Source organism: Diplotaxodon limnothrissa, linkage group LG13, assembly GCF_057381915.1.
Source record: "Diplotaxodon limnothrissa isolate DT_005_m linkage group LG13, D_limnothrissa_male_GT1.1, whole genome shotgun sequence".
Classification (NCBI taxonomy): Eukaryota; Metazoa; Chordata; class Actinopteri; order Cichliformes; family Cichlidae; genus Diplotaxodon; species Diplotaxodon limnothrissa.
The window spans coordinates 16579114-16686168 of record NC_140608.1 but is presented as its reverse complement, the minus strand read 5'-3'; the positions used below and the strand labels follow the sequence as shown (position 1 = coordinate 16686168).

Below are 107055 nucleotides of genomic sequence, written 5' to 3'. Positions count from 1 at the left end.
TCAACTGGCTCCTTTCCTTGTGGAGGAGTTGCAGCTCTGATCTGACACTCTCCAAAATGGCCAAACTTCTCATCCTTCCTCTAAGGGAGACCTCAGACTAGCACGGCGTAACCTATTTGTGAGTCACCCCACCACATTGACAAACTCTGAAGTCTTATCAAAGTGAACCAATCAATGCTCATTAACATGGGGGAGGGAAAAGAGGGAAGATTATTGCTAATGGTGTCAATGCTAGAAGGCTTGTTTTTGATCACCCGTGTACGGTACTTTACGTCGTTTGTGTAAAACAACAAGCTATGGCTGTTCGGAGTCCAGTTCACATTAAATCTGTCACTCAGCCAAGTCAAGAACATTTTTGACTTTGACAACACCCTTCCTGAAAACCATCTAGTATGAGGCCCTGAGTACATACATTAGTTCATGCATCAGATATAACATGCTGTGTAGTCGCTGCGCTCTGCTTCTTCTTTTGTGGTCCACAAATTACAGATTCTATTTTGAACGGTGCAGCGCATGTCCCAGCCTAACCCCTTCTGACTGCAACATTCAAGGTAACTGTAAATAACGACCATGAAAGATAAGGTTTAAAGTCACTAATAAATATTGGTGAAATATCCCGATGGAGCCACACAGGAAGACAGACAAGCAATTAGCGTCTTTACTGTACTTGACTCTGTCCTGAGCAGCTCTGGGCTGCGTTGTGCAGACAACAACGGAAATACAGATTATTACCAGATGGTGTCATCCAAGGTGCGAGGCATAAACATTGAAACCCTTAACACTCTGATAAATCAACACGAGACCCTTGCGGAGTTAGCGGGATAAATGGGAAAAACAGGAGCACGTAACACAGGATTCCAGATCCGTGAACAAACCCTGTTGAGGTAAAATGCATTCAAATACTGTTGATCGTTCAAAAAGGTAAACATAACATGAAATCCAGAGGTGTCATAATGGCCTTAAAACAAGAACCTCCTCGCTGAGCGCACAGTATTTACAAGGTTAAGGCACTTCGTCAGCTCCATTAAGCCGAGGCGCAAGGGTGAGATAAGATGATAGTTTGGCAAGTAAGTATAAACCATCAAGTCTCTGCCCATTTCTCAGGTTCATCAAACTAAACTCTAACCTTTCGCTGAACAAAGATAGCATTTGAACATTAACCTCTACCATTAGTGAATTCCTTTGTTTTTATGGCTGAATTTATTTCCTTAAAGAGGCAATTTTATGTTTTCCTCTTTAATCATGTTTAAGTAAGCTGGGAAATTACCAGCACATGTGCTTGAGCTCCATTTCAGTGCATGTGTCTCTATGTAGCCTGTTAATCTGTCATTTTTTTTAATATTACTATTGTTACATAACATTATGCTCTGGTTCTTAGAGTTTTACTCTTGCCATAAAACAAACAATGGGAAAGCTTTGAAGAGGAAGATGTGATCAATATTTCTGCTCCAATTTAATGTGCCGGCAGTGTTTGAAAACACATCAAAGTAAGAGATATTAAAAAACACACATACATACACCATGTGTCATCCTTGCGAGCCTAGTTTTAAGCTTATGTGGTTGCCAACTAGCCGTGGCTTTCACCTGTCCGGGTAACTTAAATCTGTGGAAGAAAGTAAGTATATGGCAGAATTTCCATTTCATAAGGTGCAAGTTTTCATACCCTCGAATGAACTCTGGTTCAGCAGAAGTGAAAACATCTCAGAACTGAATTTTAGATGGTTTTTGAAGGAAACTGTAGCTGCGTCACACTAACTCACCTCAAATGTTTAAAGCTTTCGGTGTACAGACAGAGTCAGGTTGCCAGCGATGAAACCTGGAGTCAATAATGAGCAGGAAATTCTCTTCTGGAACATTCCTTCTAACTGCACCGACCCTCGGTGTATGATTCAGTGATTTTTTTTTTTTCTGTTATATCAAAAACCAGCATGCAGCACATTCTCCCCTCCACTTGACGGATTTGTTGCTTTCAAATTAGGTGTTAAAACAATGAAGTTATTGTTTAAAACCACATACGTTTGTTGCCTTTTTCATAAATCGAATTTATCTCCGTGTTTCTTCGCTCAAATACCAAATAGATTTATTACCTGTGGCTCATAAAGCAATTCACAATATATGCAAGTTTTCCATACCTTTCAAACATCTTTGTTGGTGAACTCGGGCCTTGACATTGCTCGCAATTCCTCATTTTTACACGCAGCACACAACAGGTAATAGCATGAGATACAGTTTCATTCCTGGAAGTAGTCCCTCTGGTTTAGGTGAGGATGCTGCCTCATCACAGCGTGCAGGAGTCAGGACTCACAGCGCTGTTGATGTTCCTACATTTTGCCCGGTCACATAAAGCATGTTCCCGTAATGTCCGAAAAAACTGACTGTTTGTAAAAGATGACTTGACTGGAGCATTTTCAGTGCTGCCCTCTTGATGAAAAACCAAGGACAATTAATGCTCATAAGACTGTCACAAGGAGGCCTCCTGTGAACCACTTTGTTGTCTGTATTATAAAACCACTATCTAAATAAATGGATAGAAACTGCATGAACTGCTTCTCAAATCCATCAAGTTTGGCAACGTGGGCCAAAGTAAGCTTTAAAAGGCTCATATTTCCTCCACAAGTACACTACTTCTACTACACATGCGCAAAGGTACACACAGGCCAGTTAGGAGTGCAACCACAATCAATATGTTTGGCTCATTCCAGCAGAGCACTTAAAGACTGCCATCCTAATTCACCCTATGTATATGGTATGCCAAGAGAAGGTATGAAGTACAGTTACAACTTCTGAAGTCTCTGCAAATCTCTGCTGCATGCACGTATTAGTGCAAACAACATGGTCGACTAATAAGTTTCCTGTTCCAGCAGTTTATTTGCTCCTTGGTGACAGGAGTGTGACAATCGTCAGTTTTTAGCATTTGGGGATTTTTTTCTGTAGATTTACATTCAGAATTCTGGTTATAATGTCTCCGGTTGGCTTCAATTGTCAGATCTGGAAGATGAACGCATCTTTTTGGATATAGCCTGAAGTCTAGAGAGGTTCAAGGCTGCTGTGCATGTGTGAAAATGGCTACTGAAAGAAGAACAGTGGTGAGCAGTGACCTGTACTGTAACAACCAAAAAAGACAATAAAACCCTGCGTGGTGCTCATGTTCCTGTTTTTCTGTGTGGCATGTTTACCATCCTCCTTTGCAAAAATATCGTGTAGTCCAGTTTTTGATTACTCAAACTTTTAAATTACTGGTCAAGGGGTGGATTTTTTTTAAATTGTAGTTATTAAATGTTCCGTGGGTACATAAAAGCAGGTTTCTTTTTTGTGTCATGAAACTGTAACTGTCAAAGCATCAAAATGAAAAGTATAATATGAAACTTTTAAACTGTAAGGAAGTAAAACCATGGAGCGATATAAATGAAAAATGGAAGCCATGAAATATTGTGCTAGCTACTCTCCAACACTTCTACAGGATGCCTTGTTGTGATGTATGTACTTTACAGTACTCAAAAACTCAAACCTTTACTTACATTTTACGTCCCTGAGCAACTAAAATGCAGGATGAGTTTGTATCGGCACTGAAGCTTCAGCTATGCTGCAGCACCTTCTGTGCCCAGGGACCCAAGGCCAAAGCTCCTCCTCCTTTCCTCTCCGCTGAAGAGATCTCACTCTCACTTTGTTCACTCTCTCACACAAAACTCCTCTTAGTTCTTGCATTAGCTGTCCATACCTACAATCTTTTTTGTTGTTGTAGGTTTTACATTGCTGCTCCCTGTAGATTTCTTAGTCACTCTTGCACAAGTCTTCTGTAAAAAGAACTCATAATTCTCACAGTTCTTAGGCTCTCATAAATTTCCAGTAAGAGATCTTACTGTTCTGCTATAACTCCACACATCCCATCAGCTCAAAGAGGAAAATGGGAATCTGGAAGTCATTACCAAATGATTGCATCTAAGTAATGAAAATGCATTTGTGAGAAAAGAGAGTGAAAGCAAAATGGGGATTGTTCTTGTAATCACTCGATTATTAACCTAAATGTAGGGAAGTGTGAGTCAAAGTAAATTTAGGGAAACACTGCTATTACTTTCTCTTTTCCCCCCCTTTTTTCTTTCATTCTTTGAAAGGATGTCATGTTTATTTGAAGTTCAGTACTCAATGCCAAACTTGTATTTGAGACCTGCAATTTGGGGACGTTTTGCCTGCGTTCGAGTCCAATGGTTCAAATACACATCTGGGAATAAGTCTTAACCCGCTGAGTTGACCGAGGCCGGGTTACATCACTGCGACAAGCAACGCTGCATAAAGCTGGCAGCGCTGGGCGCTCGCTAAACATGAGCAACCAACAGGCGATTAATGGGGCCGTCACAGCCTGCCATCCTTCAACGGTCCTGCAGGCAACAAAGGAAGTAAACAAGATTCCCTCTGTTCATCCTTCCGCTTAGGATGTTGGCTGAGCACACAAACAAAGGCCAGAACCATCTGATTTTGCTCTTATTGTTTCAATACAATTTAAAAGTTGCCCGGATCCACTTATGATCCCAAGCATAATATCATGCAGGAAACATTCTGTCGTGCAGGATTTACAAATCGTGTGTCAACAAATCCCACCCACACAGGTCACACGTAAACCTTTGGGAGGAGAACAAGTCAAACACTGGCTATCTCACTTTGATGCAATGTCTGCTCTAAGCCAAGGTATGTGAGCCATTCTTACTTGAAAACTGGCTATTAAAATGCTTTGAAAGCAAACTTGTGGTGTCACGTAATGAAACCAACTCTGTTTTTGTCTTGTCATGTCAGATTCTTTGCAGCTGCTGGCCTTTCAAGCGATGACTGCATAAGCCATGCTCGTTATAGTATCAGTCCCTGTTTGCTCAGAGATACAGGGTGACCAGCAGGCAGCATTAGCATGTCACTGCACAGTTCGAATTTCCCTCAAAGCCCAAAAGTCAAAACTGGAAGTCTTGTGACGTTATAATACAGTGATTAATGGTGTGCACACACGTCTTTGAGTGTTTTCCACAGTCTTCTTGCTCTCCTGTTGACTTCTCAATTGCTTCACAAAACCTATGAGAACAATTCATAGAGCTCTGTTTTGTTGCCCAAATCCCTGTTGGGCAACTCAAACGTTGTAAATTACTACATGTTAAAATTCATCTCAGTGTGAGAAAAAACTTTTTTCTTTTCCTTAGGGATGAGATCTGAAGCGAGGACATTTTTAGAAACCCAAAAGTTTATCATTTTTAAGAGTTAGGATCTATTTCTGTACAAGACCTGCATTTTCCATAGCTTTTCTGTTGCCCAGATGTTTGATTGGTGGGTTGCTGTGTTGTGGCCCTATACGTCGCCAACGGTGTAAACCGTAAAGCTTTTCATCAGGTCAAGTAGGAAGACACGTTTTGTCTAAAGTGTAAGGAAAGAAAATAAAGCAGAGCTCACAAATGTTTATACGGGCAAAAAACAAATGAAGTCAGTGACAGTCACTGAACCGTGTTTGGCACAGAAAGCAAGACTGGAAACTGCTATTGTGTGAACACTTGAAGACAACAAATGCAACTGCACATTTACGCTGTGCCGCTGAATTGCTTTGAGCAGCGATATTAGCGCTTTTGGCTAAATACTAACATCCTCCCAGTCACACCACTTATATCCTGATCTTAAACTACAGCCTCTTCCTGAAGTGCAGTCAGCAGACAGTGTAGTCAGACAGTGCAGTCAGACAGTATAATTGTGTACACCTGCATATTTATGACTGGATCATGCTTGCCACTCAGTTGTGACTGAGCCAGATAAAGCTAATTAGCCTATAAAAGCGCAACTTCCAAGCTCTGCCTGAACTCGCTTCATTTTAAGGTAAATGTGGTTTTCCAGCTTGTTTCACTAAGAAGGGCGTGTGCTATCTGTCCTGCACTAAATCTGTTTGATTCTATATTTAAGTATAAAGTTTCATTCAAGAGTCTGCAGCTGAAATGCAGCTCTAGATCAGGCATACCTTACTGGAGATGTGAGCAGCCCCAACTATAGAAATCTGTGAAGTGCACATTAAATGCATAATAATGATAGTAGCATCTCACCCCCCCCCCCCCCCCCCCCCCCCCCCATCTCTCAGATATTGAAAGACACACTATACATTATAGTGCAACTGTCATGCAAACAGAGCCCTCATTGCATTTGGGAGATTATGCAACCTTATTTTACAATGCCAGTCATTCCGGCCAAATGTGTTTCATTGGGATTACTCAGCTTTTTGGCGCGATTGTGCTAAAGGGGATATTTAAAGTAAATCTTATGAAGAATAAAAGGGCGCAATCTACCTTCAGCATTCCTAAAACTGTTGTATTTTACAGAAATTTTGAGATTTGCATGTTACATGTGTCACTCTCTCCAGTTCTCAGTACTTTAAACATTTTGGGTGCCAGATTTCCTTTTAAGACTACGATCCTGAGTCACACTGAACTTTTTTCTTTCTTTCTTTCTTTTTTTAAAACCTCCACGGTGAAGTCACAGCTTGGAGAAGAGAACTGGAAACTATTGTTGTTTATCAGCCTAACTGACATCCATCACCTTCATTTCTTCTTTCCTTCCAGATCTTTGGTGTTTATAGCCTTAATAGACGAATCTGCATTAACGTTTGATCTCTGTTGTTTACTAGGTAAGCACTGGATGTTAATGCGGTCCAACTGACCCAGAAAATGATGCAAAAATGTTGAAAAAAGAACCACTGATGAAAAACCTCTCACCCTTCTTTTTCTTCGTTTCTTTCTTCATGCCAATTTCGTCCAAACAAATATGGCATGGATACAGACACGCTACCTATTCTTCTCTTCTCCCTTGTGAATACAGAATTTTGAAATTTAATTTCCGCTGTTTAAATCTGCCCTGCAGTAGCTCCGTACTTATTAAAGAGATGCCTAGAATGCCAGTAAACTGTTTTTGTGCCATTTCCCACCACCCTAGTAAAACCTCATTACTTTTAAGCCTACTACCAATAAAAGAGGGAATCCAGGTTTTAGAAATTAAAGGTGGTATCACTTAGAAAAGTAAATGGAATAAAATGTTTAGCAATTTAGATACAGCTTCAGTAGAACTAACTATATATTTCTCCACAGAAGACACTAAAACATTTTTTGAACCACAATTAATAAGTCTGTGGTGTATTTTCTGCTCCTAAGAGGTTTCTTCTGGTCACTTCATCCACCATCCTTACCATGCTCTTGAGTGTCTGACTCGGAGCTGCAGTTTCTAATATCTTTCAGGTCAAGTGAATCCATGTTGTTGAAAGGCAGTGATTCCATGTGGTATGAAACTTTGTGTTCTTCAGCCCTGAACGGAATGCGCGTCTCCAACTCCAAAACCAAATGCCCCAGTTGTGTCTTTTTGGTACACAAAGGTCTACCCACAAGACCCCTCTAAAGCCTCCAGGAATGAGCCGTTGTATCAGCGTTTCTCTCCCGGACACAGAGGGGGAAGCTTTGGCAATACCAGATAATTTCCAGACGCAAGCCATTGCTCGCCAGCTAAAATTGAAGCTTCCAGGGAATCTGTTGTATTAAAGGGTCATTTTCATTTTCTTTTTGTCTCACATTGCAGACATAGCTGGGATTCTCAATTTGAATTATTGACATTTGGCAAGCGTTGAGGTTTTCACACTTGAAAGGCAGAAATGAGGCATACCTTTAAGTTTATGAGTGTGGATGAAAAGGTGTTTTAAAATCTACCACAGATCAGTATTATTGAGGAAAGTGCGCAACGGCTTTCCACCTCACGACTGAATTCCAATTCTGCTCTCCTTAACTGCACATTAATACACTTATCAAGTCCACCTGCTGTTAGTGCAGCCATTTAATGAAGCTTTGGTGTCTCGTCCCTCTAGAGGAAAACAGCCCACATCCCTGCGTGTGTTACCCTGAGAAAGCCCGCACCGGACACAGTGGGAAGGTGGGTTTGTTAGGGAGGGAGGGGCTCGCGGGCATCTCGGCGAAAAACGGGAGGGGAGGGGTCACGAATCCCCCTAGCAGCCTCCGCGTGTGATCGCGGCTAAGAAAATTACGCAATCGGAAGATAGTTATGTAATTGTGTCTCTTAAACAGCCGACCTCAAACTTGCTCAGACCCGAAACACTTGATTGACAGACTTTGTGCGAGCCCCTATATAAGAGGAGGGAGGAGGGCGCCTCGGTCACTGTTGTGCCTCAGGTCCTCCAGACTGTGGATGTAGTGAACCAAAGTGGACTGTACACTTTTGTTTTCTTTTTTTTCTTTTTTTTCTTTACGGGCATTTACAGGAGATACCACTGCTCATTCATTTTTACCCTCGGCTCTTTTTGTTTTTACTCTTGTCGCTGGATCTCTGACGGATTTCTTTTTTTTAAGATACTGAATTCGTCAGGTAAGTAAGTAGGTTAGGAATGCATACACTGCTTATCGTTGAAATGTTATGTGAGGAGAAATCAGTACAGGGCAAATTTACCAGGGCTGCTGTAAGTGATTCATTACCTGCAGAGTGCAAACAGATAAATAAATGTGAAAAACTTGCTGGACTGCTGAAAGACTCTTTCCTGCATAACAGGGTATAAAATTTGATGTGCAATGTTGCAAAGTTTAATAAGCTGTAAACTGTGTAACAACTCGTTGGCCGGAGTTATTGTTATTATCATTTTATTCCTGTATTTGCATGTGGCTTTTTCTCTTCTTTTTTTCCAGTCATTCTGTGACTGAGAGACTTGAGTGCAGCATTTGAGACCAAGGATGGGGAAAAAAGACAAAAGAGGCACAAATCTAACAAAAACTATGTCTTTGTTTTTGAAGCAGATATGATACTCAGGAGAAGTCTCTTCTTGTTGCTGTTGTCATTTAATTACCTTCAAGCTTTAACTGAAGGTGAGTTGTAAATGGATTGATTGTGGTATTGCTGTCTAATAATTATTATTATTCCATTTGAGTCACCAATTCCAGTGTTTTGTTTTTTGTTTTAGCGAAAACTCTGCCAGTTGCTCCCATTCTGCTTTTAAGTTCATGAACTCTTCTTCTAGCTTTCCAGTTACATTTCCTCTTGTCTGATGTATAGATGGCGAGCAGGAGGATGAGACATCATTCGACTTGTTTGAAATCAGCGACATCACACGCAGGACACTGGGGGCCAAACAGTTCAGGGGCCAGAACTTAGATGCCCCTGCCTACCGCTTCATCCGCTTCGACCACCTGCCCCCAGTTAGCCCACCCATACTGAAGCAAATGCTGCATCAGATCCAAAACAATGAGGGCTTTGTGTTTGTGGCCAGCATACGCCAGGACCGTTCCTCACGAGGCACCCTGATTGGTTTGGAGGGTCCCGATGGCCGGCGCCAGTTTGAGATCGTGTCCAACGGACGCGCCAACACTCTGGACCTGGTCTACTGGGCAGACGGCTCGCAGAACGTGGTTTCATTCGAGGACGTGGACCTGTCCGACTCGCAGTGGAAGAACATCACCCTTCACGTTCATGGGGAGAACGCCAACCTGTTTGTCGGCTGCAGCCTCATAGACAGCTTCATCCTGGATGAGCCATTTTACGAGCACCTGAAGGCCGAGGGGAGCCGCATGTATGTGGCAAAGGGATCCATTCGAGAGAACCACTTTAGGGTAAGACAGCGGATGTGGATTCGAACGATTTCCCAGGATCTAGGAACTCCTTACTTGTCCAGCATTTGTCAACCCTCGCAGTGTCCAAGAAACAAAATTGTGGTCTTCACTAACCCTGCAATAAAAGTTTAAACAACTGTTTCCAAAAATACAGACTGACATATTCCCTGTGTTGCCCTGGTTTCTCTGTGTGGAAAGGACTCTAAATTTAGACTTTAAATTTACCCCTTGTGTGTAGAAATGAGGGGGAACGTATGTTATTAGGTAAAAAGCGAGTTTCCATGAAATGTTTGCTCCAATTCCCATCTCATGCTTGCACTAGGTATAGAAAGTGTCCTGCCTGAAATATGTCAAAGTGATTGAGACACATATTTTCTCACCAAACAGGGCCTTCTCCAGAGTGTGCGCTTCATCTTTGACACCTCAATAGAAGACATCCTGCTGAGTAGAGACTGTGAGATTACCAAGCATGGTAAGAATGTGTCTGTTTTAGTTTTTAAGGTCTATAAAGGCCCTGCTATCCAGGATGAATGACAAACCCTTTCTCTTTTGTGTGATTTTTTTTTTTCATAACCCAACAGATGAGTCAAAATAATTATATTTGCAAAGTGTTTGATGCCTGATACCTAGCAGATGTGATCTAAAAGCTCTTTCACATGCAACTCTCCTGCACCCAGTATCTGTATTTTGTTAAGCTTCGACCACGGCAAACAGTTTAGCATTCTCTGTCAACTCCATTTGCATGAATTCATCTCCTTTTTAATGGATCAAAAAGCTTACAGATCCGAAATGTGGCAAGATATCCCAGTATTACTTCATGTTTACAGCAACAGGCTTTTCACTGCAGTGGCTTGAGGTTGAGCAGCGTGCAGGGTGAACAAAAGGAGATACAGATGCTTACATTTGTTTCCATTGGCAGTGGATTTGGGATAATACCCTGGGAAAGAAAACAGAAAAGACAAAGTGAATGTTATACTGCAAAGTGGGGAGCTTCCACCTCCAGCTGCACACACACAGACGTACACACAAACATACAGGATGAAGTCACGAATTGGCTGATTGGGTTGCTTTTCTCATCTGAAGGACCTCGCAATCCTCAGCGGGGCTCACACAAAAGACTGGCTTCAGCTCAAAAGATAGAGATCCCGAAGAACCACTAGATCTGGAAACTGAGCCTTTTGGTTTTGCTGTGACAGAGAAAATCACCATGCGGTATGCAGTTGATGCTTTTCTGTCACCACATGCACTGTTGAATTCCAGCTGAATGAGTTTATTTGTTTAACAAATGTCACCAGCGCCTGGAAGTTTTCCGCTGGTTGGCTGGTACCAGAGAGGGTTCGGCACCATTAGGAAAATTCATGCCGAAAGTCACCCATAAATCCAGGCAACCCTATAACTTGGACAGTATTAAAATTGCCCCAGTTTTTGCTCTTCGTTTTTTTTTTTTTTTTAAACCGATTTCCTCTTTCTACTCTGACAAAATCGAGAGCGTCCATCGGGGAGAGAAGAATGTGTAACTGCTTTCACAGACGAGCTTTCACGCATTCTCACGCGCACACAGTGTGAAGCCCTCCTGAGATTTGAATGAATCCAGCAGACTGAAGAGGAAAGAAAACATTGCGTTGGCTACAGTAGGACACCACCGGGTAATTTGGATGACTTCTTGATTTAGAGTCCCCGCTCTGCTATTAATCTTCGCCAATTTACATAGCGTGATCCAAACCAGTTGCAGATACGCGTTGCGCCTTGGCTGAAGGACAGGCGTTCTGCGGAGCTTCCATTTGTCTCTCGTGTGTTTGTTTTGGGCATCGAATATTCGTATAGCTAGCTGTGATGTGATTAAAGTTCAGTAGGGTTTTCTGACTACCGAGATCACAGCAGTCAGATGTAGACTGCAAAAGAACTTCACATTTGGCCTCATTATGTTCTTCTAATAGCACTGCAGTTTAAAGTTAGGTCCCTTTCTCAATATCTCAACATACACTTGGTTTTATTACAAAGTCCTCAGCCTTAATAATGACTGATAAATGCTGCAGCCCACATACTTCTTCACATAATTCTTTTGTGCTGATATCAAGACAAGAGTATAACAAGTATAAATCTGTGTGGCCACCCCCAGCCTCTTAAGTACATATCACAAGTGGTTACATATTTGAAAGGTTAGCGAGGTTTATGGTCCACAATATGGTTTTTGCATCACACGGGGAACTCCAGAGATTTCTGCTCTGCAGTGCCATCCTGTCCTGTTCTCCCACAGCCAGCTCTGCCGTCATCTCGGGCTGACAGATTTACCATCACCATTTCAAACAGACACACTTTATTTTTTTGTTTTCCAAATTGAACGACACTGACTGGACATCTGGTTTTAGGAACATAATAAACATTTCAATTACGCCATTGTTGTGATCTTTTGGCCAGCTACAGAAAAACAGGAAATCGTTTGAGTCCTTGCGTTTCAACCGTGATATCTCTCAAACATGTTTTCCATCAACAGCCTGCGTTATTTTTCCTCCATTTGCCCTGGTATCTGCTATTTGCTCTTCCAGATGATGCCAATATTGTGAGTGAGAGCGGGGAAATTGTGGACGTGAGTCCTTCCATCACTACAAACGTTATAGGTCAGAAGACGGATGATGTGGGCGCAGAAATGTGTGAACGCTCCTGTGAGGAGCTCAGCACCATGTTCCAGGAGCTCAAAGGCCTGCGCATTGTCGTCAGCAACCTTATTGACGGATTGCAAAAAGTGGTGAGTTAAATCACATAAATCAACCCTAGCCAACACTTTCATTTGTCTTAGAGAGGGTTACTGTCTGTTTTGTTGAACTTTACAGGCCAGTAAATGTAAAATTGGTGGCTCTGGTGTGATGGAAGAAATATTTAACTCTTTAAAAAAAACAACATTTTAGGAAAACAGATGACTCAGCCCTCCGCGTGTTAGCCTGAAGGTAAAGAGGCCTGAATTAGGTTACTAGGTAACCCACATTGGTTTTAAAGTAAACAGTGAGTAGCCACAGGAGTGTTTATAGAGTCGCCTGTGACAGCTGAACCCATATGACTCCTCCTATCTGAGGCAGCGTGAGTCAGACAGATTTTATGACATGTTACATGTGGATATAGGAAGTGTTCCCCTGGCAGTGATGGGGTCCGGTCTAATGTCTGGCTTTGTTTAAATAGCTCATGTGTTTCCTCTGGGAGCCTCCCAGCAATAAGAGAGTCTGGGCATGAACCTTGAGGGGGAAAAAAGAAACGGCTGGTATGAGAAGGGTCCCCGAGGCTCTTCCAGACCGAGTGGTGTCTTAGATTCTAGTGCTAGACACTGCTTACTCCCCTTTTCCAAGAGGAGGATGAACACACACATACGCACTCATATCCCCCCGAAAATCTTTGGCAGTACTTTATCCACTGATAGTTCCCAAGTGTTGAGGAGCTCAGCCTGGTCTCCAATTGGATAGGAGGTAATGTGCGTAACTAAGCAGCACTTTTCAGTAAGCTGTTTTCAAAGAAGTAGTGAGCATGTAAAGAAGTTCAGAGTTTTATAATCTGCAGCAACAAGGGAAAAATTGAGTAGATTCTTTAAGTGGGTGTAACTTTTTAGTCTTTTTCTGTTGTTTCTCATCCATTTAAGTTATCAGATTTTTTTTCAATGACTAGTTGAAGTAAAGTAAAGCATCTAAGCATGAGCTGAGCTGGACGGGGAAATAGCTTGGTACAAAGGATTCCAAGAAAAGTTACAAGGTTGCTACATTTGGTGCTGATTTAGTTTTTATTAGCGCAGTGTTGTTTTATCTCAAAAAGAAATGGTTCTGATCAAGCTTGATTTTAAACAAATGTCATCTTTTTTTATTAGAATAACATTTGCAAAAGCAACACACGCGTTTCTTCTTCCCACCTGGTGAAACTAACCTCAAACACGCTATTTTCAATGAATCAGCTCATCAGCAGGACTATCTTTCCCCCAGTCAGTGGCTTTGCACCTTTGATCTTGAGTGTGCCTTAAAGATTTCTGACTGTTCTTTTCTCACTTGTTGTATGTTCAGACAGAAGAAAACTCAGTGATGAAAGAGGCCCTTGGGAGGATGAAGAACTCCTCAGAGAAAAACATGTGCTGGCAGGATGGCCGCCTGTTTGACGATAAGGAAGACTGGGTTGTAGACAGCTGCACCAAATGCACCTGTCAGGTAGTGCCAAGTCATCTGGAATTATATGCAGATTTACTGCGGATGTTTAAGAGCCTGACATATCATTAATGTTCAATTGTGGCAGGAATCCAAGATCGTGTGCCACCAAATCACCTGTCCTCCGGTGGCCTGTGCCAGCCCGTCCTTTATCGATGGCGAGTGTTGCCCCGCCTGTTTGCGTAAGTAGGCAGGACCTTTCACAACATAAACACGCAATTTTATACACGCTATTCTAAATTAATGGTGCAATGTGCTATAAACACAGCATTTCATGCATATTAAAGTTTAATACTACAGGACTATTGCAGCCAGTATGTCTTTGGAGGCGAACCACATATTTATTAGCAGACACTCAAAATGTCTAGTGTGGGTTCTTCAGATGATGTCATGTGATAAACGAGTTGATATAAAGAATAAAAGCTACAGTTATGAACTTTTCACAGTCTTTTCTACTGTTCTGTGCAAAAAGATGGAGCATAAAAATGTTGCATTTACATGTTCCAGCTATGGACAGTGACGATGGATGGTCCCCGTGGTCAGAGTGGACAGAGTGCACAGTGACCTGTGGGATAGGAACTCAACAGAGGGGCCGTTCTTGCGACGCAACCAGCAATCCTTGCACGGGACCTTCTATCCAGACCCGCAAGTGCAGTCTGGGCAAATGCGACAGCCGTGGTGAGGATTTGTTCTTTCTTCTTTTTTCAACGCTTTGTCTTGACTCACTCAGTTTTTATTTGAACTGTGGCATCCAGTAGTAACTGTTGCACCGATATTATCTCAACCACAGTATGCACCACTGGCAGTAATCTAAAACAAATAGCGTTATGATAAGTGAGAGGAGTGGGGGGGGGGGGAGATGATGAAACTGTGGAAAAACCGAGCAGTGAGTTAAATATGAGATGAGAGCCTCAGAATTGCAAAAGTTTTCTCCTTCATAAATCTGGATCCGTCTTTGAGTGGATGAATCTAAGTGAAGAGCTGGATCTCACGGTTGGGCTGCAGGGTGTGCCCAGTCACAGTTAACTCCAAATAAATCACTGGCTAAAAGGGTGTTCCACAGTGCAGTGACTCACCGCAGCTTTCCATGCAATATTATAAAATATTAATGAATCTGATAATTAATGTCCTATTAAGTGAGGTGTGGTGATTTTGGTAGATTTGTGCTGGAAACAAAAACTGCTGAACGGGTTTTTTTGTGTTGTGGTTTTTTTTTTGAGAAGTTATAGAATCAGCATGTGTCATTGCTTGAAGCTAGCAGTACACTCCATCTGTGTGAGTGACTGAATCAGCCTAACCACTGGAAGATAGTTTACCCACAATGACAAAAATACTGGCTCAAGCGTCTTAGAACATCTTTGAAAGTGAGCCATCATCACCAGCATCGCATAATGTTTACTTGTAGAAAATATGGTGCTCTTTTCTCTCCTTTTTTCCTAACTCTGGCAAATTATACATGTCTGTAAGTACTATAATGGAAATCTGGAGGATAACGCAACACATATGTGTTTGACTGCTGCGTGACATGTCTGATTGTTGATGCCCAGTTCGCCAGGACGGAGGGTGGAGTTTGTGGTCCCCGTGGTCGTCGTGCTCGGTGACCTGTGGCGAGGGGCAGATCACGAGAATACGACACTGCAATGCTCCTGTGCCACAGCTGGGAGGCAGAGACTGTGAGGGCAGTGGAAGAGAGACCCAGGGCTGCACTGCCAAGCCATGTCCCAGTGAGTATTTCATCTTGTGAAGGGAAACACTCAAAAGCAGCATCTCCGTTACAGTGGCTAGCATATGTGCCCAGCAGCCGGACTTCCCTCGTGCCTTGTGGTTCCCCTAAGGCAACATTCCCCATGTGTTTCAGACTGTCATCATGTCAGTCTTGGTGCAAACGTTGGTCCAGATCGGTTCAGTATGTTCGCTCATGCAGTATTAAGTTCCAGGCTTCTGAACTTTTTATTTCTTGTTTAGAAACAACAGAATAAAAATGTGGCATGAATAAAACACTTTATGTCAAAGTGACTTGCTGCTATACATCTGTCTCCCCTGTTTTTTTAGTTGATGGTGGCTGGGGACCGTGGTCTCCATGGGCAACCTGTTCAGCGACCTGCGGAGGGGGGCACAAAAGTCGTTCCCGTGAGTGCAACAGCCCTGAACCTCAATACGGCGGCAAGAAATGTTTTGGAGAAGCGGTCGACAGAGACAGCTGTAACAAGAATGACTGCCCTATTGGTGAGCTCTGCATTATGGTTTTAGCTACTTAGGTGACTGGGTTCACAGATCCACTGGCCCACGCTGAAACATTTTTATGTAGCAGAGGGATTGCACTGACATATGTTCTGGCATTTGTAGTGATTTTAGGATTTCTCCTGTAATGCAAACAGTCAGCTGAGGTACTTGGAATGTGTACTAATGTGTACTGTGCAAGTTGCTGTCAGCTGTTGACCGTAATGATCAGCTTGATTGTTTTAGTCTTTATGATGGAAAAAACATCCAAACATCTGTTTTGCACAGCCATTTTCTTGTGCTGCCATATGTGTCTTTATAATTAGATAGATTTTTTTTCTGAGCTTGTTTAACGATGTGACTTCACCTGTAAACAATGACTGGCAGATGGAAGAGGAAATCTGGGTTCTGCCAGCTACACTGGGGAAAAAAAAGATTACCTTACTAGTAATAATTCTGTGTTAACAATAACCAGCACCACGCTGATTACCTCGGCTGCATTAAAGTGAAAAATCTGGCAAAAAAACCTCAAAAACCTTTCCCTTATTTTAATATAAAAGGAAAGTTTTTGTGAGTTGGTTTCAAAACCTGCATAAAACCAGAATATAGTTTCCAGTTCAGAAAAATGAAGCCAATGTGGAAGCGCTTTGAACCTCCATTCTACCTGAAAGCCACCAGATGGCAGTAGCTGTGGTTGCAAAAGAAACTTCTGATCCAATAGACGTATATGGGAAGATTGACCTCAGTGAAAACTTTCCTGGTGAGTTTATGGTCTCACTTTGGGTCATATTAAAAAAAATTGACTCTTATTTTGTAAATCGTGATATTATTATAGTTCAAATATGATGATTAACCATAGATGATTAGTTAATAGCTTATTATATCATAGTTAGACACGCCCATGCCTTCAGAAACCAATGGATGATGTCACGGTTGCTACTTCCAATTTTTATACTGTCTGTGTTGCTACTGTAGATTTTGGAAAGGTGATTAAGCATTAACTTAAGATAAGCATTACAAATTAAAAGTAAAAATTAAAAGTTTTCCCTTGTATGTATCCATTCTCATTATCTAAACCTCTTGCAGATGGCTGTCTGTCCAACCCATGTTTTGCGGGAGTGGACTGCAGCAGCTCTGCCGATGGCTCGTGGGAGTGTGGCCCGTGCCCTGCTGGATTTCGTGGAAATGGTACCCACTGTGAAGACATTAATGAGGTAAAAGTTACTATTTTTCATAAGCTAGCTGCACTTTATTCATAAAAAGACCTGCTTGTATTTTGCTGATGATTTTTTTTCTCTCCTCTAGTGTGACATGGTGTCTGATGTTTGCTACAAAGTGAATGGAATGCAGCGTTGTGTCAACACTGATCCAGGTTTCCATTGCTTGCCCTGTCCAAAGCGCTACAAGGGCACCCAGCCTTTTGGTATGGGTGTGGAGGCTGCTAAGAAGAACAAACAAGTGAGTTGATTTGGATAAGCATATGTGTGGATTTCTGGATGTCACATTTATAAATGACTGGAGCAGCACTTCAGGGGATTTAAAAGCCTTATTTTTAGAGAGAGTTTGTGTATATAGGAATGAATGAATGGGGTTGACCTTGACCCACTATTTGTAAGTAAAATGACAGCGTGAGTAGCTTTAAACTTTTAAAATGAGAGGTGGATATGAATGGTTATTTTTCCTTCCTTGTACTGTATCAGTTCACTGTCATAAAGCTATGTTTTTCTTTTGTCTCTGTGGCCCACATCTCTCTCTTTCCAACCCTGTCAAAACTACTAAAAGTTTTAATATGACTTGTCAAATATGCCACATTAACTACTTTATTGGAACACAACGGTTTTCATCTCTTTTCTGATCAATGAGTCCCTGGAAAACTGAAAAACGTGTCACTTTGACCACTACTTGCATAACATCCCTCATGGGGCAGTTTGTCACTTCTTGGCCTCTGTAGCTGCCTGTCTTTGATTTGATGCCCCAATTGACAGTAATTGATTTGGGAAAAGGGGAATTGTCTCATTGCTGGCATTAAGAGGCTCCATTTCACAGTTCTGATCAAAGGCCTCCCTGTCTCTTTTGGCTCTATGAGCTCATGCAGTGGCATTCAAACTTTAGGTTCATCATCTGGTAATAAGTGGCAGCTGTGAATAGTTTGTGAAGAAAAAATGGAGAACAGTAGGTTGTTTTGGAATATATGCTGTACCCATGTCATAAAATCACAAGTGCTCCACACTTTTTTGAAAAATGTTTTTCTTTAACCAGTCACCTCAGTTTGAGGTGTCCTTGTTTGGAGGGCTAGTCCCCAAAACAAGCTGCCAGGAATAGTGGTAAAATAAATACTCTTCACATTTAAAAAACAGCAAAATGGAAAATATGTAAGAAAACTGTGTCTTGTAAGAAATTCCATCTAACTTCTCTGTTTTTCTTAATCTAGGTATGTGAGCCTGAGAACCCATGTAAGGACAGGACACACAACTGTCACAAATATGCCGAATGCATCTACATCAGCCACTTCAGTGATCCAATGTACAAGTGTGAGTGTAGGACGGGTTACGCTGGAGATGGCTTCATTTGTGGTGAAGACTCTGATTTGGATGGCTGGCCCAATCAGAACCTTGTGTGTGGTGCTAATGCCACTTACCATTGCAAGAAGGTATTTCACTGAATATTGCCACATTCAATCCAGTGATGCCAAACTGAACTGCAAAAGTCAACCGTTTACTGCCACTATTTCAGGATAACTGCCCTAGCCTCCCCAACTCTGGACAAGAAGACTTTGACAGAGACGGTCAAGGAGATGCTTGTGACAAGGATGATGATAATGATGGAATTCTGGATGAAAGGGTATGAGATCTTTTCATTTTTACAAACTGGTGAGCAGCATCCTAAAAAAGTGGAGAGACTTTAAAAAATCAATAATTGGATATGATTTGTCTAAAACAAACAAATTTTTTTCGACATGGTAAACCCAATCCATCCATCCACCCACGGAGAGCATGATTGGGGGGAATGTCGTACCACTCGAGTGATATCCTGTTATTGAACTTTTGTGCCAACTGCAGCCCACAACGGACATCATGTTCAAACATAAGGATGAACACAATTCAGTAATAAGCATATAACTTACAGGACAGACTGGAGATTTGATGCTTAATAGCAAAGTAAACCTTAGTGAAATTATTGGACTAATTAAACTGGACATAAGTGAAGAGCCTATAATGTTATTTTTTTCATCAGTGCATTAAAAAGGAAAAGTCTAGAGGTTTTATATCACTATTTTTAAAGTAACAAATTTCTTCAAAGCAAATCTTTAAGGCATACTTTTAGAGGCTAGAACAATATAAAGACAGTCGTCTATTCTAAACATAAAAAAATTAAATATTTAAAAATAATAAACTTTGAAATACTATTAGTGCAACAGTCAGAATACCCAATAACCTTGGGCAATACTAAATAACTCTAGGTTACATACAATATTGAGTTGAACTCAAATACTAATTAGAGTATTGTCAAACCACTTTTTTGTTTCCTCTCCAAATAAAAATGAGACTTAATATGAATCAGATTTATAGTGAGTGTCTGGTTGGCCTTGACATAAGGCAACACGTCTCATTAAAGTCTGAAAATAAAAATATGGCCAAGTTCTACCTAATAAATGTGCAGTTTGCTAGTTAATTAATGTGTTACGCCATTTCCATTGCGCAAACAACATATACAGCCTTTGTAGAAATCCATAAACATTATAGGAAACATATTCTACGGATAAATTTGAAAACATAAAGAAAAGCTACAAACCACCAAATCCTATAGCAAGGGGACTTTTGCTAGCATAGTTTGCTAGTAGCATAGTTAACTGGCTTTGAGACCAGGAGGAGACACACACCCAGTTTGAGCAGCTTGTCTGCTCCTTTTGCTGGTCACAAGGCTGGATAAGTGTGGGGTTTGTGTCATGAAGGACATTTGGTGTAAAAAAAAAAAAACTGTGCCAAAGTATGTAGAACCATCTGCTGTGGAAGTAAGGAGCACCTGAAAGTTCAGCCACTTTGCTAACATAAGGGTTTGTCACTGCAACCTTTTGAGTGGTCAGCATTATCTCATGATGAAATATTTTCTATAAGCCAAAAAGGGTTACTTACTGGCTTGATGAATAAGTGAAAATGATGTGATTCATATGTTATGACATCTCAACCCAGCAGAGATGCAGTGAGATGAGAACTAATGTTACTGACCAAATCAGAAACGAACTTTATGCAAATCCAAATACGTTCTCATCAGTGCACTCATTATGATTCGGCTCATGACTGTCAAAACATTACTTAGCTAGCATGTGCTTTCTTCGACAGGACAACTGTCCCCTGCTTTACAATCCTCGCCAGTTTGACTTTGACAAGGACGAAGTTGGTGACCGCTGTGACAACTGCCCCTATGAACACAACCCTGCTCAAATTGACACCGACCACAATGGAGAAGGGGATGCCTGTGCAGTGGACATCGATGGAGATGGTAAAATAGCTAAAAATGTAGACGACATGTTGTATTCAGTCTACTATAATTAACTATAGCAACTTTAAATTTGTTTTTTTTTCTCAGGAATTCTTAATGAGAATGATAACTGCCCCTATGTGTACAACACTGACCAGAAGGACACTGATATGGATGGTGTCGGCGACCAGTGTGACAATTGCCCTTTGCTACACAATCCTGACCAGGTAAACTATACACACTGTAAATTATGGCTTTTTCCAATACAGTCAATAGATGTTGCATTAACATTCTGATCCTTGTATTCATCCAACAGACAGACCTAGACAATGACCTGGTTGGAGATCAGTGCGACAACAGCCAGGACATTGACGAAGACGGGCATCAGAACAATCTAGACAACTGTCCTTATGTGGCCAACTCAAACCAGGCTGACCACGATAAGGACGGCAAAGGAGACGCATGCGACTACGATGACGATAACGACGGTATACCTGACGACAGAGACAACTGCAGGCTAACACCCAACGAAGACCAGGAGGACTCTGATGGTGAGGATGGTGCATGTATTAGTCTTAAAGGCAGCAGTGTCACATCCATACAAGAAGTTGAAACATGAGTGATATCAACTATTTTTAGCATGGATTTATAGCATAAATATTCAATGGTGTACTTCTTTTAGTAGCATTCTTAAGATTTATATTAACAAAAGTCTGTTAAAATTTTGAGACTACTTGCTTAAATAGTATCTCTGTGCGCTCAGACTTATTTCACATTTCTTCTTCCCTATGCCCTCTACCAGCTGCTTTTAGAGTTAGCGGTTACTTTCACTGCAGCAGGTGTGAAATTTGGTGGTTGTGGAAAGAGTCAGTGACCGGCTTGGCACGGATGATGTCATTCTCCATGACTTCAGTGAGCTGCCTTGGAGGGCACCATCAGGCTGTGAAGTTTTTATTCCATTTAGCCTTAGCCTGTGATTAGTCCACAGTGCCCAATTTAAGCAGGGTTACCTGGAGTTTGTGCAGCTGTCTGTAACTGAAAACAGACTGCAGAGGAGAAAGCCCCTGATGCTTTCACACCCTTTGCCGTTTGTCAAATAGTGTTTATTTGATAGAATCGTTTGAGCTTCTTGCTCAATAGCAAAGATGATGACAGAAGACGGCAAGCTACTTCCATGCAGTGGCCCTCATTAGCCACTGGCATCCTTTCCCTCATGAGTTCCCAGCCTGCAGCCTGGCTCTAATAGACTTCAGGCTTCAGATACTAAGAAGTTTCAGTGGAAGTTGTCACAGCATGAGAAGATGGCTGATTTGCTTCATCAGACTTGGCAGTGGTACTTGGGACAGTTTTCTGGGAAGAACTGCTATACTTCCATTCATTTTTAATATTTAGTTGGAGGACCTCCTCAACAGTCACTGCAGTGGGAGTGTTATGATCCTCGCATTAGCTGCCGTAGATATTTTTCCAACCTATTCAATAGTTTGTTTCAGATATGATTTAAATTAGGTGAAACATTTTAAAATGATTTTAATATAATTTTATATTCTTCTCCTTTATTAGGTGATGGAAGAGGGGATGCATGCAAAGATGACTTTGACAACGACAGTATCCCAGATATCCTCGATGTGTGTCCTGAGAACAATGCCATCAGTGTGACAGACTTCAGGAAATTCCAGATGGTGCATCTGGATCCTAAAGGAACCACACAAATTGATCCCAACTGGGTGGTCAGACATCAGGGCAAGGAGTTAGTTCAGACTGCTAACTCTGACCCAGGCATTGCAGTAGGTGAGCAGTGCACATATGTTTCCCTTTGCTTTTTAAAATATTTGAAACTCCATTTAAGTGTGCAGAGCTCTGTGAGTGTAACACTTGCTCACCTCATCACAGGTTTTGATGAGTTCAGCGCTGTGGATTTCAGTGGAACGATGTACGTGAACACCGACAGAGATGACGACTATGCAGGCTTTGTTTTTGGTTACCAGTCGAGTGGGCGCTTTTACGTTGTGATGTGGAAGCAGATCACACAGACCTATTGGGAGGACAAACCATCCAAGGCGTTTGGCATCTCTGGGGTTTCACTCAAAGTTGTGAACTCGACCACTGGCACTGGAGAATACCTCAGGAATGCTTTGTGGCACACGGGCAACACTCCAGGACAGGTGGGCTGCGATCTAAATGCAAAGTGGTGTGTTACAATGCCTGTATCAGTATTGATTTTAGTGTTGTTAACTATTTTAAGGTGCGGACCCTGTGGCATGACCCCAAAAACATTGGTTGGAAGGATTACACAGCTTACAGGTGGCATCTCATCCACAGACCAAAGACCGGGTTTATAAGGTATGAAGTACAGCTGATCACAACAGGAAAGCCCATGTTTTTCTGTCTCTGATTACAGGCCTCCTTTAAGTCACTTGATGACATGCAGCTTTTTAGTCTCAAGACATTAAAACATGGAAGTTTTTCTTGTGTTTTCCAGGGTAGTGGTCTATGAAGGCAAACAGATTATGGCTGACTCGGGACCGATTTATGATAAGACCTTTGCCGGAGGAAGATTAGGCTTGTTTGTCTTCTCACAAGAGCTGGTGTTCTTCTCTGACCTCAAGTATGAGTGCAGAGGTAAGCACAATTACTTAAAATTATAACCACAAATGTTTCTGTTTTGTTATAAATTACCCATGGATATGTGTGAGCAACTCAAGTGTTGCATAAAGCTGAAATCAGTTCATCAAGAATGCTAGTTGAGTGAAAATAGCAGCTATATTGATATTAAGAGTGGAAAGCAAGGGTGCCAGAAGTGGGGCCCTTCCCCATTTCACTGTAAATAATTACATAAACTAAAGTAAGCAAACATTAAATGGAGAAAATTTGTAATATTTTAAGTTTGTTTTAAACAAAATAAGCTAAGCTAACTGAATCTGTTTATTAGATTTATTTATTAGCTCACAACTCTATCTAAAGTTTATCCCACAGCTGCCCTAAATTAACAATACTGGTTATTACCCAAATCACTTTTTCAATATATTGGTAATCCACCAGTACGTACAAGCTCTTTAATCGAAATTATATTTTTAAAGCCAAAATATAATTATTGTTTTTTGTTCGTGAAGTTTTACATTTCCTTTTTTTTTCTTTTTTTTTTACAAAAAAGAAAAAAATAGTAAAGCACTTTATCATTTTTTGATTAAGATTACAAATATGACTGTTATTTGGTGGCTGATTTAAGTCCAATTTGGGTCTAAAAACATGAGTTTGTTATTTACCTAATGAAAAACAATATCATTTTAATTTCTAAAAAAGTTTTTTACAAATTTTGAAATTTGTGCTCCATTGCCAATGACAATGTGTTATTTGACAGTCCTAGGATGCCACTGATTTTAAGCTTTAATGTGTTCTGTCCCTAAAACGTATTTAACAGATCATGTTAAATTGTAGAAATTTTGTATTAATAACATTGGCTTAGGTGTTAAACACCAAACGCCTACATAAAAATTACATAGTTTATTATAGCAGTGTGGTCATTTGAATAACATAAATGCAACTGAAGAGTTAAAAATGTAGAACTCTTTCAACCAACCACATCTTGTTTCAAACCTCAGATAAGCCGGAGTTGCCAACCGTGCTCACAAGGTAATGATGAGAGGGTTTCTGTGCTGTGTTGTTTGCTGTCACGCTATATTTCTGCTTGCCACCCTGCCCATGAACAATGCCCCAGAAGCATTGTGAAAATCCTTGTGTGTTCATCCAAGGACTTCAGATCTTCTACTTAGCGCTAAACTGTGGAAAATGAGTCTGCAGCTTTTTTTCTTCTTCTCACAATCACAGCCACATTTACTGGAGACATGCTTTTTTGACGCACACAATGCTAATGTTGTTGCTGCACTCTGGCACTTTGACTCAGGGGCTCATTGAGTTTTAATTGTAAATGTGGCAGTAATGGAAGATATTTTTCCATCTTTCTACAGATAACTGAATCAAGTAGAAACAGAAAAAAAGAAAACATCTGATGGCAAAAGACAAGAATCTCTCCGAGTAAACATCACGTCATCGCTGAATCCATGTCAATGTAAATCAGACTTCGCATACTTCCATGTTTTCGCCTTGATTCATCCACTGGAGGAGAAACAGTGGCACATTTCAGTTTTGCCGAAGCTGAGAAAGGAAAAAAAACTGATCAACATGTGTTTTTTTTGTTTATTTGTTTTTAAAAAAGCCTCTACCGAATATCTAATTAAAACTATTGTACCTATTCTACATCTTTAAATTCATTGTACAACCTCTTAGATGCTGTTTGTGATTTCCTACAGCTTGATGTGAGTGACTCGGCTGTTCTCTGCCTTTATTCTTCTTTTTTTTTTGCTGAACTGATCATACAGTGTTTGACAAACATAAACTGTAATCAAATCATAATCATTTACCCGCCTTAACTCCATTATAGCTTCTCCTTATTCTTTTCATCCTAAATGTGCTTTTCATGTACAACTTGAGTGAACGACGAGTAAGTGCCAAAGATGTTTATACTAAGTCTGTACTATAATTCCTTTTGTAAATTATTTATGCTCTGCTTGTTTTGTTCGTTGGCATTTTTTTTCCTAGTTTTGTAAATAATTATTTATTTGTTTACACTGACAAAACGTATAATTGAATACCACAGACGTCAAGATAAAACATATTAGCGTTGCCAGATTTTTTTAGTGTCTTCATGCACTTCCTGTACTTGTTAGTTTTTCAAATTTGTCAGTCATTGATTTTTTTTTTTTCAAGTGTGTCAGTTAAGTAACTGTAGCATAAAGATAAACACCAGCTGCTTTTCAATAATCACGAAAATAAACACGAAGCAGATGTTTATGTAGGTCACGGTAGCTGCCAAAGAGAGTTAATTCTGGTAGTTTATTTGCTTAGCTGTCCAGACAGCCTCGCTGTCCTCAAATGGATTTAACACATTACTGCAAATTTTTTATCTTTTAAATAGTCTCTCACCAAAAATCAGAATCATCAGAATCAGAATCAGAATACTTTATTGATCCCTGAGGGAAATTATTTTTTGTTACAGTGCTCCATTTTAAACCAACATTAAGACAAGACAGACAATACACTAACTAAGCAGCTGCTAATTAGGCTACTGGCACCATCGCAGAAACGCCTTTCTGACTCAATTTGGAAACTTTTATGCGCAACACAAAGCAAAGAAAGTAGACTGAAATAGTGACATTGCTCAAAAATGTTGTAATGAAATGACTGATATTAAATCAAATGTGTAACATTAACATTTGAGAGTTGGAGATCTGGAAATAAGCCACTTTGAACGGTTGATTCGTGAAGATCAACGACAGTGAAAGCATTTTGTACAAACTACATTTTCATTTCTACATTAGTCATAAATATCGCTTATGGATCTTGTGAAACATCATAGTGTTGATTGAAAAGGAATCCAGATGAAGGTCTCTAAAAGTGTGACTGCGTGATTGTGTGGATTAAGGATGTGTTTGCATACAACTTCGCTGTCGTCAGTCTGAACAGCATTCATGTTCTCCATGTTTGGTTTCCATCCTGTTCATTTTTTTTATTTGCAATGCACAAACTGTAAATGTGTTTTTTTTTTGTATACTTGTGTTGTTAGATATACGTTTTCTACAAACAATAGTGTAAGATTGTTCTGTTTCTTAATAAAACACTTTTACACCATGTTGTTTATCATGACAATTGACAGGATTAGAAATACTGTCATAGCTGGGCATTGTTGTGAGGAATTGGTCATTTCTTGGGAATTATTTTTGTGCAACAGAATAAGACGTTTGTTGCTCTAGTGGAAATTCATGGCAGCAGGTGTTTGTGACATTGCCGATGCCTGTGTGTGTGTTAATGAAGAAACATATTACCCAGTACAACAGTGTGGTTTATTCATGTGGTTTTGAATCATACCAAAGAAAAATATCAGAATCAGAAAGAAATACATCTGGAAGCTGGCCGAGCAGGGCACGGTTGTCATGCCAACTCGTTTTGACCATGTATCTATAAGTGTAGTTAGGAAAGAACTTTTTCTTCCTATTGCAAGAAGAAGTCTAAGCAAAAAACAGTTTATAAAGCTGTATTAGGGTCGTGGGGAGAGGACGACCCCAATGTAGTAAATGGAGGCAGATGAAATAATGAAAAGTGAGCCTTGCTCTTCCAAAAGGAAAAACCAAACAGGAATCCAGAAAAACAAACCGTCAAAGTAAAACTGAAACATGAGAACTAACACTAAACATAAAGAAACTAAAAGTCAAAGTGACACAACAAAACCAACAGAATACCAGGACCACAACAAGACCCTGTGGGAGAGATCTGTTGAGTTTTTTTCTCCAGAACTGTATTTTTATTTCTAATTAAATAAAAATAAAGAATAAAAATATAATAATAATAACATACATGAATGTAATTATATATAATGTAATAATAATAGCATGTAATAATATTAGCAATAAATAAATAAATAATAAAAATGATTCAAATTGATTTTTCTTTCTTTCTATTTTTATTTCTAAATAAAAATAGAAAGAAAGAAACATCCATTTGAATTATTGTCAATTCAAATTTTTACCTGTCTCCTTTTTTGCTCTTAAACATGGGATTTGTTTATGGGAAAACCTGGTACCTGGTCTATCTAATATCCTTGTATTGGTGTTGTTCTCGGATCAACATTGCATTTGACCAATCACGTTGTTATGATGTCATAGCTTGGTAACTTGGAAAAAAAACCTGTCAATGTCCACTCTGGAAAAAAGTGGGCGGTTAGGATTGGAGGTTAGGATGTGATTATGGTCAGGGTTAGGGTTATGGGGCTATAGTTAGGGTTAAGGCCTTTACCTGGACAAAAATTAGTTTTGTTCATCCAGTAACAACATCAACACGATGGTATCAGCTCGAGCTACCTGTCCAGTTTTGCCCCAAAATATATCAATCCTTGGATAGGCGTAAAACGGTGTAAATACAGTGAATTCATGGCTAGTTTTAGTGTTTTCATGTAACTTATTGACAACAGGAAAAATAAAACACATCACCAGATTTATTAACTCACATAAGACATAATTTTGAAGTCCATTGTTTTGTTCATCTTAGCGCTAAATTATTTGTAAGAAAAAAAACAGGCCTTCTGTTAGTATGTTATATAAAAGGGCCCATCACAGATACCAGAACTGTATGTTACGTGTGTGGGATGGGCACTGTTTCCAACATTCATGTGCTATTTAGAGTGTCAGTTACAAAGTATGGTCTACTGTCACTAGGGATGGGTACCGGTGTCCGGTGCCATGATGGCACCGGTTCTGACATAAACGGTAGTAACCAGACCGAAAAGCAGCGCACATTTCGGTGCTTTATTTCGGTGCTTTTTTTTCCTGAGCTGTGATACACTTTAGATTCTAGCCAATCATTTTACGTTTCCGAGGATAGTAGGCGGGGCCAGGTACGTACGTTCTGTTAGAGCAGAGCTACAGATTAAAAATGTCCAAGGCGAAGCGGTCAAAAGTCTGGCTGTACTTCATAGCAAAATATGCAAACTCAGCAGCCTGCAACAAGTGCTTTAAGCTGATACTGTGATACTGTCAAAGGAGGTAACACCTGAAATCCGATGAAACACCTGGCGATGCATAGCGTTTTTTTTAAAAGCCGAGAAATGCGCCGTATTTGATAGCTTGCCGCGAGACCTCACACCGAGCACATCTACTGCGGGTGGGTTGCCTGTTATGCAACATCCCCCAAAAACACGAAGAGGAGAGTCCTGGCCCCTAGCCCTGCCAGTGTAGCAGAAATGATGACGGATGATGGTGGCAGCAGCCGTTCTTCTCTGCGTGAGTAGCTAATTTACGTTGAGTAGGCTAACCACGTTATTACATTAATGCATGTAAGGTGAACTAGCAAACATCATCATAGCTACATGCGGCTGTCCTCTTGTTTGATGGCAGATACTCCCTTCACCCTGGCTAAAAAGGCTAAAATGACCAAAGAAAAAGTGGGAAACAGTTAAACATGAGAGGTTTAGGACAAAGTTTGTGTTTTTTCCATTGTTTAAGCACTGCTTCCAGCCAAGAGTGATACCATATATGCCCCATAGCTGCAGAAAAGGCTAACATTGTTATCTTTTTACAAAAACCAGCTGAACATGAGAGGTTTTTGGACCAATTTTGTGTTCTCCATTCTTTAAGCACCGGTTTGAGCACCGTTTGAGCACCGGCACCGTTTCAGAAGTACCGATTTGGCACCGGTATCGGATAAAACCTAAATGATACCCATCCCTAACTGTCACTGCTTCAAATGTTTAATAGTGCTTTAAAATGAAAAGGCAAAGTCACAGACTTTGCAAAATCCTTTGGTTAGCACGATTGAAGGGTTTTTTTTTATGTGGTTTTGCACCAAAACTCTGTCTATCAGTGCAGAAACCAGGAAGGGAAGGGGTTAAGTAAATGATGGCGAGGCCAGGAAAGAAATGCGCTATTAGGGAAAATAGGGAAGTCAAAACCTTGCTCTTGTAGCTCTGTGTCAGAGGTATTTGGGTTGAGGTTCTTGGAATAGTCCACGTGGCACACACCAAAGACTGCTATATGGGTCTGGCACTGGTGGCTGGTTTCAAGTCCAGAGCACGTTCCAGGGTGGTTCTTAAAGTTTTGCCAGAGGATGTCAATGTGTGACACAGTAAACCAGCAGTTTCTGCAGAGGCAAGTAGTTAGCAACCAGCAGGCATTATAAAGGATGAATAAATGCTAGCAATTAACTGAAAGAACATCAAGGAAAGTTCACTTTCACTGGCCATTAGGAGTCTCAAATGCTGAGCTTGTAATCCCGTCACTGCTGAGTGATTTAGACATTGGACAGTTTGGTGTTGATGTGTATTTATAATCGATGCGTTGGTGTGCAGCTCATCACCAGATTACCAGTTTTAACAGTAAGAGGGAGAGAAGCCTCTTATTCAAACACAGGATGAAAAGAAGAACTCTTCTCTGCGTGTGATGCTCCACTTCAGTCACTTTGGTGTTAAATACCACCCTGTCTGATGCTTGGCTACTGCAAATATAGACAACATTCATCTCAGTGAATTTTTCCATAATCTGCTGGCTCTACTTGCCTCCCACTCTCAGTGAGACCGGCCTGGAAACTTACGGCAATTTAAGAAATTAGAACACAATCATGTCTAAGTCAAACAGAGAACTCATAGATAACATTCACTGCTGACAGATAGAAATATTCTCTTTTTTCTTTTCTTCAAAGACCTGTCTCAGTCTGTTAGTAAGATTACACAAAAATATCATGAACCATGGCAGAGAAAAGGAGCATTACTTTTCTGGCACACGTCTGGATCCCTTTCTTTAACATTTCAAAATAGGGCACTAATGTCTGTGTGAGCATTGGCACTAGCAGAGGATGAACTTTCCAAGTGTCCTAGTTTTGTCTGTTTTCTTGTGCAAATCTGTATTGCAAACAGATGTCTTTTTCTGCAGATTTATTGTTTGTTAGATTGTTTATTCTTTCTGTGTAGAGTTTGCTTGTTCTCCCTGTCTTTGCGTGAGTTCTCTCCAGGTAATCTGGCTTCCTCCCACACTCCAAAGACATACATGTTAAGTTAATTGGTGATGTTAAATTGGCTGTAGGTGTGAACATGTGCATGAATGATTGTCTGTCGTTATGTGTTAGCCATGCTGTACACTGGTGACCTGTCCGGGGTGCAGCCTGCTTTTTGCCCCATGACAGCTGGGACAGGATCCAGCCCCTCAGCGACCTGAATTGGATAAGTGGAAAGAAAATGGATGGATGGATGGAAAACAGTCACTGTATTAAATTAATGATTAGATGAGAAGAGTAACTCATGTCTCTAAGAAGCTAGAGACAGAAATTGGAAAGCTTAGTACAGCGAGACTTTTGCTTTGTCCAAAGCTAACTCCACTATATAGCACCGAAAAGCATCATCATAATTTATTTTATTACCATTACATATTTATTTTTTGCACTCTGTTATAGCTCAAAGTTGACAAACCGAATAAAAACAGTGGGTACAACAACATGTCATAAGACTGGGCATGAATAGCACATCACTTCAGTGTCATTCATACGTACTTCATGCTGTTAGCGTGTCAGATTGTGGCGTTAAATGACGTGCAAAACACGATACCAAGATGTCTAGGCAGATTTTGTCAGCACTGGACAGATCCAATGGCAATAAAATTATCAGGGCTATTTACCTCTTTGGAAAAACCTTGCCTTAATCTAAATGCTAATCTTTAGCCGATATGGGAGGGTTATCCCATTAGCTTTGATCTAAGCAAGGAAGCAAATGTGGAACTTCCTGAAATACTTAATAGCAACTTAGTAATATCTTTCCTAAGACCTTCACTGAGAGAGCAGAGAATTTATTCCGGATTTGCATTCTTTTAAAGAAGGTAGAAACATTTCTAAGAATCTTCACTATAATATCAGCTGCAACTGCTTTTACAAGCGTAGTACTACTTGAGACAAATAAATTAACTTTGATATGTCACTTTCTCATCAGGGAAAAAAAACCCACCTCAACCTTTCACCTCATCTTATACTTTAACCCCAACCCTCCGGTCCAGTGCTCCATAAAAACACATTTAACATCAAAGGGCAATAATTGATTTAACTCCTGGGAAGCATGCATTTGTTTCCATTCCCCAGAATCCAAGTTAAGTCAGCATTTAGTTTTCCCACTGGCTCGTCTAAAGAGTGAACCTATGTTGTTGCTGAGCAAAGTGACTAAGGGTTTGCCAAGGGCAAGTGTTCTAGCAAAGAAGTGGGTCTGTCACTTGAAATAAAGTAAGTCATTTATTTCAGGGCACGAGTTCCTCTCGTCATTGGGAAAATATCCATACTCCTTTTCTTTGCCAAGCATGGGGGCGCACACTCATTGCTCCCAGAAAACAGAGGTGCCAGACGTGTTGGGCTGCAAGCTGAAGTCCTGCAGCAAAGGGCTCCGAGCTGTCTGCCTGAACCCTGCTCTTTGATACATGTGGTGGGTCTAGGATGCTTCACTATAGGTATTTGAAATGATAGACACCATCTTTTTTTTAAATGGGTAAATTAATGATCTTTTTTCCATTTAAGTCTAAGTACATATTTGGACATTTGCTCAAATCCAGGCTGAAAAAAAGTATGGATGAGCCCCAAAATCAACAAACAAGCATCCAAGATGACAAACAAGATGTCCTTTAACTCGTTTCTTGATGGCACTGGTGTGAAACCAGAAGCAGATGCACTGGGTCTAATTTAATCACGTTGTGAAGTCTTGGCCTGCCTGTAATCTCACGCACAACAAAACCAGACAGTGCTGATAGCTGGAGGCCCTCTGAAGTCTGATTTATCTGACTTACACAAATAAACTCTGATCAAACACAGGCCTCATATCTTTTGGAAAACAGGCAGTCTGGATATCCCCTTCCTTTGCTTTGAGAGAAATCATCTTTCTGCAATTGGTACTATCCAAAAGCGCAAATATCCGTGAAATTCTTTAAATAATCAGAAAGCTCTGTTGGCTGCGTATGGCGATGCTAGATCCACACCATCGTGGCCATTGTCACCAGAGGAACTTCACTCTCGGATGAATGACATGAACTATAACTTTTTAGAGTAGTCCTAGCGCTGCTTAAACCCTGAGCTGGAAATATGAATGATTAGAGCTCTGTCCATTTGAGACGTGGAAGTGGGGTGTCAAAGATTTTAGTACACATTGTTCATGTGTACCCAGTCCAGACATTATGTTACGCTCACACTGCACAGGAAATAACAGTGAGGCCAAATAAGTCTGTTTGTCCGGAGACTTTTTTTACTGCTCAAAGTTTCAAGCACAACCATAATCGTTTAGACACGCAAGGGTTATCTGTTCCTACCCCAGTTATGGATGCTTAGTATTTATTTTATCATATTTCTTGCAAATTTGAGTTTTTCTGTCTCTGAAAAATTCACACAATAATAAAATACAAGGAAAACTCATTAACGCTTCAAGAGTTAAAAAAAAAAGTTGCATTTCCTTTTTGCGTGTGCGGAGGCAACTGTGCTGTCTGTTAAGTGCGCAGAGAGAAGAGGCCCCATAGACCGATGCTTCAACACAGAAGGAGACGACAGCAATTCCTCGCCTGCTCTTTATTAACAGCACTACAATGCTGCAAGTTCCCCTCCCTTTTTCAGCAGTGGAAACAAGCGATCACACCATATCCTCTTACATCTCTGATGGCTTTTTCAGCCATGTTGTGTGCTGCTGTAATGGAACATCCACTCGCGAAAATACACATGGCGAGCTGTTTAAAGATATCAGCCGTTCTCGCTTCTCTCCTTCCTATCTTCTTTTTTTTCTTTTGTTAAGTCACGTTCTTGTTGCACAACTGCTTGAAAGTGTCAGTTTTCCACTCTCGACACCAAACAACTTTAATATTTGAAGGTATGACACATTTTCACCAAACTGGGGACTTTTAAACTAAAAAGATTTGCCAAACCCTTATTTTGCAACCCCTTTAAAGAAAACAGCTTATACTGAGATATTAATTCTGACACACAGACAGATTTAATTTGTATTAATAACATGTTCCATGTGTTTTAATTACCTACTATAACAAACTTTTTAAAAAAAACTATACTTAGGAAAAGTCCAACCTCTGTTGCTCCTGATTTAGCTGGTTCTGCTATGTAGTCTGAGTAGAGCGGCTGGAAAGCAGAGTCAAGTTTTTATATGTTAACTGCCTTCTGGCTGGCTCCACACATTGAGAAGCAGATTTTGCTGACATTGTCTGAAAGCGGTGTCAGAACGTCTGCGAGTGTGTAAGATGAAAATCTTTCTAGGCAATCCTTTCTCTCCCGAAGAGTTGGGAAAAGTATCCACGAGCTGTTTGGAAAAAATGATGGCCTTTTCATGCTTGTTGGAGCAGTAAAAATGTTCCTGATAACTTCAGTCATTTGTAAGAATGCTGACACACAAATATGTGAACTCACCCATGTGTCTGCAGACGTAAAATTTATTATTATTAATTTTTTTTTTATTTGATTTTGCCTCGTAAACTTATCATCATTGTAACGCACATCATGTTTATTTAGGTATGATAACTTTTGCTTCGTTAGATTTCTTCTTCTGTGTTTCACTTCTAGACATGAGCTCACACGTAGCGATTATGCTAACATGTGTGGAATGTTTAATTATGCAAGTGGCACATGTAGCACTTACGTGGAGTTACATAAAGTACCGATGGATAATTACCAAAGTAATAAGCAATTTGGGCTAGTGTCAGAAGACTGAGAACGACTCTTAGAGCTCTGGTACACGAATGGCAGAGAAACCAGACAAACACAGTTATGTGGCTTTAAAAGTACTTTAGTGATGTTAAGCCTTGTAAAAGAAATTTGTAAACAACACAGTATTACAACAGGTTTTAACAGAATGTCAAGTATAAAAATTTCCCCCAAAGTAGCAAAAAAAAATAGAATTAAATAAAATTGTGCACAAGTAAAAGAATTAGTCTTTTTTAAGTCCAAATGGTACCGGTGGGGCCCATAGAATTCGTCTGACAAGGAGTGTGTGTGTGATTGTCTGTCCTACCGTACTACTTGTACAGTAGAGGATTGTAGTCCATCAATGTGCAAATGAGTGTGCGTGTACATGTATATCGTCTCCTAGGATCTTGGGTTGGCTCGCCATCCAGTGAACACTGGAACACTCTGGGTTCTGGAATCGCTGACCTGGTCTTTGGATTCGTCCCATATAAAAACCTGACCTATAAACAATGGCCAAATATATGTCACGTGCCCTTTAAGGATAACTCTCACAAATTAAACTAAAGTAGTGTCACAGTGCAGTAACTACTATTCAGATCAGCTATCATCAATTCAATCATCATCAGTTCAGTCATGTTGTACAACATTAAAATATCAAGTTTCAAAGGTCAAAGTATCAATATCCAAAATTTCACAGTATCAAGGTTCAATTATTTGTAACCTGCAGTAACATTAAAGATTATCTACAAGGTTTTAAACATTCAGGAATTATAGTCACCATATAATTCACTTTCATTGTAAACATTAATTACATCGATCAAAATAAACTCACTGTACATATATATCTAATCACAAATAAATAAGTATATTACCCCTTTTAAGAAATGGAATAATATGCAAATGCTTATCAGAAATTGAACAAAGTGCAAATAATCAATTTCAATAACACGTAAACACAAGGACTCAGTCCACAAATAGGAGTATTAAAATAGACGTGCTTAATCCCGCTTGTACCATAGGCCTACCAGTACAAGTGGAAATACACTAAAAATTACCTCCAAGTGTTCAATACTGAGTATTGTAAAACAACTGATTGACATCAAAATTTAAACAGGAAGCAGGATAAAGTCTGATTACAATTATCTCTCATAAAGTTATTTTTAGCTGCTTTAACCATTTACAGCTTTTCACATGTTAATGACTTAGTTAACGATCTAACTAGCATAACAACAGCGTTTCAGAGACATGCAACAACTGTACCCACACTCCGCACATCACGTGTCTGATTAGCCACATTTAGCTTACCGCCGTCGAGTGGATGCTCAGCATTTACATGGAGCCACAGCTCAGTAAACCCTCCGGTTTCGCTCTGCCCTTGACAACAACAAGTGCAAATACATAATTTGTGAAAAATATCAGTTTAGATGGTATTTCTTTTAACTCGTTAGAGGTTAATTTCTCCAGCTTACCGATAACAAAAGTTTTAGTCCGTCTGCTCTGTTCGGCTGTAGAAGCAAGAGACTGAAAACTTGGGAGCTGGTACTAAGGAGGGACAAGAGCTGCCTAGAGCTTCACCGATTGGCTGACATGTGAGGAGTGGAGTAAAACAATAGGCTCTCATCAGAGCTCATCAACCCTCTGAGAAACTTAACCCTTGTTTGACCAGAGCATATCATATATAATCTGCATCCCTTCTAGGGCTGGGCGATATGACCCAAAATTCATATCTCGATATTTTTTAGCTGGATGGCGATATAAGATATATATCTCGATTTTTTTTTTTTTAAGCCATAAGTTAAGAACAAAAAGAGAGTTCTTAGTCACACTGTGTCCCAGATGTCACACGGGCACTTTTATTTACATACAGCGTAGATGTACATGAAGAAATTACTCAAAAATAAATTATCAGCATTTATTAAATAATCATGGTCCATAAATAAAAGAAAACAATGTTGTTTTTGTGCATAACAAAAAGCTCACAATTGTGCAGTCAAAATGTAAACTAATAGACGCTGAGCGTAATAACAAAGAGACAGATTTCACAGCTGCACCACGTCTCTAAACAGGTGCCATTTGTGGTCCTTATACACACACAGTACGTATCACTCCGCGAGGCTCCTCCCCGGTAGCCGTAATCCTCCGACATCAAGCCGTGCAGCTCCGTAGCTTAGCAAAGTCATATTAAAACATTTTTTGACAGATTGCTGAGCGCTGTGTACCACATAAAATCGGTTCGCGGTCAGTAAGCACAACCAGAATTCATACATAAGGCGCACTGTCGAGTTTTGAGAAAATGAAAGGATTTTAGGCCGTGCAGCCCCTCCGGGCTGCATGTCGTTAGCGCGGTTAGCTCGCTAACACGTTGACGCCGTCCAGCCCCACGCACGGGGCCATCCGCGGTAAATCGCTAACGGAGATTTTCCGCTTTCATCTTGTCATTGCCTGCAGGTGAAGCTATGGGGGAGGCGAGGCCGAGTAACGTTGCGTAGAGACAAAAGTGGACGAAAGAGAGGCAAACCTGCGGCTCCACAAGTATAATTATAACGTAACATAGGCTATATCGATATAAACGATATTGCCACATCTTATATCTCGTATGAAAATATATCGATATTTTTAAAAAACTCGATATATCGCCCAGCCCTAATCCCTTCTATGTTTAAATAATTATTTTGATCTCATTTCACTTTCATTAACCGGGACAGTAAGAACAGAACAATGAACATTAAATGTTTTAATTTTTCTTCTCTTTCTGTTTGAGATGATTTTAGGAACTGGGTTACACACATCTTATTATTGTCTCGGCAAACAATTCAGTTTTTAAAGTGCATTGTGTCAATTAAATACACAAGATGGAATACAAATTGACAGCTGGGAGAGGCTCCAGCCCCTTTGCAACCCTGAATTGGATAAGCTGTTAAGAAAATTGATGGATGGATTATAAATTCTTATCATATTATAGGCATTTCGAAGGGGGAAAATTATGTGCTTCACAAATATTTACTTCTTCACACTGTTGGCATGTGTGGATTTTGCCAAATACACTCAACAAAAATATAAACGCAACACCGTTGTTACTGCTCCCATTCCCCATGGGATGGACGTAGAGACCTAAAATTCATTCCAGATACACAATATAACCATCCCTCCCAAACAGTGGTCACAAATCAGTCCAAATGTGTGGTAGTGGGCACATCTGCTATATTGAGATAATCCATCCCACCTCACAGGTGTGCCACATCAGGATGCTGATCTGACATCATGAGTAGTGCACAGGTGTACCTCAGACTGCCCACAACAAAAGGCCACCCTGGAATGTGCAGTTTTGTCTCACAGCAAAATGCCACAGATGCCACAAGCAATGAGGGAGCGTGCAATTGGCATGCTGACAGCAGGAATGTCAACCAGATCTGTCGCCCGTGCATTGAATGTTCATTTCTCAACCATAAGCCGTCTCCACAGGCGTTTCAGAGAATATGGCAGCACATCCAACCGGCCTCACAACCGCAGACCTCGTGTAACCACACCAGCCCAGGACCTCCACATCCAGCAGGTTCACCTCCAAGATCGTCTGAGACCAGCCACCCAGATAGCTGCTGGAACAATTGGTTTGCACAACCAAACAATTTCTGCACAAACTGTCAGAAACCGTCTCAGGGACGCTCAACTGCATGCCCGTCGTCCTCATCGGGGTCTTGACCTGACTCCAGCTCGTCGCCGTAACAGACTTGTGTGGGCAAATGCTCACATTCGATGGCGTCTGGCACGTTGGAGAGGTGTGCGCTTCACGGATGAATCATGGTTCACATTGTTCAGGGCAGATGGCAGCTGAGAATGTCCCAGTTCTTGCATGGCCAGCATACTCACCGGACATGTCACCCATTGAGCATGTTCGGGATGTGCTTGACCGGCGTATACGACAGCGTGTACCAGTTCCCACGAATATCCAACAACCTCGCACAGCCATTGAAGTGGAGTGGACCAACATTCCACAGGCCACAATTGACAATCTGATAGACTCCATGCAACGATGTGTTGCACTGCATGAGGCAAATGGTGGTCACACCAGATACTGACCGGTTCTGGGTCCCCAGACCCCCAATAGCGCAAAAAACTGCACATTCCACGGTGGCCTTTTGTTGTGGGCAGTCTGATGTACACCTGTGCACTACTCATGATGTCAGATCAGCATCCTGATTTGGCACACCTGTGAGGTGGGATGGATTATCTCAATATAGCAGATGTGCCCACTACCACACATTTGGACTGATTTGTGACCACTGTTTGGGAGGGATGGTTATATTGTGTATCTGGAATGAATTTTAGGTTTCTACGTCCATCCTATGGGGAATGGGAGCAGTAACAACGGTGTTGCGTTTATATTTTTGTTGAGTGTAGTTCCCTTATTTGAAAAGGCCCTTTATGAAGTGTGCCCTTTATAGTGTATCCTGATATTTTTGCAATAACAAGGCATCAAAGAATAAAGTGAAAAAATACTTTAATAATATGAGAGGACAATAGATGGGGTTTTTTTTTATGTTTTGTGGACTAAAAAAGCATTTGGCCTCTCAGGGTGTGTTGTTGTCATGTGCCATTGGGTCTCTGTACAACCACAACAACAGCTTTGTCTGCATTGCTGGCAATAAGTCGGACTCATACCCGGTTTCTGTGTTTGACAGCAATGTTTGACAGCAATGCCCTCTGTTGCCAGGCTTCCACTTTGGTGGCCTCAGAATCTCATATCTGCCTTTTACAGATAATGTGGTTCTATTGGCTTCATCAGCTGGTGGCCTCCAGCACTGCAGGGTTTTGCAGCCAAGTGAGAATTGGTGAGAATGAGTATTAGCGCCTTCAAGTCAGAGGGCAAAGTTCTCCGCAGTAAAAGGGTGGAATGCCCACTTTGAGTCAAGTGGAGCAGTTTAGGTACCTTGGGGACTTGTTCACAAGTGAGGGTATAGGGGAGCGGGAGATTAGATCAACAGACTGGTGCAGCATCTGATGTTGACACTCTACCACTCTGATGTGGTGAAGAGAGAGCTGAGAATAAAAACATCTAAAGTCACAAGCTTTGGGTAATGACCAAATGAATTAGATTTTGGATAAACCCCTATATCCAAAAAGAAACAAAGGTGTCTGGACTCAGCTTTAGAAACTCGGTGAGAAGCTCAATTTTGGAGGGACTGCCGCAGCTCCTCCACCAAGAAGTAAACTGAAATTGTTGGGGCATTTAATTAGGGTGGCTCCTGGGTATCTCCTCCCAGGTGAGATGTTATGGGCATGTCCTACTGGGAGGAGGCTGGAGCCTATCCCAGCTGTCATATCATCATAGAACCAAGAGGTAGGGTACACAAGCCTGTCATGGAGCCAACAGAGAAGTTCACAAATCACAACTATGGCCAGTTTAGAATTCCCATTTAATCTAACATGCATACACACTCAAAAAAATCAACTAGGGCATGTGTTTGATTAACAAAGTAGTAATATGTTTACATCACATGAAGAAATCATTTTTATGCTCATTAAATGATTCATTCTTTTTTGTTGAATATAAATCAAAGAAAACTTTGATGAGTTAAATTCGTTCATGGCAATCCAATGAGAATGAGGTCCATCAAACCAAAGGCTCTGATAGCGTCATGTATTGCGCATGCTCCACGCCCACCGGATGCGGAAAGGTCCGTTGAGAAGTTAACGAGCGCACGTGGAGTTACTTCTTTGGCATACCTGATAGTGAGGTAAGTAATATTTCTTGATATATTTATTTAGGTTAGTGGAGTGAGAGATAAATACTATTAGTTAAAAATTTTTACCTGTGTAGTGTGGAGATTTATATATAGCAGGGAGGTTGTAGACCCAAACATTTTTCAAATGTAAGTCGGTGAATTTAATGTTTTTTTAAAAAACTTAACCGGAGTCGCTAATTGTTGCAACAGAGCAAAAACTGATGAGGTTATTTTGGTAAGTTCGTTTTTTTGTTTTTGTTTCTGTCGACTTTGAATGAGGTGTGTTTCATGGTTATCTGCGTTGGTAGGACTGTTTTTCTTCTCTGGAGTTAGCTAACTTTGAAGAGCGGGAAAGCCGCGTAGAGCCGTAACGTCTTCGCATATAGCTCCATGAATGAAGGGTTACTTTCTGCTTAACCGGAGTTGGTGATTGTTGGTAGTAGTGGTAAGACTGACCGACATGGTTTTGGTGATTTTATGAGTGTTTTATGATGCTCTATCTAAAATTCCTGTTTTTGTCAGTGGAGTTTAGTCGCGGGCAACCGCATTAACTGGATTGATGAAAGGTTTAATTCAACTAAACCAGCGTTTAGGGGAGTTAATAACAAGGAGTAAGATAAAATCTGTCACAATAATTGCATGTGCATTTTCTTTTTTTGTAATATATTCACTTAATTTTTGAATTCAGAATGATTTAGGTGGATAATTGTTTGGGTTATAGTTTCTCTGGTGCTCTGCATTAGGCTGACTAACGGTGCGTTCACACCGAACGCGATAGATGCCCCTAGCTGATCTCGTGCACATTTGCACCTCGAAGCGCGTCCAGCATGAACTGGTCGAGGTTTATATGCAATTTTCACTCGTATGAAGAAGAGATCTGGGAGGAAGTAGTGCCAGACGGTATGTTATTAAAATGGCAGCTGTCAATCTAGCGTTTGAAGAAAAAGTCTCCCTTCTCTATTTGCTGTGGAGAGCAGAGCAGTGCCTAAAGGACGTCCTCACTGTACCTGGGTCCATCAGGTCTTCCACAAGCGTGAGCAGTTTGGTGAGTTTCACCACTTGCTCCAGAAGCTCCGTCTGGATGACGGCCGCTTTCAGCTGTACCACCTTCTGTCCCTTGCCGAGTTTGAGAAGCTGCTGTCCCGCAGATTTTACCAACTCGAGCGGTAGACGTGATAAGCGCGAATGCACAAAATGCACCACACAAACTGCAGTGCGTATTTTACTTTGCGCTTCAAAGGCGTCAGTCGTGTGAAGTAGGCAGAAAAGCGTTTTCTCAATGCAAATCTGCTTCCGAAGTTTAGCTGGACCCCCAGTCGCGCTTCATCGTGCTCCTCCATTGACTTTACATGTAAACCTGAAGCTCTGGTCGCGTCTATCGCGTTCGGTGTGTACGCACCGTAACAGTCTTCACATTTCACAGTATGTAGATATTAACACAAATTTGTCAGAGTAATAACTTTGTTTTAATTAATTTCTCTCCCCAGAAATACATCACAAAATAAAGCCACATTCCCATGCTCTGAGATTCTTATGCACCTCCTCAACAATACATGGTAAGTTCATGTTTGCCTTATTATTATTATGTTATTTATTTATTTTTTTTGGATGATGCAGAAGTTTAATCTCCTTGACGTTTTCTAATGCATATTTCATTTTTTATCAGTGACGTGTATGTGGCAGTGCAAGCATTGTGTTACCAGAGAGAGCAGCAGGTACAAATTACTTCAACATTATAAACTACATCATCATTACGGAATAGGTCAACATTATCTGTGCATATATGTTAATTGTCCGTGCACATTTAAGACTTGGAGTGGACTGAACACTCATGTCTATAAAGCTCATTCATCTCAGTTTACACAGACAGCTTCAAGTTCAGTAACTTTTAAATGTGAGTTATGTGACTGCAGTGACGTCTTCTCTGAGAGAGATTTTTTTGTCCATATTGGAACACATCTGCGAAGTAACGAGACAGTTAGTTGTGTGTTTCTTGGTTGCCCTTTCAAGACAAATATTTACAATACATTTTATACACACAAAAAGAGGAAGCATCATCCACACACACTTAAAGATTTTAAAGCCAGTGTAGTTACACGTGTGGACCCAGTTCAAGTGATAGAGTCCTCTGATAATGTAAGGGCTAGCTGTTCTGAAGATGTATCCTATGGTGAATTTGAAAGTGAGTCAGTGACAGAATGTGATAATAGTGCTGTTGAAAATCAGCCCGAACTAATTGAACGGAAATTAGCAGTAATATTGTTGAAATTGGAACACATATTTCATGTTCCAGCAAAAGGATTAGATGAGTTCTTAGAGGAGTTAGTTTTTCTGTTGAGTTCAGCTAGTGTACCTCTGACAAAACGTACAATTACAGAAATTTTTAAGAGCCATAACCTCCATATTAGTCAGGCTGTTATTGAAGAGCTTGCAAATTCTGTATGTGTTTCTAACCCTGTGGCTAAAATATTGGGAAAGTGTGGCCCTCTTGCCACTCCTTATAAAAGAAAACTATACTACATACAAAATTTTAGGGTTGTAGAGCCTGTTGAGTATTTTTTATCGATAGACCAAAGGAAGTCATTTCAGTACATCCCTTTATTACAGTTATTGCAGGAAATATTGAGTCACAATAAATTGCTGGATAGAGTGATTGAAGAACAAATAGCTCAAGAAAATAGAGAGAATCTGAATGGTGATCAGAGGGTTTACAGATCTTTTCGAGATGGGGAGCATTATAAAAGAAATAGCTTTCTAGATGGTGAGAAGTTGAGAATTTCTATTAACCTTTATATTGATGATTTTGAGGTTTGTAATCCTCTTGGGACCTCACGGAAAAAGCACAAGCTTTGTGGTGTATATTGGGTCTTGGGCAATTTACCACCTGGTTCTCATTCAGCCCTTTCATCCATTTATTTGGCAATCCTTTGCAAGAGTGAAGATTTGAGGACATTTGGGTTTGAAAAAGTCTTTGATCCACTTTTGAGAGATCTGGTAACTTTGGAGCAACATGGTGTGTTCATCAGTCAGTTGAACGAGTGTATTAAAGGTAGGGCTGAACGATATATCGCATTTGCGATAATATCGCGACATGATCAAGTGCAGTTTTCTAACCGCAAAGGCTGCGATTATACTGCGATTATATTATACAATTCATGGGCTGCATCCTCCTGAGGCCGCATTTGTAGACCGATTACGTCACAGCGACGCGCCGAAGGCTGTCCAAATTACTACCATATCCCAGAATTCATAGCGCGGCCCAGCCAAACTCCAGTTTCCAGCAATGGCGGCCGCTACTAAGTTTTAAAATTACTCATACTAATCTTTCTGGGTCACAAAATAAACTTTTAACATATTTTCAGGCGAGAAAGTAGTTGTGTAAACATCAAATATCTGCTCGGTTTATCAAGATATCCCATATTTGCAAAAGTGCTTCGACGTTTTCAGAGGCGTCTGCTACCCACCAGCTCGACAGCTAGCCGGGAGCTCGAGGATTACTGATGCGGCCGAGAACGGCACAACTCCCGGCACATCATTTTCAGATCACCGCGGAGTTTCGCTGCTCGGGTTAAACGTAATATATAAGTCACTTAGACAACCTAAAAATGTTATTGTTGGGCTTTTTTCAGTGTTTTGTTTGTTCGTGAGTAAATCGGTTTGGCTGAGATTAAAGTTATTAGATTAGATAAAATAAAACTTTATTAATCCCCCGGGTGGGTTCCTCCTTGGTTTTCACACAGCTGACTAAACGTCAAACAGAAAACTTATTAAACAGAAGTATGAGACAGTCGAGAATTTACGCCAGTGTCTGGTTATATTTTAGATAGCAAGAAGCAGACGGCCGAGTTTATTAAACTCCACCGAGACAGCGGTGACGCTAATCAGAACTAGACCGTCCAATTTCACGCCTTTAAATTTTAAAGGCGTGTTTGTGTGTGTGTTTATACAATTGCTATTATGTTTGCACTTTATGTGTAATGTTACTGACTGCAGAGATCAGTAAGATGTGTGTATTTTTTATTTATTAGTTTTATTTATTTAATATTATTTTTTAATTGAATGACTGTCTAGTAGTTCACAGATGTCGAAAAACTGAGTGTGGTAAAGCCACTGATTTTTTTTATGTATATTTCTGCAATCTGCACATTGTACTGACTTTCATTTTAATGTTTACACCAGGGTTCCTTGTCAGCACTTTATGCTCAGATGTCTGTAAGCTAAAAATAAACTATTGTGTATGTTCAAATATACTGCTGTGATTGAAGAAGTTAAATAAAAATGTCAGTCATCAATTCATGCATCACCTCATGTCATCATAACAGAGGTCTGTCTTCCAGGAAAGAACAGTTTAAAATTAATGTAATATAGTATTGGCCATACTATATGATGTATTGCTTGTCTTTGTTTAATAATACAGAAGACAAATACCTTAAAAAATAATCGCATCGCAATCGCAATATTGGGGCAAAAAATCGCAATTAGATTATTTTCCATAATCGTTCAGCCCTAATTAAAGGAACTGTGAGCTGCGTCATAGCTGACAACCTAGGAGCCCATGGGCTGGCAGGTTTTGTGGAAAGTTTTTCTGCTGAATACATATGCAGATTCTGTACAGCTAAAAAATCTGAAATAAAGTCTGTGACTGCTGGTGATTTTGAGCATAGAACACCGGAACTTCATGAATTCCATTTGAAGCGTGCACAAGAAACAGCAAGTGCTTGTTGTGGAGTTAAGCGAGATTGTATTTTGAGTAAGAATCTGAGCCATTTTCATGTCACTGCAGGCTACCCTCCAGATGTAGCACATGATCTGCTAGAGGGCATAATACCAGTGGAGCTTGCGCATTGTTTTTCTTTTTTAATCTCTAAAAAGTATTTCACCTTAGAAAAACTTAACAACTTGATCCAAAATTTTGAGTATAAATGGGCAGATAAAACCAACCGGCCTCATGCAATTCCCCAGACTTTCTCATTAAAAAAAAATATTGGTGGAAATGCACATGAAAATTGGTCTCTGCTTCGTTTGTTGCCTCTAATTATTGGTCCACTTGTTCCAGAGGATGAACCTGCATGGCATATTGTTTTGGATCTGAAGGACATTGTGGAGCTTGTTGTAGCCCCTGTCCAGTCTGATGAGTCGATTTCCTACCTTGAGTGTAAAATCAGTGAACATCGCCAGAGATACCAAGAACTTTTTCCAAACAACAGTCTTCTCCCTAAACATCATTATTTGGAGCACTACCCTGCTCTGATTCGGCATTTTGGGCCTCTTGTCCACAAATGGACAATGAGATTTGAGGCGAAACATAGTTTTTTTTAAACAAATTGCTCGCCATACAAACTGTTTTAAGAACATACCTGTTACACTTGCCAAAAAACATCAGCTCGTGATTGCCTCTGACTTGCACTCTTCTGACCATAAGACACCTTTAATGGTAAATGTTGGCTCATCAGTACCAATTGATGTTCTGAAAAGTGATATCGCAGTAGCTATAAAGCAAAGATTACCAGATGAAACTGATGTCCATATTACAAAAAGCGTGTCATACAATGGCATGAACTACAGCACAGGAATGATAGTTGTTCATGGGCAAATATTTGGTTTGCCAGAGTTTGCAGAAATTCTGCAGATTTTTATTTTGCATGGCAGAATATACTTTTTTGTAAAAAAGTTCTCTGCTTGGTATCGAGAGCACTTCAGAGCTTTTGAGCTTGACATGTCACATGCGAGAGAGGTGTCTCTGATTGAGCATGGGGAACTACTCGATGACTACCCGTTAGCTGCCTATTCAGTGGGAGGCCTGCGTCTGGTTACTCTGAAGAGACACACTAACTTGCAGGGTAAACAGGAGTGATGTTTGTAAGTATTTTCCCCCTATATCACCTGGCACAGTAAATAATACATCATACTTTGCAGACCAATTGCTACTTAATTTATTGAGAGTAGATTTCTTTTAAGCATCTTATGCAAGAATTGTCATTAATTAGAAGAATGCAAGACAAATCTGGAAAATGCACTATTCACTTCTCCAGTAAAAAAATTCCTCGAGGCCAAGGTGACATCATCAAATTATCGTTGACATTAGAATTTGTTACACACACTCGCACAATAGTCAATGAGTACATCTTTATTTATTTTTTAAATATTTGATATTTGTCCAGGTCAGCATGATGCCCCAGCCCATAAGACTGAGGATCATTCTCGGAGAAGATGATGCCAGGAAACTAATTTTACCAGCTGGGATATCAGACTCCATTGAGGAATTGTGTCAGGAAATAAAGACAAATTTTGGAGTGCAACAGGATTTTCGTCTTCAATATCAAGATCCTGATTTCGGAAATGATTTTGTAAATCTGACTGCGATCTCTGAAATTAATGATAAAGCAACTTTAAAGGTTGTATACTTGGATAGTGTGCAGTTGCAAAGTTTTACAGAAGATGGAGTGACATGTCAACCAGTGCGAAGTCCAACACATTCCTTTTCAAGCTCTTCAGACACAGACAATACAAGGCCCGTTTCATCGTCAGGTTCATCACCGTCTACAAGACTGTCAGTGTGGCCAAGTGTCTTCACAGTCCCTTGTTTCAGCTATGAGGCTGAACTGCAACTTGAAAAGGCCAATGCTGAGTTCATTGCTGGTGGAACTCATTTGACCCCCTCACCAAAACTGAAATCCCACCTTTTAGAAAGGCTGGCTGAAGAAATAATAAAATTTAAAGTCTATCCAACTGACAATGACCTGAATGAAGTTGCAGAAGCCCTTGTCAAACAGCATCCTTGTCTGAGGGAGCAGGGATCCTTTAATGGCTGTTATGGTTGGAAAATTAGCCTCAAGTATAAAATGGCCAATGTCCGGACCAAACTAAGAGGCCTGGGCTGTGCTGAGGTGTTGGTAAATTCACTAAAGAACAAGGCCCAAGACAAAAGTAAGGCAGCATTGAATGTGAAAAAGCCTAGAAGAGCAGAAGTCAATTACTGTCCGCAGTATCCAAAAGGAGAAACCACTGACAGCCTGGAAAAAGAGAGAATTGCACTGCTTTCAGAGGTTCAGAAGAGAAACAATGACAATATAGTGACAATGAAAATGCAGAAGACTTTTTCGTACAGAAGGCAAGAAGTTATTCAAGGACAGCCCTTTATTGCAGATTTTAAAAGCAGATGGCCAGCTCTGTTCACCGAGAAAGAGGTGCATGTCCTATATGTCTAACTTTTAGAGTGTGTTTATGGTTGACCAGTTATTTCTTGCTTCACTAATATTGACATAACATAGTGATAAAACAGCTAATAATTCCTGGTATGTCCTTCCTCTGGTGCATATTATAAGTGCATTGTTCATGTTTTTCAGATTGACAAGGAATTCCTGCGCATATCGACAGTACCGCTGCTATCTAGATTCTTTTATGAGCTAGACTTGTACACTCCACGCATGATGGAGCTCTTTCGAGGCAAAGGTGGGGTGGCTGGCAGAAAAATGAGACACATCATGGTGGCCATCTCCAAGGTGGGTTAGATCTGTGCTTAAGAACTTTTTATGCCCATAATCTGGCAATTTTATGAGCAAAGATATCTATACATATGGTAGGCAAAAGTCCTAAGAGGTTTTCATATTTTATACAAATTATATAAGCATCAGTCTTATATTAATAAGTAATTGATAAAATCGTATGGTTAATTTTGATCAAAATGGGGAAAAAAAAACCCCCAAAAAAACATTAGTGTTGCCTCATTTTGTGTCTGATTTGGTTTAGACAGATGTTTTGAGGTGGCTGTAGCTCAGGTGGTAGAGCAGGTCAGCTACTAATCAGAAGCTTGGCGGGTTGGTCCCAAGCTCCTCCAGTGTGCATGCCAAATATCCTTGGGTAAGATACTAACCCCAAGTTGCTCACCGATGCATTCATCGGAGTGTGAATGTGTATGAATGTTAGACAGTAAGCACTAAACCCGGTGGCGCCAGTGTTCGACAGCCTCGACCTCTGTCAGTGCGCCCCAGGGTGGCTGTGGCTACAATGTAGCTTACCATTACCAGTGTGTGAATGTGTGTGTGAATGGGTGGATGACTGGATATGTAAAGCGCTTTGGGGTCCTTAGGGACTAGTAAAGTGCTATATAAATACAGGCCATTTAAACAGTTTAGAAAAAGTGATTGGGTGAATGAATTGTTGTATAAAGGCAGCTTTGAGTGCTCTGAGTAGAAAAACGCTATATAAGAACCAGTCTATTTACCATGTGGCCTTTTGGACTCTTCCAAACTAAGTATTCCTTTTTCAAACTGCTGCCTAAAAGTTAAATATTGTCATTATGGATTCCCTTTTTTCTTAGGATGACACAATACATACAAGACGAGCATGCATCCTGAAGTCCTTGTGTGTCTACCTGAATGAAGACCATGAGAAACTTGTGAAGGAATATACGGTCAGTTATATTCACAAGTTGTTCTGTGTTATATAATTTGCTCCAGGAGTTATGGGTAATTTCGATATATGAAATGGTAAAATGTGACACCACGTGTGAATAAAAGATATTGCAATTGGTCCTTGTTTTGTTTCATGTCAAATTTCTGAGGTGTGAAACCAGAGACATAGAATTTAGTAAATTCACGCTGATTGCTGAATTCCTTTTTTTTTTTTTCATATGTAGACTCAAACAAATGTATTATTATATTTTACGTCACAGAACACTGAGGCCAACACTGAAGCCATGGAACAAACTGTGATGGGAGTGTATGTCATACATCAGGAGGGTGCGGAGCCTGGAGATGACCCAGAGAACATCGGTGTCCTGATTGAAGGCGTGGAGGTTCTCACTGGTTTGAGGAGCATTGCAATTGCTTGTGCTCTGTTATTTGGACTGATATACTGTCTGAACCTAAGCTACCCACCGGAGCTCAAATGCACTTTTGAAGTCTTGCAAAAGATTATCATGAAGCTGGATGGACAGAGGTTGTCATCCAAGGCACAGTTCCTAAAAAACAAGCTAATGGGGTGAATGAGCTTGAAACGGACTCATGCAAGCCAGATATTTTTTTTTTTTCAAGGTTTCTGCAATGCAAATATGTGTTTACTGTTTTAAAGTTTAAAATTGTAAGTTATAAAATGTTCATATAAACTATGTGGTTTGCTCTGTGGCTATTACACAAAGATTGTTCGTCCATAACTTAAAGTCTTATACACTTGAAGTGTAAACACTGATTTTTGCCAGATGGCAATTGTTACAAAGGCAAATGCACACTGGTTTTCACAAATTGTTTGAGTGGAGCAGTTATGCTCAAAATTGAATGTTTTCTCCACACGTTAAATAGCATAAAGTCACTATTAATGGATACAGCCTGATTAAATGGAGGACTAATGTATGCAAGCAACATAGTAATGTTGTAATATTATAGTAATGTTGAATGTTATGTCTGAGCTTTAAATTGTGTTAAAATTCATATTGTTGTTTGCAATGCATATTTTACTACATTTTACGAAAGTTGCTTTGGGGATAATATTTTTTGTCTGCAAACTATTCAACAGACTTATTTCATTTTTATTATTAGGGTTAGGGTTATTTTATTGTATTTTTTCTTTCAGTCAGCATGTCTTGATCTGGAAGTTCTGTGGTCTTGGTATGAGATCGTTAAAGGGGAGAAAGCTAGGCTGAACTGGGATCCTGCCAACTGTTTTAAGAATGTTCAAGCAAAATAAAAGATGGTTTTGCAAGTTATCATTTATGTATGTTTCATTAATTTAATTAAAAGTAATGTTTACATAAGCAATACAAACACTAACTGAAACATGATTGGTGTAAGTACTACAGACATAAATTACATTTGTTCATTCAACAAGATTAACATTGGTGTAACAAACAAATATTTTACTAGTTCATGTAACAAGACTGACTTTTGATGTGCCAAAGTGTTTAAACAATATAGCATGAATTTAAATTAATTTAATTAGACTAACTTGGTACAAACATGTTAACTGAATAAAAATCAAATTAACTGAATGTTAATGTTTAAATTATGTTACACTTACAAACATATTTAGTGTTGAAACAACACAATCAAGATGGATTGATTTAACATGATTTGTTTAGATGGAATATAGGTGGCAAGATGAAATTAAGTTCATCCAATGAATTATTTTTTTGAGTGCATGCAAGCACAGGTAGAACATGTGCACTACAGAAAGAAAGGTCCCAGATGGTGGAGTCAAACCCAGAGCCCTCTAATAAGCACTAATCACTGCACCACGGTCCCATCCCATTTTCACATCATCAAACTGTGAGCATAGCTTTTATGTTGCAAAGGTGAACTCCTCTGGTTGCAAAAAGCAGTGTGACTGTATAAAGGTCTATAGGTGAACAACCTTGCAGATGCCCTGATCTATGACTTCATTTAGCACTTTCTTACTAAATTCATGGCATAAATCAATATTTTCATGTCTTACTGAGTAGACCATGTTCATTTTTAAGTTATGCTCCCTTTACAGTAAACAAAAGAACAATAAAGATGGGTATGGTCAGCTTGGGGTTCCAGATAAGACTTCACTTAGCTTCATGGTGGCCAAATTGGCTTTTAAATACAGTCTGTATTCTTATATCTGTTTATAAAATTATCCATACGTAGGCAGCAGTGTAATGCTCCGTTTTAGTTTCATCTATAAAAATTCATATTTGCAAGTAAGATGGATAAAATGCTGTATAAATGTTGATTCTGCAAAGTAAGCATTAACAGTGGATACACAATTTAGTAAAGAAAAATGAAACAGCACCTCGTGTCACTTTAAAGGCAGATGATATTTAGAAAGTGCAGCACGAGCTCTACACTTCTCTTTCCACTGAATGTAACTGGAGCAAACTAGTTTCAAACCCATCGGAAGCTGGAGACAGGAAAATCCTGGAAACATCCATTTTATTCCACAAGCACATACTGCATCTCCATGTTGTCTCTTTTTTTTCCTGCACAATATTGATCCCTTCAACAAAGAGAAATCCTTGACTGCTTACTGAAGCAGAAACACATATTTCCATTTGGGCGCATTACTGTTGCTCTCGCACATGTGCTCCAACCAGCATCCAGAGTTCTGCACGTGTGATTTTGTGTTCAATCACTTTCTCATTCCTGCACATTCAAATCCCAAATCTGCCAGAGGAAGCAAGAGTAGAAGTTGAAAAAGAGGATATGTAATTGTATAACTACGCAGCATTTTAGCCCTCTTCAGTGGCGTTACATCAAATAACTTCCCTCCGACCGATCTTTTTGGCACTCTTTTCAGGACCCCTGAGAGAACCAGAACAGGTGTCTCCAGAAAACCTCCCAGTGTTTCACTGACAGTCAGATGTGTGGATGTGTCAGGTGGGGCCCACAGTTACTTTGACCCATGCTAGAAGCCAAGCCCCTTGAGAAACTGACACTGCATGCATCAGGATCTCATTACTGGCTTACTGTGCATATACGCTGTGTCAAATAGGGCTTAGACCTCAGGCTATGTTGTCACTTTATCTGAACTGTATTTTTTCCCCTCTATATATTCAAGAGCTTAAAACATTCATTTAGAAAACCTGATCCCATTATCTTTTTTCATGAGATTCCAACATGTAGACATCCACAGCTGCTCATCAAATTTAGCACCTTATTTACTAAATGTCCGCAGCTTTTTCCAAGTCAAGGTTTTTCATGATTGTTTTGCCGGGGCAACTCTTTTGACTCGTCACGCAGCTGTTTACTGTGCTCGGAAAAGCGCTACACTGTTTTCCTTCGACTTTCAAAGCAGTTTGTACCATCACGTGCACATCAAGTTACCAAGCCACGCATCGCACAATCATAAATAAATTCACTGCATTAAAAGGAGGAAGCGGTTTCTCATACCAAGACCCAACACCCCTGGACGAATGAGAAACATATGCTGATAGAACTATTACCTTAAAGAGTTACGCAAAGTGGTTGAATGAGCGTCAATTTGTCGAAGCCAGTCACAGCCTGTTGACGCAAAACGGTTCATAAATCACACAATCGCAGCGATTTCACCTAATCCTCGCTGCATTCTTCATACAGCATACAGCATCCAAATCGCCCCACGCTGCCAAAAGTAAAGATCGTCCTGGCTACAAACTTTTGGCTTTGGCCAGCTGCATCAACCTGATTCACTCTTGACTGAAATATTTCAGCTGCGTCTGATTTTTTTCGAGAGTAATCAATTAGTTTCCCCAAATAAACATAAAAAGGGGAAATAAAGTTGCAGGCTATTTAAAAATTATTCCGCATTCCTAATAGGGTGACAACAGAGATTTTCAAGATTAAAGTTGATGTGTTGTGGTAAGTTGGCCAGCTTTCTCACATGTCAAAGACGCATGTAGTCCAGCTTCATTACATCTGCTCTTTGGTTTAATCTTGTAGGGAAGCTTTTTTTCCCCCTAAAAATTTTTTTTATAGCCTCTCTGCTTGATTTAACAGTGGGCAATAAATAAGAGAAAGGAGATGTCATGCAAAAAACGTCAAGAGCTGCACTCAAACTCACAACATTGCTCTTGTATGGTCTCCAGTTGCCTGATGTACCAAGAAGGGGCCAAAGGAGGGCAACGTTTTACAGCAACATATAACTCAGTGAATGAAAGCTGACATCTCTTGGAATGGGCAAACTTGTTGTGGTTCGGTAGCCCCGCATCACTTCTTCAAAACCAGTAACCACATATCAGTTCACTTTTCTTCTGAGAAATGGGAAGACACACACACCAACACTCTCACACAGATACACACTTCCTGGCTGCCTACTTTGGATGAGATGCACTCTGATAGATAGCGTTTTTTGGTTTAGCAGCAAATTTCAAGGCACGTTTTCACCCCAATGCAGAGTGATTCTCATGTATTCGCCTCTTGCAAGCTGATTTGGCTTTATCCTGCAGTGTTTCTGCTAAGACGGGTGAACCGTTATTTTAGTTTATTTTGATTCGACCGAGGCATCCAAAATGTCTGTCACTGTGAAATAACTAGTTGAAGTGTGCTGTTATTAAGTCCCCATAAACTCAGAAATATGTTTTGTTTATTTTTACTTCGCTGCCATGTTTCACCTTCACCGAACATAATGATTTTTTCTCAAACTCTCTCTGCAGAGCTTAAACCCGAGTTTAACACACATATGGAAGAAGGATTTTTATGGAAACACAAAATGACTGGAAATTAGTCCAATGTGCTGCTTATGTTGAAACCTGAGAAAAGCATTTCAAGAAAGTGGGAAAAATCTCTCAAAATTGTTGCCTAGGAGTATTTTAAATATGTAGTAGTGCAGACAAAGATTCTGAGATGCTTTGCCTCGTAATTTCTGTGGTTACAAAGTGGCCTGCGTATCCTAGACTTCCCTACAGCCCCTTTGCTCTGCTTGTGTTTAGCATTTGACGATAAGGGACTACCTGAGCCACTTTAATATTTGTTTAAACTTATACGACCTTAAAATGAGAGCCAGAAACACCTCATCAACCCACTAGATTGGACTGTCATAAAACACCATCAGTCTTCTTACCAAAGCTTTGGGTTACAAAAGAAAAAGTAGAAAAAAGAAATATATGTTTGTTGGCTTGATGGGTCCATTAAGGATGGCATATCACACTTTTGCAGATTAAATAGAACACAGATTTGGTATTTATACCATAGGGAATGACAGGACTATCTATCCTGAGACACTTTTCTTTTCTAATGGAGTCGTGTTTAGTGAATCTTTATTACCCTCTGGTGTCAGCAAGTGGTATTACGTATGTACGTGTATGACGTATTCTTTTTGCCATTTCCACATTCCAGCTAATCAACAGATGCAAGGATACTGATGGTTACACCCATTTAAGGAGGATGTACACTGTATCACAAGATGTTTCACTAACTCATCTACACAAAGGATTTTGTAGAGGGTGCAGGAGCTGTGGCAGTTGTTGGAGGCAGTTGTTTCACTTAAAACGACAACTTTAATTGCTACATTTTGACTTTATTCTCAAATAGTGCTTTGAGTTTAATCTAAAAATTTATGTGCTGTGCAGAGCAACAGGGGAACTGTAGGTGAACTGAGCAGAGAGTCCAGAGTTTGGAGAACTAATAGAAGCAGAGTGAAAGAGTGAAATCTAAAGTATATCAGCTGAATCAAATTGGTTTAAGGCAGAGGAGCAGAGCTGAGACAGAGCAGCAGTAGTGGTTGGGTGGACTGGTGGAGTTGAGGCAGGTGTGGACAAGATGTTAAACTTTCTTCTTCTACTCAAATTCAGTTTTGTAAGGGGGCTGGAGCCCTGCTGCCACAGGTGACAGGGCAAGGTTCACCATGGACAGGTCTCCAATCTGTCGCAGCCAACCTGAGCTTAAACTGCCTATGTATATCAGATTGATCGCAGACTTACTTCGTCTGATAGGAAAAATTTATGGCAGGTTTTAAGTACAATGTTGGTATGCCTGACAGTCTCATTTTGCAACAGAAAAATAAAGTGAGATAACTTTATCTTACTGGATAAAACAGACACTGACAAAGTCTAACTTTGCAGATATAACTTGCAGTTTAAAAAAGGAGATAAATTGCAATATAGTTTAATAACTGTTAAAGTTGAATGCAAACCCAGAACCACATGTGCTACTTTACGATAATAAATTTACTAAAATATAATATTTAATTAAAGTCATTAAAATGTATTTATTATGTTGTCATCATTGTTGACATACATTCTAAACAGTTGTTTTGTTTTGTTCATAAAAATATATATTTTACCTTTGTGACCTGTAATTAAATGATATAAATAATTTCTAAAACTAATGGAATCCCTTAAATTTAACAGTTAATGAGTCCAGATTTGTATTCACTGCATTTATTTTGAGATCGATTGCTCCTTTAAACATTTTTCTTCTACGTACATACACTACATTACCAGCAGGGGGAGCTGGCCGCATGCACTCCATTAGCTAGTGGCAACGAAAGTGATTTCAGCCAATTACATTCAAGGGACGCCCACTCTGTGTGCTGCTAAATGCTACATTAAAAGACACGAGGCCGTCGTTACTACTCTTACCCACTCAAATCGAAACAAGGAAGCGACTTACGACGTTTCTTGGGTTTCAGAAGAATTTATCACGTGTATGACGAAAACGTTGCGCCGCCCATGCCTCCCACGCGCTTCCCGCTTTTCCTGTGACCAAATTTGGCATCGGAGCTGGAAGGGAAAAGAAGAGGTCTCACTCAGCCCGAGTTTGTGAGACCAACAACAAAAAAGAGTGTAACCGCACCAGGAAATGTTGGGATATAGTATAACTTTCTGTTAAAAACATTTTGTTTTTTAAAGATTATATCGGACATAATAACTATATGAGAAGAAAAAGTCTATTATTACAACGTCATATTTGTTGTCGTTGTATTAGTCATATGTTCCACTTCATTATGTAGAGAAAATCCTGTGTTTTGATTGGGCCAACAAAGAGTAGACGATCTTCGCGCGAGGCTGTCTGCAGAGTTTCTCGAAGGTGGCGCAGGTTCACACATGTCTTCATCCCGCGATCCAGGTTTGGCAGGCGGATGGGTGTGGTTCCTCATGCTGAAGGACGTTTCACCAGATGGCCGGGTGGTGCATAGTTCTAGGCCTGCGCACTAACAGCTGAAGGACGAGGGACATCGCGAACTGGAGGTGGCATGGACGTGTAGTGGGATAGTGGTGTTTGGTTGTCTTTTAAATTTGTTCATTTACACTGTTTGGAAAGGTAGAAAGGTGTCTGAGGCAGGAACACTGGGCACTAATACAGAATCAAGGTAAGTGTCACGTGTTTGCAGGTGTGTACATGGGTTTTGTGTTTAAGCAGTTTGGTCATTTTCCAGTCGTGTTTCTCTGTGCTCTGAAACAGCTGCTAACCTAACAGTTAGCGTAAGGAAAACTCAGTAAACACAGAGAAGGCCGTTGTGGGATTGACTATGAATAATTGGTGATATGGTTTTCCCTGTTCCTGAAAAGGTCATGTGTTGTTAGGAGCAAACAGCAAACAATTGCCCTCTGATTGGCTGTTTGGCTCTGGAATGCAGCTCAAAGACACTATTCAGAGGGGGGGGGGGGAGTAAAAACGTTCAAAGAAATCCTTTATGTCAGACTCGATTCATGTTTTAGAAACTCTGAGAACAGTTTTGATCACAGCCTGGCTTTGCGTGGAACAAATTAATAATAGTATATAACATATTTTGCTTCTTTGTATTTTATATCCTGGTTGCTTGTGCCTCAAAGGTGGAGAATGTATATATTATTTTCTTTATTATTGTTTTTCAAACGTTTAAAAACAGGAACTATTAGAAAGAAACAGTTGGGAAATAGGCTAATATACTGAATCTTGTGTCTATGTATGGGATGACAGTATATGAGACAAAAAGAGAGAAGAAAAGGACTATAATGTGGATTGGACTGAAAGAAATATGGCAACTGGCCTGATGGAGTGATGAAACCAGATTTGACATTTTTGGTTCAAATCGTTGTCAGTTGAGGAAGGCCCACATGCATCTCTCAGGTCCTGTGTCTGGTCATTTATCTTTTGGTTTTTTTTTTTTTTAAATATTTCTCAGAGACACAATTTTCAAGTACTGTCACTGTTTGCTATAAATAGTTTTTTAGTCCTGTCATTACTTCTTTTGTCTTACACTCGTCCAGTTTCCTCATTTGTTTGTTGATTCTTTTTTTCCCCTCCTTGATGGTGCAAAGATACTGTTTTTATCCCTGTCAAACAGTGTTATATTTGACATGTTTCATAGTCTCAACAAAAGAAATGGGAACAATTATAATTATGTGTGTTTGCAACAGGCTGCTTGAATCAGAGAGACACGGCACTGGTTCTAGAGTTGGATCCTTTTTTTAGTGGCTTGACAAGCAAAAAAATGAAAAACAAAAACACTTCTTTTAAAGTGGTCATGTACAAGGACTGAAAAGCCTGGTGAATTGTTGCTCAAAGCTTCTTTTTCAAATATAAAAAGGTCGGGCTACTTGCAAAGTATTAAAAAAAAAAAAAAAAAAAGAGGTTGTTCCAGACTTTAGGACAGTACAGTACTGGACATAGTTTCTCTACCTTTGAGTCACAAGCAATCAGAAGCCAACAAAAAATGAGACGATTTTATTTTATTGTTGTTACCTGATGTAATTAAATGTCTTCTTATGAACTTTTACAGAACATGGGGCTTCTTCAGCTGCTAAAATCCCAGTTCTTGTGCCACCTGATCATCTGCTATGTCTTCCTGGTCAGCGGCCTTATTATCAACCTGTTGCAGCTTTGTACTTTACCTGTGTGGCTGGTCAGTAAGCAGCTGGCCCGCAGAATCAACATCAGACTGGCCTACTGCATCTCCAGCCGTATGTATAACCTTAGCTGTACCATTACAACCTGGCTGTTTCCCAGAAGCAGAAAAGTTTTTTCTTCTGCTTCTGGGAGAAGAAACCTTTAGTTTCAGTGGTTTCAGTGGTGCTGTTGGTGTGAAGTTATGACAACCCTCTGCTGCACGAGTTCCCAGAACTCTGTACTGCATGGCATCATTTCACAAAAGCAATCCAGGTGTCCTTTACTCACATGTACCTGTTTGCGTCTTTGTCCTTAGAGATGGTTGCTATCTTGGAGTGGTGGTCTGGGACAGAGTGCACACTCTACACTGACCCAAAGAGTTATCCACTGTATGGAAAAGAGAATGCCATTGTGGTCCTCAACCACGCTTTTGAGATAGACTTCCTGTGTGGTTGGACCTTCTGTGAGAGATTTGGAGTTCTTGGGGTAAGTGAAAGTAAGCCAGAAAACTTCACCCACCCCTCAATTCAATGCTTCCCTCCAGTTCTTTCAATGTGTTCTCAACTTCCAGAGCTCAAAAGTGTTAGCCAAAAAACAGCTGGCTTATGTACCGATCATCGGCTGGATGTGGTACTTCTTGGAGATAGTTTTCTGCAAAAGGAAATGGGAGGAAGATCGAAGGACGGTGAATGAGAGTCTTGAGAAACTGCGGGATTACCCAGAAAACTTCTGGGTGGGTTTCAGTCTGTGGTAATTTTAGAATCAAGAGAAGTGAGAGTGATATTTTTGTGGCCATAATTATAATATAATTATATAACACCCAACTTTTTTTTTTCTTTTTTGGCAAAAGTTCTTGCTTCATTGCGAAGGGACACGCTTCACACCAAAGAAGCACCAGGTCAGCATGCAGGTGGCTGAAAGCAAAGGGTTGTCCAAACTAAAGTATCATCTTTTGCCCAGAACCAAAGGATTCTGGGTAACAGTTCAGAGCCTCAGAGGGACGGGTGAGTTTGTCTTTGTCTATGTATTTAAATGTGGCCACCAGAAAGTACCCGATCAGTTTTATGGGGCGGGGGGTGGATTTGCAAATCAAATGAAAGGTGGCGCTGACTAACCGCCGCATGTTCCGTGTTGTGCAGCTGCGGCTGTTTACGATTCCACGCTGAACTTCAGAAACAATGAAATGCCGACTTTGCTGGGGCTTCTTAACGGGAAAAAATATCACGCAGACTTATATGTGAGGTAGGAACTGATGTTTCACACACTTGTTGCTTTTCATTTCCTGTGTGCTGGTGTAACCTTCATCTCTGTGACATGCAGGAGAATTCCTCTAGAGTTGATCCCAGAAGATGAGAAGGAGTGTGCTGAGTGGCTCCACAAACTTTACCAGGAGAAGGTGAGAGTCTTAAATATTCTGATGGATGCATGATTTTCAAAAGAGACGCATTAGGTAGAGGTACTAAATCACCCAGTTTCTTATTACTGAAATAGAAGCCATACTGATTAGATATGTAGCCTAAAATAAGTGCCTCTTCTTTTCTTTTTTTCCCCCTGAAGGCTGATGCACTGTTTCACACTGAATAGTAGTACTATAAATAAATGGGTGGCTCCATCCTCTTGTAGGGGTATTTTTGGTGCTACAGGAACTGGTAAACAGTGTCTTTGAAATTTTTTGATCCAGCCACTGATCTTACAGAAGTGCCCAGACAGCCAAAACCTGGATCTGGAATCATCTCGGATTTGAATTCCACATGAAAACATAAAGATTTTGGTGTAATTTAAAGAAAGCAGCTCCAGCAGAGAACACAAACAATATTAAAAAGCTGGAAGCTTTTGCACTTGAGTGGAAGATTAGTGTGAGGAAATATTTATTGCTCACCACAAATGGCATTAGTGGTAAAAATTAACTTTGAGGGTAGGAACAGTTTGGCTCGCGGACCTTTTTATGGAGATAGAGTCAATGTCATTTAACAAATTGACCTATTATATACACAGTTTTGAAGGTGTGGTGAGCTTATCTGTGGTTTTGGCTGACTGCCATGCCACCTTTTTAATTACTTTTCAATCCATGCACTTTATAACTGAACTCTTGAATCTGAACTTGGGAATGTTAAACTTTGTACACACTTGGTTCCATTTTAGCTCTTACTGGGTTTTTTTTTAAGACACACAGCAGCCACGTGGCTTTAAAAGAACCAACTTTAGCCGTGCTTCCCTGTTGTGGGTTTTGGTGTTGAGCTGCCGTTGCATTAATTTGTTAACAGGATAGCTTTCAAGAGCACTACGCAAAGACTGGGCGCTTCCCGGGCCCCATAATGAGTCCTCCTCGTCGACCATGGTCCTTGATCAACTGGCTATTCTGGTCCTGCCTGCTCCTGTACCCTCTAGGCCTGCTGCTCACTCAGCTGATCAGCTCTGGATCAGTATTTACCATCGTAGCTTCCGTGGCTGTCTGCTCTGCAGGTTTGTGTCATCCATTCACAGGCAAGGTCAAGCCACCATAATATGGTTTAATACGGCCCATCCCTCACTTTAACCAGCTCCTTTTTGTCCAAATGTTACATAAAGCAGCAGATTTGACACCTCAAATGTAAGTCTCCCTCTTTTATTTTATTAATTCATCAGTATTGGGAGCATGTCCATAACAGCATTCAGGCATGTGCTTAAAATATCAAAGTTAGATATCAAGTCATCCACCTGATTCTTTTTATTATTATTATTATTATTTCACTGGTTTCACTGTTAAATGGAATTAATCACTCTTAACAGCACGGGTTTTTCAAGAGCATGTTGCAGTTTCCATAATAAATAAGAGGCCTTGATACAGACTTGGAGGAGATGGCTTAGGTGTTATCAGTTATTTAAAAGAGCCAGTTAATGTGCAACATTGCTTCTCATTTCAAAGTGACGTATTCAGCCACGTCACTAAATTGTCATAATAAAAACGCTTGATAATTAAAGGGCATATGCACCACATTCAAAGTCAAATTTACTGTGGAAATAAAAATGTCCCATTTCAAAGCCTGTCAGCACTTCTTTGTGACTCACTCAAACAATGCTGTAGCTTCTCTGAATCCTGTGGTGATTTTTTTTTTTGTCTTTTCTTCCCACAGCTTCACTGGGAGTTCGCTGGATGATTGGCCAGACTGAGATAAAAAGAGCCTCAAACTATGGGAATAAGGAGGTTTCTCTAAACAACAACTAGTGTATTCTGGAAACGGCGTCTTTTTATTGCAGAGCTACTAATCTGCAAACTGCCGTCAGGAAAACTTGTGCCAAAACAGTCCTGCCAGACTGCCATTTGCAAGTGCAGACCTGCTTCAAAGCAAGCGCAGACAGGATAGTTTTACACTAACGCTATGCTGCAGAAGACTGGGGACTTGGTAAGCAGGTTAAACACAGGATTAAAATCAGAGTATGTTTGAGAACAGCCAAGACCAACATTTGCTATAGAAACAAATTTAATTCAACCAAAAGGCAAGTGGACTACCTCAATGATTGCACTGTAATGCACAGATGACATTTAGGAGGTGAGAGAAAATAAAAATTTTGCACAAAAAAAGTGGCCTTTGTTGTTGTTTGTACTTAAAAAAAAAAAAAAAAAAAGTAGTGAATGAATGGTATGACGAAGATCAGGGCCTTTTTTTCTGCTCAAATTTGGCTACAATCCAGACAAAAGAACAGGACTTCACCAGCAAATAGTTTATTGTTAAAAAAAAAAAAAACCTGAGCCTTCCAGTTGATATTTCCTCGTCTGCTAAGGCAAGGATGACTTAACTCCCAGTATGAGAATATTTTGGAGCATTAAGACATTGAATAGATGCTAAAGCAGCGTCTCAACTGCGACTACACTGGGCGTAATGTAGAAACTCGTAGTCAGTTTATATTCTTCAGGTAATAAGGAAGATTGACCAGCTAAATTACATCTAATCTACACGTGTGGCTTTCTTTTTTTTCTAAATAAATCAGTAAGTGAACCGATGTGCCGCACGGTTCCATAAATATAGTCCGTCCGTTTATATGTTGGCAGTAAAAACAAAAGTTCCAGTAACTTTTTGTTGACATTCACTGTTGCAGTCTTTCCATCTACGGCTGTGTGACAAAGTAATTGAAGTTGGTGCGATTTGCATGGTCTGAGAGGACGAAGCTCAAACTCCATGTGTCTCCTGTTTGCCCACGACCATCAACCTTTCATTCCGCGTATGCTGATAAAGAATGAGAAAATTGTAAAAAAAAATAAACTGTTAAACAGTGATGCAAGCATCCAGTGAGGAAAAGTAATCATGCAACAAGAAGGAAAAAGAGAAAATGCCAAACCACAGAGACACCTGGTGGTAACACGCCAGCAGGACACAAGCTAAAATTTCTTACCTGCTGATCCTGATGTCCTCAGGTGCTGGTTTACATTAGTAAATAAGTAAACAGTGAATCAATATCTTCAATAACAGAATTAAAAATATTAATAGGGAGGCTGATGCTGAACGCCTCGATTTAGACATATGAGAAAGAATTGGATCAATAAGTTTGGATACAAACTCAAAGCTCAAGCCTCATATTAGCTGATGTTATGAAAGATGGTATCTCTGCACAGCTCCATCAACTTTATTTTGGGAAAAGTGACCTACATGTGTAGGCAGTGGTTAAATTAATAAATCAGTATGAATAATTTTACACAGGAAATGGTGACTAAAAATCAAAACAAAAGATGAGTAAAAAATCTCTAAAAAAATTACTAAATTTGAGCCACTTGAAGCACATTAACACATGAGCTCTGTATGCATCACAGGTCTTTTAAAGTTCACACATTTGCAGGTCAGGCCTCTCAAGTGTTTATAGAACATTTTCCAATGCAAACAAACGTGCCCACAGTCCAGTAGTGAGTCATCATAATGTAAACCCATTTTCCATTTACACAATATAAACCATGTAGTTAAACTATTAAAATCTTACCTTAACCTGGAGGAAATTCTCAGAAAATTTCACAGCATAGATATAGGTTGTTTTCTGATTAACTCTTAATCAAAAGATAAGATATGAAACCCTGGTCAAGTGCATAAAACAGAAGTCTCTCACACAAAGTTAAAAGCCTTAGAGAACTCCTCATTTCTGTATATTTAACTAAAAAACATTAGGACTGTGTGCAGCACTGTACTGAATCATTTTCCAACATTTGTGGAAACACAGTATAAAAGGCAAAAACAGAGTTTGTACAATTCCAGCAAGCAGGAAAGTCAATATTCGGCATTACTGCCTTTATTCTTAAACATGGCCTGAACTGTCTTATGCAAGCTTTCTTCTCATTTCTTTAGCAGTCTTCAGGAATAGTTCTCCAGGTTTCTTGAAGTTCATCTTTGGATGTTTCTGCCTTTTGTTCAGTTATGTGTTAAGACCATCGCACACCGGTTCATTAATACTACGGTCCGTTCACCACTGACTTTCACAATTACAGTATTACACAAGAACTGCTGTTGTGTAACTTGACACAACAACCATATTAATTTTTTCTTTTGAGAAACCGTAAATTGTAAATTATTGAATTTCTGTCTCATTTTAAAGGACATGACTATCAGAAACTGTCCATCTGCAGCAGATAATTTATTTCAGAACTATGTCTTCTTTTGTTCTCCAATTCCCAGTGCATGATATGCCAGTGTGAAATGGCTTAATAAACAAGCAAGCAAACAAAAGCATTCTTGTGGAAATGGTCAGGACCAGGAACTGGACTGAAAATGAGTGAAAAAGAAGCCAATGTCCGAAGAGAAACTTTGGACATTTGGAAACCTGGAGAACTATTGCTCAAAACCACTTTGGAAAAAAAAAGAAAGCCTGGCTTCTTGCAACCAAAACAAAAAGAAATGAGTAGTGACTCACAACAAATGGTGTCACATTTGTCCTTTCTTCGAGTTTAATCTGTATCTTTATGTCATAGTGGCCTGAGGTGCTGTCACACCTTATGAAAGCACTAGCCTTGAGCTGATAATGCTGTGCCTCGCCCATCAATTCAGGCGTGTGACATGAAGACGTGGCTGTGTTTTACAGCTTTGATTCGTGCAGTACAGCACAATAGACCTACTGCAGCTGCTAAAATCCCTCTTCCTGTGCAGTATAATCAGCATCAGAATGGCCTATTGCATCACAAGCTGTGTACACTAATGCCATTCTCAGCTACACAGATCACACTTGGATGTTAGGTGTTGTTGCTTAAAGGAAGACTTGTGTAATTTTACCTTGTTGCAGTAAACACGTTCAAAAACAGTTTTGCATCCAAAGACATCAGTTTGCATAACAGTTAACAGTTAAACGACTTTAACAGCAGTACTCTAAAATAAAACCTTTAAAGTGATAGCAGGCTTTCAAGCTTAGTGGTGGTTCATTTCAGAATGTTCACTATTCCCAGATTGTTTATGGAAATTCCTGTGAATATGGTCACAGGCCTTTGAGCAGAAAATGCTAGCTGTATATGTAAATCAAATGAATTTAACAAATGGTACTTCCAGTTGTGGTCAGGAATTTATGTGCACTTGTCATGGGCATGAATGTCATGGTAATTTGGGGGTTTTAATGATTTCGTTGAACTTTTATGTTTCCAGAAGTCAGGAAGCTCTTTCAGAGACAACTGCAGATTCCAAAATTATCAGTTCAAATAATCCTGCATAAGTAAAAGTTATACAGATGTGTCACAACTTTGTCATGGTCTGGAAGAAACTGTTACCCTTAGAGAAGCGCGCCATGAAATAGAAACGTGTAGAATGGCAGCAGTCACTGTCCAAAATGAAGCAAGTTTTACATAACTGTGGTCTGAGAGGGTGTTTCAAGATAGAAACCCCTGCTCCAAAATAGACAGATTCAAGCGCAACTGAAATTTGCAGCTACCCACATGGACAAACCAAATGTTTGCTGGAGAACCGTTTTATGGTGAGATGAGACAAAGATTGAGCTGTTTGGCCACAATGATGAGGCATGTTTGGAGTGAGGCTATCAAACCTAAGAACAATGTGCCAGATGTCAAGCATGGTGGTGGTAGCATCATGCTGGACTGTTTTGCTGGTACTGGTGAAGTGGATGAAATAATAAAGAAAGAGGAGTGCCTCCAAATTCACCCCAAATCAACAGCCAGATAACTAAAACTGGGACACAGTTGAGTGTTCCAGCTGGGCAATTATCCCAAACACACATCAAAACTGGTTTTGGAGTGGAGAAAGCATGCTAACATTAAGCTTCAGGAGTGGACTCCCAAAGCCCTAAAATCCTATTGAAAATTCTTTTGACTATGAACTAACTTCAAAGTTGGGCCCGTGCCAGGAAACCAACAAGTTTAAATAAAATTTAGGGATTCTGCCAAAAGGAGTGGTCAAATATGCAACCAAAATCATGTTAGAAGCTTGTTGATTGCTTCTCAAAAGCCATACTAAGTTGGTTGAGATCCAACTTAGTATGGGACATTTTAACCACACTTCTGTGCGGGTCTATGTATATATTTGACCCTGTGTAGATTATGGCCAACCTAAAATAATGCACGCAATTCTCATTTTCTAAAGTCATTAAAGATCTATCATTCCACCCTGGAAAAGAACAGTTCAAAGAAACCATTAAAAATCCAAAATTACGACATTCCCATGATGAGTATATGTAAACTTCTGACCACTTCTGTACCTGCTGCTGTCTTCGCTTGTGTGGCTACAGCTGTTTGCAATTGCGTGCTAAACTTCTGGATCAAAAGATGGCTTATTGGGGTAAAATACAGCAAACACTATCATACAGAAAATAAGACTAGCGAATTAAGGTCTATTCTTATCTGTTTATCTTATTTATTCACGTGAAATGTAGTTTTCTAATGTCATTAGCTTGAGGAAACAGAGTATTTATTGTAAATGCAAGGTCAAGGACACATTAAACTGATGGATTATTAAGAGTTGATACAGGCACAGACATAACCGGGGTCTTGACGCTATATTTTCTTCATGTATTGAAGGAAATTTCACATAAAAGAAATTTACTGTGGGAAACGTCCCGCGCAAAACTGTCCTCCCTTCATTCTGATTTGCGCATGTGAAATTCTAAATATACTCTCAGCTCCCCTGGAAGATTGACTGAGACTGGCAGAGACGCTTTGGTAATACAAAGTTCAACACTTTCCTCCAACTCAGATGATTTTACATTAACAGCTACCAGTTTCACCACTTGTGTTTTTCTTGGCACTGGTCTTCAGATGTTGAAAATGTAAGAAGAAGAAAAAGCACAGAGCTGTTTTGCTATGGATCAAAGATTGCATTATGAAATACACTCACGGTTCCAGTGCTTGTTCACCAGTCACATGGTAACAGCTCAGTGCAATTTGCCATGCAGGTCAAGATGACCGAACATCACAATAAGCAAGAAAGGTGATTTCAGTGACTTTTAATGTGGCACGGTTGGTTGTTGGTGACAGATTTGCTGGTCTGAGTATTTCAGAAACAGCTCATCTACTAGGATTTTCCTGCCCAGCCATCTCTAGGATTTATAGTTGATAGAAAGGCAACAGCAACTCTAACAACCCCTTGTTGCAAACAAGGTATGAGGTAAAGTATCTCTGAATGCACAACACATCAAACCTTGAAGCAGATGGGCTACAACCCAGTGTGTGAATGGGTGGATGACTGGATATGTAAAGCGCTTTGGGATCCTTAGGGACTAGTAAAGCGCTATATAAATACAGGCCATTTACAACAGCAGCAGAAGACCACACCCCAACCACTCCTGTCAGCTAAGAGCAGGAAACTGAGGCTCTAATTCACATGGGCTCACCAAATCTAGACAACAAAAGTTCGGAAAATATTGCCTGGTTTAATGAGTCTCAATATCTGCTGCGACATTCAGATGGTAGGCCCAGAATTAGTCCTAAACAACATAAGGTGGGGGATATTTTCTAAGCACACAGCCTACCTGAGTATTGTCGTTCCCCATTTCTATCCTTATAATGAAAGCGCATCAATCTTCTTATGGCTACTTCAAACACGTCACAAAGCCTAAATTATGTCTGTTTCCTTTGAACATGACAAAGAGTTCACTGTAGTCAGATCTCAATCCAATAGCGCACATTTGGGTGTGGTAGGAGGGGAGAGTCATGTCATGGTTATAGAGCCAAAATGTCTGAGGAAAGTTTCCATCACCTTGTTGAATCTAGGCCACAAAGAATTGAGGTATTTCTGAAGACTAAGTGGGTCTGACCCAGTAATAGTTACTGGTGAGTGGATAACACATAATAAGTTAAAATTTCACGGCGAGAGACAGACAGAACACATTCTTTAAAAAAAGAGAGTTCATTTATTAATATTGTTTGTACATGGCAAACACTGTGAGAGCAGCAGAGAACCAGAAGTTGTGTGTCAGTGTCTGTGTTCGGCCGTGAGAATGTTTTATGTTCAGCAGCAGGGAGGAAGAGCAGGCCCTGTTTCTCCTTTTCTTTGTAACGCCTTAGTCACATGAACAGCTCTTCACTGGCGGCCAGTAGACTTGAACATTGCTCCAACTTGAAATTTTCTCCTCAGCAAAGGCAAAGAAAAATAGAATAACAAAAAAAAAAAAAAACATCCTTCCCAGTGCCCACGCTTGCCAAATAGCAAGCAATACGATTTGTTGATTACATTTGGATGGTTCATTTCATAAAGGTAAAGCAGCCTCTCCTTCCATTTTGAGGCCTACCACACCTTTTCAGTCTCAGAGGGACAGACAAACAGTAACTCCACTGTCCCCATGGGTAAACAGTTTAAAAGTGCTATAGGTTTTGCCCCACCCCCAACCACCTGTCCATTCCCCTTTGATAAAAAAAATGAAAGGAAAAAAACAAGTATTCTTCAATGCCTTTTCAGAGATCTCTTCACCAGTGAGACCAAACAAATGTGGCAATAGGTATTTAACTTTACAATATTGTTTATACAGGAATTAAAACTAATTCTTTTTTCTGTTTTTACAGTATATACAGTCCCACCCGTCCTCTCTCAGTCCATAGATAAAGACACAACAAATCAATACTATATAGATCCAGTTGTCCTCTGAAATGATACTGTATTACTTCCTCAGTTTAAATCCATGTGCCTTCAGCAGTAACCTCCTGCTTCTCCGTGTCCACAGTTCTCTTTTCTTATTTGAACATGTACAGTAGTGCTTTAACTTGTAAACTTTAAAGCCACACAGGAGGTTTCGTTTATTCTTCATCCGTGCAGACCTGAAACAGATGCGAGGTCGGGGATATAATGTGAATTCCATGGAAATATTCAATTACAACTTAGAAATGTTTAACCTTCCCAGCATCTCACCTTAACAAATGGGTGGTCAAGCAGCATGCTAGCTGTCCAGCGTCGTTTGGGTTCACTCTCCAGACAGTGACCGAGGAAGTCCTTCCCTTCTGTGCTCAGCTTCTCGGGGATGGGAGGTTTGTGGCCCATGCCCACTTTGTACATGATCTGAAAGTTGTGCTCGTACTCATGCCAGGGCCTCTGCAGATAGAAACGTACGAATACGAGTTGCTTTTTTTACTTGTGGTTTTGAATTTTGTTAAGTGAGTTTCCTGAAGTGGTTTACAAAAAAAAAAAAAAAAAGGTTAAATCATGCTTAACAAGCAATATGTTTTGCAGTTTGGGGACAAACATGTCATTAGCAACAGTAACCATGCTCCCTTCACTCTGGAAGTGGTTTTTGCACAAGTGGTCACAGCTCAGACTGAAACAGCACCCTATAGCTAAACACTAGAGCTGCCAAAGGGGGTCATTTTGACCCCCTTACGCAGTTTAAAAATTGTGTAACTTTTCCTAAAATAGGATTATTCATCAAATACTGAATTTTAGACTTTAGACTTAAAAAAATAAGAAATTATGACCTTTACCTCAAACCATGGATGCCGTAGAAAATAATGTAAAACCACTACTGCGGCATGCAGGTTTACAGACTGTTTACAGACATGATGTGCTGCCATAACATGAGCTACAGCTACATGTGATTGATAAATAAATATGGAGAGGACTGTAGTTAGATAAAAGATGAATAATTGCTGCCAGGCTGAGGATGGGATTTTGAGCCAGAGCAGAGCAGGTCAAAGCGGAGGAGTGTGTGACTCAACATGTGGAGAACCGGGCGAGTTGCTGGCTTTTCTGAACAGCGGGGGAACCGTAGCTGAGTCCACAGTGTGGAGAACAAATCTGAGCAAATAAAGAGTAAAATCCACAGAGCAGGGGAAAGGTGGAGCAGTGTGGAGGCTGCATGAGGTTGCATGTTTGGTGGCAGATGTGGTGGATGTGGACAAGATGATAAACTCTGATTTTTGTTTTTTTTTACTTTTCATTTTTTCCACTGTAATAATGTATTTGTTTAGATGTGTTAGCTGTTGTGTTATATGTTATATGCTTTGTTTATTAGTTTATTCTAAGGTGTATTTTAACGTTGCAATCAATGATCTAAAACATTGATAAAACTAATAAAACCTCTAAAAATTGAAACGTAAAACACTCATTTTGTAAAATCTAAGCTAAAATTAGAAAAGTTAAAATTAGAAAACAACAGCAGTGGTGGTCACTGCCACCAGCATGGCTCAAAATGACCCCTGCGGGCAAGCTCAACATTAAATTTAATTTCCTTTCTATTGAAGTAGCTTACTAAAACTTGGAAAAATACCAGAGTGAAGCTTTGAATGTGCGAAAAGGAAAACCCTCTCTTTAGCTTGTTACCTTTCCAGTCACCATCTCAATAAGGACGCAGCCCAAACTCCAAATGTCTGCTGCCCGCCCGTGACCTTCTCCCTTCGCTCTGGTGATAACTTCAGGTGCCATGTATGCTGAAAGAATATCAACACATCTGATATTAATAGCAATAGTATGATATAATGCATAATAACAATGCAATAATGATTTTACAGAAATATTAATGCAGCACATGAAAATGTGAAAATTATGCAAAACTGTAAAAATCACACATTTCTACAGGAGACTGCGAAAAAACAAGAACTTTCTGTTATTTGATTGTTTATCTATTACTTTTTTACTTTGGTGTTGTATTGATGGTCATGGGGGAGGTCTTTATCAGAAGCAAAAGCTACAAAATGAATGAAAACAGTGCTCTTTCACATTTTTCAAAGCCGTCCAGTGAGCCAGACTGAAGTCTGTGGTGGGCCGATTATCATATTTTGACACTGCAGGTTTATTTAATGTGTTACCTGCTGTTCCCAGAGTGCTGTTCACCTCTCCTGGCATTGTGTGAGTGTTGTTTCTCAACTTTACTGAGCAGCCAAAGTCACCCAGCTTAATCAGGCCTGATGATGTCAGAAAGATGTTGGCTCCTGATGGGGACGAAAACAAACAGGAGGATGAGGAAACGGTTGCTGATCAAATAAAGTAACAGTGAGATAGAATAAGTGCATGGCGCTGACCCTTAATATCCCGGTGGACAATGCCGTGTTCATGCAGGACGTTGATGGCTATAGTGATCTGTTTGCTGTAAAGCCTGATGACGTGCTCCTGCAGCCCCAGCCGGGATACCTCCTCCAGAGTGCCCTCGTCACAGTACTCCATGAAGATGTACATCTCCTCCTACAGGTGAGCACACAAGTATTAATACCACACCACTTCCACGTGCCACAGGTGGCTTCCTGAATTGATGCTTCTTACCCGGTGAAGCTCGACTCCGAAGTAGCGCACAAGATTCGGGTGTTTAATGCCTTCGAATATTTTCAGCTCGTCTGCAGTCTCCTTGATTGTTTTGTGATCGTTTGGTTGGAATCGGATCTTAGTGGAGGCAAAAAAAAAAAAGAGAATGAGAAATGTCTGTTAACATCAACAGTCACTATGATCTGTTAATACTATTGAATTCCAACTAGATGAAGCGCATACCTCCTTCATAGCCATCAGCTCGCCGGTGTCAACATTGATACAGGTATACACCTTCCCATACTGGCCCTCACCTGTGATCAAGCACAAAGGCATCACATTTGTGTTTGCAAGAGTGTTAAACTGCATCATAATCAAAAACAGTCACACCAAAGTCGTACCTATCTTATTGCCCCTCTGCCACTTGAAGGTCACTTTCCTGAGCCCAACTTGCATGACGTTGTCGTACGACTTGGGTGTGTGGCACACCTGGCCGATGATGTTGCGTTGCTTCATCACGGCGTAGCGTTTCTCTTCGAATTTGCGAATGGAGAGACGGACGGCCTCCATGGGGCTTTGCCGCGCTGCTGTGTCTGAGAAAGGAGACAGGATTAATATTTAAACTCTGGAAACATTTCTGCTGTGATTTAGTTAATAGTAGTTCTGTGACTTGTAGCACCAGATTTTGGTACCTATCCCTAAATAATCTCACCCTTGGACTGGCTGATGAAGGTGCGGAGCTCCCAGCTTCTGCGTGAAGAACTGTTAGGGTCTCCCTTAGGATACGAAGGTTCTAAAGTAAGAAAGGAAAAGAAAAGAAGATTCAGACAAGGAAGGCTAATATGCAAAGCAGATCAAACACCATAGATCGCTGAAAGCTCCCACCTTCTCTGTCCTCTGTAGGGCTGGAGTGGCGGCTCAGAGACCTGAAATTCAACTCTGCTGCAACTGATGACAGCCGGTCATTCTCATGGAAACTGGATCCTCTGCAAAGACAAAGAAGAAACTGATGCAATGCTGTGATTCAATCAAAAACTACTTATTCAGATGGAGTGTTTCGGTCTGGCGCAAGTTAGTGCAATCTCATCTACCAAGAAGGAACTTTACTTTATAAGCTTTTTAACAGTACACTCTAGATACATTTTGCACTGAATGTTTTCTTTATCTTTAAATAAACGGAGGAAAATGTAACATTTTTTTCTAAAGGCATCTTAATTAAAGCTTTTTTCCCCAGACTTGTGTTCATAATGAAACTTAATACTGTAAATTACATGATTTAACAGATTACTACAAATTCAGAGGGAAAGAATCTGAATTCAGGAGATGTTGAAGATATAGATTAATTAGAGAGGGCCTTATGAAAGCCATTAACAGCTCAGCATTCATCAGTGGCATTCACACTTGAAGATAAGACCTTTAGTATGCATGCTCGGATTTCTGTACTAATGCACCAGGAATTCTAAAAGCAGTCAGTCACCAGCATCAAAGCAAGACAGATGTGGATAACACTAAAAAGCAGAATTCATAGCCAACTCCTTCAGTGAAGTAGTGTTCGTTTTCACACCATGCACAACAATCACAGCCTCTTCCCTTAATCAGTAGACCTGTGGAAGTCTTCTTTTTTTGGAGTTGTTGACATTTTTGCAGGACTACATTTTAGGAAGCTACATTTTAAATCTGTGTTTTTTTATAGCCATGCAAATCACTGTGTATCAAGCCTCGAGACTAGAATAATTGTAATCTTACAGGCATGCTATGAATTAATTACACATACATTTAAGGTAAAATGGAAATGCCTTGTTATTTCATTTGATCTAAAGTCAAATAGCTTAAAAACGTAAGCAATTAAACTAAATCAAACAGACTGATCATCTGCATCTGTGATGCCCTGATGTGGAGCCTGTGTGTGACTTTCATTGTACAACAGTCAATCGAATATTTCCCAAAATTTCCCAAATATTGTTGGTTTATATGCAATCAGAAGCTTAGAAGTGTTTCATTCTTTACGTTTTTTTAATTTACCGTTAAGGATATACACTGGCAGGACATCCCAGATTTGATAATTAGGTAAAATACTTTTTGGCTTTAAACTCTTCAGTACAGAACGAAATGTCCTGGATCTTGCAGTTAATAAATAACATGAAGCATTTCTTCCTCCATTTACAGAAGCCTTACAAAAACATTTCTGACAGCTTTTGGGTTTTTTCCCCCTTTTTTTGACCGAGCTGAACTCTGACAACAGTTTCTTCTTTGGGAGGGGGGCAAAGCTACCTGACGTCATTGGGGGTGCTGCCGGGTGCTTTGGTGTGGCTCTGTTCCCCCGGTCCCTGAGGGACAGGGCGAGGGCCGTTTGGGAACAGCTGGTTCCGGAGATCACAGGGGAGACTTCGAGAGCTGTGTGGTGAAAAAACAAACTGAGGAGCGCTGCCTTGGGAGGTAAGGTGGCTTGCATGGGATGTGTGAAGTTATATGTAGGTGTGTGACTGGGTGGCTGGTTCACGGACAGATATGCACACTCACTCTCACACACACAGAGCACACCACACACACACGCACAAACAAAGAAGCTCAAATGTTTCACAAGCTTAACTAGCCAGAAAAAACATTAGAAGGTAAAAAAGCAAAGCCATGCAGGACAGAGTTTAAACATTAAAAGAAAAAGTGTTGAAAAACTTAAAACTGCAGTCACCCACCTGAACCCTTCAGCGTTAGGGATGATCAGTGGGGGGTTTGGTGGATCACTATGGCAACGACCCACCAACTTTACAGGACGAGGACTATTTCTGGGACCTGAAAAGAAAAACAACAAATGCTAAATTTATTCAATTGTCCAAACCCTCCCCCCAAAAAAACAGATCATCACTGGGTTTAAATCATGGGAATGAGAAATTAGTTAGCAGTAACAAGATATCTAAGTCATGTTTTTATGACTCCAGTGCGAAAAAAGTTGGAACACTGTATTAAATTGCAATGATTTACTAATCTCATAAAGCCATATTTTATCCTCAATAAAACACAGAAAGAGGTTCACCAATCTGCAAAAGACTGTCTACAAATTACAGAGCAAAAATCTAAGTTAATGTATTGGAAGTAATTTAACTGATGATGTAATTTAATGTAAACTTTGAATATCTCATTATCTGCAGTTCATAATATCATCAAAGGATTCGAAGGACACAAAGAGCAAAGCTGAAAATCAACTGGATACCGGTAAACTTTGGGCCCTGAGGCCCAAAAACAGACATGATCCTGTCTGGCTGTGAACACAGTTTACTGTAGGAGTCACAAAAGCAGGTTAAAGCTCTAACATGCAAACATGAAGACGTGAACATCGACGTGTGATCTGGAGATGCTGTCGTCTTCTTTGGGCCAGAAATCTTTTTAAATGAATTGAAGCAACCGCATACTGGAGCTATTACAACAGCGTAGCTTTCTAAAAGAAGAATCTAGGTGCTGAACTGGCCTCCCTGCTGCCCGGACCTTTCTCCAGCATAAAGCATTTGGCACAGCATGAAACAAAAAATATGACAAATAAGACCCAGGAGCAGCTAGAATCCAGACAGGACAATATCAGACAAGAATGGGACAACACGTCTCTCCCAAAAGTACAGAAACCGGTCTCCTGAGTTCAGACATTTATGGAGCATTTGTACAGGAAGAGGGGATGTTATGCCTGTCCCCACTTTTTTGATTCATGTTGCTGTCATCAAAGTCAGTTAATCAATTTCATCAAATTAGCTTTTTTTCTACGCTTGATTGTAAATAAAATCTGGGTTTATGAGAGGTTTTCTTTACATTTTACACAACATCCCAACTTTAATTGATGGTCTATAATCATATACCACTGTGCTGAACTACTTTACTCCATCAAAGACATAGATGTAGCAACATTTTGCTTTATTCTGGTACTAGTTTGCCAACTTCATATCTAATTTTCCAATAACATAACACCTTTTCCATAAAAACATTATTTGGTGGTAGAATTATTTTTCCATAAACACTTAACGTGCATTATGTAACAAGTAATGTCATAACAGGACTCCTCAGATTTTCATATTTTTACTCATTTACTTTAACCTCCTAGGACCTGGCGCCCACATATGTGGACATCACATTTTGGGTTATTTAGACCAAAATACTCAATTTTGCTCTACAAGGGCCTGATATCCACTTACGAGGACATTATGCAGCTACTGTTCTATCAAAATTTTAAATGAATATCCTCATATGTGGCTCTTATTTTTCCTAAAAACAAAAATTAGGTAAAAGAAAAAAAGAAATCTGGTAATTCTTTGTTTTTACATTCATCGGGTCCCAATATGCTCAAATATCAAAGAGAAATTAAAAATGCATGTAGTGGAAGAGTTCAGGACTTAGGAGGTTAAAGAAGTTAAAGTCAACTTCAAGACACACACACACTTTTTTAATATTCTATGTGAACTGAACTGTAATGTCATTGCTGCTGTGTCTGCTTTGTGTAGCAGTGTCCTCTCCATGGCATCCAGATTGTAAACTTGCAGCGTATAACCTGAAATCAATCCTGATATGGAAGATGCTATCGTGGAAAAGCTTCTTACCAAAGTACAGGCCAGTAACAGGGCTATGGGGTTTTCCAATCACATGTCCAATACATTCATTCATCAAGGCTTGTAAGTTCTGAAGAAACACAACATAAATTTTCAGTTAGTATAAAAATATTGTATTCCAAGCATGCCTATTGTTTATGTCGTAGGAAACTATACTTACCAGGAAGTCATCCTCTGGTAATTCTGATATAAAGGCAGGCTCAATAGCTTGAAGAAAGTCAAAACCCTGAGTCGCCCACCTGTGGAAGCGAAACATTGTTAATCCGTGCATGCAAAAACAAACCACAACAGAATGTTTAGTTAATAATTTATGGGGGGGTGGTTTGGTTTTTTTAAGCATTTAAGACAGGAAGCACTAATATGACAACTGACTCATACCCAGAGTTAACCGGGACTGTTTTTGTTTGAGTATTTGTCACACTATTATTAGACACTATCCAAAATGTCATGCTTCTGTCAAATTCTTCACTGCATTAAGAGTGCAAGGTTGCCATAGTAACGAGTCATGGCTCAAAGGAAAAGCTCTTGACAAAGAGCTCATCTTTAATGAACATTGTGAGTTTTCCACAGTGAATAAATATGGCAGCAGCAGAATAAAAATCTTATAGCTTAATACTCAACCAGTAGGCCTGGCTTTAGCTACAAAAAGCATCCCTGAGTAGCATATTGCAAACCAGAAGACTACCAAGCAGAGCAGATACTCAGGAAGGAGCACAGTGAACAATAAGTGTTCAGCTGATAGGAACATCTTACCTGGGTTTGGTGCCCCTGCCACTCTCACATTTGGTCAGGACATAGGTCATCCATTTGCGGGCAAAAGCTATGTAACGGTCCCCGATCCTCTGTCTGAACTCTCCTGACATCAGACGCACCACCTCCTTGTGATACTGGAAGCAAAAAAAGAGACTGATAAGATGCTAAACAACTGTGCAAAAGTCCTGAGTCATTCCTTCATTTCTTTGTATTTTGCTTCTAGGGAGCCAGACTACATTACAGTTACATTACAGTGGTTCTCCTGGCTTTTTGAAGGTCTTTCAAAGTTTTTCTTTGGGCCCTGGCTCATTTTTTCATCCATTTTCAGCCCAGTCTTTATGCCTGACCGTTTTCAGAGGAAATTTGTTTTGTTATATTTATAAAATAAGTCATAAAAAACTGAAAGATTATCAAAGTACAGTCAAGTTGATTGAGAATGGAACAAAGGCAGCCAACATCCAAAGAATGCCCTTCAAAAAGCCTGAAAAACTATTCCTATGCCTTACATTAGGGGTGGGCGATATAAACGATATACGATAGAAACGATATAAATTTGGCCAACGTTAGGGATTTTGACTATACCGCTCTATCGCGATAGCGCATGTTGATGATGTCATCAAGCTGCACCTGTTTTGGTCGAAAGCATTGCAGCGGCTACAACCATTATCATCTGCAAATTATGCCGGGCGACAGTCATAGCAAAGAGATGAAGCACTTTTGAAATATGGGGAAAGCCAAGAACTGTGCTTCCTCCACTTCCATAACATTGATTCAATAATGTTGAATTCTCTCGCAGCTGTTCTGTTCCCATGTTGTTGCAGTATATTAATAACTAACCTTGTATTGTGGATGAAAAATCTCAGTTGTTCTCCTGACTGAAGTTTGGCCCGTGTATAGCATCCTGCTATGCGATTGCATTTGTCCCTGACTACCAGAATCCCTCACGTTAACTTTTATCGAGTGGAAGAAAAGTTGGCGTTCATCCTCCAGCTTCACTGTGCTAATGTTGTGCTAACATAGCTGTGTCGCTAGCAATCATGTAGCACAACATTATATACCAGGTAGTCCAACTTCAGTAACCCCTCAAACGCCACTGCTGTTTAGTTTTCTGTCTTCATTTATGTCAGAAGTGGTAGCAGAGCTGTATGCTTTAATTCGTTTCAAAAATCTCAGTCAGAACATGGTATGAAATGTTTAGGTGTAAACTAGCGAGCTAACTTCCTGTTAACTTCTAACTCCGTTAAATTTAATAACTTCTGTTTTCATGGATGCCTGGATGTTAAACTTAATACCAGCCCTACCTTACATGCTGGATTTCCATGTATGTTTCAATAAATCACTGCTTCTGCTCAAAGCCTTTGCACAGTACTGTATGTAGCTGTACTTCTCAGTTTGAGTGCATTTATGTACTTAAAATAGCAAGCGTGCAGCAACAGGAATTGAGACACAGCATCTGCCCACACTTTTCCAGTCTTTTACCTCGAAGGCAAAGTTGTAGCCTTGTGTCATCGCCTCCCTGTAGTAATGATTCAGAGTGGCTGACTCGGACTCGTCGATCTCGGCCTTAAACTCTGTGGTAAACATGTTATCTACGCAGTCAATGGCATGCCTTATCTTAATGCATAGCTGCAGTGCCTCATTCTGTGAAAGGAGAGAGAAACACGAGAAAAGAAAGAGACATGTTTAAAACCTTTTTCATAAAAATTATTATTAATGCATGTATTTATTATCAAGTGCAGCCACGTGAGATTTTTATTTTGAAAGTAACAGATAAAGTTGCTGAAAGTTTAGTGGCTTCCATTTAGGAAGCACTTCTAAAATATGACCTGAAAATGATTCTGTTTCTTCTTTTTATCTAATGTTAATAGGGCAGAAATTCAGGGTAGCTGATAGCAGTTGCTATAAAAACTGATTTGAAAGTAGGACACCGACATGCACCTGTCTGCACAACAACACAGAATAAACCATGGGTTAGATGTCAAGCATGTGGTTATATAAGCACCTTGAGCTCTTCCAGAGCGCCTGCGATGAGGGGCTGACTCGATGTTTGCTCTCGGTTAGGAGTAAGCACATCCTCCATGGACTGCTGAAAAACCTTTCTCTGAACCACCAGGTGAGCTGACTGCATCACTATCAACAGCATGTTCTCTACCTGAAAGCATATCGAACCATTGTGAGACACATAAACGTCAGGTACAAACAGGCAGACGCACACACTTGCACACAGACTGAATTTAGAAATGCCACAAACCTTCATGGCCCTTAAAGTGTCAACAGTTTCCATCTGTGGGACCAGCTTGAGAAGCTGTCCATCCCACTGAGCCCAGTCAGAATCAGTGGTGGAATCCCCAGCTTTGTGTTTGCTCATGAGCAGGTAGGCCTCGTCCTCAGCGATTTCATCTGGCTCTTTAGAACAGTCTTTGCCAGCTGCAGCATTAAGAAGCTGCAGGATGACGGGTCGCTGATTCATCAAGCCACAGGGGACAAAAACCTGAAGCTCTTCCAAGCCCGGAATCTGAACCTGGGGGGGGGTGTTAAACAGTTACATAAATAACCCCAGGGCAGAAGGAAGATCAGAAACTGGCAAAATAAAATATAATAAAAGCAAAACAAAATAAACACCTTGACATAGTTTCTTTTCTTCAGTGCCTCGAGGAGACAAGTAACACCGTTAGTGATAGTGAAATCTGCAGCAACCTCCAAGTCCTGCAGAGAAGGGTGCACACAAACTACGTGTCAAAACACAATCCCGGTGCTTCGGCAAACAGAGAAAACAGGGTGACAGACAAACTGCAAAGCCAGTACTGTTGCATCTTCTTTTTTTCTTTTTAAGTCAAGGAAGTGAATAGTCTTTCCTATGTCAGTTTCTCACCTTACGAAGCATTTTGGCAAAGCCCAGGGCCTTAGATGCTCGCTCCCTGGCCTCGTGGAACAGCTCTTTAAGAGACCGACTAGTCTCAACAACGGACCGCCTGCAAAAATTAAAAGCTTCAGAGTTTAAAATCAAAATGCAGTGGGACAAAAACATCAATAAAAACTTGATGAAATCTTGAAATCATCCTCACCTGATCTCATCTGAGGCGGTGCTGTCATCCGCACTTTCCCAGAATTCATTATCACTCTTTTTCAGACCAGCATCAAGGAACTCTCCAGTGGATTTGAGCAGCATCCCAGCAATGTCACTGCAGAGAGCGGAACACTGCTCAGTTTTATATAAATGATTAATAAACTTCTGCAAGCAGGCGCCGTGACTAAAACAAGAATGCGGTCACTCGGTTTTAAAAATGGCACATTTCTGACCGACTGCGGGTTCACTCACCAAAAAAGCTTCCCAGACTGGGCCTCTCCTCCACGGATGTAAGGAGTGATGACCTTGGTGAAGTGCCACTCCTCTTCCAACAGGTTCTTCAAGCTATGAGAGGCCTGAGGCAGCTGCTGCAACATCTGGATCCAGCTGTGCATGTAGTCAAAGTAAACCTGCACAAAAAACAGCACACGGTGAATAATCACCAACTACAGTTTGAAAATAGAGGCGGGAGAATGGCTGGGAAACTTACCACCAACATCTTGTGAAGATCTTCTTCAAATTCATCAATATTGGCGTTTATTTGCAAGCCCTGAGCGTCAGTCACCACACCATGCAGCATGAACTGATAATACTGCTTCATCAGAAGACCTCCTTTAAGGACCTCTTTACACTCGCGCACCAACTGCAGAGCACAAGCAAACGCATGTAAGAACACTTGTGTACAACAAATGTTAAGGCTAATTGTTCACCAAAAGTTTAAACTGCATGTTTGCAGGCATCACAGGACTGTTGAGAAGTTATAAACTAAAACTGAGGAGAAAAAAGCAAGGACTTGGACAGCTGCTTGCCTGTTTGATACTGAGCAGCGAGGGCTCTCCAGCGGGCCTCTGTTCAAGTCGCAGTTTAAGGCATTCATGAATGACGTTGAGGAGGACTCTACACAGTACGAGGAACGCTGGCCGGAAGGATGGAAGATCCATGTCCAGCAGATCTGCCCAGGACACCTGGTCCGCTCCGAGCTCAGGGTCAGCAGGACCGCTGAACTGACCGTGTCGTGACAGCTCAGGCAGGTAATCGCTGTACAGCATTGGGTCTGGAAAGTCTGCAAACTACAAGTGGAAGAGGAGTGTGAACTTAATTAAGAAAGTCTCGGAGGAAGGGGACTTCTTGTAAGCTTCTACCTGTAAGAACTTCTCGAAATGAGGTTTCCTCAAGTGACTAATTAAATTATATTAACATACAAACAATATAACAAGTTGCTACACTGCTTCTGTGGACAAAAATGCTATTCAGCTGTTTAGAACTAATTTACTGTATCATTGCTTTAACTGGGGAAAAAAACACACACACACACTGAATTCTACTTTTGTCTGCTCTGTTATTCACAATGGGTTGCAACAGCAGGCAGCTCTGCATGTATGATTTTTTTCTCACTGATGGAAACCCTAAAAGGAATTGTTTCTCCGCGTGGGGTCAAATCAGGGATCTTTTGCTAGTGCAAAGCTCTATACTACGTACCCATTTGTCTTGATGCATGCTTAATCATCCTCGCAAGGAAATCCCAGAAAGTTGATTCTGTTTATCTGAATGTTACATTTTTAGTGGGAGAAACTTCACTGTTTCTCAGCTGAATGACAAAATATTTCACCCACTGAACAGAATCAACTTTCTGGGTATAGATCCGCTTAGAAAAACCACACATACTTAATAACAAATACATTTTTGCATGAATTATGAGGCCACTCAGTTGTCACGTTGCAATTCAGCTCTAGAGTGCAATGAATTAAACTTTGATTCCTTGAAATTAATTCTTGTAAATAATTGATTAAAAACAAAATTTTCATTTCCTAGTGTTTCCTTTTTTTCTACAAAGAATGTTGTTACTGAAAAATGCATTTGATTATCTTGTTTCACTGTTTACAATAAATTACGATTGAACAGATGTTTGGGAAACAGTCTGTTACAATCCACAGCATGCAAACAATGCGTAATATATACCATTATATTAATTGGCAGAACCTCAAAGTATTTTACTTTAAATAAATTAAACAAAGGAAATAATTAGCCTTTCATCAGCATCTGAAAAAAAGTTGGCAAGCAGATGTGCAGCTAACCACATCTCACAGACTACATTCCTTAAGGGCAGCGCAAACATAACCCCCCTACTTAAAACTCTATACATATGCTAACGACGTGCCAGGTAATGCAGATAAGACAAGTCAGCCCAATTGTTTATGACTTGGCGTGAGTAGGGGGTTTTACCTGGGCCGACTTGTGAACCCCTTTTGAGTATTTGGTGCTTACAAGCCATTACTGTTCTCAATGACAACTTAAACTACCAATCCAATTTTAGAAATCAATGTATCAGTATCTATCAGTAGAATGATACTGATAAATCTTTTATATCTTTTTAATCTTTTCTTCTTTTATATTAAAGATTCAAATGACCAAAACAGTCACAGCAGCTTAATTAACCAATTATATTTAACATACAATGACGATCACACTTCAAATAATTCTGTTGCAGAGCTTGTGGTAAAATTAATTTGGCTTTAATTTGTTTAATCATTTCTATAACTTGGTTCTATTTTTATTTTGTTTATAAATATTTTGTAAACAAGAAAAAGCTCGATCTGTAAAAAAACAAAAAAAACAAAACAAAACATCATATGGCTGTTAATTGATTTATAGAAAAGTAACTAAGTCATTAACCAGCAGGGCCTGGATATATGACACACCCAGATGTAGCTTTACTAATGTGACTCCTTTTTATTACCAGATTTCTTAGAATAACAGCCTCACCTCTAGTGCAAGAGTGTGGCGGAGCAGTGCTGCTCTGGACCTCTGAAGAGAGCGATCCATCAGTTTGTGCAGTCTGAGGATCAGTTTACGTAGTCCCATCTGTTTTAGAGCTTTATCCACAAATGGTCTGTAGATGGATGTTGGGCAGAACACCCCTCCTCCCACGGATGCTTCTGCATTTCCTGAAGTAGCATTTGGAAGAAATTCATCTTCGGACAACAAACGGGCAAATTTAGGAGTCAGGGTGGGAGACAACTCTCCCTCTGTGACAGGACTCGCTTCTCCATTGTCCTCGCCATATCTGTCCTCGACGTCACTTTCTGTGGTAAAAGTGGTTATCGAGTCGTTCTCGTCGTCGTCGTCATTCTCTTCATCTTCGTTTCCGCGAGAACAGCGAGGTGAAGGGATCTCAAAGACGGGCCACCCGATACGGGATAAGTCATGGATGCCCAACACTGTGGCCATAACGCGCAGCTTCTGGTTTAGGTCCTGGGTGATATTGAGCCACAGACAGAGCGCCTGCACCCTGCCTTGAAAGTCTCGTGCTGCATACTTTTCGTAGTCCCTTTGTAAGGCCTGCAAAGAGGGGTACAAAGCTTCCACAGACTCCAGCAGTTCCATAACTCGCTTGACCTGCTCAAATGCCAGCCGCTGACGTTGAAGATGCTCCCTGCAATCAGCGCCAGAGCCAAGAGGCTCTGCTGCATTCATTGTTGATGAGGGGCAGGCCCTAAAGCCCCAGGGATCTACTCCACAGTGGTTGCTCTCTGCTACAGTAAGCTCCCTCTTCTCTTCACAAACTAGATCAGGGACTCTCTGATAGTCCCCCTGAATTGCTTGAGACTCTGAACACTGAGCCCCTATCAGGCTGTCATAGTTGACTTTAAAGTGCAGAACCTCGTTAATGATGTCAGGGATAGCTTGGCGGGCAGTGAAAAGGAAAAGGTCTTGGTCACCGGTGGAACGCCGTGCGTGCCATGCCTGCAGCTCCAGCCAAATAACCTCATTATTGTGACCCAAGTAAGGCATGTTCTCCAGGCCTCTCTGCTCCTTCTCTTTCCTCTTGGAGGACATAGATGTGAGCTTGAGCAGCAGCCGCAGAGTTTCAAAGAATTTGAGGCGATCAGCAGGACAATCTGTCCTTGAGGTCTGCCGGTGGGTGCGGGACATATGGGGCATAGACACAGGAAGACTGCGACTGCAGCCCAAACTCAAGTAATGTTTTCTGGTTTCCATGAGGGGCTTTGAGAGGGGATCCAGCATAAATGAGCCTTCAAATGTCTTCTTGTGGTCTCTCTCTGTGGAGCGCTGTGCAGACCTCAGCTTCTTGCCCTGTTTGTAGCTGTGCTCCTTAGATGTCTCCACTGCCTTGGGACTGTCCTTCAGGGCAGATGAGCTGGCGTCAGCTGGGAAAAGAAACAGACTTCCAGTCAGAACACTGTGTGTAAAACCTGCATGTAATGTGGGGTTTCTAAGTACACATTTATCTGTAAAATCGATTTACTAACTTACATTTGTTTGGAGACCCCCCAGCGCTCCTCCCCTGACTGTTCCTCAGGTGTTTGCTAGACATGTGTTTCACCTGACGGGCGTTATATGGAGGTGATGTCCCATACAGAGCTTCCTCTTCCTCACTGGGAGAGTCACAGGATTCAGCCACTTCTTGGCTCCGTAGGGATGCATCTTCCACTGGCTTGGCCTGCCTGTCAGGCATGAATGACAACAGAAAAGACAACCCATTGGTCTGAGCAAGATCTGCATATTTAAATTAGACTGGCCTATATGCATAAGAACTGTTACCTGGAACAGAAACTAGATTTGGAGACACAACGACTTGGCATTATGAAACCATTTCATTCATATCACAAGCACGACCTAAGAAATGTGTGCACAAGGTCAAATAGTGCTCGTCTGTTTGCACCAATAACAGACTGTGCAGCAAATCCTGAATGCCACAGGAGACAGGCTGCTAAACTGCAGCTAGACTGAACGTCTGCTGCTACCCACAGCAGTGTGACGACTTGTCTGCCCTGGAGGGGGGAATCTCTCTGGCTGCAATAGTCTGTGCATGACCACAGGCATCCAGGTGCAGGATATCAAACTGTTTGTGTGTGTCTTGGTAAACATATAGCTTGACCAAAAAGGGAGTTATAGTAACCCATCATTAAATCTGTCTAAGTCATACTGCACAGTTGCATGCAAATATGGTTCTTATGCAAAACAGCATAACACCCCCAGGAGATTCCAGTAAATCTTGAGGAAACAATAAATATCGGATACCACAGGCGCTTACCAGAATTCTGAAAGGCTGTAGCAGCTAATTCTGCAGAAAGGAAAGATTACAAACACTCGAAACACTTCCTTGTGGGAAAAAAGGGGAAAAGGGGAGGGGTAGTAATGTGGAAGAGCACCACGCCTTTCCAGATTACAATGTCAAAGCTCTGTGCCCTAAGGCCTTTCTGAGAGGTTTTTTTTAATAGGATTAGAGAGAAAGGTTACAAGGGCTGACCCAGCCAAAATAAAACAATGGGGAAGAAGGGGAGGCAAATGAAAACGGGTGACATCTATTATATTTATGCAAGTCACCATGTGTGCCTCTGCTGATCATCTGACTCAAAGGCATTCCCCTACACGTGCCTGTTAGCCTGTGTGCTGGCAGCTTCAAACCGGGGGATGGGTGTGTCGCTGTCACCTGGGGAGTGTGAGTGGACGGGGCTGCAGTTCTTTCACCCATCTGCCCCCCCCCGGCAGAATGCCTATGTGACTCTCCACACATACACATGCAGAGAGAGAGAGTGTGTGGGAGCAGCTGTGGAGCTACATGCAGGCAGACACAGGTCAGAACACCTGCTGAAAATGCTGCATGTGCAAGATTAGCTGCAATCACGAATACCTGTTCTCACAAAACAACCGTCATTCTCAGGGTCACTGCAAAGTGAACAGCAAGTTTCTGTTCATGGAAAATGTCTCGAATTATTTAAGCACTTAGAAGCTCCCATCTTGTGAAACAGCCTATAAACTCAGATGTTAACTTGTTGGACCTACCGACTTGAATGCTTTAGATATGTTCTCGTAACTTCACTGGAAATAAGCCCTTTTGTTTTAAAATATTTGAAATTTTTTGTCAATACCTCTAACAACCCATTAATCTCCGTGACAGCACAACCAGTTTACCCAGAACAGTCACAGAACAAATCGCAGATCAACCCTTAAATGAAAGCACACTGACTTCATTATGAATGTACTCTATGAGTGTACTGTGAGGGAACTTGTTCTGCAAGAGACGGACAAAACGCCGTGCAGTACTTTCCAGTGTGCATGCACAGTAGGCAACTGTGTTCCTTACAATAAAGGCATTAATCACAACAACAGACAAATGAGTTTGGTTTTTGTTATGCGATAATTGAGACAGGTATCAGGAAGCTGCAAGAAGAAAGCAGATTTACAAAAACTGCTGAACGCTGAAATACACACCGTACTCCTGCATTAGTACGAGAACGCATTTAAAAACCTGTTATGCTTCAAAAACTCCTACGGCATGTGCGTGCGTGCGTGTGTCACAAGTGATCACATTGTGTGCGCATTTGTAAACATTCGAAAGCCTGGATGTGTGTGTGTGTCCATGTGAGAAAAAGGACAGAAATAGTACATACATGTGAGCGAGGGAATGAGACCAAGTTTTAAAAACGTACTCCTCTACACAGAACATTGTGATTCAATCATTCAGGAATGAGAGCGGAACCAATGACGCCACTGGGGCCGGTTGTTTGTTAGGTTGCCATGACACGCTTCGAGCACAGGCTGTGCCGTTGCAGGAAGGGATACGCAAATTTGTCTTGTGAATTTCTTAACCTACTTACAGGCTGCACAAAGTTACCAGCATGTGTGTCCTGCAGTTAACCATAGCAGCACTGTGGTCTTCAAGCTGTCCCTGCCTGGCTGCTGATAGTGAATAATCACTGCAGATGGTGTCTGGCTGCTCTCAATGGCTCATCTGATGGCTCATTGGGGCTCCCATAAAGGCCAGTGGAATGCTAAAGCCCCAGGCAGAACACTAAGTGAATAATAAACGGCACAAAAATCGAGAGTCTTTTCTGTATAGCGACTGAAGCAGAGATACCAAGGGCTGCCAGAGTCGCGGGGGGGCTGACCTTTGACACAAACCATCCACACTATTGTACCAGCAAGGGGCTCTCTATTGTATAACGCTGACACGTGGCCCGTGAGGCCCACGGCTGAATACCACACAGCTGGTTAGTGAGCACACTTGCTCACAATGCCCAAACTAAAGGGGACTTTTGTTTTTGTTTTTTTTCCACAGAGAGGAAAAGGAGGAGAAGGTGGTCGGGTTTTTGTAAGAGCACACTTTGCTTTAATTAGGTCATGCTGCCATAACTGATGCCTAACTGGTAGGCTAAATACAGTTTTGAATTACCCCCCCCCCACTGTAAAAAGCATGCATCTGCGGGGTACTAATTTCAAACCATCGTTCACTGCTGAGCGCGTAAGATTAAAAAGCAATTGGTGGGCTCCGTGGAAATGCAGCACACGTGTGTGCAACATTAAGCATTCCTGACGTGCTGTTAACGCCTGATAAACTGGCAGAGCTGAAGCAGCAATCAGTTTTTGCATCGTAAGCTGACAGAATTCAGAAACAATGAACAAGATGTACTTCACCACACCCTTTGCTGGAACAGCGTGACCTCCCAACTTCTCCTGCATGCACTAACTATGCAAAGCACACTGTTAATGCACAGCTAAGAAGTTTGATTTTGTCACTAAACGCACTCTGATTCATAGCTCCAGAAAAAAAAGTGAACTTATTTCTAAAACACTGCTTTGATTAATATCTGGACTTGTACTTTGCTCACCACAGGGAACAGTCTTGGTCTAAGAAAAGACTGCACCAGCGGCAGCTAAAGCAGACGCTGTTTGCACACTGTCGGCTGGAGCGCGAGTTAAATGCTAAATGGTGTAATGACATGTTTTTCACCTTATGACGCATGCATTATAAATGCGGTGAAAGCAGCAGTCTGCTCCACCTTTGAAACGTAATCTGAAACTGCAGAGAGAAATAAGCAACACCTCTTTTAGTTTCAAACTTGCACCCTGTTCTGCAGCTGTGCACATTATAAAGCATGTATTCAAAATAGACAAACATGGTATTCAGCGGTGCTTAATCATTTTTATTACACGGTCGCTCTCCTGCATTAGCAACATCAGTTGCCACAGTTCAGCAGTTACAAAAGTGCTATTGTTTAAAAGGAAATGACAGATGAGAGTGGCAGCCTGTGAGAGTGTTAGTTTCTTTCTCTAAAGCAGGTGTGGGCAAAGACAGGATGCCGATAGGAAATGCTAGAGGATGATCCATCTGTATTCTACAGCCTGTGGTCCTGGCAAAAGCGAAGCATTAATGAGTTCTGCCCAATGTGCGCCTACGGGGCTCCAGGCAGCTATCTACTGCACATAGCACACCACATCCTGAAATCTCTGGAATGCTTGTGAGCCACAGTGTCTTCAGACTGACTTTGAGAACGAGACATTATTGACAAAGGACCTCTGTACTTGCAAAGATAGGGATAGCCTTCAACTGCAGAGCGAGCACATAACTGATGTTTCTTAAAATAGCTGTTGGTGCGAAACAATCTTATATAAGCTCAAAGAGGTAGATAGCCGAGAAGACTAAAAGCAAACTTATTTGTTGTTGTCTTTTCAGTCTGCAGTTTAAATGTATATGCAGAGCCATGCATCATGGAGCACGCTAGACGCTGAACTAATGTCGCTTCTGTGCAAACCTTGCAGCCTGGAACATGTAAACTCTGCTGTTTACAAGTTTTGCTGGCAGTTCATAGTAGTCCCATTACTATAGAAACAGCAGGAAAGCAACCCCTGCAGGAGAGACAGATTTAGACTCACTTAAAACATTTGTTAACTAGTAAAACACCGCTGAGCGTTTGCGTGAGCTCCCATAGAGCAACGGTTACCTTTTCATCTGCTGGTGCACAAACTAAACGTGGTCTAATAAGCATGTAAGTAACATCAACATAACCAACATACTCTCAGCAATAATGTGGCCACTGGCTCATCAATTTTCTTCATGCAGTCATGTCGGACAGCAATATACTAACTCAGGGCCAATGTTGCACAATCACGCGAGCTGTTTGTGTATCCACTTCGACTGAGTGACCACAAAAGCGCAAGGTAATAACAAGTGGCTGCTACGCAATCATTACCGAAATAGCCACCAAAAAGGAAAAGACTGGCTATTTACTCAAAAAATGTGATTATGGCAGATGACAAGAGCTGATCCAACATGAAAAATGCTTCTCGCTCTGCCCCCCCCCCCCCTCCCAAAAAACTGCATGAGAGAAGGAGGAGGAGGAGGAGAGGGGAAGACACAACAGCAGATTCCTGAGGGTCTGTCGCCAGCGGTCAGGGGCAAACACTGCGGCATTTCGATTACCAGATGCGCCCATATCGAAATCTCCTGAGACTCTGGTTAAAACGCGGTCTTCTGCGCGATTGCACAAAATATATCGCGCACTAACTTTGCACTTGAGTGCATACAGTACGCCCAAACATCCGCAGCGCGGCACGTTTGCGACATGTTATCAACCACACTCTTATTCCTGCAGTAATAGTGAGCCAACATGAAATGCACCAAGTCTGAAAGCGCAGATTCAACGTCCAGCACCGGCGCCGAATGTACCCACGGAGTTAACAATAACAGTGAAGCAACATGCTAGCTACAGTAGCGAAGTTTTTGCTTTTCTGTTACTGGAAGGGAAATGCACAGCTCGGCGAGACAAAATAATAAAAAAATATATATTCAAGTCCCCATTTAGAGCCCTGCAGTGCAAAACTAACGCAGTTTCAGCCTCCTCAGTTTCTGTCAACAAACTTGCGCCTGAACAATAAACTGACTAGCGGCGGCTAATGTGGATGTTAGCTAGCTGGGACTGTTGCACTGTTATAGCGGTTGGTAATTGTTAATAACGCTACCTCAGTATTTGGTGAGCATTTTTAGCTCTCTCACGGCCAACCGAGCACTGCTTGGGAATAAATTATATGCAGCAAGCTCCCCCGGAAAGTGTTTCTCCAAAAAGTTTACAACTAGTGTTCTGCAAATGCATTAACTGCACGGGTATCACTATTTGACAGGAAGTCGATTTCTGCTGGATGCGCAAGCGCTCCGACTGCAGTGTCATGGCTAGCTCACTATTCGGCAACTGCGAAATCCTGGCGATAAAGTGTCTGTTCAACGAAATCGCTTACCTGCTGGGCTTGTTCCGATCCGGCGGCTCCATAACAAAGCGGTGGCTCCTTATTTCAAGCTGTGCATGGGCTATACCATGTCTTAGCTATATCAAACACACTTTGCACCGCTAAATCTCTGCAAAGGAGGTGGATTTTGTCTCTTTACAGCACTTTTTATCCGCCGGTACAGTCGACTCTCGCTTGTGCGTATGCTGTCGCCATCTTTCCACCGTTCATTGAAGGAGGAGTGCCACAGCCTTGCAGCGCTACGGCAACTCGGAGGGATCATCTTCGGCCATCAGTGCAGGGTCGGAGTGCTCGTTTTTATCCTCAGAGAGCAATCGCAGTTGTCGCACTTACAACAGTCATCACATTGTCACCACTTGACTGATATGATGAATTACACTCGAAACCACTTGTTATACAGAGCTGTGAAAAAAAGTGTTCATTGCGTGAAAAGACTGTGGTTGCGTTTGGTTATTTTTAATTAAAAGTTCACGAGTGGGTGTGTTTGCGACAGGATAGAGAAAAAAATAAATAAATGAATTATTATTAATAAATTTCATCTTCATTGTCATGGATCCTGTGTAAAATATGGTGAACATTCATATGTAATTTGTGGACTAATGCGAGAATTTACCTAAATAAAGACAATATAAAAATACATGGCTTCCTTTCTTTATCCTTTGTAGAATGTATAAAATGTAATGTACTAATGTATGAATCACAACACTGAGAATGACTGGATCAGTACCATAGGTTCTTTCTCTTTAAGCAGGAAAGTGAACTGCTGACATTACTGCTGAGATAAACAGCCCTCCCATTTTCCAGAGAAGACTGCAGTGATTACTTCTGTGTGTGTGTGTGTGTGTGTGTGTGTGTGTGTGTGTGTGTGTGTGTGTGTGTGTGTGTGTGTGTGTGTGTGTGTGTGTGTGTTCATGTGGAGACGCTTCACTTTTGCTCTGTAAAAACTTTTAATTTTTTAACATTGATATTTTTAAAAGTAGGAATAAGAATAAGCACAAGTCAAATCAAGTGCCTTTTGAATTAAGGAATGGCACAGGGAAACACGTTTTAAGGCAAGATAACAATCAGATTAGTCCTCATTAAAGAAGGAAATGGGCACAGTTTCATGAATGAAGTGTTAGTCTCCTTCTTCAGTGATTATTAACTTCATCTGTAACCAGATAAGGGGACTAGGCCATCTTCGTGGCTACCAAGGTCTCCATAATCATGTTGTGTAATGAAAACAAAAGTTGTTTTCCTTTGATTAATCACCTTCTTATCTGTGTTTTCTTGAGATAAGAAGATGAATCTCTTGCCTCATCAAGAGAACATGCATGGCTATAGATAATGTAATTAAGAAAAATCATTCCAACCAATCTCAAACCCAAACTCCGTCTGCATCAGTACTTGTCCATCTGTGAGAGTACAAGAGCATATGATAAAGTTATAAGGCTTATCCCGGATTGTTACCACAGCTTTATTAGCTGGAAGTTTAGTAGGAAATCACTTCAGTGTGAACTGCTGACACACAAAAACGTCTGCTGTCAGAATACATTAAAACACGAGTTAGAAACCTGGAGTTGTCAAAATTAGAATCCACTGAGCACATCGTTATGTTCTTATTCACATTGATAGAAAACTTCCTTGCTGACCAACTTAAATAAAATGTAGTGTTTATTTTTGCATAGGATTATTATGTAGATCTTAATCTATAGTCTTTGTATAAAAGTTTTCTTTATATGTAAAAAAAAATAAATGAAAGTAAAGTCAGCTCAGTTCTACTTTTTTCTCTGGTCTTTGTACTGGAGTGTTTAATATATCTAACTTTTTTATATTACTTAAAGTGATATCCTGCTTTTTTTTTGCAACTTATTACTTTTGACTTGCATGAGAACATGAGATCATCTGTTCCTTGTGAAATTAGGAACTGGCCTTACTCATGGTGTCACGGATTTGCTGATGCAGGAAAATAAATCATCTGACCTGAGCAACTGAACTGTAAACACAATATTTATGAGGACAGTTTCCTTAAGCTTTTATCCACAATGGTTTTTTTTTCTTTACCTTTAAAATAAGACAGAATATCCTGGAATTAAATTAAATTAAAATAATTACCGGCAACTGCAGAATTTTAGCAGAAAATGTGATCCAGGACAATCCCATCATATTCTCCCAGTTAGCAATTATACTGTAAAAGAGTAGGTTGAACAAGAGACTGTGTGTACCTGAAATGATTAGGATTACACATATCAATCGTCTTGGTTTTTTTGAAGAAATAAAGGTAACATCTAAAAAACGGTACATTCATGTACACTAAGTATCTTTAATTTTGTGACAAAAACTCCCAGTAAATGTTGCATGTAAAAATAGGTTAGGTTAAGATTAAGGAAGTTTTTGTAAAGTAAACTGTCTCTAGGGGTGTAAGAAAAAAACAAACAAACCAAAAAAAACAAAAACCTTCTGTGAGCAAAAGTGTAACAGGAACAAAAAAACCCCACCCAAACAAACAAAAACACCCAGAAGCTGTTGGTGCTGATATGGTTAAAGAAAACATTTCATGTAATGAGATCCATATGTTAGACAAAAATTTAAAAAAAAAAATGCTAATTTTGCAGAAGATCTAATGATCTGTCATTATTTTTACTTTCTCAGTTTTAATCTAATGACAGCAACAGTTTTGGTTGTATAGAACTGAAGAAAGCCCTTCTAATTGTTGACTCTTGCCTGCCACCTGCAGGTCTCTTGCTGGTATGCCTCGCCTCTCAGTGACAATAGATTTGTGCTCTCTGCGTTCAGTTTTTGCAGCCGTGTACCTTGGTAGCCCACTGTTCGCTCTGCTGTTCCAGTATTACCTGGTATGTCATCTAATAGAGTTATTACTGTTTCATATCAAACCCAGCAGCATCTTCAATATCCTTCATCAGGCGCCTGTGGCTCAGGTAGTAGAGCAGGTTGTCTACCAATCAGACTGATGGTTTGATCTCTAGTCCATATATCCTCAGGTAAGATACTGAACCCCAAGTTACCCCCACTGCATCCATCAAAGAGTGAGTTTGTGTGTGAATGTAAGAAAAAGTGCTTAGATGTAAAGGAAAAGGATTGTGTGAATGAGACTTGCAAATAGAAAGTGGTTTGTGTTGTAAAGGCTCACCTTTCAGCACATTCACTTCACCAGATGCACCTTGTTTCTTTTCCTCACCTTTGATTGGGTGTGGTGCTTGGCCTTAATTGCACTCACCTGTCACTCGTTATATAAGGACTGCACTCACCTACCCCTCACTCTTTCTTCACTCCCACATGGGGCGGCAGCTGAGGTGAGTTTCTCTTTGAGTCTCCTGAGTTTCTCTTTGAGTCTCCTGAGTTTCTCTTTGAGTCTCCTGAGTTTCTCTTTGAGTTACTTAAATCATACTTTATGTCCTTTTTAGAGAGAGCAGTCCATGTGTGTCTTTCTTTCCTTTATCCGTTATACAATAAAACAACAAAACCTGCAAAGATTAATGACTGCTTATTTTCATTCTAATCGGATGAGCCCATGATGACGACTACTGAAACCCTGAACCAACCTTCCTCCAAAACATGGTCCTCCGAGCCGGAGCGGTATTAGCATCATGGATACACAGCAGCCATTTAGAAGCTCCAGTCGTGATAGTAGACCTCCTGCCTACCTGCAACAGTATGAAGTTCAGTACCCTGGAGCTAGAAGAGCTACATGTGAGACAGAGAGTCAAACAGAATGCCAACATAGTGACAAAGACACACATGGGCTGCAGGATCCTGTCGGAGAGTCAGAAAGACAACCAGAGACATCCCCTGCTCCTTTACCCACCAATCAAGATGAGGTGATGAGGGAACTCCTGATGACAATGAGGGAGATTAGGCAATTCATGATTCAGTTATCTCCTCCCCATTCTCACAGTTCCTCCAGATCTTCAATTCACACTGTCTCTGATGAAAGCAAATCCTCTGTTTGCGGTTGACAAGCCATTCCCCAAACACATCAGCAACATGAGCAGTTCCCAGTGATTGATCCAGCAACATGTCAATCACACTCTAAGCCCCCCCAGGTTAGCCGTCACTCTGGTGCAGTTCTGGCTGCTAGCCCTTCTTTCCCTAATTCAACAATATTAGATGCTGCAGTTCCTTCAAGTGGTTTGCCTAGACCAGTTTTTCCTACACCAGATGAGACTCCTTTTAATTTCCTGGCCACACCACTGCAAGGTCCCCACCAGATTTCATGTGTTCAACCTGCTGTTCCTCTAGATGAAGACCCTGCTCAACCTCTCGTTTGCATTCCAGAACCAAGGCAGCACCCTCCTTTAAAGCAGCAACCAGCTACATCTGATGGTTTGCATGCACAAAAACCTTCGGTACCCATTACTGCTAGTTCTAGTCACCCTGTTAGCACCAGAACACATGTGTATAAACTTGAGGGTCCTTCTTTCCCAGACCTTACCAGAGAAGATGAAATCCAGTATAGGCTGTTACGAATGGCCCTTACTAACCTGCTTGACCCTCATGAGACAGAGCATTTCAAATATCATGTCCTTCTTGATCACCTGAAAGTAGACCAAGCTAAACTGTTAGCTATTTCCTTTTCCTATGCTCCTGACCCATACACTCAAGCCATCAAAGCTCTTGATGAGCGTTATGGGCAACCAAGACAGCTAGCATTGAAAGAGCTACGGAATATACTGGAGCTTCCTCCTATCAGAGCAGGTGATGGTCGGACTCTGGACAACTTTGCTCTTCGTGTGCAAGCTTTAGTTGGCTTGCTTAGCACTATGGGTGATCAAGGCCAGACAGAACTAAATTGTGGCTCCCATGTCGATCGCCTACTTGAAAAGTTGCCCGCAGAGCATTCCAGTCGCTTCAAACGGCACATTTACAGGGAACAAGGAGATATGACGTATGACTTACCTTTGTTCTCATCCTGGTTGCAAATGGAATTCAAGTGTCAACCAAGAAAGGACAGTCCTGTTTCATCCTTTAACCAGCCACGACCTGCCCATAAGTATACCTCTCCACTCACAACAATATTACATGGGACAAATGCATCCGATCCTGTACAGGCAGCACAACCCATCATAATGACTAAGGCTAGATGTGCATATTGCTGCTCACCTGAACACCACATTAGCAAGTGCCCTGAGTTCATTCAGAAGACAAAGGATGAGAAAATAAACTGGATAAAAGCAAACAAACGGTGTTGGCGTTGTGCTAGGACTCATCAGGCCGCAAAGTGTGACCTGAGGAAAGCATGTGCCACCTGTATGGGACTACATCTACAGATCCTATGTGATGTAAATAAGAGATCTAAAACTGAAACTAATCCTGTAGTGAGGACACTACACTTTGATAGACCTAGTGATTGTCCCAGTGTCCTTTTAAAGGTTGTGAAAGTGCTCCTGCGTAATGGCAAAAGAACCCTGGAAACATATGCAATACTTGACGATGGCTCCCAACGTACCATGCTTCTGACATCTGCAGCTAAGCATCTCCACCTAACTGGGGAAGCAGAGAGATTATCACTTAGAACTGTCCGTCAAGAAGTTGAAACTATTCAAGGTTCTTCCGTAAGTTTCAAAATCTCACCCATCGCACATCCAGAGAAAACGTACACAATTAATAATGCCTTCGCTACAAGTCACTTAGCACTTTCAGACCACACCTACCCCGTATCCTCTCTTCAACGGAGATACAAGCATCTTCAAGGTATCCCATTAACCTTTACTAACAAAGCAGCTCCCCTACTGCTCATAGGCTCTGATCATACCCACCTTATTACGCCTATTGCACCAGTTAGACATGGACCATTTGGATCTCCTGCAGCAGTCAAAACCCGCTTAGGATGGACACTCCAAGGTCCAATCACAGACTTCCAACCCCCGAGCAGTTCCACGCATGCCCAATGTTTGTTCACATCTTCCAGTTCAGGTTCAGGAGAACCGCTCCAGCACATCCTTGTGTCCGCTGATGGCTCTGAATTCATTCAGCCACCTCATACTCGACCATCAGCAGTACCTATGTCGTCACCGGCAGTGCCACTATCACCAGTTCCACCGCCTGTGGCTGCCATTCCGCCAGTGGTCAGGGCGCTGCCTGCTCCTGCATCACCTGGTCCTGCCTCTGCCAAGCCCCGTACATTGCCCCCAGCAACTGCAAAACTGCCCAACGGTCTGCAGGTCTGGGTCTGCTGCTGCATCCCACGCGGTCGGCATTTGGACCTGCTTTGCCGCCACCGCTGGCTACATGGTCGGCCCCCTGAACTGTCTGGCCTGCATTGTCGACCTCTAGGTCGACCCCCTGAACCTATATTAGACCTGTAGCATGTCTGATTCCTCTGCCCCCGCTTTGTGAAAAGGAGCATCTCTAATCCTTTGAACATATTTCTCAGTAGAAATATGGGGGCGGCTGTTGTAAAGGCTCACCTTTCAGCACATTCACTTCACCAGATGCACCTTGTTTCTTTTCCTCACCTTTGATTGGGTGTGGTGCTTGGCCTTAATTGCACTCACCTGTCACTCGTTATATAAGGACTGCACTCACCTACCCCTCACTCTTTCTTCACTCCCACATGGGGCGGCAGCTGAGGTGAGTTTCTCTTTGAGTCTCCTGAGTTTCTCTTTGAGTCTCCTGAGTTTCTCTTTGAGTCTCCTGAGTTTCTCTTTGAGTCTCCTGAGTTTCTCTTTGAGTCTCCTGAGTTTCTCTTTGAGTCTCCTGAGTTTCTCTTTGAGTTACTTAAATCATACTTTATGTCCTTTTTAGAGAGAGCAGTCCATGTGTGTCTTTCTTTCCTTTATCCGTTATACAATAAAACAACAAAACCTGCAAAGATTAATGACTGCTTATTTTCATTCTAATCGGATGAGCCCATGATGGCGACTACTGAAACCCTGAACCAACCTTCCTCCAAAACAGTTTGAGTGCTCAAACTGAGTACAAAAGGTTGTCACTCGGTTTACTTTCTAGCTGATATAATTATGTTATCTACATATTGCTAACTCAAGGCATCAACACCCTGCTGTATTTCAGATTGTAGTTAAATATTTTTATTTTGCAAACACAACATGGAGCCTCAAGATATAAATTCATCTTTTAAATTAATGCTTTATTAGGAGATTGGATGTATGCAACTGTATTCAAGATTCAAAGTGTTTATTGTCATGTGTCACAAGCAAAAAGGCATTTCTCTGTGCAATGAAATTCTTTCTTTGCTGTCCATCCACAGATGCCGATTAACATATACAATAGAAATAGAACATATAAATACAAATAGTACAAATAAATAAAGATAAGATAAGATAACCTTTATTAGTCCCACACGTGGGAAATTTGTTTTGTCACAGCAGGAAGTGGACAGTGCAAAAGTTATGAGGCAAAAATTAGAATACAATAAGAATAAATACAGTACACAACTGTACAGAATAGAATAAAATAAAATACTATATACAGTAGAATAAAATAAAATAAATATACAATAAGATAAAAATAGAATACAAATACAAATACTATATACAACTGAGTAAAAATACAACGATGACAGAAAGGATTATTGCACTTAGTATTATTGCATATGTATGGATGTGTGTGCTTGATCAGTTAAAGTCTTTATTATGGAGTCTGACAGCAGTGGGGAGGAAAGACCTGCGAAATCTCTCCGTCCCACACCGTGGGTGCCGCAGTCTCCCACTGAAGGAGCTGCTCAGTGCTGTCACAGTCTGCTGCATGGGGTGGGAGATGTTGTCCATCAGAGATGACAGCTTAGCCGCCGTTCTCCTGTCACTCACCACCTCCACTGGGTCCAGAGGGCATCCTAGAACAGAGCTGGCCCTTCGGATCACCCTGTTCAGTCTCTTCCTGTCCCCAGCAGAGATGCTGCCGCCCCAGCAGACCACGCCATAAAAGATAGCAGAAGCCACAACAGAGTCATAGAATTTCTTCAGGAGTGGGCCCTCCACTCCAAACGACCTGAGTCTCCGCAGCAGGTACAGCCTGCTCTGCCCTTTCCTGTAGAGGGCGTCTGAGTTATGAGTCCAGTCCAGTCTATTGTTCAGATGAACACCAAGGTACCTGTAGCTGTAGTCTGCAGCTGATGTTGCAGAATGAAGACAGAAAAGCAGACAAAATATGGAGATGTGAAACAGAGATGTGTGCAAAAGAGCTTTAGCTTAATATGCTGGCTTAATTTGCAGGATGACTTGATGTGCAAAAGATTTTTATTATTACTGTTCAAAAAAAGGTCAGCTGTTCAAGAGTCTGATGGCAGTGGGGAAGAAGGAGTTAGTGAGTCTGGATGTTGTGGATTTCACACTTCTGAACCTCCGCCCCGAGGGCAGAAGTGTGAACAGTCCGTGTTGGGGGTGTGTGGGGTCTTTGAGGATGGAGGCAGCTCACCTCTGGACTCTGCGATGGTAGATGCTCTGCAGAGAGGGCAGTGGAGTCTTGATGATCTTCTCCGCAGTTGTTATCACTCTCTGCAGGTGTTTGCGGTTCATAGCAGTAGTGCTGCCGTACCATGCAGTGATGCAGCTGGTCAGGGTGCTCTCCACAATGCAGCTGTAGAACCTGCTGAGGATCTTGGCCGACATACCAAATTTCCTCAGCCTCCCTAGGAAATACAGCCGCTGCTGAGCCTTCTTGATCAGCTGTGTGGTGTTCAGTGACCAGGTGAGGTCCTCAGAGATGTAGACACCCAGGTATCTAAAGCTGATCACCCTCTCCACTTCAAGGCCCTGGATTAACAGCGGCTGATGAGGCCTCCTCTTCTTCCTCGTGTCCACTATCATATAATGTAATTCCTGCACTTGTTACAAAGTGTGTATGATGCAAAATCTGAGCCCTCATGCAGGAATAACATTGAGTGACTATCAGAAATGCCAATTTTTAACTGGGTGCACAGTTCTCAGTATTTATACACTCAAAACTAACTATTTATGCCCAAAATAATGATTTCATGCAATTTAAGTACATGTAAATTTAGTAATTTTTTTTCCATTGTTACAATGGAAAACGTTAAATTAAATGGAATCTGGGTGCTCTACCGGTCTTATTTGGATAGGTGGCGCTCTTATTTGAATTTGTGTTAACCTAGGTTAATTGCATAGTCTTTTAATAAATAATTTATTGTCATTCCTCTCCCATCGGTCTCAGTTACGTGACCAGGATCTCCCCTGTTCTGTGGAAAAAGAGAAGCAATTAAAGATTTAGCTACTCATTGCTCAGGCGTTGGAAACGAAGTGAAGAGTTTTATATAATCTGATTTTATTCGGTGTATTGTACAAGCAATCCCGCAAAAACTTTTAAACACTTGAAAAACTTTAAAAAAAAAAAATGCTGTGTGACAGGAAAACACTTCGAGTAACGCAAAACATATTTTCGAAGGGCAGGTAACTTTAAAGAAACAAAAGCAGAAGTTTGACAGGGTAATCCATGCATAATGACTGTTGATGCATCGTTGTAAACCATACCACACCTTTGACTCAGTATTTTTCCTTTCTATGTCATCAATGCAAAGAACACTCTTCAGTAAGTACAACTGTGATGTAGTCGCCCTTGCGTATTTCGACTGTATGTTGTCTGATGGTGATATATATATATATATATTTACAATGGAACATATTGGATATATCACTTCTATCTGACATATTTAGTTGTTATGTCTTCCAAAATATTCTTGTTTCATTTTTAATAACAATGATGTAACACCCATTCTACCTGCATTAGCTTTAACTTTGATATTTTAGGTATTGTGTCACCACAAACCTCAGTTCATGTGATTGAGATCTGGCAGCCAGGAGTGGACCAGCAATGGGCCGTCATTCTGTCATTCTGTATGTAGGACAGAAGTAAGTGTTGGCTGTCACAGAACTGGGCCAATAATAATTTAGCCATTTGGGACCTGAGTCTCCACGCCTCAGTTAACCCCAGGCCCCCCTGTGGGTACACTGGGGCGTTTCTTCATCTACCCAACATGACAGCCATCTGTGGTCTTTTCTGACGTCTCTCGATTGTTTTGACTAGAAATCGAAAGACAGGCTCGGCTACCTGCGGGGGGAGAAAGGGGAAGTTCTTGCGTCACACGCCCTTTGTCGTCGCCACATCATTTGATGCCTTCAGAAGCGCTTGAAGCTCGGATTTTCCCCCACTGAGTAAAAGCTAAACGCTTAGATTAGGAGTCAGCCTCTTAGAAATGTGCCTTTTGGGGGGGTTTATCTATCCAAAGGATCTCCAGTGACGACAGCGTACCAACTCGATACGCGTTTGTAGTATAAACACTCTTTTTGTAAAGATATTACGTCGAGATTACCGACTGCACTTGAAAGCACCAAGTGGCAGGTTTCAGTCAGGGGAAAGCGGTTCCTCGTTTTGCTCTTTGTCTCTATTACATCCCTGCGTGTAGGATATATGCTGTCAATTTAGGACGTTAGACGGTCAAATTAACACCGTAGACAAACGTAGCTTAGTATCACACCGGTGTGATACACCTCTTAAAAATGCTCCAGTCTTTAGCCAGCAATTCCTGTGTGCGTTTGATACAGACTCACAAATCGACGTGGTATTTCGTCTCCCTGGTGGTGGGCTACCTCCTCTATCTCATATTCGGCGCAGTTGTTTTCTCATCGGTCGAGCTGCCCTACGAAGACCTCCTGCGGCAGGATCTGAGGACCATTAAGAAGCAGTTCCTCCAGGAAAATGACTGCCTCTCCGAGGAGCGGCTGGAGCAGTTTCTTAGGAAGGCGCTGGAGGCGAGCAATTACGGGGTATCCATCCTGAATAACGCATCGGCCAACTGGAACTGGGACTTCACCTCAGCGCTGTTTTTCGCCAGCACGGTGCTGTCCACCACAGGTAGGTCCTGGGCAGGCCGGGTGATGCTGCAGCCGAGCATGGCGCAGAATAGCGCAGAAAAGGCGCCTGACAAGGCCACACAAACGGGTCTTAGTACAAACGAGACTTTATATTTTGAAATATATAATCTTTGTGTTTTGCGTTTATGTTGACACCGGAAACCCCGTTTACACACATTAACCCACTCTAAAAGAGCAACCCTTGCTGCAACACACACACACACACACACCATATAAATCCAATCCATTATTATTATTAATATATATATATTTACAGCTAGCGATAGAAATTTAAATATCTTCTTCTAACAGCTATAGCTGGAGAAGCAGGCCTTAACCCTCCCAGACAGCCACACATATTCTGCTTTAGGCAAGTGCATCACACACGTGGTTTTCTGTCACTTTTTCCAAGGTGTAAGAAATAGCTTTGTTAAGTTAGAAGTTATGTATTTCTTTTCCCGGATAACTTCACAAAGGGCACGCCTGCCTTGCTGATCAGTCAGCGCACAGGAAGAACTTTAGCCTGACAGATTGGCAGCAGTGAGGTTACAACATACACGGTAGTAAAGGGACCCTGTGCCCCAGTTGCTTCCTAAATGGGAAAAAATGATCGCATTATCTTGTTTTAAGTCTCAACAGAACTGATGACTGTAAACAGGACCTGACTGAGGTCTGCGTTTTTGCCTGCGTGTCATTTTACCATTCAGTCTCAGACACTCCCTGTTATTGTTGGATATTTTCTGTTGCCTTTGTTACCTTACAAAAACACATTACTCAATAGATGTGCAGTGACAATTATGGTATTACCTAGGGCAGGTCTTATTCTGAAGTGATGTAGTTACACTGTAGCTGCTAACTAACAAGTGGAGGTGAACTATTTGGGATTTTTGTCACAAGGAAACAGTTTTATCACTTGCATGTTGTGAGGCGGTAGTCCTGTGTTTTCAGCCTCTTTTTTAGGTCTGGTATGTTTTCACACCAATGCAAGTTTAGAAAAGTGAGCACAAAGTTGTTCAGCATGACTTAAACTAGACCACAGATACTGATAAAGCTTAAGCAGACAGAAACATGGCTGCAGAGAAGGTGTAGGAATGACTGTATGCATACTAATATAAAGTGCAATTAAAATATAAATGCTGGAACTGGAATTTGCAAATCTCAATTCACAATAAAACACAGAAAAAATAAAATGTTTAAAAATGCATCATTTTAGGAAAAATGTTTGCTCATTTTGAATTTGGTTGCAGCAACATGTCTGCAAAAAGTCGCAAAGGTTCCATGTTTTCCACTGTTTAGCCTCCCCTCTTCTTTTAATATAAGTCTAAACATCTGGAGGAGACCAGCTGCAGAGACATACTTTTTTGGCATTTGTGGTGCTTTCCCAGATGTGCACAATGTCAGTTCCATAGTCACGGGTTCGCACCCCCATACCATCAGAGATGCAGGTTTTTGAACTGATCGCAAGCCAGATGGTCCCTCTCCTCTGTAATCCAGAGGATCCAGTATCCATGTTTTTTCTTTTGTTTTTGTTTTTAAACATAACATTTTTTTGTTACGTTTGTTACAAACTTACAAAATGAGATTTGGCTCAGACAGGACCTACTTTAACCTGAAAACTGTGCTCGCAGACAATGATTTCTGGAAGTGTTCCTGAGCAGATTCAGTGATTGTGACAACAAAATCATTCCTGTTTTTATTGCAGTTTCACCTGAGTGCTTGAAGATTATAGAAGTCTGCTACTGATTTGTAGCCTTGTCTCTTGCACACAGAGACTTCTTCAGACTCTTTTGATGACACTATGTACTGTGTAGATAATGAGATGTTTACAGTCGTCACAGTCTTACGTTTAGGAACATTATTCTGAGATTGTTCCACAGATTACAGATGCAGTTTCTTGCATCTTTACTTCTGAGAAACTGTGCCGCTATAAGATGCTCTTTTTACACCCAAGCATGTTACCTACCTGTTGCCAAATAATGTAATTAGTTGGAATAAAATACTACTCACTTTTCAGACTTTTGAGATCTGTTGCTGCTGTAAAAGTCAAAATTAGCTCATATATATACTTTTTTAAATGAAATTTTAAAAAAAAAGTTCAGTTATCTTAAATTTAGATTGAAGTTCAAGACAAACTGCATTAAAAAAAATAAAGGAAACTTGTTGCGTGCCACAAAACACTAAAAAAAGAAGTCGTAACTTTTATATCCTCCAAATGTTTGTTTTACTCAGTAACTGTGATGCAGGATGTTGCTGTTAGTTAAATTGAGCTCTCTTCCCATGAAATGCAAACAAGCTACAATCTTACAGTGCATTTACAGATCGCCTTTCATGGTAAATATTTGCGTGGTTCTTTCCTGCAGTCACACCTGACGTGGCAGGAGAAAGAACAACAGACTATGATTTATAGCAGTGATTACAGAAGCGTTGCAATCCTACATTATTCTGCAGCTTTTGATGGTCTTAATGTTTTTCCTCTGCAGGATATGGGCACACAGCACCACTCTCAGACGGCGGGAAGGCCTTCTGCATTATTTACTCCATGATCGGCATCCCCTTCACCCTTCTATTCCTCACTGCTGTGGTGCAACGGATCATGGTATTTAGCACACGGAGGCCGATCACGTACATCCACACACACTGGGGCCTGTCCAAGCCACTGGTGGCCATTGTTCATGCCACTGTGCTCGCCACGTTGGCCGTCTCTTGCTTCTTCCTTATCCCTGCTGCCATCTTCTCGGCGCTGGAAGAAAACTGGAACTTCCTGGAGTCCTTCTACTTCTGCTTCATTTCGCTCAGCACCATTGGCCTCGGAGACTACGTGCCCGGAGAGGCTGCCAATCAGAAGTTCAGGGAGCTCTACAAAGTGGGCATCACTGGTGAGTGTCGCTTTTGAGAGTGTTAGTAGCTAACTGTCCACTTTGATTCTTATCAGAGGTTTTTTAGTGATATTATATAACTAAATTATTCTGTAGATCTATTATTTTGGTCTAATCACTATTAAGAAAATACATTTTTGGATTACGGTATCGTTCTTAGTGCCTCTGATTCTCAAAATTACAACATCCTTCATAAACTAGGACCTGCTTTGTTTGCACTTAAAAACAGCACTCGCTTCCTAATTAAGCTATAAAGTGAGGAAAGAGCCTCAACAAGTCACACATAGTGTCAGAATGTGTAACATATGCTAAAGAGATTGTCTTTATTTGTTCAACTCTCATTTGGAAATAACAGCTGTAGAATACGGCCAGAGTTTGAGCTCATTATCACGGATGGATTAAATTGAGGGTGGTGTAAGGGATAAAACAGCAGATAATGCAGGGCAGCAACAGGACTAACACGTCAGAGGGTGAGACAGGAACTTATGCTGTTTAAATAGACCAGCAGATCTGGAGGGCGTGTTTGGTACGATGAAAGCAGAGCAGTGTTATGTGTGGGTGAGCCAGTTGCCTGCCCAAATTAGCTCACAGGCTTCACTTCATTTAAATTGCAAATGTGTCAGAACGAATGCTGTTATTTTTCCGATGTGAGAAAAATCACTTTTAGCGGGTTTTAATATGGCCAACTTTGATCTGCCTCTTTGTGACACAGTTAGCTGGGTCTATCTTTGACCTGTTTGTGAAAATTACACCATGCGCCGTGTTGTGAGTGGATGCATCAGAATTACAGGCAGGTAGGTTTTATGTCATCATCAAAGAAGGGCCATATACACGTGGTGTCTAGGATATAGCTTTTTCTACAGTAAAGTAGAAGTAATCACTGCCTTCTACTTGAGTCTGCACATTCAATTTCTTAAAACCTTCAGTTAAAATTGCCAGTTATATGCATGTTTTTTATGTGTTTAAAGCCATATTAGTTATTCTAATAAACAAGGTTAGAGCAGTTTTAAATCTGGACGATAACCTACTGGAGACAGCAGGAAGGTCTTGCCTGCATTTTCTGGTTGTCTTGTGCAGCATATTCTTAGCAGCACCGTTAAAGTTAAGAGTGCAAAAAAGTGAAACTCAGTTTAAACCCATAGAGTCTCATCAGGGAGTGCGTGCACACGAATGTCAAATGTTATTCCACTCGACTGTCTCCAGCATTTGTGATGTGGGTGTGTGGTCAGAGAGCCAGAGAGAGAGAGAAATAGACGTCAATTTGTAGGCACAATGTGCCAGTCTGTAGGAGGAGACGAGGCAGGAACAGAACGTGTCTGTTTGCATGAATGGCTCCAGACACATTCGTACAACTTCCTCTGTGAAGAATTACATGCATCGGAAGTGATATGACCATAACTGTGTTACCATTGTGATGTAAGTGGAACAACTAAAAAACAGCAGGCGTTTTGTTTAGTATATACTGAACAAACTACCTCATTTGCTAAAATCTCTTCAGTCTTGCCTTTGGGGTTAAGCAGCCACTCCTTCTGTGAGTTGCACTCGGGATTTGCACTATTCAGTGCATTCTGTATGTGTGCATTTAAACTGATAAAAACAGTAAAGAATAGCATTTCCTACAAATGCCAGGCTCTGTTTTGATATGGAAAAAACCACCAACTATCAGTGTTACACTATCCTTTCCATTTTCTCTTTGTTTCATTCTAAAGCATGCTCCATGTTTTTGTTAACATGGATGGTTTGCACTGCCCTCTTGTGTTGATCCATAAAACAACAGTGTTTATGAGTAAATCCACTGGGTTTGTATCAAGTAGCAAAACATCATCTGCAGCTACCATGCTGAAAAAATATGCTGCATTATAAATGATAAATATGCTGCAGGTATGAGATTAAGTCAGGCTTTAAACCTCTATTTAAATCCAGGGGAAGTGATTTCACATCAGGATTAAAGAAAATGCTTTTAATATGGTGTTAATTACACTAAGCACTGCAGATCATTACTCATATGCCTCCTAATCCTTATTTTTTTTGTCTCATCAGTCTACCTGATCTTGGGCCTCATAGTCATGCTAGTGGTGCTGGAGACCTTCTGTGAGCTGCAACAACTGAAGCAGCTCAGGAAAATGTTCTACCTGAAGAAGGAGAAGCCGGTCGACCGCCTCGCCATTTTGGAACACGATCAACTCTCCTTCACTACGGTGTCCAACAGCGGCACAACCCAGAGCCAGGACAAATCCCAGATGTTTGTTAGCGTCCCGACTCTGGCCTCTCCCAACGACGATCCTATGATCCAGTAAAATTCACTTATTAAGGGATTAAAAATGTAGAAGTGAGGCAGAGAGAATGAGTAGATCTTAGCTGTAGGCTTTGTTTAACACTCAGCCCTGCAAATTTTAGTCGTAAAAGAAAAAAAGAGAGATCAAGCAGATCTCAGATCAAGCAAACGTTTTCCTTTAGTGAACCACAATACTGACAATAGTGTTACGCAGCAGAGATTAAAATTATGTATATTAATAAGGCAGAAAATGAATATTGTAACAGTGGCTATAAATACAGAGGCAGTGATAAAAGAGAAAAAAACCTTCTGCTGTATTTCTGTCCTACAGACGCTCGGCACCATTGAAAGCTGCATTATTTATTGCATATTTAGGAATACTTTCAAAGTTAGGCTTTTTTGAATTTAGCTAAAATGCAGGACAAATCTCTGTTGTCTGTCTTAAAATAGTACATAAACATGTGTGCATCTTGTAAATAGAGATGCTTGACAGATATGTGGAATGTACATAATCAGGTTAATGTTTGAAAATGTAAATGTGACACCTCCAATTATTCCACGCCGTGAAGATGCTTCAAAGTGATGTTGATACATCTAAAAGGAAACTAATTATTTTAAGCTGTTTACTTGAAACGTGTCATCAGATTTTTATTTAAAAGTTGTTTTTTTTAAAAGTCAAATTAGATTATTGCTCGGCACAGTTTGTGGCGCTCCTCGCTGTTGAATTGGCTCCTGCTGAGTTTCAGGTTCCTGTTTTCGTTGCATATTATGTTTTTCACGATGGATTTATGAGGTTGACATCAGAATACATCCTGAGAACATGATCGTTTTGAGAAAGCTTTTTAAAAAAACAGGCTTTTTTTCCCCCACAGCGGACTTCCAATTAGAAACACTTTACAAGCATGTTGTTTCTCTTTTTAAGTCTGCTTGGGTCATCTTCATAGAGGTGTTAAATATTCCGGTCGCACTCCACATTGTCATATTACATCGGGAAAAACATTTGTGGATTTTCTCATGCTGCAGCTCTGTTTGGGAGTTGTTACTGTGTCAAGCACTATAATTTATTGATTCATCTGAATGGCTTAACATGTGCTAAAGTGTCTGAAAAGGGATGTGACGTTAGCCCGGTTCGAACAGAGAACTGCAGAGGGCTGACCCGTGGCATTTTACCTTCAACAAAGAGAGCTCAGTTTGCACAAGGACCCGAGTACAAGAATTCCTGAAAACCTTAGATTTTTTTAAATTTTTTTATTGGAAAGACTTTTTTTTTGTTCATGGATACTTCGTAAAACTTGAGAGTTGCTCTAAGCTAGAAAAGAACAGTGTTGAACAGCACATTTTTTAGCATATGTACAAAGTTTGAATAAAGAAGTGTACGTTTTTGAATATTAAGTGGGGAAGGTTTACAAAATATTCTCGGTAATTAATTCAAGCAATTCATTTCTATACACGGTGCAATAGGAAAAGAGGAAATTATGAACTCCAGAGTAGGAGCGCAGCTAAATCCCAGTTTTTATCCATTGTCTCAGATTTAAATCGAATTAAGTGACTTTAAATGAGCGAGTTTTAGGACTGAGGGAAAGTGTTATGTCAGATACAGTAGTTTCATGGTCATCATCCGTCCTCTAATCTGTTTGGTGCAAACAGACGACCGCTCAAACAGTGACGCATGCTGCTGTAATGAAAAACCTCGTTTTCAATCACAGCACCTCCCGTTTCTCTGAACGGTGACACCGGTACAATCTGTTTTATGGAGATAAAGTTCTGACCTCGTCTTTCGCATCAGGTTACAGCTTTTCATCAGGTTTTGAATGTAATGTTTTTTAATGCCTTTTTTTTTTGCTACATGACATTTAAAGCCCTGTGAGAGTGCAGAAAAACTGACTCCTCTGCTGACTTTAAATTCAGTTTCATTTGTTTGGAACAGTGCATACAGGTGTCATGACCTGAAAGATTACGAGTTGGTTCACTGATCTGCAACAGTGTGTTCTGTAGATCAGTGGTTTTCTCTCTTTCTATTTTTATGCCAGTCTGGTCCTTCATGTGAACTGTGAAACACTGATCTTGTTCAGATTTCTTCAGGAGAAGAAGGAGAACTTGAAACTTGGGGGTTACTCGCCTTATTTTTACTGTAAGATGTTTAATTGCTTTGTAGACAGATTAAGCTAATTGATGCTAAGGCTTTGATCCTACATGTTATATCAAAGGCAAAGGCTATCAGGTGAGGTAGTTCTAGCTTTGATTCGGGAATAAACATCGTATGAAGGATTACAAATGGAAGTACACTGACGTTATTTATTCATGCTGAGAAATGGCATGTTTGGAGTATTTGTATTCATGAGTTTTTTGTACATATCTCTTCAGTGGTGGATGCTATAGATTTACATTTCTTGTTAAGTACTTTAGTGTTGCAAGACTACGATTGTCATGAATACCATTGTGTATCAAGGTTTTACATGAACTTCATTTCAGCATAGGAATAAGAAACAAATAAACTGTAAAAGTGTGTCTTAAATAAAGTGTTTGTTATTAATTAATTGGATTTCTTTGTTTTGTTTTGTGTCATGAATTGCAAAGCACAGACCCAAAATGCTGGCTATTAGGATGACACAAGTGAGATAAGATAACATAAGATAAGATAACTCTTTGCTGTCATTTCACAGTCATACTTAGTACAATAGTACAACGAAATTGGAAACTGTCCATGTTGGCACTAAGCACAATTAAACACAACAAAAATGCAACACAACACTTTAAAGTTGTGTTTTTAAAAAGTGCAAAAAAAAAAAATGTAACAAAACACTAACCTTTATTTTTGCAATTGCAATTTCCAAAGCCAACAAAGTTAATAACAAAATCCAACACAAAGTTGGGCAAGCTAACTGAATCTAAAGTACAAAGCAGCTGGTTGAGAACAGTGGTTAGTACTGTTTTCTCACAGCAAGAAGGTCCTTGGTTCAAATACACCATCTGGCTGGAGCCTTTCTAGTTTATTGTCTCCCCATGTCAGTGTGAGTTCTCTCGGGATGCCGCTGCAGTTATTGGGATTAGCTTAAGTGGTGATTCTACATTGGATGTTGGTGTGAATGCAAGTATCAGTGGTTGTCTCTTTGTGTTAGCCCCAAAACAGGCTGGCAACTCTCAGCCTACGGCGGCCAGGATAGGTTACAGCCACCTACCTGCAACCCTGAAATGGATAAGCAGAGGCGATTGGATAGCTGGGAGAACACGATGTGACAAAGACTAAAGGGGACACTGACCTCCCTTTACACAAGACAGCAATTAAGGGGGTAAGTGAACACAGCTGGGTAACGA

At 40.7% G+C, this 107055-nt stretch overlaps 5 protein-coding genes and 1 long non-coding RNA gene across 8 annotated transcripts; 4 read left to right on the top strand and 2 right to left on the bottom strand.

The window, feature by feature from the left end:
- The first annotated feature begins 8105 nt into the window (after window positions 1-8105).
- Window positions 8106-25041, top strand: thbs2a (thrombospondin 2a). Of its 2 annotated transcripts, none has more exons than XM_085368770.1 (22): window positions 8106-8376; window positions 8799-8867; window positions 9055-9608; window positions 9996-10080; window positions 12155-12354; window positions 13646-13786; window positions 13872-13965; window positions 14291-14461; window positions 15331-15507; window positions 15836-16009; window positions 17090-17217; window positions 17309-17461; window positions 18435-18653; window positions 18737-18844; window positions 20344-20503; window positions 20591-20709; window positions 20799-21033; window positions 22043-22270; window positions 22373-22644; window positions 22725-22822; window positions 22962-23101; window positions 24448-25041. In XM_085368770.1, exons 2-22 carry the CDS (start codon window positions 8801-8803, stop codon window positions 24453-24455), a joined length of 3531 nt encoding a protein of 1176 aa, XP_085224896.1. In that variant the 5' UTR covers window positions 8106-8376; window positions 8799-8800; the 3' UTR covers window positions 24456-25041. The 2 variants fall into 2 exon arrangements, with proteins under 2 accessions (XP_085224896.1, XP_085224894.1); XM_085368768.1 differs by lacking the exon at window positions 24448-25041 and adding an exon at window positions 24082-24116 and having other exon boundaries at window positions 8796-8867.
- Window positions 25042-33686: 8645 nt separating this feature from the next.
- LOC146620111 (uncharacterized) lies at window positions 33687-35409 on the bottom strand. The gene is made up of 3 exons (XR_014906665.1): window positions 35197-35409; window positions 35033-35101; window positions 33687-34227 (listed from the first exon to the last, which is right to left on the bottom strand). It is a non-coding gene; the product is annotated as an uncharacterized LOC146620111 (long non-coding RNA).
- A 10816-nt stretch (window positions 35410-46225) lies between these two features.
- LOC146620110 (uncharacterized) lies at window positions 46226-48460 on the top strand. The gene is made up of 4 exons (XM_085368767.1): window positions 46226-46637; window positions 46797-46952; window positions 47771-47863; window positions 48125-48460. Exons 1-4 carry the CDS (start codon window positions 46293-46295, stop codon window positions 48434-48436), a joined length of 906 nt encoding a protein of 301 aa, XP_085224893.1. The 5' UTR covers window positions 46226-46292; the 3' UTR covers window positions 48437-48460.
- Window positions 48461-54924: 6464 nt separating this feature from the next.
- Window positions 54925-60245, top strand: agpat4 (1-acylglycerol-3-phosphate O-acyltransferase 4 (lysophosphatidic acid acyltransferase, delta)). The gene is made up of 9 exons (XM_085369385.1): window positions 54925-55197; window positions 56590-56770; window positions 57013-57182; window positions 57268-57429; window positions 57547-57700; window positions 57836-57938; window positions 58017-58092; window positions 58961-59159; window positions 59810-60245. Exons 2-9 carry the CDS (start codon window positions 56593-56595, stop codon window positions 59899-59901), a joined length of 1134 nt encoding a protein of 377 aa, XP_085225511.1. The 5' UTR covers window positions 54925-55197; window positions 56590-56592; the 3' UTR covers window positions 59902-60245.
- A 6426-nt stretch (window positions 60246-66671) lies between these two features.
- Window positions 66672-87958, bottom strand: map3k4 (mitogen-activated protein kinase kinase kinase 4). Of its 2 annotated transcripts, XM_085369383.1 has the most exons (27): window positions 87755-87958; window positions 81992-82182; window positions 80480-81885; window positions 78526-78786; window positions 78207-78359; window positions 77969-78126; window positions 77715-77831; window positions 77522-77621; window positions 77272-77355; window positions 76901-77170; window positions 76652-76801; window positions 76129-76290; window positions 74650-74783; window positions 74057-74135; window positions 73888-73966; window positions 72004-72100; window positions 71582-71704; window positions 70196-70296; window positions 70023-70103; window positions 69712-69903; window positions 69554-69624; window positions 69332-69448; window positions 69094-69253; window positions 68881-69003; window positions 68396-68502; window positions 66992-67171; window positions 66672-66900 (listed from the first exon to the last, which is right to left on the bottom strand). In XM_085369383.1, the coding sequence occupies exons 1-27, from the start codon at window positions 87784-87786 to the stop codon at window positions 66880-66882; spliced, it is 4749 nt and encodes a 1582-aa protein (XP_085225509.1). In that variant the 5' UTR covers window positions 87787-87958; the 3' UTR covers window positions 66672-66879. The 2 variants fall into 2 exon arrangements, with proteins under 2 accessions (XP_085225509.1, XP_085225510.1); XM_085369384.1 differs by lacking the exon at window positions 71582-71704.
- A 10142-nt stretch (window positions 87959-98100) lies between these two features.
- On the top strand, window positions 98101-104092 carry kcnk1b (potassium channel, subfamily K, member 1b). The gene is made up of 3 exons (XM_085369381.1): window positions 98101-98590; window positions 101070-101465; window positions 103506-104092. Exons 1-3 carry the CDS (start codon window positions 98236-98238, stop codon window positions 103760-103762), a joined length of 1008 nt encoding a protein of 335 aa, XP_085225507.1. The 5' UTR covers window positions 98101-98235; the 3' UTR covers window positions 103763-104092.
- Window positions 104093-107055: the final 2963 nt, after the last annotated feature.

What these genes read in the sequence shown, in the direction of transcription:
- LOC146620110 (XM_085368767.1), top strand. Translation starts at nt 46,293, where the DNA reads ATGGCCAATGTCCGGACCAAACTAAGAGGCCTGGGCTGTGCTGAGGTG. An exon ending in CTCTGTTCACCGAGAAAGAG is followed by an intron (nt 46,638 to 46,796) that starts GTGCATGTCCTA and finishes CATGTTTTTCAG; the next exon opens with ATTGACAAGGAATTCCTGCG. An exon ending in TCATGGTGGCCATCTCCAAG is followed by an intron (nt 46,953 to 47,770) that starts GTGGGTTAGATC and finishes CTTTTTTCTTAG; the next exon opens with GATGACACAATACATACAAG.
- agpat4 (XM_085369385.1), top strand. Translation starts at nt 56,593, where the DNA reads ATGGGGCTTCTTCAGCTGCTAAAATCCCAGTTCTTGTGCCACCTGATC. An exon ending in ATTACCCAGAAAACTTCTGG is followed by an intron (nt 57,430 to 57,546) that starts GTGGGTTTCAGT and finishes TTTTGGCAAAAG; the next exon opens with TTCTTGCTTCATTGCGAAGG. An exon ending in ACAAACTTTACCAGGAGAAG is followed by an intron (nt 58,093 to 58,960) that starts GTGAGAGTCTTA and finishes ATTTGTTAACAG; the next exon opens with GATAGCTTTCAAGAGCACTA.
- map3k4 (XM_085369383.1), bottom strand. Translation starts at nt 87,786, where the DNA reads ATGGAGCCGCCGGATCGGAACAAGCCCAGCAG. An exon ending in ATCTTCACAAGATGTTGGTG is followed by an intron (nt 78,127 to 78,206) that starts GTAAGTTTCCCA and finishes TTTTTTGTGCAG; the next exon opens with GTTTACTTTGACTACATGCA. An exon ending in AGCTGATGGCTATGAAGGAG is followed by an intron (nt 69,449 to 69,553) that starts GTATGCGCTTCA and finishes GCCTCCACTAAG; the next exon opens with ATCCGATTCCAACCAAACGA.
- thbs2a (XM_085368768.1), top strand. Translation starts at nt 8,801, where the DNA reads ATGATACTCAGGAGAAGTCTCTTCTTGTTGCTGTTGTCATTTAATTAC. An exon ending in ACTGTGAAGACATTAATGAG is followed by an intron (nt 17,218 to 17,308) that starts GTAAAAGTTACT and finishes TCTCTCCTCTAG; the next exon opens with TGTGACATGGTGTCTGATGT. An exon ending in CGGGCAACACTCCAGGACAG is followed by an intron (nt 22,645 to 22,724) that starts GTGGGCTGCGAT and finishes AACTATTTTAAG; the next exon opens with GTGCGGACCCTGTGGCATGA.
- kcnk1b (XM_085369381.1), top strand. Translation starts at nt 98,236, where the DNA reads ATGCTCCAGTCTTTAGCCAGCAATTCCTGTGTGCGTTTGATACAGACT. An exon ending in CACGGTGCTGTCCACCACAG is followed by an intron (nt 98,591 to 101,069) that starts GTAGGTCCTGGG and finishes TTTCCTCTGCAG; the next exon opens with GATATGGGCACACAGCACCA. An exon ending in CTACAAAGTGGGCATCACTG is followed by an intron (nt 101,466 to 103,505) that starts GTGAGTGTCGCT and finishes TTGTCTCATCAG; the next exon opens with TCTACCTGATCTTGGGCCTC.